Source organism: Paramormyrops kingsleyae, chromosome 7, assembly GCF_048594095.1.
Source record: "Paramormyrops kingsleyae isolate MSU_618 chromosome 7, PKINGS_0.4, whole genome shotgun sequence".
Taxonomy (NCBI): Eukaryota; Metazoa; Chordata; class Actinopteri; order Osteoglossiformes; family Mormyridae; genus Paramormyrops; species Paramormyrops kingsleyae.
The window spans coordinates 27,889,302-28,030,125 of record NC_132803.1 but is presented as its reverse complement, the minus strand read 5'-3'; the positions used below and the strand labels follow the sequence as shown (position 1 = coordinate 28,030,125).

General features: G+C 45.4%; 8 protein-coding genes and 2 non-coding genes across 29 annotated transcripts in view; 7 read left to right on the top strand and 3 right to left on the bottom strand.

Annotated features, from left to right (window-relative positions):
• Positions 1-56,510: 56,510 nt before the first annotated feature.
• ntmt1 (N-terminal Xaa-Pro-Lys N-methyltransferase 1) lies at positions 56,511-60,516 on the top strand. 3 transcript variants are annotated; one of them, XM_023797369.2, is made up of 4 exons: positions 56,511-56,656; positions 57,650-57,809; positions 58,636-58,888; positions 59,648-60,516. In XM_023797369.2, the coding sequence occupies exons 2-4, from the start codon at positions 57,651-57,653 to the stop codon at positions 59,902-59,904; spliced, it is 669 nt and encodes a 222-aa protein (XP_023653137.1). In that variant the 5' UTR covers positions 56,511-56,656; position 57,650; the 3' UTR covers positions 59,905-60,516. The 3 variants fall into 3 exon arrangements, with proteins under 3 accessions (XP_023653137.1, XP_023653138.1, XP_023653139.1); XM_023797370.2 differs by having other exon boundaries at positions 57,621-57,809; XM_023797371.2 differs by having other exon boundaries at positions 56,524-56,656; positions 57,628-57,809.
• An 824-nt stretch (positions 60,517-61,340) lies between these two features.
• Positions 61,341-67,859, bottom strand: ndor1 (NADPH dependent diflavin oxidoreductase 1). 3 transcript variants are annotated; one of them, XM_023797366.2, is made up of 15 exons: positions 67,705-67,859; positions 66,863-66,998; positions 66,530-66,607; positions 66,210-66,307; positions 65,206-65,304; positions 64,944-65,045; positions 64,654-64,857; positions 64,149-64,276; positions 63,836-64,053; positions 63,475-63,582; positions 63,131-63,245; positions 62,879-63,025; positions 62,544-62,662; positions 62,272-62,366; positions 61,341-62,016 (listed from the first exon to the last, which is right to left on the bottom strand). In XM_023797366.2, exons 2-15 carry the CDS (start codon positions 66,995-66,997, stop codon positions 61,872-61,874), a joined length of 1,791 nt encoding a protein of 596 aa, XP_023653134.2. In that variant the 5' UTR covers position 66,998; positions 67,705-67,859; the 3' UTR covers positions 61,341-61,871. The 3 variants fall into 3 exon arrangements, with proteins under 3 accessions (XP_023653134.2, XP_072570802.1, XP_023653136.2); XM_072714701.1 differs by having other exon boundaries at positions 66,863-67,024; positions 67,705-67,823; XM_023797368.2 differs by lacking the exons at positions 66,863-66,998; positions 67,705-67,859 and adding an exon at positions 66,691-66,836.
• Positions 67,853-80,219, top strand: LOC111836260 (FK506-binding protein 15-like). 12 transcript variants are annotated; one of them, XM_023797363.2, is made up of 26 exons: positions 67,853-68,210; positions 68,876-69,016; positions 69,134-69,294; positions 70,440-70,546; positions 70,840-70,918; positions 71,279-71,348; positions 72,464-72,538; positions 72,756-72,854; positions 72,938-73,087; positions 73,421-73,489; positions 73,572-73,715; positions 73,815-73,936; positions 74,021-74,069; positions 74,161-74,280; positions 74,585-74,645; positions 75,003-75,106; positions 75,877-75,967; positions 76,587-76,693; positions 76,776-76,874; positions 76,979-77,073; positions 77,724-77,826; positions 77,917-78,088; positions 78,164-78,300; positions 78,613-78,699; positions 78,843-78,950; positions 79,348-80,219. In XM_023797363.2, exons 2-26 carry the CDS (start codon positions 69,011-69,013, stop codon positions 79,642-79,644), a joined length of 2,712 nt encoding a protein of 903 aa, XP_023653131.2. In that variant the 5' UTR covers positions 67,853-68,210; positions 68,876-69,010; the 3' UTR covers positions 79,645-80,219. The 12 variants fall into 12 exon arrangements, 8 of the variants coding, with proteins under 8 accessions (XP_023653131.2, XP_023653129.2, XP_023653130.2 ...); XM_023797361.2 differs by having other exon boundaries at positions 69,109-69,294; XM_023797362.2 differs by having other exon boundaries at positions 68,861-69,016; positions 69,109-69,294.
• A 146-nt stretch (positions 80,220-80,365) lies between these two features.
• lrsam1 (leucine rich repeat and sterile alpha motif containing 1) lies at positions 80,366-96,802 on the bottom strand. Of its 2 annotated transcripts, none has more exons than XM_023797352.2 (25): positions 96,536-96,802; positions 95,642-95,791; positions 93,581-93,637; positions 92,870-92,914; positions 92,665-92,742; positions 92,260-92,328; positions 92,065-92,149; positions 91,411-91,532; positions 90,300-90,390; positions 88,306-88,415; positions 88,188-88,217; positions 87,964-88,086; positions 87,532-87,671; positions 87,276-87,320; positions 86,937-87,007; positions 86,364-86,463; positions 85,761-85,848; positions 84,610-84,684; positions 83,946-84,026; positions 83,185-83,280; positions 82,713-82,811; positions 82,214-82,345; positions 82,012-82,087; positions 81,671-81,852; positions 80,366-81,231 (listed from the first exon to the last, which is right to left on the bottom strand). In XM_023797352.2, the coding sequence occupies exons 2-25, from the start codon at positions 95,711-95,713 to the stop codon at positions 81,109-81,111; spliced, it is 2,190 nt and encodes a 729-aa protein (XP_023653120.2). In that variant the 5' UTR covers positions 95,714-95,791; positions 96,536-96,802; the 3' UTR covers positions 80,366-81,108. The 2 variants fall into 2 exon arrangements, with proteins under 2 accessions (XP_023653120.2, XP_023653121.2); XM_023797353.2 differs by lacking the exon at positions 96,536-96,802 and adding an exon at positions 96,078-96,253.
• A 72-nt stretch (positions 96,803-96,874) lies between these two features.
• On the top strand, positions 96,875-100,510 carry rpl12 (ribosomal protein L12). The gene is made up of 7 exons (XM_023797354.2): positions 96,875-97,039; positions 98,929-99,002; positions 99,300-99,398; positions 99,494-99,575; positions 99,913-99,999; positions 100,250-100,362; positions 100,458-100,510. The coding sequence occupies exons 1-7, from the start codon at positions 97,003-97,005 to the stop codon at positions 100,461-100,463; spliced, it is 498 nt and encodes a 165-aa protein (XP_023653122.2). The 5' UTR covers positions 96,875-97,002; the 3' UTR covers positions 100,464-100,510.
• Positions 99,059-99,185, top strand: LOC111836271 (small nucleolar RNA SNORA65). Its single transcript, XR_002836385.1, has one exon. It is a non-coding gene; the product is annotated as a small nucleolar RNA SNORA65 (small nucleolar RNA).
• Positions 99,671-99,795, top strand: LOC111836270 (small nucleolar RNA SNORA65). The gene has a single exon (XR_002836384.1). It is a non-coding gene; the product is annotated as a small nucleolar RNA SNORA65 (small nucleolar RNA).
• A 792-nt stretch (positions 100,511-101,302) lies between the features above and the next one.
• Positions 101,303-104,450, bottom strand: pole3 (polymerase (DNA directed), epsilon 3 (p17 subunit)). 2 transcript variants are annotated; one of them, XM_023797349.2, is made up of 5 exons: positions 104,088-104,450; positions 103,894-103,982; positions 103,460-103,545; positions 103,227-103,345; positions 101,303-102,151 (listed from the first exon to the last, which is right to left on the bottom strand). In XM_023797349.2, exons 2-5 carry the CDS (start codon positions 103,957-103,959, stop codon positions 101,976-101,978), a joined length of 447 nt encoding a protein of 148 aa, XP_023653117.1. In that variant the 5' UTR covers positions 103,960-103,982; positions 104,088-104,450; the 3' UTR covers positions 101,303-101,975. The 2 variants fall into 2 exon arrangements, with proteins under 2 accessions (XP_023653117.1, XP_023653116.1); XM_023797348.2 differs by having other exon boundaries at positions 104,148-104,449.
• Positions 104,451-120,118: 15,668 nt separating this feature from the next.
• On the top strand, positions 120,119-124,848 carry ccn1l1 (cellular communication network factor 1, like 1). The gene is made up of 5 exons (XM_023797374.2): positions 120,119-120,407; positions 121,201-121,414; positions 121,620-121,973; positions 122,160-122,350; positions 123,787-124,848. Exons 1-5 carry the CDS (start codon positions 120,330-120,332, stop codon positions 124,087-124,089), a joined length of 1,140 nt encoding a protein of 379 aa, XP_023653142.2. The 5' UTR covers positions 120,119-120,329; the 3' UTR covers positions 124,090-124,848.
• Positions 124,849-132,135: 7,287 nt separating this feature from the next.
• Positions 132,136-140,824, top strand: part of lmo4a (LIM domain only 4a) — an 8,833-nt gene continuing 144 nt past the window's right edge. Inside the window, exons 1-5 of one of the 3 annotated variants that reach the window (XM_072714698.1) lie at positions 132,136-132,155; positions 137,593-137,835; positions 139,334-139,430; positions 139,616-139,756; positions 139,966-140,824. The exon at positions 139,966-140,824 is cut by the window's right edge and continues 144 nt beyond it. In XM_072714698.1, coding sequence (XP_072570799.1) covers positions 137,600-137,835; positions 139,334-139,430; positions 139,616-139,756; positions 139,966-139,974 — 483 coding nt within the window. In that variant the 5' untranslated portion in view covers positions 132,136-132,155; positions 137,593-137,599 and the 3' untranslated portion in view covers positions 139,975-140,824. Of the gene's footprint in view, positions 132,156-132,978; positions 133,369-133,490; positions 133,516-137,592; positions 137,836-139,333; positions 139,431-139,615; positions 139,757-139,965 lie in introns of those variants that run through there. The other 2 variants (XM_072714697.1, XM_072714699.1) reach the window with 2 other exon arrangements.

Genomic DNA, 140,824 nt, shown 5'->3' with positions numbered 1-140,824 from the left:
TGTTTGTCTAATTGGTATCAGCATGTGTCTAATGTGGTACTATTTAAATGCAGATATGGCAAATGCCTGTCACCTGTTGTTAGTTGGTTGTACAGATTTTTTAAGCAAAAATAAAATGATTTTGTAACATTTTACTTGAAGGGGCTCAGGTAATACTTCTGTATTAATTAACCACAAACTAATTACTATATTTGTTACTATATCTAATTCAGTACGTCTTTGTGAACTACTGAAGGATCTGCTGAGGAACTACTGAGTAACTACTGAAGGAACAAATAATGAATAACACAAGTGAAACAGTGATCATGTTTGTTCGTCATTAATGAATAGTGATGCATCTTTTATCTTAAGGAGCTACTATATGTGTTCCTGACTTGTACTTCTTTGTTACTACTAAGTATTTGTGCCACTGCAAGTAAAGTGACACTAATGATTTTCTCAGTTTGAACCTTGTGCTTCTCCATAGCTACATGAGTGAAGGCCACCATCCTCAAACTGACTTTCTCAGCCTCTGGTAGAGACTCACAGTGCTGGTTTTAAACTGTTATGCAAAACAGCTCCTAACTCACCCTGGGCAGCGGGTCAATCCCTCCCAGATCAGCTTATTCTCCATTTGAACTCCCTGGTCTCCTGGACCTCACCAAACTACATGGGTGCCGGTTCTCCTGAAACCACAGGCATCAGATTTCTAGCTGGTTAAAGACGCTTCTTATGCAAGAGGGTGTTTTGGTGAAAGAGGTGAAATGGGCAGGTGGCTCACGGGACATTCTGTTAGGATTTCACAACCCAAGACCTTTATCGATATCAGATGCTTGAATGACTCACGACACAATTGTTTATATAGTTAATACTTATAACAATGCAAACTGCAGAAAGTTCATAATCATTCAGGTCAAGTAATATGGTCAACAGTGCAATAGCTTAGCCACTCCTGTGTCCCTAAGTGGTAACTGGGCATCTTTGATCAGCAAGACCTCCCTGGGGCATCTACAGGTACTTCTGGGGAACCTGTGCTCATGTGCCAAATTAAAGGCTGGAGGCTCGACTCCACATGGTCAGCACTTGCGTCAAACCATGACACGACTGGTCCTGACTTGTTTTTTTTTCTTTCTCATCTCCGGCTTTTGGGGCATATTCTCTCAGCATACTCCTTGGATAGGTTAGGCTTCTTGCTCATTGCTCCCACAGTGGCGTAAGATCTGAGCCAGCAAGTGGCTGGCCCTGGATCCGCTTGGAACCAGTGGGTTTGGAATCCTTGCCCATATCCGGAAGGTTGTGGGTTTGAATTCTGTTGCAGGGTAATCATATCACCAGTAGTCCCTTGAGCAAATCCCTTAACCCCAACTGCTCCAGGGTGCTGGATGCTGGCTGACCCTGCATTCCGATATGAAAAACTTGCTCTCACATGTATATAAATACACTTGACTGCCTGTGCCTCTCATGGATATGCGAAAGCTGCCCAATTTTCCTGCAGGCATGAATAAAATACTGCTATTTTATTCGTACTCCTCCTAATGGCTGCGGCCCAGTTTAAACTTCCGAAGTACCAGAGGCTTTGACGTCAGGTTCAGGTCAAACTCAGGATGGAATGTGTTGGAGCTTCTGCTCTGATGTTAACAACAAGGAGCTCTGCATCATGAGAGGGGAACCATCTCACCCCACCAGTAAAGTCCGTCCACCAGCTTGTCTATTGCAGGGCTGGGTACTGAAAAACATCCAGCTGGCGTTTTCGTCAGCTGTGACTTTAAAGGCATGTTCAAGTGAGCTTGTCTTTTATTTTTTCCATCAGTTGTATCATTTCCCCCTCTGATTAGGGGATAACATTTACACTATGTGATATAGTACTGCCTTTTTTCACTACAAATAAAATTGCACTATATTGAAAGTAATTGTATATATCTGTTTTAAACTGTTAATATTCTTTTCGATAACACTTTGAGGGGACACAAATAATGTAGTAGTAGTACACACTTACTTAATGCATTGATTAACCAGTAACTAAGTGTTAGTTACATACCGATCCCATGTTCATTCATCGTTAATAAATCATTACCATCCGTGTATTCAATTCAGGAACTTATTTAACAGATAGCTTATTAGTTAATAATTAACTTATAGTTCCTGCATGGAATATGTGCTGTCATGATTGATTAATGATGAACACTTAGTTGATGATTAATTAATGCATAAAGTAAGCATGTACTACTACATTATATACCCTCAAGAAAAGTGTTGCCATTCTATTTCACTTTTTACCCCTTTGGTTACTGTAATTGTTTTTTGTCCTCTTTATATCCACATACCTGCTACTCAACCAAGCAAACCCACTCCAAGGGGATCAATAACGTTAAGTCTAAGTCAAAGTTAATTGTATCTCTTGTCTGTGTCTTAATGTCTATGTCTTAACATGACATGTTTATATTGTTTATATATTAAATATACATATCACAATATTTCACCTCTGTGCATCATATATCCCAAGCTAACAATAAAAGATACTTTGACTTTTGGCATGTCATATAGTTGCCATTAACTGAAATAGCACATTTGCAGAAGAAAAATGCCTGTTTAAAGTCATAACTTTTTCAAGTATAAAAAATAGTTTCTTCCCCCCTACATTTAGCTATAACAATTCACATTCGCCATTCGCAATTTTTGTCTTTGTGCTGTAGATATAAACTGGGGAAGTAATATCGGGGCGTCTTTCTAAGGAAGGCCCAGGCGAGTATGCAGGGGCCGCGAGGAAGCAACGGCGTGAGGGATCTGTCCACACGGGAGGAGGCAGGGAGCAGCTTCTGCTGGGGTACTGAGGAGCGGAGCACGAGAGAGCGAGAGGGGCCCGGCCGGCCGGACCAGCGCTGCCACGGAGACGAGAGGCAGCTCTCGTTTTGTGGGCTGATTTGGTAACCGTGGCAACGCGGGCAAGGAGGAACAGGAAGGAGCAGAAAATAGCAGTGCTGTTTTTGCTGAGGCCCGCGTTTGCTGTCCGGCATGGCGCTTCCCAGCAGAACCCGAGCTGCCAGCGGGAAAGGCGGTGGCAAAGGAGGGAAGGAGGGAGAGAGGAGCTGCCAGAGAGATGGAGGGAGAATAGCGGAGCAGACTGGGGGGGGGGGATACAACGATGCAGCATACCGAAAGACATACACAGAATGCAGATTTCGTACTGCGGAGTAACACTGGTATGTCAAACCCAGAAATCTATTCATCCATCCATCCATCCATCCTTCCATGCATGCATCCAGTTTACATAACCGTTATTTAATTGAGGTTCATGGTGAATCTGGAAGCACAGGATGTAAGGCAGTCTGCCCCCTGGATGGCACATCAGTCCATCACGGTGTCAAACCCAGAAATACACAGAATAATAAAATAGCCAGAAATGTAGCATAGCTTTTTCCCCTTTCCAAGCAAAGCAGCATTCAGAGTAATTGTGTTTTACTAATTGTGTTGCTTTGTACATATTGTAGGTACTTCACTATATCTGGCACTGACATGCACTCCTGCACTTTTTATACATTTACCAACCACAAATAGACATTGTATATATCAACTGGGCTGCCTGTAACCATTGTCTTGGCTTACCGTGACAGTGTATGTATCTACCGTAAGTATGAGAGCCAATGGGAAGCGGAGACAAATTCCCTGTGTGTCAACATGCTTGGCCAGTAAAGCTGATTCTGAGTTTGCAGGTAATTGGGTCCCCCTCTTCCTGTTTCGGTCGCCTTCTGTTTGCCGATGTCTCTGGTCAGCACCATCTCCCAGCTGCTGCAGTTTGCAGGCAGCTTGCATTTCCGGGTGATGAACTGGCACTTTACTCTCAGGGTCGGGGGTCCTGGAGCTTTAGAACCCGCAGTTTTTTCGGAGTCACACTTATGAATTGAGCTCCTTGACTGACTGCCCGTCTCTGAAAATATCTTCCATTAAACAATCTGCAGTATGTCAGAATGCAGGCAGTTAAAGCAGATTGTGAGTCTCTATCCTCACTGTAGTCGTTCAAGTGCAGAAGCTCCATTTCGATGGATATACGCCAAAATCATCTGAACACCTTGGGCAAGGTCTTGCGTTGGGTGGGAACATTCATGCCAACAGTGGTGCTGTGCTTCGAGGTCTTGAGTTGAAGGCCTTTGAGTAGCTACGATAGTCTCTCTGTGGTTCGAGGTCTTTAGTTGAAGGCCTTTGAGTAGCTACGATAGTCTCTCTGTGGTTCGAGGTCTTGAGTTGAAGACCTTTGAGGGGCTATGATAGTCTCTCTGTGGTTTGAGGTCTTGAGTTGAAGGCCCTTGAGGAGCTGCAATAGTCCCTCATCGAAGGTTAGTGTTGCTTTGGGATATATCAGGTGGAGATTAACAGGGGGTACAGACTATGAAAACCATTCAGGGCTACATTCACATCTGACACAGAGTTTGGTAGCTTAACAATGCTTTCCTGATGGGGGTGATGAGTGGCTCCGCAGGCTAAGTCTATGTGCCCATGATCAGAAGGGTTCTGATCCAAGCCCTGGCTTCAACAGAACTGTCACATGTCTGTGGACTCTTGAGCAAGGCCCTTAACCCCTACCTCCAGAGATACCACAAGATCTTTGACTGTGTGCTGTGACCACCCCCCCCCCCCAACTATGAAGAGCAAGATGGAGTAGGCAAAGAGATCAAATCCTATGTACCTGCATTCGTGCCATGGCCAATAAAAATGACTAGTACACAGGTATAAAAGCCATTGACCACTGCCCTTAGGAGCAGGTTCACCTTGTTCAAGCCATAAATGAAGGGCATGATATAATAATGACCCAACAATACCAGGGATGGGTAAGGCATACCAAGTGTGACGCATCACATTGAGAGCGGTCTACATCCACTCATAGATGAAAGCCAAGATCAAGGGAAGCTTACACCGAGCCCTCAGACTGATTCAGCCATCTTTAAAGAGGTCCTCGCCTTTATCTGCATGAAATTGCAACTTATGTCATTCAAAACTGAAGCATCAGTCGTTAAAATGTGCAGTGTTTGGGTAATAAACATGGTTCGCTGAATTCAGAGCATCTCCTCTGTCCTGGCAGCTGTACCCTCCTTCTTGTGACTGGTTATAACATTTGTTAGTGTGGTATCTGAGGAATATTGTATAATAAATGAAAACGTTTGTATAAAACAGACCTGCAGTTACTCACATACACTATTTTTTGTAACCAGTGCAGTGTGGTGTCATGATCTGTTCCTACGGGATTGCTGTTCACACGTGTGTTGCTGATCTCTGCTGTTAACTCTGCTTACCGCTGTAGCCAAACAGTAACCAGGAACAAAGGGTTTGGCATATTAATATATGTGAACGGAAAGTTTCATCTTGCCCTTGACATAATGAAAATATGTAGTGCTTGCTTCCTGATTCAACATTATCTTATTGACTGTCCTGATTATTTCCTTGTGTGTTTTGTTAAAATATAAACCAGCATGACATTTTCATCAAAGTGGGTGATATTGATTTTATGAACATCAGCAGGATATGAGGGTGTGTATGGGCTTGTTTCACACTGAGAAAGTTTTACGTTGTTTTTGAGTTAATGCCTGTGTGTGTTGACCATAGCCTATTTTGGGTGTGTGTGTGTGTCAGAATGAAAGCATTCTGTGAACATGTGTGTGTGAGTCAGTGAGCTATTTTGAGTGTGTTTGTGTAAATGTGTGTGTGACAGTGAGCTGTTTTGAGCATCTGTACGCTCTTGTGTGTGTCAGGATAAAACTGAAGGGGTGGTGGGGGGGGGGGGGTGGAGAGACAAAAGTGTCGACCCCCCACATATAGGGAGCACACACAGACCCATAGCCAGAGCCAGGGTTAATCAGACTGGTGGGGGCCGGGTGGTGTCAGCTGTCCTGGGAGTTGGGCAGCATGGAGGCTGTATTGAACAGACACGTGGCGGGGGTGCCCTTTTTTATGTCCTCCAGCCGGGGAGGGGGGAGGTCAGGGAGGGAGAAATGAACAGCTGTGGCCTGGATGGATTGAGCAGCAGAACCCAGGACCTGGCAGATGGAGGGGGTTTGGGGGGGGGTTCTTCATTATTTAGCCCCTTTCTGTGTCTCTCCTTCAATGTCTGTCTCTTTTTTTCCCTCTCTTACTCTCTCCCCCATTTTCCCCACTATCAAAACCGAATTGTCTAAAAAAGACGACATTAGCCGAAGTGCAGATTTTCCTGGCCTGGCTCTGTGTGTGTGTGTGTGTGTGTCTGCGTCTGCGTGAGCCTGTCACGGCCTGCTCTTTCTCCAAGGTGGCCCTGGATCTACAGCTGAGCTGACACCACCCCCCCGCCCCCCTCACAGACACACCGCCCCACCCCCTCATCTCCCCTCTTTGCTCCTTGAAGGGCTGCACTAAGGTGTGAACATTCATGCAGACGGTGGAACTATGGCTTGAGGTCTTGAGTCGAACACTTTTGAGGAGCTGGAAAGTCATCTGCTCCTCAACCCATGTGACTACATCATGGGCTGGACTACACCCCCATCTGACCCCCTCCCTGGTCTGAGCCCGGTGGTCTCCCAGCAGAGGGCACGTCCTACACTCCCACCTGCCCAATTTCCCTCCTGTCTCTAAAGCATGCATGATACCATACAACAGCCACCCCCCCCCATAGACATGTGCTGACCCCCCAACTGGAACCCTGCTTCACCTTGCCTCAGTTTATTTCAGGGCCAGTAGGGCACGGAGCAGATAGCCAGACGATAGCACGATGGTTAACAAGGTCGTTTGCACTGAAAGGGCTCCAATAAAGGGATCTGAGCCGGTATCAGTAAACCTGCAATGTAAAACCCAAGGCCTGATGCGAGGCTGTGAAACCAGCGGATTGTGAAGCCGTGAGGCGTGCTCGTCCTTGCCGGGGCCTAAAACTACCCCGCAAAATGCCCTTGTCATGACCAGGGGGAGAAGCCCGCAATTTACTCGCTCTTTACGACTTGTGGTGAAGACGCTGAAGGTACATTAAAAAAAAAAAAGGTGCTGGATCTCGATCCATCGTGGTGTTGTGCTATTGTACCCTTGGGCCAGACACTGGCCCAGAGTCACTGAGCAAAGGCGTCCAGCTTAAAGCAACCGAGTGTAACAATCTAAGATAAAAGTGGTCATCAAGCAATGAAATAATCTCATCTAACGTACTCCAAAGAGTATTCCAGCACGCAAAGCGAAACTATAAACAGAGGAGTCTTAGAAACGACTCTTTAGAAACCAAAGAGAGCCCCCATCTCCATCTCTGGGCTCTTCTTTGGGGTTATGTTTTACTTTAACATTGTTAAAGAGTTCATATACTTTATGTATACATTATTGGGACCTAAATAAAGTTAAACAGGCTGATTTAACCATTTTGCACTAGGCAGTCCACGAAAATGATGTATAAATTATCTGCATGTTGCGATAAGAATCTGTCAAAGTGTGTTAGCTTGACTATTTCAGATCCAGTCGTGCCCATATTTGCAGCAACCATCCAATACACCCACAGACTATTTTAAGTGGCTAATGGCTCCATGGCTGACCTAACTTCATTAACCAGGTGAGGTGGTGGTGAAAGTCAACAAATATCAGCACTCCCTGGATTAAGATGGGGTTACTATGGGTTTATGGGAACCCACAGTAAGCCGAAAATATCGTAAGGCGAAAATGCTTTTTAATACAGTACGCCTAGCCTACCTTACACATGCTTAGAACACTTACACTAGCCTACAGTTTGGGAAAATCATTAACACAGAGCTTATTTTATAACAAAGTGTTGAATATTTCATGTAATTTATTGAATAAGGTATTGAAAGTGAAACACAGAATGGAACTGGAATACCCATCGTAAAGCAGGAATATCGCAACACAGACCATCGTAACCTGGGGAGCGTCTGTATATGGAGCAGCTGAGGTGCCCCTGAGGGGGGTTTTTTGGGAACCAAAGCTGTGTTCTTCTAGCCATTTAATAAGAAATCAGTAACTTTTTGGAGAAGAGAAGAAATTCTTGTTAGTTTTTATTGTGTTACTCTTAATTCACATCTGTTCTAATGCTAAGTTGTGTTTTTTGTTCTGACCAAATAAATACTTACTACCCAGATAAATAGCATTAAGCATGTCCTTTGACTCCCTAACACTTTGACACAGAATGTACAGTATGTCCTTTTCTAAAGATTTAAATGTCGTGTCTTTTGTCCCCCAGTGGCATCCGCAACCTGAGAAGGCGCTGGGTGACTGACAAGGCACTTTAAACATTCCCAGATTAAACATTCCAGGCGTGGCCTGCCCAGGTGTCTGTCCTGCACGGACATCGAAAGCACAGCTTAAGTATGCTGAGAGTGGGTCGCACAGCTCACGAATCAGAACCCAGAGTCTCAGGACTCATTGTTTCTGCCCTGAATGTACGCTGTCATCATCACGGGACTTCAGCATCTGCCCCCACCCCCGGCCAATCAGGAGCCCTGAAACTGGTGCGCAGGGCTCAGAGAGTCACTAATTAGTTCTTATTGTTTGGCTGCTTAGCTGGCTGCTTTTACCCAGCGACTGTTACCAGCAGTACGCATCCTCCTGGGACGTGAACCAAGCACAAGGTTTTAAGCCCATGTCCTTATCCACCATGCTACCAGCTGCCTTTCCATTAGGGACTGTGTTCCCACAGTGACGGTTGCCATACCAACCCAGGTGGAGGATGGAAAAGATGAGGGTTGGGGAAGTGAGTAGGAGATGGAGATTGGGGGGGCACTAGAGGAGAAATAAAGGTGCAGGAAGTAGGATAAGCTGCCGTGAGTGTGTTGGGGGGGTAGGAGCCAAGCTCAGATCCCACAATCAGCATTCAAAGATCCACTTAGCCCACGGTGCTAAGACATGAACTGTCAGCAGGAGGTCCCCGAAGTACTCTCTCCCCGCAGTACTCTGTTCCCGCAGTACTCGGTCCTCGCAGTACTCTGTCCCAACAGTATATCGGTCCTTGCAGTACTTTATCTACGCAGTACTCTGTCTCTGCAGTACTCTGTCCCCGCAGTACTCAGTCCTAGCAGTACTCTGACCCCACTGTACTCTGTCCTTGCAGTACTCTGTCCCCGCAGACTCAGTCTTACCAGTGCTCTGTCCCCACAGTACTCTGTCCTTGCAGTACTCTGTCCTCACAGTACTCTGTCCCCACAGTATCCCGTCCCTTCCACAGTACTCTATCCTTGCAGTACTCTATCTCCGCAGTACTCTGTCCCCACAGTACTCTGTCCCAGCAATACTCTGTCCCTAATTCACAGCAGGCTTGGGGAGACACTGTCCCCAGTGAACCTGAGTTTTCCCCACGTCCGTGGCCAGGTCCTTCATGCCCCTCATCACAGCTGCCATGGCTTCAAAAGACCAATGCTCTACCAGGATCTCCCCCAGCCCCCGAGGTAGCCCCTGCCCCACCCCCATCGGATAATTCTCTGAAGATGGGTCTTTGTTGGCTTGGGGGATGGGCTGAAGTAGGATGCAATAAAACCCAGCCTGGCGATTTCTCTCTAAGTAATAGGGCCACACTGGGACATCACCTGCAGCAGCTACACACGCTTAATTGAAACTGTCAGTCATTAAATTATCTGGAATTCGTTCATCATTCCAGAACGCTCTCTAAATTCATCTCAGCTGCTGAAAGGAGAAAGGACTTTCAGGCAGTTCTATAACCTCAATCCAGAGTAACGTGAGACGTGCTTAGGCTCTCTCAGGTGCCCCAGCAGGTCACAAGTTGTCTTTTCTAGAGTGAGTAAGAAAAATAGTTTTTAATTTTGGGTAAAGGGTGGCGCATTGGCTCAGCAGATCACTGTGGCTTCATACTACCAGCTTTATAGTCTTGATTCCTTCCCCTGGTTCTGTGTAGAGGGGGTCTGCTTGCTTGTCCTGTGGTTGTGTAAATTTCCTCCATAGTCCACAGCAGTGTTTCCCAACCCAGTCCTCAGGGACCCTCAGACAGTCCATATTTTTGCCCCCTCCCATCTCCCAGCGCACCTTACCAGGTATTGCAGTGTTCTTGGTTGCTTAACTGTGTGGTTTAGGTGTGCTGGCAAGTGGGAGGGAGTAAAAATGTGGATTGTCTGGGAGCCCCACAGACTGGGTTTGGAAACCTTGGTCTAAAGATGTGAGGTTTCGTGTGTCTGTCCGGCGTGGGCAGGCCGAGGTGTCGGTGGGGCGTGGACACCCTGGCAGATAAAGGGGGCCCAGCACTTCACAGAGGCCCTTCAATATATAAAATCATACATAATGTTGGATGAGGAGGGGCCTGAGGTGACAATTTGTCTGGGGGCCCAGAATTTCTGGGGCCACCCCTGTGGACTGGCATTCTGTTGATGGGAGTCCCCTGCATTGTGGTTCCTGGAATAGGTTCCAAGTTCAATGACAGCCTTACACTATGGAAAATGGTTATGGAAAATGGATGGATTGACATTTTTTTAAGAATTCTGTAAGACTTTAAGTTACAGATTCATCAAGGGTTTCCTCAGCCAAGGGCTTACTTCAGGGCAAGGTTGTAACATATATCTTAACGCCTCTCAGATCTGTTCCTTCTTTTACCTTAAGTGATGAGTAGTGAGCATGCTGATATACACGGGCAGGTGAAGTCGCGTGCGTTGGGGGTAAGGCCACCTGGAAGTGGGGGGAGGTGACAGGAGGAGGGGGAAGAAGCAAGGGGACAAGCACAGAGAGAAGCAGGATGTCTGTGGTCAGGCATTTTCTGGAATGGGCCTGTATGACTCATCATCGGCACTCTCTCTCTCTGCCTTTTTTTTACCTCAGAGGGAGCGCCAAGATTAGCTGATCCACAGAGAGTAGCAGTTAGGGAGCTTCACAAACCACAGGGTTGTCTGTTTGAATCCCAGCTGCGGGCCATCGTTTATACCTTTGGACACAAGGCACTCCCATGTTTGCCGTCAGGTGACGTGCAGCGAATGATGTGAAGGCGCGGATGAGGCAGAGCGACATCTTAAAGCTCCTCGAGGCTGGGAAGTTCTGAAAGTCGTCATGAAGCAGGAACCCTCCAGCTGTGTGAAAGGCCAGCTGGAACCTGGGCGAGTTATGGCTTGGGGTCTTACCTTCTGCACCCAATGTTATCCTATGGTACTTAGAAAGCTCTGAGGAGCCCCTAGTGGTGGCCTCGGATCTACAGCGCCAGGGTTGGGGCCAATCTTATCCAGAATGGGCTGTTGGGTATGCGGGTTTTTACTGCAACTTCTTAATAAGATTACTAATTAGATGACTGATTGGCTGAAGAGCCCTCACACCTGGGTTTGAACAGCTGACCTAAAGGTTATCTCAAAAACCTGCATATACATCGGCCCTTTGCGGATAAGATTGCCCACCCCTGGTCTATAGCACTGTGTTTGCCAACCTGGTCTTCGGGAACCACCAGACAATCCACATTTTAGCTCCCTCCCAGTTCCCAGCAAACCTGGACCAGGGATTGGGTGTTTCTGATTGGCTGGGAGCTGAGAGGGAGCGAAAATGTGGACAGTCTGGGGGACTCCAAGGACAGGGTTAGGAAACACTGCTGTAGCACAGCACGGGGGGTGGGGGGGAACATTCTCCGGCCACCTCGCTGATGGGTCATTGCTCGCCAGTGACATGTCTTGTGGATATGTCATCCGTGCAGCTGCATGCAAAGCATTCTGGGTCCTGTCCCATTTCCTGTCCTGTCCTCAGCCCTCAGTTTTTCAACACGGGCAATGGAGATCATCCCTGGCTGCATGGCTAATAACTAACCACCCCGCGTCTCTCTTCCAAGCCACGGCTGATCTCTCGGAGCTATCACCGTGGCAGCCAGCGTGTGCTGTTTCGAACCCCCCCCGTCCTCCGCCCCCTACGGGGTACAGACCAAGGCTCCCTGTCCCTCTCATGGTCCTTTGTCTCCTCGTCGGTCTTTTCACTCTGCCGCTCGATCTATTCTACAGCTCCTTTTTTTAACAAGCTCTGTCTGTTATCTAAGTAAACCCAACAGATTCTCAGTTGCTCGGAGAGAAGAGAAAGAACCTCTTTTTTGGTTTTGTTTGTCCCTACAGCCTCGCTCCACTGCTCTTCACCCCTCCTCCCTTCCACCCCCCCCCCCCCCCACGTCCCCCATCTTCCTCACTTTCCCTCCCTCCCTTCTATGGCTGCTTCGCTTTCATTCCAGCCTCCCCCCCCCCCATCCCCATCCCCCCCAGGGGAATAAAGGTCATTGCGCAAATGATTACTCAGACCTCGGTCGCCATGGAAACCCAGTCATGTGACAGGGACAGGCACGCACGGAGCACAACAAAGAGTCCGATTAGTAAGCCAGCGATGGAAAGCTAGCGTTGCCTTTGTGTTACTGCGTTTTGAGCTGTTTTTCACTCCCTCTCTCCCTCCTTCCCTCTCTCTCTCGCTCTCTCCCTCTCTCGGCTGTCTCTCCAAGCTAACTGGGGGAGGGTGAGCAGGCAGAGCCCCAGCAGCCGTTTGGGGAGAGAAAGAGATCCGCAGACCGCCTCTCCAACAGCCAGCTTTGTCCCCAGCACCCTTTACATTTGAATCAAACTAGACTGTTGATAATTTGCCGCCCCTCTTAAAAACATCACAAGGCTGCGGGATCTGAGACACATCAGAGGGTGTGTTTGGCTTCGCCGAGCAGACGTGCGGAAATAATGAACGTTTAACGTGCTCTCTTATTGCTAAGCCGGGGTTTGGATGTCTCTGCCCGTTTCACTCCTTTTTTAATTAACGGTAAATCGACTAATAACGTTTACGTATGAGTAACATCACTACGTAATCGATTACATGTATTGCAGATAGAAAGACCAACAAAACTATCGCTAAGTCTTGTTTTATCCTTGGCAAGCCTAATATATTTAGGTCTTAAATAATGCTTCGTTTTTTCACTAGGATGGTCTCCCGTTGGTATGGAGGTAAACGGATGGGAAAGACAGCAGCTGCTCTCCTGTGTGTTCAGAGTCAGGAGCATCCACTCTGAAATTTCTCTTTCCATACTCAATCTAATCTCTTTAGCCAAAAGGTTTCCTAGACTTTTTCAGCTGAGCAGAGCTACCCAGAGAAATAAAATAAAATAATAAAAAAAACGACTGACATGAATTTCACTTTCTCCTTGCAAACAGACTTCATTTATTGATATTTCTACACCGGCGCTTTCAGATCACAATCTTTTAAAGTATAAGGGAGCGCAGATCTTTCCGCCTGTGTGTTTTTTAACCCCCCCAGGATTCCCCGGCCGTCTCAGTTTGGTTTCCCTTCAGGACCAGATGTGCCAGATCAAGTAGGAGTTCATACAAAGAAAATTGCCTGGAATTATTTTTCTTCAGAGTAAATTTCAGTGTCAGCTCTTTGATTTTGATGGATGTTTCTGGATGGGAAAGGTTGAAGGTTCTAATTTCTCCCGGCTTGGGACTGAGCCCTTGAGCCAAGATGGCGATCGATCTTGAGCCAAGATGGAGGGTGACGCCACTGAATCAGAGTTTCCTTTTTTAGATTGGAAGGGCTCAGCTCCTTGCTGAGGCAACCCCCATGTGACTCCTGTGCACCATCACTTATAGAGCAAGTGTGAGACCACTATGGCAGTGATACCATGTCCCCCCCACCTAACTGAGGCAAAAGTTTGATTGGATACTGGAAGGCCTGATTATTACCTGGGCTGGTACCACAGAAGTTGCACCTAAGGCATGAAGTTTACAAAAGTGGACTTCCAAATGTGATCAGAAGGTTGCTGGTTTGAGCCCCGACCTCACATGCCTGTGGAACTGTGAGCAGGGCCCTTAAGCCCCAGTTCGAGGACTACTGTACACTGGTTGCCCATGTGCTGTGACCCCCAAGCTTGCTCTCACCTGCATATGTGTCTCTGTGTCTCATGGAGAGCAAGAGGGGGTCGACGAAGGGTGAATTTCCCCATGGAAATCAATAAAGTATCACTATTCTGTTGTAATTCCCTTTTGTCCAGTTTGAAACAGGACATTTCACCATAGAGGTCCAGTTAATCTCCTCCTTCAAGTATAAGACTGATTACTACAGCACACTGTCTGGGACTTGAACCCACAACCTTATGGGTGAAAATCCAGTTCTGTGTCTCCTGCCTTGACATGTGTATAAAAACATACAGTTTATTACTTCAATTTTAAATATTACTTTTGAGCTGATAGTGTTAATTATTGAGTGTATGTACATCATCACTTTGCATGCATGTGTGTATGTGTATGGATTATGTTTATAATACATTGTGGGGACTAAATGTTTCCCAATTTGTAATTAAAACCTGTTATTTTGATGTTGTGGGGACCATTGTTCAGGAAAAGTCAGTTTGTTTATTTATGGTTAAGGTTAAGTCTGGGTAGAGTTTAAACGTGTTGTGATTTGGATAGGGACACCAAGTGTGTGTGTGTGTGTGTGTATATATATGTGGGTGAGGGGGTGAGAGAGAGAGAGAGAGAGAGAGAGAGAGAGAGAGAGAAATAGATCCAGGTTAGCAGATTGCCCATGTGATCGGATTGTTTGGCTACTTTGTACTTTCTACCCACAACCAAAGCCGAATTTATCCCCATCTGTAGCTATGTTGTTCCCCCCTAACAATTTTTCGTACTAGGAACGTCTACTGAACGTTACAATTAAAGTATGGAAATGTTCAAAGTGTCCAGTTTTCCTGCTGTTCCCAGAACATTATCCTATATAAGTAAGAGTAATAATATAAAGCAAATGCAGGCCGTGGTAGAGCAGCAGGTAAGACTGTCGCTGTACATCAGAGCTCGCGGCATGGGGCTGACAGCATGCTTGTGCTATGTATGTACAGCACTTTCACAGAACAGTATTTTATTATAAAACGTTCATTTTCAACATTGATTGCATTAAAATGCTGTTCAGGTAATGTTATCGTGCTGATATTGACAGAACCTTTGTTAAAATGTAAAATGTGGAAATAATGTTCCATTAATGTTGCAGTAAGAACCTTCTCTGCCAGCTTTGAGAAGACCAGCACATAAAGCTAGCTAATGTTCTGGGAACGTTCCCTCTTGACTGGGATGTTTTGTAGTTATACACCATAAGCAGCAACCCTCACTGGTCGCGTCTTTTATTTTCTTAGCTTACACATCAATCCAGAATGACGTGAAGTATTCACCCATCTAAACAGACCCATATTTTACCGGAGATATTCTGGTATTGTTTTCTTTTTGTCTGCATGTGGTCGTACCCCTCCTGGGATTCAAACTGGCAAGCTTCAGGTCACAGTGTGTGTGCGTGCGTATGTGTGTGTCTTTAAGCAGTGTGCTTGCGGCCCACCTGTATTCGCAGCGATCGGTCAGCCCGCGGACGGGGGCCACACCAGCCTCCATAGCTCGGGCTCCAGGAGCAGCTAGGCCTAGCCACACTGACTCATGAAAAAATAAAAAATAAAGAGCAACTTGGCAGTTGGGTTCTGGATGGTTCCAACAGACGAAGGCGTAAAAAAAAAAAAAAAAAATTAAAGCACACACAAAGACTGGAATGGAAATGGGCCGTGGTCCCTCCCCCAGACATCTGTCAGGAAGGACACCGGCTCTCCAAGTGGCTTCCTGTGGGTGAAGCCGCCCAATGGGTGCCCGGTATGCAAATCGAGCATGGAGGCGGGTGTCCGGTCTGGAGCAGGTGCAGGGGGACCTCAGTCTCCGCCCCCCTGTCTCCCTCATGTAGACCCTGGGATGGTTGGTGGTTTGTTGCCAAAGGCCCTGCTCCTTCCTACCCAAGGCCTGCACCCCTGCTCCATGCCCATTGTTGAGAGCACAGGCTTCTCTTCCAGCTCCATCTGAGCAGACTCTCACTCTTTCTATACGTGTATGTATATCTCAGAGCTGTTCCCACTCTCTCTGCACACTCCCTATGCCCCGGCAGTCTAAAAAACACGCCTCCGTAGTGAAACCCAAGGCAGCTAGCCAGTCAGTGAGCCCAGGCCATGCTGGGAGAAACCGTTGGTGGTCTTGCTCTAGACCGGGCTGTGAAAGACGATAGCTGCTCCGCGCATATGTAAATTGACTGATAAAATGGTAATTTGTGTAATTCGTGGCGTGTGCTACTATGTCTGCGTGCTGCTCAGAGGGTCTTTACGAAAACAGAGGTCATCAGCTGTATCGACAAGGAACTTAAAAAATGTGCCGGTCACGTGTGGTGACGGGCAATGTCCAGCAGGGCCACGCTAGATACAAGCATGCGTGCTCTGAGAGAGCAGGGCCTAAATGCAGATTAATCCCACGCCACAACCACAGATAAATGCATCAGGACACCATGTGCTGTGTTTTTGTCACCCATCAAGCTAGTAACCCCTGCAATGAGGCAGGGTTTGAGTAAGAGGTATGTATGGGGGTTGGGGGCTGTGTCAGGACATATAATGGTCACATTGACATTATGTCCAGTGAGCTGGGGGAGCAGATTATGCGGATGTACCAGGATGAACCTGACCCCAGAGGGCGCCCCCTACACTTTAACGAGAAACTAACGAATCTTACACCGAAAAATAATGAATATAACCTTAGGATAAAGTTTGTCACGTAGGAACAGGCGATCACTGACGTGACACAGACGTAACACTGTTTCCAATGGCTGAGCGAAAAGGAGGCCGAGGACCCAGGAGTGGTTCCGGATGGTTCCTCCGCGTTAGCGTCGCGCAGCTAACCTGTCCATTAGCACAGAAATAAACTGATTTCTTCCTGTGGATATTTTTAGCGTTAGAGGAAATGTTGACAACTTGCTTCAGTTTCTGACTGTCTTCGAACTCGTTTTTCCACCGCTGGCTTCATTTTCATTTAGCATAACATTGGATTTTTTTTTCCATTTTGTGTTTTTAATTATTATTTTTTTTCTGTAAACTGGCCAGTACGTCGAGAGCTGAGCCTTCGAAGAATTTGCCGAATTCACCAAAAGTTCAGAAAGCTCCCATAGTTCATGAAGATACAGTTTTAGCTGTCTGTGTGGCGTGAGGGGGTGGGGGGGGGGGACAGGGGGGAAACAAAGGGTAAACATCAGCAAATGAACAGGAAGGAAAACTGAATAAAAAGAAAATGAGAGAGAATATGGGGAAATGTTGAGCGAGGAGGAAAAAAAACCCAAGGCTTTCTGGAGAAACTCTCATCCCCTGCTCCTCTCCCTCTGCCTGCGTGTGGCTCCAACAGCTTTGTCCCTGAAAGAGATTTTTTTTCTTCACTTTTTTTTCCCCTCTCTCTCTGTCGCTCGCTCTATTTTTTTTTTTCCGGGAGAGAGAGAGACTGGCGCCAGCAGTCTGGAACCAGCCTGACAGGATCTGAATTATAGAAGCACAGCACAAGGAGGGGGGTGTGGGGGGTGCAGTTATGTGTGTCATTTTGTGTGTGCGTGTTGGTGGGTGGGTGCCTGTGTGTGTGTGTGCCTGAGTTTAGCACGGCAGAGGTTGTTATTTCAAAGGCAGCACAGAGAAAGCAGGCAGATTACACATTTTATCACTAGTCTTTATTACTCTGAACCAAATTACACCAGTGTTCCAGCTCTGAAGATTTTTTTCTCCCTGTTTTATTTTATTTTTTTATTTTACAACCACAAACTAAAATGACGACTGGCCCAGTCCTGTATGGGGTCAGGTTATCTTTCTGTGTCAAAGTACCTCACCATAAGTACAAGCAGACATTAAACTCTTGTTATAAGGCTAACAGATAAAACTCAACTTGTTTTTTCAGTTTTTTTTTTTTTTTCGGAGGATGGCGAATGGATTTGATTTTACAGAGCTGAAGGGAGACCAGCGTTCTCAACCAGGGCCGAGAGCCGACGTTAACCCTTAATGTGGTGCTCAGACCAGGGTGATAACTTCGCTAGGAGGCTGGCGAAAGAGGCGCAATATGAATCGTCCCAGCAGGCGGATACAGGCGCAGAGATTCGACTATCCGGCTGCATTGGTGCCAGCAGTCGCGACAGGAGCTGCCTGATCGGTGTGGCTATGAATTAGTTCATCGCTTGGATCTGTGCCATAATGTGCTTTGTTCAAGTCCCACATGGCCTGATGTTGAATCCCATCAGAATAATTCAATGAAATTACACACACACACACACACAGGACATTTTATTAGGTTCACATGCTTGTAAAGGCAAACACTTTGCTCGTACCAAACTGAAAATCATGTGGCTGCAACTCAATATATGCAGCATGCAGACAGAGGCAAAGATGCACAGTTATTGTTCGGCTAAGCTTTAGATCAGCTAAGATGCGTGATCTAGGCAGTTTTAAATGTAGAACAATTGTTGCAATTTTCGCGTACTTTGTTGCATAGACTTTATAGAGAATTGGTGTGAAAAACAGAAAACAGAGTGACAGCTCTGTGGCCAAAACACCTTGTTACTGAGAGAGGTCAGAAGAGAACTGGCCAGACTTGTTAAAGCTAACAGGAAGGCCACAAGTGCAAAAATGACAGCACCATGTAACAGCGGTGTGCAGAAAGACTTCTCTGAACGAACAGCTTATCAACCTTTGAAGGGGTTCAGGAGATAAAGCAGGGTTCTGCATGGTACTATGCAGGGGTTTCTAATAAAGTGGCCACTTAGTGCATGAAAACTGTGTACGTCCACTTTTTGACTATTGTGACTTGTACTATAGATGGAATACACTCATTCTGACCTCAAATTGATCAATGAAAAAATGTTTCATGAAGTCATCTATTTAACTAGCATTTATATTTGTACTAGCTAACATTTGTGTTCATGTTGGACTTTTACGGATTACTTTATATCACTAGTTTTAACAGCTTGACACTGATAGCTAGATAGCTAGCTACCTAACATCATTGTTAATTGCGAATATAAAACAAGATTAGTCTGTATCTTGTTGACACTGACATATTTGTCTCACAGATAATCATCCACGTATGTCCATTTAAAACATTAAACCATTGAATTCATTGTTGGCTGTGTAAATGTTTCTATTCATGGTGCTAAAGGTGTCTCTTTGTGTTGTTTTAGGTTTATTTTGTTAAGTAGTTTCTGAGAAAATGTATTTTTTTGCAATCCTGAAATAATGGATTTTTGCAGATACTTATTTTCCATCGGACAGTGACAATACATACAGATGCACACGCACACACACACACACACACACACACACAGACACACATATATATATATATATGTATCCAGTTCTATCATTGACTGAACATACACAATTGTCAGCTGTTGCCTATAATAGAAATGTCTGATAAGGACAAAAATAAATATCTTTGCTTTCTGAGGAGGTGGTGAATTTATGTGTGCAGCTACCCTTTGCTTTCTCTGTCAGCGCGTGTCACAGGCCACAGGGGGCGGGGCTTAGGCTGCCCGTCCGTGAACGTGCTGACGGACACGGATGTCGCAGGAAGTCCTGCAGACAGGCCGCTCGGGGCCCGGCGTGGTTTCCGGGCTGTGACCGCTGGAAGCGGGGCTCCTGTGGCATTTTTGGGTCTACTGCAGATGTTCTGTTAGCACAGTGTTTTGAAGGTGTTTCTCCAGCAACGTCAGAACCTCCTGTTGTATTTCTGTTCTCTTTTCATTTCACCGTTGCTCGTAAATTTCTTGTTAAATTTGCCAGCTTGAAAACAGATCTAATACTCAAACATTTCATACAGATTCACTCTTGTTTCATTTTATATATTTTTTTATATTTTGCAGTCATATTTGACATGCAAGTATCCCAATACCTGAATCCCAATATCTTAAACCTTTATCTTTTACATGCCCTTATTTGCGAAAGTGAAATTTAGAATGTACATGGTCAGGATAGCAACAGTCTATGTAAACTGGACCCATCTGGAGAAAGACGTTGACACATGCCACAGGGTATAATCCCACATACGATCCCATATCTGATCCTGAGCACTGGCTTGTTAGATGGTCGTCATGGATCCTTCATAGCAACCACCATTTTCTCAAACAGCATGCTCAGAAGTTTGCTATGTAAGATCATCCAAATGACGACCATGTGACCTCAGGTTGGAATGGTGAACGGAGCTCCCTGACAACTGGACTTGCTGCAAGGAGCTGGCAAATGACAGATTTTCCCTTTTCAGGGATAGAACTAGTGACTAAGCAGCGAGGATCACACCACAAACCTACGTGCAAAATTGGAGGAGCTGGGTTGGGTTTGGTTGGGCTGACCAAAAAATAAACATGTAGGCCTGATGCTTCAGGGGTCAAACGGGGAATGGAATGAACATCTGGAGATTACAGGGTTTGGGGTTGGAGTTACACAGGGGGTTGAGTTACTGGGGTGCAGCAAAATGAAACGTTCCAATACATACACAGAACAAATCAATACGGATAAACTCAGTCACATGACACCACCCCACAGATACTGCTGAGACAGCCAGTGGTCATCCAGCTAAGAAATAAGCCTCTGGAACTACATGGAGTGTGAGATTATCATGTGCTGTTAATCACGGCCTGGTTTTATCCAGATAAGAATCTTCTACCACTTTGCCTAGCTGGGACCCTGCTGTACTAACCCCAAATTACTTTGAATAAAAGTGTCAGCCAAGCTAATAAACGTACAACACCAGTGCAACCAATATGCATATTCAGCATTTGAGGAGATACTTTGGGTATCATTGGGCGTCTTTGGGATATTGACCCCTTTGTTCTATGCTTTTACATCCATCAACCCCAAGATTCTGTGGGAACCTGGTTTCAATTCTGCGAATAGCCTGAAAGAGGACCAGCCTGTTGGAAGTATTTTAGAGATTGAGGGGGGCCCCAAAAAGGCAGAAGAAGCAATTGCCTTTAATGGGCGAGCGCTATATGTCAATAGCTTGATTGTCTGGGAGTCAAAGTACAGCTACAGGCAATCAAGCCATGGACTGGTTGCAGGCAAGGATATCTCTGCAGGGATCCTTCTGCACTGTACCACCTGGTTGTCATTGGGTGGAGCTTCTGAAGGTTAATGGGAACACTCACAGGGGTACTGCCTGGAACGACTCAGGAATGTCACTGCCAGAGCTGGAGTGGGAAGTGACTATTGAGAAAAGCTCATTCCAGTCAACTGTGACCAGTAGGGAACTGCAACGTAAAGAGTGAATCAGAACATCAGGAATGATTGTTATACTCAATGATCAGAAAATAGCTAATGTAACTTCAGTCCATAAAATAGACCCAACCTTCCCAACCACAGTCTAATTAGTTTTATTTGTATTACAGGTATATTGCAGTTATAATTCTGTTAAGAGAAGAAAATCTGATGTCTTGTTGAGCAATGACATTATAAGGAATAGTCGATGTCTATTTTGAAGGATGCATCTTGTCTAAACAAATCATAGATTTATTTTGAGAATACAACTGACAGAGGCTGTAAAGAATGCTTTTAAGGGAGCCAGATTTATTAACACACATCAAGATAAAGATTTATGTTAAAGACCCTAAAGCTAATCATGTCTAGTGTAACAAAGTGATATAAGATTTAGCCAGCAAACAGGAAGCAAGACATCATTGTCCGTCTAATCAATGGAGTACCACAGGGTTCAGTATCAAGACCATTACTTGTTCAAGTTTATTTCAATGTCACATACTCTGGTGTACTTTATAAACAGAACAAACTTTCAAATGAAACAAAATTACCATGAAGCTAAGATTTATACTTAAAATACCATGATGAAAGTACAGTGGTACCTCAGTTCTCGAACTCATTACAACTCGAATTTCTTAAAAGTCGAACCAACCATTTGAGAAAAAAAATTACCTAGAACTCGATCTGAATCTCATAAGTAAAACCCTGAACGCGGACTTGTACCTGTGCACGCGAGGAAATGAGTCACGTCGCACTTCTCTCAGCGGAAACAAAGGGTAATGCTTCAGTCTCAGCCTCGCATTCGCTGTGATAGCATCGTGCATGTTTACACTAGCTGAATACATAGGCTATATTTAGACAGTAAAAATACATTTAGACAATGATAGACAGTAACAGTAATTATTATCATATATAATAAAATACATTTAAGAATAAAGATTTCTTATTAATTATTTTAATAATAATAATGATAATAATAATAATAAACCATTAATACATTTAATTATAATAATATTGTTGTGCCGAGCGGGGACGGAACGGAGACAAAGGTGCGGACATCAGGGAATACGGGGTTTAATTACAGGTAAGGCAGGCAAAACGCAGACGGACAATACAATGAACGGACTGGGGAAACAAACTGAAACGCGGACTAAATACAGAGGACTAATGACAACAACCAGAAACAGCTGATCACATGGGGATTCCACACGGGGTTAACGAGGGGGCGTGGCACACGGAAGGAGCGGACGATCGGGGCAGGGCACATTGTTTTTTTTTTTAACTTTGGATACATTTATTTCCTTATTTTACAAATTACTGTTTTGATAAATGTGCTTAGATGTGTTTAGTACAGTATATGCTCTTTTTATTTTATCCGGTTCGTTTTGTGTTTAAATGCTAAAAAAAACACATATATTTAGTAGAGATGCACCGATTCACCGGCTAGTGATCGGAATCGGCCGATTTTTTGTATGATCGACCCAGATCGGTGACCGGCCGGTCAGTCTCACGTCTGCCGATCCTTTTATTGCCAGCAGCAGCGCAGGCAATTACGTCACAACTACGCGCACACTCACAGTCTGATGATAACGTGTCGTTGGTGTGGAAGTTCTTTTCTGTGAGTGGAGATGACACAAAGATCGCAGTTTGTAACGTTTGTAAAGCAAAAATAACAAGCTCAAAAACGTTCAGAACAACAAACCTAATAAGACACTTAAAACGCTATCATTTAGCTGAATATGCCCAGTTTGAAAAGGGGAAAGTGGCTAAAGCTAGCGCGCCGGAATTAATTTTATACTTTACAACACACTTTATTTTATATTTTTATTTTGTTGTGAGAAGATCCTGTCATGTTTAATAATTTATTTTATTATAAAATAAATTTAAATGAATGTCATGCTTTCATTACAGTTCTATAAAAAAATCGGAATCGGCAGCTAGGTCACACTTACTGTAAAATCGGAAATCGGAATCGGCCAAGAAATTTGCAATCGGTGCATCTCTAATATTTAGGTGTAATTTTTTTGGGGTCGGGAACCAATTAATTGGTTTTCTATTATTTCTTATGGGGAATATTCGATCAGAACTCGAACTTTTTAGGATTCGATCCGGAGTTCTGAACGGATTAAGTTCGAGTTCTGAGGTACCACTGTATCAAGTTGGCAGACACTTGATAATGAAATTCAGCAAAGATAAATGCAGAGCAATTTATAGTCTTTAAACTATATACCTAGGATACTATACATGGGACACTGGGCCAGTAACATCACTTTCTGAGAAGGATTTAGACGCTCACATAGATGCCTGCGGAACCTCACCCTGGTGCTGCAATAAAGCAATCAAAATGAAAACAGGATCCTTGGATCAGTAAGGATGTAGCTGAGGTTGAACCAACAACACATCACCCACAACACTTTGTATAGCACTGTTGCTTTGAACAACTCTGAACTCTTTGATAAACTGGAGCCTCTTGAGCAGAGATCAACATGATTAATTGTTTGGGCTGCTAGGCAAGAACAGGTTAGAACTTTAGTTTCTAGGAAATGCAACTGAGCCAAGTACACACAATCTTGAGTGGAATACATAAGGTCGACCACAAGGACCACCTCATTATCAAAAGTGACCTGTTTATGAAACTTGAAAACATGTCTTTATGCAAAGACCAGAAGGAGTTCTGAATACACTTCCATTATAGTTAAGGCACTGCATTGAGATTCAGCCATTTAAGGCAGAAATAGTGGAGCTGTGTCAACACCTAGTTATTAAATATTGAAATGATGGCATGTTGGCATCCAGCCCGCATTGAGCCTTATGGTTTCCAGGTCACTGCTACCCTAACTCGATGATAGCAGTTGGTGAAGATAGATTGATAGGTAGCTGGAAGATTGGTGAATATAGTCCTCCTACTTCGTAATATGTCTTATTTGCTAGAACAAGGCCTTGGATCCGATGTCCAGGTCTGTTTTAGGAGCACCTCCTACCCACATATCTGTGGAGCTGCATGTTGGGTACTGAGTGGTGTTGCATTCTGGGAGTCGGCTAGGCAGCCATCCTCCCAGCAAGGAGTAACTTAGTAATCTATCCCGCTGCTCAAACTCAGAACCAGCATTGCACAGGCCAAAGGAGGGCTGGTGATTCTCTGGTGATTTGCCCATAAACAAGGGCATGAACTGTCAGTAAGCAGGAAAGATATTCCTACAAACTAAAATTTAATGTTTGTTCGAATATCCACTGCAAACAGCCACCTCATTTATTCCTAACCCGCCTGAAAAAAATATACATCCACCTTTGGGTCTTTGCTTCATGCATTAAAAAGGAAATGATTTTCTTTCCTCTTCCTTAAGTGATATATTATGGTAAATTTTCAGGAACATTTTACTTGAGGGGGCAAAATTACTTAGTAGTAACTCAGTAACTACTACAGTATTAATCATGAAGAAAAATACTTGCTACGACATAAAAAATGTGTCATGATTCATTAATGATGAACAAACATGAGATCAGTATGTAACTGTTATTCATTACTTGTTCCTTCAGTAGTTCCTTCAGTAGTTTACAATGTTTTACAGAATTAACAGATATGGTCAACAATATAGTAACTGTTTGAGATATGAGATGCGCCACAATTCATTAATGATGAATAAACATGAGATCAGTATGTAACCAAGACTTAGTTTGTGGTCAATTAATACACTTGTAATAGCATATGTTACCCTGATTAATGCATATTGCCATTATAATATTATTCATTTTTGTTTGCTTTTTAAATTACAACAGTAGACCTCGAGTATCTGTGAAATGTGAGAGATACCATCAAAAAAGCATTAACTTTTGATACATTTGGACATTCGTAAATATGTATGTGCACCATGAATGTCTTTACCCGGACTATTACCATATAATTGTTAGGATACATCTTACTTTTTAGCTGGATTATTATCATATGAATGTAGTGATACACCACTCTCTCTAGCTGGACTATCACCATATGAATGTAGTGATACATCACTCCCTCTAGCTGGACTATCGCCATATGAATGTAGTGATTTATCACTCCTTCTAGCTGGACTATCAGCATATGAATGTAATGATACATCACTCCCTCTAGCTGGACTATCACCATATGAATGTAGTGATACATCACTCCCTCTAGCTGGACTATCACCATATGAGTGTAGTGATGCATCACTCTCTTTGGCTGAACTATCACATTATGAATATAGTGATACATCACTCTCTTTAGCTGGACTATCACCATATGAATGTAGTGATACATCACGCTCTTTAGCTGGACTATCACCATATGAATGTAGTGATACATCACTCCCTCTAGCTGGACTATCACCATATGAATGTAATGATACATCACACTCTCTAGCTGGACTATCACCATCTGAATGTAGTGATGCATCACTCTCTTCGGCTGAACTATCACATTATGAATGTAGTGATACATCACTCCCTTTAGCTAGACTCTCACCATATGAATGTAGAGATATAGCACTCTCTTCAGTAACACAGATATACACACACCTCACTAGGACATGAATTTCAAAGGATTGATGATGCTTGGGCAGAGTCAAGAGGGGGACTGGAGCCTATTCCAGATGATAGGGCAAAAAAAAGGGATACACTATGGACAGGATATCAGTCCATCACTGGACAAAGACTCACACTGTGGGACATTTAGCATCACCATCACCATGTTGTCAAACTGCATATCCTTGTACCCAGACGAAACCCACATGACACACAGAAAGCATGCAACCCCCCTCCCCACACACACACACAAGAGCTCTCCTCCGAGCCACTGGGAGGGTAACGTGTACAGCGAACATGCCATCCATGGGGGGTGTGTTATTTATAGCATGTCGATAAGCACACGAGTGTCTAAAAATATCTCTCTCAAATCTCAGTTGTAAACATTATTCAGAGAGCGGCACCGCTGGGTGAATATATTTATTGGAGGGTAACAGCAGGGACTCATGGAGCTGAGCTGGTAATCTCCAGGTCTCGGTGCTGCACCTCCATCCGCATGCTGCGGGATCTGCATTCTGCAGCATAGTACGGGCGGGGCGCAGGGAGAAGACAGCACTCACAGCCGAGACAGCGGCTAAAGGATGGCCGTGCCCACACTGCTGTGTGTAGGGCGAGTCGGGGAGAAGCCGGCAGCTAAAAGTGGCCAATTCCACACCGCATCAGGGTATGGAGACAGTTGGAGAGTGAATGTGCGCAATGTTACGTAACATGTCCTGGTCAGCTGTGACCACTGCGTCTGCCCCGGCGGACTGCTGTTGGACACAGACTGAGCCACGGCAGTGGAAAAGATGACAGCTGACTCACTGGGTCCTGATGTGGCAGGGGAAGCACAAGGTGGTGCACGGGGGCCGGCGGGGGTGGGGGGGATGTCCTACTTATTATGTAAGGTGAATGCCCTCCCTGATGATACCGTGCAACCATCGACGTGATCATTAGGAGGCTGGACCTGGCCGCTGAAGGTTACAGCATCCACGAGAGGAAACAGTGTGAAGTGTGTAGTCACCCGAAAACAGGCATGTAACATGTGACTGGCCGAAAAGGCTCCTTGCCTGTGTGTCGGCTGAAGACGCGGCTGGTAGGAGGAGCGCAGATCCTCCCACGGTCCCCGATGAAGCACTGAGATGCACATCTGCGAGGAGGTGAAGGGGGAGAGGGAGCGGCGAGGCTGAGAGCGTGAGCGCCGGCCCGGGGAGAGAGGGAGAGGACTGCATTTTTGCCCAGTGAAGTCACCCCGTCTGCGGCAACAGGAGTCCAACACCGTCTGCAGGAGTGCGCACAGCTGTCTCTGCACGTCCATGCCGGGCTGTGTTTGCGTCTGCACGTCTGTGTGTGCATCTGCATGTCTGCGCATGTCACCGTGTGTGAATTTTAATACCAGGGAGTGGGTCTGTGACTGAGTGGTACGCATGTGCAAGTGTGTGTGTATGTGTCTGCTCCGGATTTTGTGTTTATATAAGTGTGTGACTGAATGTTTATGTGTGTGTGGGGGGGAGACGGGGGGGGGGGGGGGGGAGTGCAACTACAGGGGTTATAGTGGGACAGAACTGAAGGGGATCGAGAAAAGGGCAAGAAGGTCTACAAAAGCAGGGGAGAGATGGAGAGTGGAGAGACAGATAGACGGAGGACAAGAAAACTTCACCTTTATCTTTCCTGGCTTTCATTTCTAAAGATAAATGTCTTCCATAAAAAAGAAAACAATAACAACAGAAATAACAACACACAATTCAACAATAAATTATAGATCATAACATCTGAACCTGTGTAATTAAAAAGAAAAATGATTTTCTCTGCAGCTACAGAGCACAGAGATGCTCAACAGCCCATGCTTTCCGCACCTTATGAAAAGTAAAGCCAGCATGTTCTCCAGATCCACTCTGTTCCCTAAACATTTCCACGACTTTCCCCCTCATGCATCTATTTTTATGTACGATCGTCATTTTCGCTCAGCCAAACAAAACCCCAGGCTCCCGAAAGAGGTCTGCGTTTTCTCTCCTGTGAGGTACGCAATGAACCCACCGGAAGCGGCGATTAGCTACCAAATAAAGGGAATCCAACCTTGTGGACGGAGGGCGATTTAAAAAAAAAAGAGGATGGGGAAGCGCAGAGGGACAGAGAAAGAGAGAAAAGGAGAGGCGCAGCGAGAATGAGAGAAGACGATAAATGTAAATGCAGAGCCAGGGAAGGAGAGGATGGGAAAGAAGGAGAGATTAAGGCAAAGGTAATTAGCAGGAGAGAAAGGTGTCACACGAGGCTGTTTTATTTGAAGGAGAAGTGCAATTTACCTAGTCATCCTAAAACAAATATGAATGTGTCTGTATCTTTCTTACTCTGCTTCCTGATGGAGTAAACATTTGTATATGGAAGCTTACAGTCATTTTGCTCTTGTTTCCTTGCTTATGTATGCTGCAAGTTGCACGTACTTTCATCGACCCCCCCTTGCATAAGCGGCTCGGAAAATCGATGGAGGGACGGTCTGTTTCTCGCACGTTATTCCTGGAGCTGACGGTGGCCATCTGGAAAGGAGCGATAGCTGAGCGGAAAAGTCAGGCACAAAGTGGCAGGCGGTGGGCAGGGCCGCCGCGGACCGGGTCGGGTCCTCTGTGAGTAAAGATCACTGACAGCAGGCTTTCTGTTCCAGTGCTGCCCGCCAGCCTGCAGGCAGGGCCTTATATTTTCACGTTCCCACCTGTGTGTGTGTCATTTTTTTTTTTTTTTTTGGAAGTCGGACAGTCCAATTAGGGATCTCAAAGCATCCAAAGTCTCAAAGTCTTGGCAGTGGCGCCTTTGTCTCCCTGTTTCGTAAAGTCGCTGCTTTGTAGGCGCGTTACGTTTCAACTTGGGGAACTTGCCATCGTCTGTGCCTCATATGGAGGCGAGATTTCCCCACTTTGCAGAAACCGCCACTTCCCTGACGGGATTAAGGTGACCTCTGCACCGCCCCGACTTCAGTTCCCAGCATGCATTGTCTTAATTTCCCTCCTCTACTGCCATCAGAGAGGAGGTGGTTCATTTTGATTGGTTCCCTTTTAAAAAGTGAAAGTTAATTGGAAAAAAAGTTTTAAATTTACCTCGGCTCAATTAAGTTGTTTGGGAAATACATTCAAAATCTTTATTAAATCATCCTGCATTATTTCTCAGTGTCTCTCCCATATTTCCATGTTCTAAGAACTATATGGACAGGCCAGACTGCAGAGTCAGACATGGTAAACATGTATTAAATGACACTGACCTGTCCTCCCCCCCCCCCCCCCTTAAAAGACCTGGGCTGTAAACCCTCTTAGTGTCTCCCTTACTTAGCCCCATCTTCCAGGTCTCTTCCTCCCCTAACCCCCCCCCCCCCACCACTGTCCCAGCCTGCTCTGACGTCTCACAGAACCCATGTGTGGAGTCCTGCTTGTAATTGCCACAGTCTAGACGGTGTCTGGTTGTGGGACACGCACACACACACAGACACACACAATCACACAAACAAGAAGTAATCGGGCCACATGGGGGGGGGGGCATCATAGAAATAAGGTTAAAGAGGGAAAGAGTTCCAATCTTCCCTCCATTAAAAACAGATTAAAATGAAAGGGAAGGCAGAGTTGACATTATCTTTTAGATTTCTTGAGGATACTGACCATTTTCGTTACTCCTTTCGTAAAACTCTTACTTTAGTAAGAAGTCCTCCGCTTCCTGGGCAACCTTTCCCCTCTGCCGAGGCCACAGCTGGCGCAGTGGCTAATTGGCATAGTGAATACTCCAGTAAGGGCAACTGGATTTGTGATGGGCCTAAGTTCTGGAATATTCTGCAGCTGTACCCTAATAAACAGAATTCCCCAAACTGCGTCCTGCAGGACAATCATAGGCTTCTGCGCATGGTGCTATGGTGCTATAAGGGCCGCATATTGTACATATCTGCAAATTAAACATATTCGAAAGTCAATTATTTATTTACTTCTTTTGCTTATTTTGGGGGTCGTGGTCTGTGACAGAATAGGGCCATACATGGACGGAGATCATGACATGGCTACCCCAAAGTAGCCAGGTTTTTAATTCCTTGTTTTTAAATGCGGTTTTCTAAGCAGGTATGTGTCCTTAAAAAAGTGCATCGTGAATAATCACAAGCAAGCTAAGCAGTTTCCCAGTCGAGTCCTAGGGGGCGCCATGCTGTTGAATGAATAACTGAAATACAAAGAGATCAATCTCTATGGTTATCCAACATGTAAGAACCCCTCCCTGCAAAGGTCTACATGCAGATAGAGAAGTTACCAGAAATGGGGCTTTGGGTCTGCCCTGCTCCTCAGTTCAAATCACGGATGTTTGTCATCAAGAAGTTGGTCAGCCGTTGTGATCCAAACGGATCTTTACGGATGGTTACTGGTACCGTGGACGGTCATTGTTTTTGAGATTATTGACAACATTCTTAGATGCAGATGGCACTAATCGTCACGTTGAAATTTTCTTTCAGAGTTATTTCCAGAAAGCAGGAGCAAGTTATTGTAATGGGGACGAGAATCCATTGATGGGGTGGGCGGGGGGGGTTCAGAATTAAATAAAAAAGACCTTTAGAGGAGACAAAGGTGCTAGAGAATCATTGTGAGACGGAGGACTGGTGGGGCAAGCTGACAGGGCGAGTGCAGAGCACAGCAAACCGGGATCCTAGCGGCTCCCTATACCCAACCAATGCAGGAGCCGGCCGCACCTCAGCCCCCACACCGACCTCCCCAAAATCCCTCCCTGGGTCACCCTGGACAGAGAGAAAAAAAAAAGAGGGAAGAAGCAGAGGCACAGAGAGCCAGCTCTGCGATGATGAACCGCAGCCTGATATTCCAGCGTGCTGAATATTCCCCGGAGGCCTTCCCCATCAGCCGGGCGGAGCAGAGCACTAGCTTAGCCCAGCTCCGCTCTCTCTCTCTCATTTTTCTCCCAACCCCCACCGCCCTCCGCCTGTCAGCCGCCACAGACTCACCCCCCTCCCTACCTCTCTCTCTCGCTGTGTTTTTCCATAGGCACATTGTGCAAATGTGACCTTTCGACAAGCCCCTCCCATCCAGGAAGTCGACTGGCCCCTTGGCTGCCAGGAAATATGAAAAACTGGCAGCGCGCCCATTTAATCTGCAAACAGAGAGGGAGGGTGAGGGAGGGAGGGAGAGACGGAAAGGAGAGCAGAGGTGAGGCAGAGGAGAGGGAATCGCTGCAGCCGACCTTGCCGGCAGAGAGAAAGAACGGAAAAGGAAAGATGTTTTTTCTTCCACTTTTTGTTTTTTTTCCTACTAAATCATTTGAATCGGAACGCTTGTAGCGAAAAAACAGCCTGTGCACCCTACCACAGCTGGACCCGAGGCCAGTTCTGCAGTTCATGCTGGCCTCTCTCTCTCTCTGTCTCTCTCTCTCTGCCTATCCCTCACCATTCCAAAAGCCACTCGCACCCTTACTCCGATCATGTGATACCAGTCTACCGGCTTGCTCCAGATCCCATTCTCCAGGACTCGGTCATCAGAGGCCCCCATTCAGGTGGCCCACGGGATGCCTGGTTTACAAATTCACCAGTGAATGAAAAATGGAAAAATAGAAAAAAAAAAAAAAAAAAGAAAGTTGAGAGATTGTTCCAGAAAGTTCTGGTCTGGCTACCACGTTGTGTCACCAGCCAAAATTTCACATTCCGCTCCGGGTGCTGTGCGTCTAACGGTCCGACGTCATTTCACCGATCACTGCCGGGCTTCACGACTTCTTCAAGGGAACCAAAGCAATTAAAACCAAGTCTGTACCAGAGACGAATGTATTGGCCTTGCACAAGCTCGGTGCTAAAAACAGACCCTGGTTCAGCAGGCGATGGCTGATGTTTTCCATAAAAACCGAAGCGTGAGCGAAGCTACAGCAGTATGTGAAGTTGCTAGGCAGAGAGCTGCCAGCTTCTCCTCACGCCAACCCAAGCTGTCCTCCTCTACACCAGCATCCCTGTTCTTATGGTGGTTACCTACCAGGCAAGGAGTCGGTGGAGATGCACTTCACTGTAAGGATGACAGGGTCTTGGGGTCACCTGCAATTACTCTGTTCCCAGTTCTTTGGTGTTTAGAAACATAACCCAATCTACAACAGGGAAACTCTGGGCGAACACCCACGAACATGCAAGGTCCACCGATGGGGGGTCACCCGCATGCAATCCTGCGCTGGGCATTTGAGGGGGCACCACTGTTGAAACTGGTGGGAGGTATAAAAGTTATTAATTTAATAATTTGACAATTCTATTAAACCACTAATGATTGCTTGAGTTGGTTCAGTTTGCTCTGTCTCTGTTGGGGGGGGCAGGCACTCCCCACCCCCCGGCCCACCTGTAGCCACACCCCTGAGGTCCACGCATATGGTTTGTTACGGAATCAAATACAGAATCCTGCAGTGATGAAATTATGATGTCACTTACTGAACTATTACATGAGCCGTCTCAGTTAAACAGTAGTGGGCATTATAACATTACCCAGATCGGGACCTGAAAAGGGCAGCGTCCCCCACCGACTCTTTAGGCTGCTATTATTACGACGGCAGAACACGTGTCTGAAAGGAACAGCGCCACCACGGGACGACATAAGTAACTACACAGAAGGGCTTCGAAACATGGAAAAGCTGCCCTGTCGTGACCCACTTTCTATTTTTGTGTTTGCATTTGTGAGGCTTTCAAATGGAAACAGAATGAAATCAGGGACAGATATCATGTTTCAAGAAATGAAATCTGCGGTGTTTTCTTTGCCTCCGTCACCCATTTAGCCCTGAGTGCCTTCACATTTCATAAACACACGCCACTCAGCCGCGGTCCCGCGTGACGTTTTTCCTAATGTCCAACCACATCACAATGACCACATGTTGACCCGCAGTGGAATCATGGCCCTTTTGCCGCCATTCTGCTGAATAGCTCGCTGTAATGCAGAGGTGGATGGAGTTCAGCTTCTAAAGGATTCCCAGCTTCACACTGGTGACAAACTTCATCCCGGCTGCCAGGCGATTGTACGCTTGTCCTTTCTGAGGCAGTGAACCTGGAGGCAGTTTGTTTATTTATTTGCTTCTTTGTTTCGTTGTTTTCCATCTGGGTTGGATTCCTCAGTGGGTCAGCCGGGATCAAGTTGTCCACTACAACCCAAAACCGTTGTGCTAGTGGCTGAGTAACAAGTGACCACCTGTCTGAACACATGAAGAGGCAGCAGAGCGACGCCTTAGCAGAGGGCTGACTTTGGACCTTTGAAGGAGGTCCTTCTGCTGAATGGCTGCGTGACAGAAGCGGCCGTGAAAAATGGGAAATATGTAAAACTGATATCTATGAAGCAGTCTCTCTATCACAGTATTCACTCCCCTAAGTTAGAGAGCATATTCCCAGAACCCCACCAGGCACGAAACATTCCCACATTCCCAATGGACAAAGCACATTCCCCGAACCCCGCCAGACACAGAACATTCTCAGAACCCCACCAGACTTAGAACTTTCCAGAACATTCCGTTGGCATTAGTAATGGTTCTTATAAATGTTTCCGGAACAACATTCACCTTTACACTTTGCTCTTGAAGTGTTTCAAACATGCTTATTTTATTTTCTTGGCAGATGTATAGCATATTTTCAGATTTGACAGATTTTGGTGTCCTAGTTCGTTTTTATTCACATTTTGGGTAATGCTTCAGATTATTGTTCACATCCTGATTTCTAAAAATATTTCTTCCAAATGTCTGTACACCGTCAAAGATTGTGTGTGGCTCAGCGAGTTTGGCTGCTGCTCCAGTGATCGGAAAATTGTCAGTTCAAATCCCAAACTCAATAAAGTTGGGGGTCTGACCAAGGTCCTTTCTTTGTTCCAGCGATTGTCTGACCCTGCATTTCTCAAAAATGTATGCTGCTATGGATGAAAGTGCCTGCTTAAAAAAAAAAAAAAAAAACAGCTAAACATTCAAAACTGCAAAGACCTGTCTGGAAGTTTTATCTGGGAATGTACTAGATGATGCCCAGTGGGTTCTGTTCTTCTGTATCTCTCTTTATAGTCAAACACCACAAGATACAGAATAAGAGAACGTCCCATTAAACGGAAAAGAGGATTTTAATTAATTCATCAGCAGCTGACTGAACGGGTGCCCTTGTCTCTCGCCGCAGGGCTATAGCCGTGACTGGGGGTCGCGAGACGGCGAGCCAAGAGACGAGTGCGTCCCTGTGAGGTCATCACAATGTGGGAAAACACCACACGTGTGGCCATGGCTGTCAGCAGCCCCCCCCCCCCCCCAGCGCTTTGATGCTGCGAGAGCGCGTGCGACTGAGTGGCCGCGAGTGGGAGGGGGTGGGTCTCGTGAGGTGACACGAGGTCCCGTTACAAGTTGCAAAAATCTCGAATCCAACAAGGCAACCAGATCAAATGATTGTGAGTAATAACTAAGCAGAAGAAGAAGAGCCACAGCTGGATAAACAGAGGAATGGACAGGTGGGTTAAGAAAAATGAAATAAACTGAAATCCTCCAATTGGTCCCATAAATAAAAATCATGGTGGCTGGGGGGGGGGGGGTGTATGGGTTTTATCACAGAGATATGATGGAACAGTGCAGCACGCCTGGGGGCCACAGGTTTGGGGGTTTGCTGGACTGCAGTGTCAACATGCCCCCCCCCCCATCCGGTGTGAGTGACAGCTCTTATCTCCAGCAGGGCTGTGAACAGTTTGCCAGCGACCCCCCCAGACTGGTCTGACAAACACATAAAGGGGAGAAAGGGAGGGACTGGGGAGGGGGTGGGGGCAGCCTGAGGGAGGTGGTGGGTGGTGGTGGCGTGCTATTTAAATTCCTGCTTTGTTCCCTTAAAGCCCCCCCCTCCAAAAAAAACCCCCAACCCCCATTCAAAGCCCCTCTCCCACCACAGCCTGCGAGAAGGAAACACAAGCAACACTGGTGAGTGAGGGGGGGGGGGGGGAGGGTTGAGGGGAGGGGCCGGTGCAACTTCCTGTCTGCCGCTCAGAATGTGCCTTTTGTTCAGCTGGGGAGGGTGGCGGCAGTAGGGTGGGGGGTTACCGGGAGTCGAGGGTGGCGTATGAGAGGCGGCCATTCATGGACCAGGCCTGGTTGCCGTTTGAGCGGCTGATCGTCACATGACAGACCGCAGCCCCATGAGAAGAGCATAGGGAGTCAGTAGACTCAGTACCTGGGAGCAGCTGAGCTTTGGGGATTCCCAGGCTGGGCTCTGGAATGCTGGGAAAAGCAGCCCAAGGAAAGGAGAAACTCCACGGTTATGCTTAAGGCCTGGCAGCAATAATCACCACTTTACTAGCAATAGCACTATATATATATATATATATATATATATATATATATATATATATATATATATATATATATATAGTGCTGAATCTTTATTTTGATATTTCTATCTTCATGCTTGTCTTTCTAACTATTCCTTGTCCGTTTGCCTGAGTTTTTGTTTAGCTTAGTTTAGTTTGGCTATAATTTTTATTTTTTATTTTTTTTAGGTTTGTGTACTAGGAGTAAGCACACCACGTCAAATTCTTTGTACGCATCCATCCTTGGCTAATAAAACCTGTTTCTGATTCTGATCTGTGCTATGTGAATCGATGCCTGCATCTGAGCAGGATTTCTCACTCAAAATTTTCTTTCCAGTGTCTGGCATCTGAGCAACTTTAATTAAAATCTGTGTCTGCTGTTCCACGGGCATTAGTGTCCATGAACCCAGAGACAACGGACAGAAGGGGCAGATGGGTGCTAGAGATGTGGCCGTTTCGGGTGAAGCGTGTCCATCCCTGTGAGGATCCACATGCCGAAACGAGTCCACCAGAACTGCTGGTCATGTCATGGTTTGCTGGGCCACCCCATACGGCACCCTGTTCTGGAACATGCATCGTGCTCCGGCATGCGTGTGTGCTTGTCTGTCTTTGTGCACTTTTGTATTCGTGTATGTGTGTATATGCATTCGTGTCTCTAGGTAGTGCTTACATGCATGCATGTGTGTGTTTTCAGCCCCGTTGTGAAACCAAAACCTCAAACACACAACGGGGATCTGCGCTGTTACAGTCTTCTGACGGGAGCAGAGTGTTCCATGGCTGAGCAAGAACAGGTCTGTCAGTGCTGACAATTACAGCCCAAATGAGTTTCTCCTCAACTCTCTCGCTCACTTTCCTTACCGCTCGCGCGTGCACGCACACACACAGGCACACGGATGGTGCTTCCGCGTGAAAACGGGTCTCTCGGGCGCGCGGATGAGTCGTCCCGAATTCCTCTGCTGAACATCTCCAATGAATAATTATTGCGGCGTTTATTCCCAGAACCTCCGAAAAGTCCCGTTCCGTCTCGCCTCTGCCCTCCCGAACACTAAAACTGAGTCCGTTTATATCAGGAATTACAAAAAACTGTTTTTCGTACGACTGCGCTATGGCTTATATTTGCCAGCGGTACAGTGCTTATGCTAATTGCAGTGTACGGTGAGGCCGTGACTGCTCCCATGGAACTGAGCACGCTCTGAAACGAACCGTGTGACTCATTGCGTTCAAGGAAGTAACTCGGTTTAAAAAAAAAAAAAAAGATTATATAACCTTGTTGCCTAGTTGGGAGAGCTCTTGCCTGTTTTAACTTGTGTCTTAGTGTTTTCACCTCTTTCTGTAGGATCTCCTGAACAGACAAGGTTTTTTTTCAGGCAAGGCAGACCTAGACCTTATTAGGATGTTTTTTTAGGGTTTTATGAACCGTTTGGTATTCAGAAATCCTGAACATTGCAAGGGCAGGCGTGTGGATCTACTCACAGCTAGTGCTGTAGAAATAATAAAGGTCCGGTTTCAGTTCACTCTAGTTTCTGGGAGGTAAAAACAGGCATAGTTTTCTGTAGTTCAGATTGTACCATAAGTTGAGAAGAAAGGCCTCGTTTCTATGGTACATTCAACTGTTGCATAGCGACACCTGGTGGAAACAGGTGGTATAACACCCGAGTTGACTGACAGATGCATAGCAACCAATCAGCTCCTCCGAAAACCGACTGTCTTCCAGATATGTGGCTTGGGAGAGCAACATGTTGACTGAAATGTTTCTAGTTGGTATCCGATGGAGCAGGGGCTTTGCTGCTCTTACTGTGAATTCCTTCGGAGGCATATCCTGATTGGTGCGCATTTTTAAAACTACAATTCCCCTTTAGAAAGCATCGAGCAAATTACAGCATGTAATGAACATTCATTTTCCAAAATGAGAAGAAACAAAAAGCCATTCATTATCTAGAGGGATTACATTATTTTTTTCAAAATATGGCAAAAGGTAATAGATTAGGTTTTTATTTTTTTCCTGTGTAATTGTTGAACAAAGACTTGTATTTCATCATTGGTTTTGACACTATATGACTTGGGGAATGTTTGATTGGGGTTGTATGCTAGTTTTGTCCATAAAAACACAGCCAGGCTGCTGTTCCGGACAGGCTAATTTAGACTCATTGTTTAGGATCAGATGCAATTTAAAATGTAATTACTGGTTTCTGATGGAAGCCGCTGAGATTCTCGAGTGCCTCTCAGCCCCTGGCTGCGGGTGCGAGCTGTTTGTAAGGTGTATGGAGAGTTCAGGGCTGCAGTCCACCTCCTCTCCGCCATCAAAGACTGGTAACCAGTTAGATCAGTTACGCTGCAGCGTCTCCTCATTTGCTTTGCAAACGCTTGCGTCTGAACAGACCTTCAAACCTTATGGGAGAAAAGTGGACCCCCCCCTCAAAGGTACAACAGCTTGCCACATTCTGCCATCTGAATCTTTATCTGCTCAGTCTGGGTCCACAAGCAGAAGACCACTTCCTGATTTTGGCTCTAAGTTTATCATCTGCTCCGGGGAGGGGGGCTGCGGACAGGTGTCTTACATGCAGATCTGGGTGTTTCGTTGTGGGGGGGGTGGCTTCCAGGCCCTGCCTTTAGAGTCACCGTTTAATGCAACAACCGGTGGACCCCACCCATAGTGCTCAGGCCCCCACCTCCAAAAGGGCCAACCTGGATTCTGCTGTGCTTTGTATGCGTGTGTGTGTGTGTGTGTGTGTGTGTTTGTAGGCTTGTATTTACTTAACCACCAAATGTCCCCACAGTATGATAATAAACTGTTATTTTGATGCTGTTGAGACCATCTTTTTCATCTCCACAAGAAGAAACTCAATTTTATAAAAAAAAATCTGTGAATGCAATCGAAAAACTAAAAATGCCAAAAGTCCTGTATTTTGTTTGGTTACTTATGGTTAAGGTTAGGGCTGGGTAGGGGTTAACACAATGTCCCCATAACGTGATAAATATCCGTTTTTTTCCCCTTATGGGGTCCGGTTTCCTGGTCCCCATAAGGGAAAACTCTATTTTATAAAAATCGGTGACTTGCTATGAAAAAACTAAAAATTCAAAAACTCTTGTATTTTGTTAGGTTACTTATGGTTATGGTTAGGGCTGGGTAGGGGTTAAGGTTGTCATAGTTAGCGTTAGCATTTTTCCCATTGAAATGAATGAGCGGTCCCCATAAGGATATGTTTACCCTACACGTGTGTGTGTGTGTGTGTGTGTGTGTGTGCTCGGTCTCTTTGTTTCCGGAGCCTGTTTTGACTGCTGTTGTGTAGAAGCAGCACTGAGATGGGAAACAAGATGGAAGCACAGGGTGAAGGAATAAGGAATGTGTGTGTGTGTGTGTGGGGGGGGGGGGGGGGCTGACAGGTGGAAATGGGGAGAAAGAGCTTGCAGAAAGAGGGGGGAGAGAAAAAGGGGTAACGGCTGAGGGAGGGAGACAGCCGGGTTGATGTACGGAGGAGTAGGGGGTGGAGATAGAACCCGAGGGCGATGGATGGACCGGAGGGCTGGGGGATGGGGGGGTGCATGAAAGAATGAGAGAGGAGAAAGAGAGGGAGAGAACAAATGAAAAAGAGAAGGAATCAGCAGAAGGGGGTTTTTCTGCAGCCCCTGAGCTTGGGGGAAAGATCAATAACTAATTTCAGTGCTGAGCTGTAGTCGGACTGTTTTCCAATAAGGGCTGGACATAACAAGTTAGCTTGAATAGCCACAGCCTGCACCCCCCACCAACTCCCCCCCCCCCTCCCCCAACCTCCCTCCTGCCTCCGAAGACCTGGGCTACCTATGGCCCGATCAATAGGCACAAAGGCTTGCCTTGAGATTCAGGCAGAGATCTTCGCAGTCAGCCCCCCCACAAAGCAGAGCCCTTATTGTGTTTGATATCATACATCAGCCTCAAATTAAATGCATTTGCTACAATTTGTTATTAATTGCATTATTCCCTGGCTTGTTGAATGCTTTCGCTGTACGGCCCGCAAACGCGAGTCGCTGGAGATTAGGTTTCTTACCCAAAGTCAGCTTTCAGTCTCAGTAGTTGCCGCTGTTTTTATGAGCAGAAGATTATATTTCTGAACTGATATTTGCTATATGCGCCAAAGATACTGTATATTTACTAAATAGTACACACACAGTAGTACTGTATATACTGTATAGTATAATATACTATTAAACTATTCTCCAGCACAGGATCACATCAAGTATGGAACCAGTCCCAAGAAGTAACCTGGACAGGATGACAGTCAATCACACACACATACACAAACACACAGACCTGTCCATTCATTTCTATGGGCAAAACCCAAATCCCAACAATGACAACCTTAACCCCTACCCAGCCCTAACCTTAACCATAAGTAACCAAACAAAATACAAGACTTTACTTTTTTGATTGCAGTCACAGAATTTTCTAAAATTGAATTTCCCCTTGTGGGGACCGAAAACTGGTCCCCACAATGTCAAAATAACAGTTTTTTTTATCACATTTTGGGGACATTGGTCCCCTTATTGTAAAGTATATCTGACCCACACACACACACAAACACAAATACACAAAATATAAAAACTACCATAGCAACCATTAATGTGTTTAAACCTACAGAAACATGTAAAACATGCTACCCCATGGCCGCCACTCGGCCACATTTCCTGTTATAGGACCTTGGCTTCCCGTTGCACAGCATAACTGCTCTGGTCCTCCCCCATCACCCTTGTCCCAGCGTGCCCTGACAGATAGATACTTACAAAATCCTGGTTCACTTGAGGTCGTGTGACCAGTTCCGATTTCACACACAAGGGTAAAGAATGAGTGATAGGGGGAGGACTGATAGGAAGGTGTGTCAGATTGGGGATGTCCTAAAATCACAGCCTCACTGTCACATCCGAGGCTCGTTCCATTGTTTGCAGAGCCCATCCTCACGCCAAAGACAGGAATGGCATTCAAGAGCAGCCCGCTGACGGATGGAACAGCTTCAGAGCCGTAGCAAGGGTTGCTCTCCCGTTGCTTGGACGTCCAGTCCGATTACTCACCTGCTGCTGCATTCTGGCATCCCTGAGATCCATCGGAGTCGATCATTCTCTGACTCTGCGTGGCCGTCTTGCCAGCAGCTAAGTGCTAAGATAGCGGGGGATCGGGCCCCCCTCCCCAGAGCCAGACACTTTTGTCCACAGAAGATTCCTTGGTGCTGTGGAGTAGCCACCTGCACTTCCCACTGCCTAACAGTAGGTGGGGCCAGCGAGCATGGGCTGCCGCTGTTTGGCTCTGGGAACATTCCAGAGAAAGAGAGAGAGGGAGATGAGCAGTGCCAGCGCCTCCAGGCGTTCTGTCTGTCTGGGAACAGGCTGCTCAGTCTCGCCACACATTCACCGAGCCCACGGGGGTGTGGAGATTGCGGCTGGGGCCGGCAGTACCAGGCACCTGCAGAGACCACAACAGGAGAACGCTAACATGTAATAAGTGTTTAATATTATGGTTATTACTCACAAAACCCTTTCCTCCTCCACACCTCATCTGTTTGTTTATCTGTTTCTGGAGAATGCTTAAGAGATTCATGTGGAGGATCCCACTTAGGAACACAGCAGCATGCTGCCCCCATAAGGCGGGGTCGTGTACTGCGGGACTAGTCTGCATCATTACAGCGAATAGCAGTAAAAGTTATTTATTCAAAGGCTTCTGACTGATTCGGGGTGTTGTAGGGTGTTCAGACTTCAACCGAAATATGGCATTTAGTAACAACAGATGTGTGCGTACATGTAAACAAGTGGGGAAAGACTCAACACGGCGGATTTGAATGAGAATTGTACCTTTAGCTCCTTTTATCACATTATTTTGTGGCCTTTTTTTCGGGTTGATGCCAGCTTTAAATGGGCCATGTGTCCGTCTGGGGGTTGGCATGACCGACGTGTTTACAATGGGTCCCCTGCCCCCCCCCCCCCCAAACATAAATGGAATTTAACAGAGCATGGAGAGCGACGCTAACAACGTATCGTTAGCAGCCCGACCCCGAGCAAGAGGCACGTGGGGAGACTCCCTCCGCCCACCTCTCACCTTCTCTCTCACTCCTCTAACCTGTCCTCTCTCAGTCTGTTTCTCACTGCTGTCTTCCTTCCTGTTCCTGTTCCTGTTCTCTGCCCCCACCCGCTGGTTGGCTGACTGCCGCCCCGCCCTCCTTGGCTGTATCGGCCTGCTTTTTGTTCCCTTATTCCCTTCTACTCTTTTTCTCTTCCCCTCCAAATTCCAGTTTTTCTTCCGATACCAGATCTCCCGGTCTGTCAGTCCCAACTATCTCCATCCTTCTCAAGTCATCCCCTCTTTCTGTTTTCTGTCTACCCCCTCCTCTTTACTGCCAGCGAGTTACTGACCCCGTGGAAATGGTCTCACGGTTGTGGGTGGGGCGCGGAAGGTCAGGTTGAGGTCCTGAATGGTTGCTGGTTCTAATCCTGGGCGGGAGAAGAGTGGTATGACCTCGCTATTGTGCCCTTGAGCAAAGTACTCCAGTTTAAAGTGTTCAGCTGTATAAATGCCGACAATTGCAGGTTGCCTCAGACAAAAGCACCAATGACAGATGGAGAGGCTGCCCAGAGCGTGGCTGGTCACTGCTGCTGAAGAGAGTAGCTGCTTTTACCCTAAGGACTCTTCCTGTGTTTTCCGTAAAGCACCACGCCACGACCGCCTGCCATTTGCCCACTGAAATGCTCCAAATGGGCCAACCCAGGATAAGATATGCCCCACAATGCTCTGGTTGGACAATGTACATCAACTACTACGCCACCTAGTGGTTGTTTGTCTTTGGATGGCTCAGACCTGAAACTACAGGGGAACGAAGGGACAGATGGGCTTGAGGGTGTGACAGTGCATGACTTGAGGGGGATCTGGGCTGGCAGGGGGGCTCCCAGACTTTCCAGACTTCCCTTCTCTGTCATCCCCAACCCTTCCTGCTCTTCTCCACCCCCATTTCCTATGCCATCCTTCAGTCTCTAGCTCGTCACACTGGAGCAGTCAGCGGACCCCTACTTGCACCCGCTTTCTCCCACCTCTGCTCGCTTTCCTAGGCTTACGACCTAGAAATGAGGAGTCCACAGCCTGGAAGATGGTGAGGTACTTGGGCTACAGGGAGGAGGGAGCAGGTGGGGGAGGCGATGTGGAGCAAGATGGAGAGAGAGGAGAGGGCGAGAGAGACAGAGAGCGAGAGAGAGCAAAGAGTTACACAAGGGTAGTATGATTGTGCAAGCAACCAGGGCGTTGCACACAGGCTTGTGTAACACACTGTCCTATTTAATCTACAAACACACACACACACACAGCGTCCTACACGCCAGTTTCACTCCTCGGCCACAAGAGAACGGGCACAGCACGTCAATTGTGAGGCGTCAGCTAAATAAAATTCACATTTTCACGAGTGAAGCCACGAAGAAAAGTGGTAGCGAAGCCCAGCACTGGCTAAGGTCACTATTGGACATGACGCTACACTGAAAGTAATCTGTGAGTTGAAGCTCACCTCCTTCTACCGGTTAAATATTTGGCGCGGACGGCCTTTTGGATGAACCCCAAGTACCCGAGGACGAGGGCCGAAAGAGGGCAGCATGTGGGATGACGTCAAAACCACGGACATCACAGGTGGGATGGTGACCCCAGATCCGGAAGTTCCCCTAAGGGAATGTTTGCTCTGTGCCCCAGGAGATCTCCTGACCTCTGAGATGAGACCTCGAACACCTCGGTCCCCATGGTCATGGTGATGGTGCCGGGTGGTTTTATAAGAGAGTGAACAGAGCACAAGTCGGCAGCAGGTGGCGCAGTGGTTCAGGAGTAGGGAATGTTGACTCCAGGGTAGTTTGATTCTCTGGAGAAAACCACAATTAGGCATTCTTGGATGAAATATCCAGTAGCAAAAGAGGACAACTCAACTGCTTGCTTTATGGCCATAATGAATTTACATCTATTAAGTGTTGAGCTGCCATTGTGCCACAGAGTGACCAAACACATGCTGAGCACGACTCCCCGGCGGCTCCATGCTAGTAGCTCCTGTTCACACTCATCTCAGACCACGACCAAGCCAGCCACGCCAAATGTGCTGGTTCACAGATCTGCTGCACGGTCCTTGCAGAGCTGGATTAAAGCACGTGTCACAATCCCAGGCAGGAATAACCTGCGTAGTAATTACCCTCATGTCGTGAGACGAAATCCAATTTTCTCACGTCTAATTTGACATGTCTAAAATCCCTACTGCTCAGCGCTCTCCCAATCCAAAAACGGGAGACCGACTCTCAAGATCTCAGCACTGCCCTTCCCAGAACTATAAATCATTGCCGTTTATTCATGTTGAGCATAATTCAGCATAACCAATTTCACGTACAGGCAGCCCTCCTGTGGCAACCTGCAAGCAAAGTAATTTTTAAAATTTAAATATTAAAATCGGCATCCCTGCAACCGTGACCAGGATAGGCTGGTTGGAGATGAATGGATGGATGGATAGCAAACACTAAGTGAACCGTCCTGCGAGTGATCCTTCTTAACATCAGTTTGGTTGTTTAAACCTTTTTTGATTCCCAAAAAATTGCCTATTGAAGCTCCTGCAATCTGAACACATTTACTGGGGACAGTCAAACGGCAAAACAGCACACAAGCAGCCTTTGCATTGTATCAAATCTTTCCTTTTGTAATCCAGTAATAGTGATTAGTACCTGTGGAGATTAACGCTCTTATTCTACTTATAAACACCATATATAAGGGGAGGTATTCCTGGCCACTCCCTCTAATGTTTATTAGCAAACTGACTATGGTGTCCTGTTTGGGCCAATCAGAGCGGACCTGTCTTTGCTGAGCTTCTGTTTGGTCTCCAAGCTACCTAAACGAGTAGAATATGGGACAAAATTGGCACCCTGCGGTGGACAATCCTGGGATAATCCCCCCCCCCGCCATCTTCAAGTTAGGGGTCGGAGTCGGGGTGAAAGTTTAATTGAGTATTAAGCCCGTCTCACAGACAATGACCACACCATTCCAACAGTGCGTGTGCATTATTATATATATTATAACTGTGTGTTTGTTTCCATGTTTGATCTTCTCCTCAATTGAATGTACCTCATTGTGTATGTATGGGCATACATGTCCCAGTTTTGCACATGTGACCGAGTGCACGTGTGTGCGTGTGCGTGTGCGTGTGCGTGTGTGTGTGTGTGTGTGTGGCCGTGCGCCATCGGGGTCATCGCATCCAGAGAGATGGGCTGTGAATGAGCCGAAGAAATAAAATAACTCAATGAAACAATAGCAGGATAAAAGCCAAAATACTTGCAGTTTCTGAGCTGCACCGAGAACACGGACAACACAAAAGACACGGCAATAGCCAAGATACGCCGTGTCCAAAAATGAGGATACATGTCCGCTCCAGGCTCAGAATATTAATGTGCAACGTGGTGCCGAAGCAGATCGGCACCTAAAGGAAGACACAAACGCACACAGCTTTTGTTTAAACACAATATTCATCTCATCTCAGAGTTTCTGCGCCGCATGTAATGATTCTGCATGTGCATTGAAGCTGCCAATTTGCGTGTGTTGTAACATGCACGATTCCTTGCGTGTTTGCTTGTCCCTGGCTTATCAGCTCACCCTATGATGAAGTGAGCAACTCATTGCACGTGACATCTCACAAGAAAGGATCATCTGGTTTCTCGCCTAGAGTTTGTTCCAGCCTGGTTCCTACATCCAGCTCGCTGCCTTAACATGTGTGGCTAATGTTTCTCTATATGTTTCTGAACCCAGTCCTAGGGGACCCCCAAACAGTCCACATTTTTGCTCCCTCCCAGCTGTCAGCCAATCGAGAACCTGGTACAGGTGGGTTGGGAGCTGGGAGGGAGCGAAAATCTGAACTGTCTGGAGGTCCCAGCGCACTGTGTTCAGAAACACACATTTGGGCACACACATTCTCGTCGCTCCCCGGGACAAAAAACCTGACTCTCGTCCCTGCTTCGCACGACGCAACCAGATGCCACGGCACTGTACGCTCCTAGAGCATTGGCGGTCTCTCGCTCAACGCATGTGGTAGCCATTAATGTCTCTGTGAGGCTTTTGCTGGTTGCGATGGCAATCAGATCCTGGACACGTGGATGGAAGGAATGGGATCTTGGTTTGGGTTTCAGGTCTTACAAATTGGGGAAAATACAAAAGGCTGCCATTTTGATTTAACATAAGAGAAATATGCAGGAAAACAAGACAGATATCAGCTGTAAGCAGATTGGCCCCTGAAGTGCCCCATCCCCTGTCACTCACCATTTCAAAACAGATCATTAGCCCTTATGCATGAATTATTGCCCCTCTTGTGCTCCCTGCAAACCGAGCTTTCAGGTAAATATATGAGCCACACCTTTCGTCGCATTGGCAAAACCGGACACAGCCGTCATCTTTGCATCTCTTACCTCCATTCCCACCCAGCCAGATGAGATGAATACATGATTTGCTGTCCTGTCCTGGTTTTCCCAGTAATTAATGCCTACGGTTTCTTACTGGTGCAGGCACAGTTGGAAGCACTGAAGCTGAATTCCAGGATTGTTCAGTGCGGCCCGGCTGGGGACCGTACACAGAGCCTTGATATGCACCATAGTTTCAACGCCAACACCCATTTGCCACATTAACGTGCCGATGGCTGGCCAGTTAAACAGATCCGCGGGGCTCGTATTTTTCTTAACGATGCTCTGAGGGATCGTTCTGAGGCATCGTCTCAGGACTACAGCAGGGGAGCGTGGTGCTTAAAGACGATGAAGGAAATGCAGGCAGGACTCTACGGTAGTCTTCTCCTGACCCAGAAAACATCAGAGGAAAACATAAGCTAAGCGGCGAGATAATTACACCGAAGCCAGCTTAGGTAGAGGCAAATAACGGCCTCGATGGCACCGTCAAAGACCACGCCCACTGGATTAGCAAAGCAGCTACTCTAAATAGTGTGAGCAAATCAACGGCTTCATATTAATGATGGACTTTGCTGCTACCTTCCCAGGTCCCATAGCAACGGAGCGGTACCACGGAGCACAGCGACATCAGCCCGGCTCCCCATCCTTACCTCATCCTACTCTCTAAACCCGCCCCAGCTTTGTGGAATCCAGGCTCGCCAGGTCTAGTGGCAGACAATCCTCCATGACCCAGTTCCATTCAGCTCGGGCCCCTGTTTACACACAGGAGGGGGGAGGGGCTTCGGTGTCAGTGGTCGAGGACGCAGTCTCAAGCTCATGCAATATGGTTGTATACAGTACAAGGTCACATGGCATGATGTAATACGCAGCAGCGTACCCATGCACTGGGTGCTTAAAGGCTCTGGTCCAACGCTGCACTTGGAAGGATTTAAGAAGGTGACCTGCAGGTAACATTTAAGTAGCTGGTTCCCACCTGTTTGAATGAACACAACTTTCATTTTCCTACTTTCACATGTTCCTTTATTGTATTGGTCTTCAGGGGGTCTTTCGCCTGCAATTTGGTAAAACCTAAACATTGCACTCAGGATTTGGAGCAAAGTGTTTACCTGCTACAAATTAGCCATCTACAGGAAATCTTCTACCCCAGAGCTATATGTCACCCATTTCCCTGTTTTTCTCTTGTTTATGTAGGTTCTGCCTTTCTGCTGATACAAATCTAGGTGCTCCACAGAGCATGTAGACTACCTGTTGCCGCCCACCCATGCAAACACACGTTCAAGTGACGATATAAAGACTCTCACACAGAGTCCACGCTACACAGCAAATACACAAACAAAAACATGACGTGTGTGGCAAACTCAAGCATAGATGCTTACAGGTGCACATGAGATTCTGTCATAAAGTAACACACCCACTTCAAACATGAAACACACATAGAAGTGAGGATGTCAAAAAAACTCAGATCAGACCTTCGATCGCTGCCATAACCTGACACAAACGCAATGGGGCAGTAGGGAAACCTATTCTCTCAAGCTGGAGACAACAACTCTAATTACGTTACCCATAAGCCTCTTGAATAAAGATCCTAGGGCTGATCATCCACAGGTCAAAGCCCCCGAGTGAGGGTCCTAGGGCTGATCATCCACAGGCCATAGCCCCCAAGTGAGGGTCCTAGGGCTGATCATCCACAGGTCAAAGCCGCCGAGTGAGGGTCCTAGGGCTGATCACCCACAGGCCATAGCCCCGGAGTGAGGGTCCTAGGGCTGATCATCCACAGGCCATAGCCCCCGAGTGAGGGTCCTAGGGCTGATCATCCACAGGCCATAGCCCCCGAGTGAGGGTCCTAGGGCTGATCATCCACAGGCCATAGCCCCCGAGTGAGAGTCCTAGGGCTGATCATCCACAGGCCATAGCCCCCGAGTGAGGGTCCTAGGGCTGATCATCCACAGGCCATAGCCCCCGAGTGAGGGTCCTAGGGCTGATCATCCACAGGCCATAGCCCCCGAGTGAGGGTCCTAGGGCTGATCATCCACAGGTCAAAGCCCCCGAGTGAGGGTCCTAGGGCTGATCATCCACAGGCCATAGCCCCCGAGTGAGGGTCCTAGGGCTGATCATCCACAGGCCATAGCCCCCGAGTGAGGGTCCTAGGGCTGATCATCCACAGGTCAAAGCCCCCGAGTGAGGGTCCTAGGGCTGATCATCCACAGGCCATAGCCCCTGAGTGAGGGTCCTAGGGCTGATCATCCACAGGCCATAGCCCCTGAGTGAGGGTCCTAGGGCTGATCATCCACAGGTCAAAGCCCTTCAGTGAGGATCCTAGAGGTGAATGAATCACAGCATTTATCCACGGCTGGTGACCACATGGTCTTGTTGATGGCATGTTCATTGTCATTATGATTGAGTTCATCTACCTTGTTGCTTGTCCTCTTCTTTTATGTTTTTCAAGCATTATTCCCAATGCATTGATTCTTCTCATATGTTGAAAGCTTGCCTTGACCAATAATCTACTTGCTTTGTGGTCCACAGTATCCTAAAAAAAATTCACCGGCACAAGTTCAAAGTCATCAACAGTCTTCCTGCCTGCTTCATCACTGCCCAGCTTTTACATCTATAAGGAGACAAAGGAAATACCATATTCTGAACAGTTCTAACATTTGTCCTTCCTATGAAAGTCACACCATTTTTTGTTGTCCATTTCATTAGTAGTGCTGAAATAGTCCTTTTCTGGTTCATTTATGTTTATGAATGAAAGAAGATTACATCTATATAGCACTTTTTCAAACAGCCAAAGCACTTTACAGAATCAAAGGGGAGCTACTTCAACCACCACCACTGTGTAGCCCCCACCTGGATGATGCCATGGCAGCCATTGTGCACCAGTATGCTCACCACACAGAAGCTAAGGAGGTGAAGGGGGAGGAGAGAGTTCACCAATTAGATATAGGCGATGATTAGGAGGCCAGATCTGATAGGGCCACAGTGGGCAATTTTAGCCAGGAGATCTGGGTACCAACCCCTACTCTTTCCAAAGATGCCCAGGAATCTTATGACCTCAGAGAGGCAGGACCTTGGTTTTACATCTCATCTGAAGGACAGCACCATTTTTACAGCACAGTGTTCCTGTCACTGCACTGGGGCACTGGGATCCACACAGACCACAGGATGGTTAACCGGTTGGCCACACCAAAACCTCATCCAGCAGCAACCCAGCTTTTCTAGTTGGTCTCCCATCCAAGTACTGGCCAGGCCAAAATTTGCATGGACGACCTAGTTTGAATTGCAGGTGGTATTTACTAACAGAAATGCGATGCTTTATTAATCCCTGGATTAATAAATCCTTTGGATCTGAGGGTCTTGCTCGATGGCCCAGTACCACGTCACTATTCTTCCAAGGCTGGGACTCAAACCAGTGACCTTCCGCTCACAGGCACAGAGGCTTAGCCTCACAGCCCTCAATAGCCAATATTTCAATGTCAATCACTTCCATCTTCATCACATCCAGGTTTTCTGGATTCTTGCTCAGAATATTCAATGTCCCAGCGCTGATCCTTTAACTGAAACTTTAGATTTTCTTTTCTGGTATGGCAACATCAGCTATTGCATGTCAAAAAGGCTTTGATCCAATTGTGTGATAAACACCAACCATACTCACTTCTTTCAGCATTTGAATCATTAATCGATGTGCCCGTACAAAAGGCTTTCTTGGTAAGTATGGAGGTCATTTAGCATTGCCGTCTTCTGCACAGTTTATAATAATATCGTGTGCTGCTGATACAGTCCTATATTGCTGTAAAATAAGTGACAGGTTTCATATAGCGCCTCTGCAAAAACCCGCAGGCAGCATAACCCTAAGCCTTCCACATACCCACTAGCCTCCTCATCCACCACCTAACTTCCAGTGTGAAAATTCCTTTTATGCTCCGTGTTCCAGAATTTAGTAACAATTTCTTTAGAAAATGTAACCCCAAACTCATTGTAATATGAACTAAAAAAGAAGACATAAATCAACAGGGGTAAGAATTTGCTAAGAGGATAAATGAAAGGATCCTTCGAATAATGAAATATTGGCAGCCTTCTGCTATGGATCCCTCAGGAATCAATGGCATAAAGTCGCCTCTGAGGCTTGTACGTTACGGTGGGCTGATAGGGCGAAACGCGGGTGTTCCTCACTATCTTGCTGAAAAATAGTACTGTGAGGCCTCAGAGTGTAACTGCAGGCCCTTCCCTTCGCTTACGGCATTTTCACCCTTGACGGCCGCCATAGCAGCACACAACAGCGGGACTCGCCTGCACTCCTTTTGATGTAAGGACGTGTGAATAATTTAATAGCTCCAGCTTCTCACTTGATGACCACATAACAGTTACGCATAATTACACACACAATCTTAAACATGTAGGGGACCAGAACAACCATGACATACGTCAAGTAGTTCAAGCATAAACCTGGTAGAGAGATGACATAGCATCGCCACGATGTACAATATGCTCTTTTCGTTCTAATTTAATAAGGTGAGGTGGACTCCTTTTAATTATGCTTGAATTTTACTAACAAAAATATCTTTTTAGCCTATATATCCTAATTTAAATGATTCTTGACTACTCCAGATTAATATATATATATATATATATATATATATATATATCTCCTTGAAGAGATTCTGGAACATCTAGTTATACATTAAATAATGCATAAATGACTCTTAATATCAAACACATAAACACTTCAACAAGATTAAGCTATTTATATGAACTAATTCAGAAGATTATAGATCTGTGTCTGGAAAGTTGTGAGTTCGAATCCTGTGGCCAAGCAGAGCAATAATATCACGACTGGGCTCTAAACCCTGACTGCTCCAGGAATGCTGCACCCTGGCTGACACTCATGTCTCTCATGGAGAGCAAAAATTCCAATGGACTTTGTATAAATGGTATATAAATACACTATCTTATAACGGTAACCAGCATATGTAATTCATGAGCCCTCTAGCATATGACATGCAGACTATCGGGACGGCTCTCAACTTGAGCTGCGCTGCACTCTCGTGGCGGACTTGAGGAAACGCACTCAGTCCGTGGGGTGAATCCCATTTCACGTTTCTGCCTTTTATTACTCGTGCCCATTTCATCGCTCGTTACACATAGAGCCATTCGCCCTGTTGCTGCTGCTGGACCAGCGCTCCACTTACTGAAGAAGAACTAAACCCAGTATCACGTATTTAGTCCAAGAGGATATTAGAGGGCACTTTATTGATAGCGAAAACTATATCCGTGTGCAGAAATGTGGCTGTCCATGAATTGCATTTAACAATGTCTCACGGAATCGTAAAGAAATTATGTAAAATCTACAGATCAGTATATTGGCTTTAAAATACAGTTATACATACATAGAATACGAATTAACAGCATACTCGCGATGGTCCTGTAGCAGAAATTTCACGTCGTTATTTTTAAAGGCAAAGATGTGAATTTTGAACTGATTTCGCAGTTTGATTTCATGGCCATTCACAACGGAACCTTGCATTCCTTACTGAGTAGTTTAAAAACACTTCATTCAAATGTTGATTTCTCTGTCCAAAGCAGATTTTGAAATGTGCCTTTTCCCCTGTAATGGTACTGCGTCGGCTGCCTGCGAGCCTCTCGAAGCTCAACATTGCCCTCTAATGTCATGGACAATTTTTAAAATCTCGCTCGTTTTCTACCTGCAGTGCGAACTAAAGTAAAGGGATCTTTCGCTGGGCGACTTCGTCGTTGATCAGAATTTTTTTTCCTCCATCAACAAAGTTAAACAAGTAACCATGGAAATTAAGAGTCTTCAAAATCATAAAGTTAAATTCCAGCAAGAGCCCAATAAGCTGTGTGCACGCTTTTGCGCGTTTTTTTATGTGTAAGCCTAGTAAATTAATTAAAATCAGTTCATATAAAAGGTTTGAACTGTAAAGATAAAATGTATGATCATTTAATTTCAAAAACAGATGTTTTCAAACATGGCAGCTTACTGCTTACGAAGCTAGGCTATATGACAATTTACCTGCACGGATCGGTTCACTGTTCAGTTTAACTGACGAAACAATATTTTAAAATCACAAGATATAAATAACATAAAATCCTTCTGGATGATCTTAATCTTATTTGTGTCTTGTAAGTTTGTCTCTTTTATGAATAATTTCCTCCTATAATTAATCTCTCTGAAACCTATACTAACCAACTTTTTAATGACGTACGGCACCTGTAGAAGAATACAGATAAAATAACTTAGACATTTTGCAATACGATGCATATTTCCATCATTTAGAAGTGTAATTAAATGGAACAAATAAGCCAAGGAAATACGATGGTTTTTCAGTGTATTGAACGTGTTTTCGCAGGGAGCAATATGGTAAATAGACGGCGAACCATGACCGGCCGCGACCTTCTGCAAGCGTCAGCAAAATGAAGGTCCTGATGCGATTCCTGTGAAATCTGCTTCCGGCTAAACTCACACCCAGCGCCCAGGACTCCGGCCTGGCAGCCGGCCAACAGACACCTCGAGGAATTGCTAAGGCGTGGGGATACTGAGCAGAAAGCCCTGGAGACTGGAGAAGGTCATCTAGAAAATGGGAATCCCGTGGAAGTAATTGTGGAATGCTTATTCTGGTTATCTCTGGTGGCATTTTTAAACACTTATAGCAGCATGTATTTAACATTTACCATTTAGTTCCACCTGAAAAAATAGCTCTGTATTATATAATAAATATGCCTATTGAGTTATCAAACAAATAATCTGAATTTCAAGTATGGTAAGACAAAAAATCTTTGAGCAAAAAAACACTTTTTTGTGCCTTACGACACTGAAACTTAGTAAGCAAATGATGTGGTCAAAAGTGAATCATTGTGAATTCTTAAGTTCCCTTGGTTCATGATGGAATATAAACAGGATATATTTAGTAGGTGGAAATCAGTAAATAGTTAGAGTCCAGGACAATATGCCTGATAATATTTGCCAATTGCCCTCATTATTACTGCCTGCTCTTCAACTAGTTTACACTAGTTGGGGTATATATATTTTTACTGACTGCTCTTCTGAGTTTACACTAGTTGGGGTATATATCTTTTTACTGCCTGCTCTTCTGAGTTTACACTAGTTGGGGTATATATCTTTTTACTGCCTGCTCTGCTGAGTTTACACTAGTTGGGGTATATATCTTTTTACTGCCTGCTCTTCTGAGTTTACACTAGTTGGGGTATATATCTTTTTACTGCCTGCTCTGCTGAGTTTACACTAATTGGGGTATATATCTTTTTACTGCCTGCTCTGCTGAGTTTACACTAGTTGGGGTATATATCTTTTTACTGCCTGCTCTGCTGAGTTTACACTATTTGGGGTATATATCTTTTTACTGCCTGCTCTTCTGAGTTTACACTAGTTGGGGTATATATCTTTTTACTGCCTGCTCTGCTGAGTTTACACTAGTTGGGGTATATATCTTTTTACTGCCTGCTCTGCTGAGTTTACACTAGTTGGGGTATATATCTTTTTACTGCCTGCTCTGCTGAGTTTACACTAGTTGGGGTATATATCTTTTTACTGCCTCACCAACCTAATTATGCATTGTTAATGACTTTCACTTGGCATCTGAGTGTTTTAAAAGAGGAGAGAGGTTACAGGGGTGAGGTGTTCGGACTCTATGGTGATTTATTTGGCAGCAGCTTCCCAGGAATTGCAGACACCATGTTGAGAGATCAAGAGCAAGAAGACAGGGCAGAAGATAACAACAGCTGTGCCCATGAATCCTTTTTTATTCCTGGGTACAAAGCGGACATCAGACAGCAGAGTTTGCTTTTTCCTGTAGCTGACTTACTGGACACTAATCCATGATCACTAACTCCTGGGACAATGGTCTTGCGGGTGACTCTGCTTGGGCATGCTAATGAGTGGAGACTTCATGAACTTCGTGCTTGCATGGGTGACGCCCTTCTTTCATTCAGACCTGCATGTCTGAATATGACCTACTTGAGCTGTGGTTCAGTAGCCACTAAACAATACCTTGGGGAAAGATTTGAGCTCTGTGAGTTGCTGTTGTCTCTGTCTAAAACATTGACCTTTAAAGCAGGTGGAAGCACTGAGAAATATTACTTTAAAAATTACTTAAAATATTACTTACAAAAAGGGCTTGAGATGATTTATTTGGGGCTTTTCCCATTGTGTATCAGGTGTAAACTTCATCAATGCCTTTTTTTTTTTTAGTTTTTCAGGCTCATAGTACAGCTTCACTGTCCCTGCTCTGTCCAGTCTGTCATTTCCCTGCTTGGCCAGCAGGTGTCACTGGCTAAACTATTCTTAGTGTTTGTGTCATTCATAATTGTTAGTGACAAACACCTGCTCCTTGTTAGTCCTAGCCCTAGTGTTTGGTTTAATGTGAATTGTGTACACCTGTTTCATGTCTAGTCTCAGTTACTGTGCATATGTGTCTGCCCATGGCCTCTTACCTCAGTTTGACATTGTGGAGTTTACACGTACTGCTTTGTGTTTGTTCCTGCGTGTTTCCTGAACCCCTCGTGGTCCCTTTTGTTTTGCTTGTTAGTCCATTCTCAGTAAAATCCCTTGTCACCAAGCGGCGCCGTGGATCATCCCTTCCGTCATGCCATGCTGTAACACCTGCAGAGAGTGTAATTTATAAGAGAGTTGGTACTGAACCATTTTTGGTTTAGTAAGTTTCAGAAAAAAATATTATGCACGGACTTCCTCTGAGATGAATTACAGGTCCATGTTTTTAAACACTGCCCAACATTTCTGTGGTGTGCTTTGCCAAATGAGTGGGAAAAACTCTCAGGGGAAGGGAGGAATGGTTCTACAAATGTTGAAAGAGAGGGAATGGGAAAGGTACCGTGCAGCATGCAGTGGAAGTGAGCACTCAAACAGAAGTCGGGGGTTTCGATTCCAGCCCATGGCATTACGCTGAGTAAGGGGTTATCTGAAAAGTGTTGATTTTCACTTCATTTCCCCAGCTGTTTTGTGATTCTAATGAGGTGAAGAGTGTCAAGCATGACAGACGGAGGGAGGAGGGCATGGAGGGAGCTGGGGAGCAGATCAGATTAGATATCGACTGGCTTCAGGCTGTCCAGCACCAAGCCATCCCTGTATGCCCCACTGGAGAGAATGGAAAGGAGGAGCGGGGAAGACAGAGACACGGTGGGGGAGAGGAGTAGTGGACAGGTATAGGGTAGGGTGGGGTGGGGGTAAGGGGGATAGAAGAAGAAAAATTAGCTTCTAATGCCTTTACCTTCAGTTATTTTATTTGTTCCGGACAGAAATTATAATTACTGGAAACATGTTATTTTGTAAAGAAGTAGCATTAGATTTGACCAGAGTTTATTTTATGACTTTAAACTTTTTCCTGTTGTATTATTATTTAAAGAAATTTCAGTTATGTACTTTTTATTTACATATGTGATTACACACAGATGGATGCAAGTAAAATAATATCTACGTATAAAAATTGATTTGATGGTTCTCTGTTTCATATTTTGCCAAACATGTCATCATGTTAAACTGACAACGCTACTTCAGACACATGGGTGTGTCCTTGCGTTCCTGGGGATTAACTGCACTAATTCATTAGTGGGCCTACATTTCTTTCACAGATGAATTATATATACACCTAATTTCGCACTATGCATTATCTTATGGTACAACTGAATGCACTATGATTAAAATGATAATTGTTTTCAGTTTCCTCCTTCATACATACACTATATGGACAAAAGTATCAGGACACACCTTTTAATCATTAAATTGTAAAAGGTGCATAATATCAAGCGCCAAGCCATGCAGTCAGGTTTACAAACATTTGTGAAAGAATGGGTCGTTCTGCAGAACTTAGAGAATTCAAGTGTGTTGCTGTCATAGGATGCCACCTTTGCAATAAGTCAGTTTGTGACATTTCTCCCTGCTACATATTCCACAGTCAACTGTAAGTGGTATTATTGCAAAGTGGAAGCATTTAGGAACAACAGAAACTCAGCCATGAAGTGGCAGACCATGTAAGATAACAGAGTAGGGTCGCCGAGTGCTGAGGCGTATAGTGTGTAAAAGTTGCCAGAGCTCTGTTGACTCAATAACTGCAGAGTTCTAAACTTCCTCTGGCATTAACACCAGCACAAAACTGTGTGCAGGAGCTTCATGGAATGGGCTTCCATGGCCAAGCAGCTGCTGACAAGCCTCATATCACCAAGTGCAGTGCCAAGCATCGGATGCAGTGGTGTAAAGCACACTGCCTCTAGATTCTGGAGCAGTGGAAACATGTTCTGTGGAGTGATGAATCACGCTTCTCTGTCTGACAGTCTGATGAATGAGTCTGGGTTTGGCAGATGCCAGGAGAACGTTACCTGCATGACTGCATTGTGCCAACTGTAAAGTTTGGTGGAGGAGGGATGATGGTATGAGCAGTACCGGTTTTAGCTAACGTGGCGCCCTAGGCGAGCATCACCGTCGGCGCCCCACGTCTGAGAGAAAGTGAAATTGCCAGGCTAATGAGTGCCCCCTCAGAAGTTGGCGCCCTAGGCGACCGCCTATGTTGCGTATAAGATTGACCGGCCCTGGGTATGGGGTTGATTTCAGGAGCTGGGCTTGGCCCCTTTGTTCAAGTGAAGGGAACTCTTAATGCTTCAGCATGCCAGGACATTTTGGACAATTCCATGCTTCCAACTTTATTGAAACAGTTTGTGGAAGGCCCTTCTCTGTTCCAGCATGATTGTGCTCTAACGCACAAAGCAAACTCCATAAAGACATGGTTTGGTGAGTTTGATGTGGAAGAACTTGATTGGCTCACATAGAGCCCTGAATTCAACCCCATCAAATTCCTTTGTGATGAACTAGAACGGAGATTGACCAAACACGTGATCTTCTGGAAAAATGGGCAAAAATTCCCAAAGAAACACACCCCATAAATTTGTGGAAAGCCTTCCCAGAAGAGTTGAAGCTGTTATAGCTGCCAAGGGGGGACAAACTCCATATTGATGCCTATGGATTTAGAATGTGATGTCATAAAAGTCCCTGTGGTTGTAATAGCCAGGTGTCCCAATACTTTTGTCCGTATAATGTACATTTATTCAGTCATTATAATAATAATTGATAAGTTAACTGTGCCATGAAAAAAGACATGTATATGAAATACATAATGAAGTGTGTGTTGTTTTATTCAAATATGAGTGTTTCAAAAGAATCCTGAAACACTCATGACTTCCAGATAACTGCTAAATTGCATTGCCGCATTAGACCCCAGCGTTGTATTGTCACTTTACTGCCACATGGTGGCGGCATCCAACACCAAGCGTTGCACATGCGCCATCTCAACACGGAAGTGGCGTCACCGGCAAAGCACTAGACGCCGGGGTTGTGGAAGACATCCATGGAGATTGTTTCGTGTCATGTCTGACAGCATTTAGGGTTTCCAGGGGGTACTGACGCTGCTGCGAGGTAAGTTGTCGCCATTCTTTTTATAATGACCAGCGTGTGCTGGTCGTAGAGAGAGAGGGAGAGGAAAGCATGTGGGCTGAAACGGTACCCTGCACTTTTCCTCCATGTGCCGCAGCACAATGTCTTTCTATAAATAGTCCGGACCAGACTCCTTATATAGTTCATATTCTAGCAGCGTGACAGTCTGCATGTATAATCGCACAGTTGAAGTTATATCCTGTATCACTCTTCATTTTAACTATGTATGTGGATCAGTAACCGTTAACGTGGGGTGGTGTAATGGTTTGCTTCTGGTCAGACGACCGCAGTACTGGGTGCCTTTGTCAGTCTGGGACGCAGGTTTACGTCTCCCCGATACTGTGATGTTGAAGCCATCGGTAATGTCATTCTGGATCAGGCAGCTGTAAGCCGGCCAGGTGTCTGTAGCCTCACATAGGTTTGTGGCTCTACTCCCAAAGCCGCATTAATATACGGCGGGATTTCAGGGCGAAGCTCTCAGTAGCCAGCCAGCCTGTCACGCAGTGTGGCCCTTTTTCCTGGCACTTTGTAGAGGCCAGTCTCTCAGTCCCTCACAAGTTTAGAGTTTAGATGCCAGGCAGGTTTCTATCTGACCTCTAACCCCCGTCCCATCCCCCCGACGACAGCTGAAGTGTGGAATCAGCGTATGGCACAATGGCCGATCATGAACTGACTTCAGCCTTGTGATCCGGGGGCAAAGACAAAAATAGACATCTGCACACTTTGAGGAACATTGTCCTAATGAATGAATGAATTAATGACTTCATCATTAAGTCATGAAAGTAAAACTCTGTGTTAATGATCTTGAGTAACAGTTATATTTTATTAGTGCTAAAATTGGTGCTTTTGTTAGTTTGTGTTCAGTGGCTGTTAGTCTGTAACAAAACTGACCTGATATTAAAAATGACAAAGAATGTACAATCTTAAACCTCATTATGTTCATGAGACACCAGGGCTGGTCTGGGCTGTGTGCAGGATGGTCGATGTGGTGGAGGACGAAACAGCCTTTTACTCCAAGGCTGAGCAGTACTGGCAAGACGTCCAGCCTACGGTAGACGGCATGCTGGGCGGGTATGGCAGCATCTCCACCGTAGACATCAACAGCTCCAAGAAGTTCCTGCAGAAATTCCTTGGGGTGAGTGGCAGGATCATCTTTGCTTAACGCGACGGATATGCAGGTGCGATAGTGGTTAAGGAACTACTAGATCGAGCTTTTCCTGTCGGTAGTTAGTTCTCTTAATCGGGATATCCAGCCTTAGCTGGGTGCAATGTTTTCACATTTTTAAATTCTTTTTAAACTGTTAATTATGTTGTGAAGTTTTTAAATAGCATTGTATAAGCCTTCAAAATAAATATGAATTGAGCAAAAAGGTATTAAGACACACACACACACAGATGTTAATTTAAATGAGCAAAATCACTGACACCACTGTCCAATGAGCTGCCTTGATGTTTGGCTCGTGGGAGTTTTACTTACACAAAAACGTTCTGAGGGCAGAATGAAAAATGATTGGTTCAAAGACATAACTAATCAGATTGCAGAGCAGGGGTGCCCAACTCCAGTCCTGGAGGGCCGGAGCCCTGCACATTTTTGTGTTTCCCCTCATTTACAACACCTGATTCTGTGCTAATTACCACACAGTTCTTGAGTTGAATCATTTATGGTGGAACAGGGAAAGAACTAAGCTACACAGGGCTCCGGCCCCCCAGGACTGGAGTTGGGCAGCCCTGTTGTAGAGGAACCAATATAAGGTTTATAAGGACCAACTAATCAGATGTCTTGGTCTCGCCTTCTCTAGTTGCTTGGACCCACCTCCTCTACAATCTGATTGGTTATCTCTCTGAACCAAACATTTTTTTGTCCCGCCCTCAGAACATTTTTTGTTTAGTAAAACTTCTGCAAGCTTGCCACTGCCCAAGAACAGGCCTGACAGCCTGGCATCTCTCTCCCCTTCCACCAGGAAGGCAAGGGGAAGACGGGCACGGGATGTGCCCTGGATTGTGGTGCCGGCATCGGCCGCATCACCAAGCGCCTGCTGCTCCCTCTCTTTCGCACGGTGGACCTGGTGGATGTGACCCAGGAGTTCCTGGACAAGGCGTGCTCCTACCTGGGCGAGGAGGGCAAGAGGGTGGGGAACTTTTTCTGCTGCGGCCTGCAGGACTTCGAGCCTCAGCCAGGCCGCTATGATGTCATCTGGATCCAGTGGGTCATCGGTGAGTCCAGCTGGGGTTCTGTTGATGTGCCGTGGCCTAGATCGGTGCTAGAACATCATGGATGGGCCAGGACTTCCTGAGGTCTCTGCCTGTACTCCACATGCACGCAGCATGCATGTCACAGTTAGCCGACCAATGAAAACTTAGCTTTATTATAAATAGTCATGTGGCAGCCCAGTGGTGCAGTGGTTAGCACTGATGCCTCACACTTCTGGGTCTCTGCAGTAGCTCGCGTGTGGGGTTTGCATGTCCTCCCTGTGTCGTTGTGGAGTTTCCTCCAGGTACTCCGGTTTCCCCTCACAATCCAAGAACATGCTGAGGTTAAACAGAGTTACACAACTGTCCGTAGGTGTGCATGTGTGAACAAGAAGTACTTTTGAAGGTGAAATATGTCTAACTCTCTACCTCTAGTTGCAGCTGTTGAGGTGTGTAACTCCCAGGGATATTTATAGCAATACCTGACATGTATTACTTCATCCAGTGTATGTGACATGCAGGACCCACATCTAGATTAGGTTATGGGTTCAAATCCTGTGGCTGGCAGTGTAATCACTGTTGAGCCCTTGAACAAGGCTCACAACCCCAACTTCTCCAGCTTTTAGCACTAAAGTTGGTGCTTTACATCCAGATGTACAGTCCATTAAAATATCCAGTTGTGTAAATATGTTTTTTATTTTTAATTTAGATAATGTAAATGGAAAGAAAATATTAACTGGCACCTGGTGGTAATGTTGGCTGATGTTGTGTGGACTGGCCCAGGTCACCTAACAGACGAGCACTTGGTGAGCTTCCTGCAGCGCTGCCGGGCCGGCCTTTCCCCGGGGGGGCTCATTGTGGTGAAGGACAACGTGGCGTACGAGGGCGTGGTGCTGGACGAGGTGGACAGCAGCGTGTGTCGGGAGCTGCCGCTGGTGCGCGAGCTGGTGCTCCGTGCCGGTCTGCAGGTCATCCGCGAGGAACGCCAGGAGAACTTCCCTGAGGAGATCTACCAGGTCTACACGCTGGCACTTAGATAGGAGGGCGGGGTGAGGTGTTCCAGGCTCCGCCCCTCCCCCCAGCCACACCTCTATTGGGCATCCAACCAATCGGTGTCCATGTAGGCTGGGCTGGGTCCACATAAACTGGTGTGCATGAAAGAAGCAGGTGTGTGGAGGTTGTCAAGACTCCTAACCTGAATCCAGTTCTGTGTAGAACATCACCAACATCTGCAGGACACACCTGATTGCTGTTCATGTTATAAGTTCCAGCCCAGTTTTATTAGTGTGACTGGAGGCCCTTGTTGTTCACAGAAAGCTTTTTAACATGGTCACGGTTTAGCCAAGGTGACGTTCAGAGGGCTTTGTGGATCCACATGGCAGAGTACCTTAATTTTTCCTGTCGGCTATTGAATTGGGACACTTTTACATGAAGTATCTGGGTCTGGGTTTGTAAATTAGCAGCATGAAAGGGGTGTAATTAGATTTTAAGCTGAAGTTGGGGTTGAGGGTTTTGGTCAATCACATGACATAATGACTATGGTGTCTCCTTGTCGCAAGTGAGTGTTTATCATGACTTTTCTGCCAGTCAGCCTTCTCAAATTTGGAGATGAATTGTAAAAAAATATAACTTATCATGAAATCCATGGAAAATGTCTGAATTTCATCCCTTTGGTTTCACCTAAGTCCTAAGTAAGAGCCTTGGCTGGAGTATCAATAGACTAGTGGAAGCTGGATTTGGTCCGAGTCCAGCACTGGAGTTGCCATGTGCAGTGCCATTGGGATTTTGGTGGCTTGACTGCAGTGGGCAATGTGGGGACAGTCTGACAGACTGGCGTTCATCCAGTGCATTCTGGGAGAGACGTCACGATAACAATGCAGGCTCCTAGGTGCATGCTGCACATGCCGTTCCAGCACTCAAAAAGAGCGCCAGCCATGTTTATATATCAATGCGTCAGCACAGTGAACCACTGTGTTCGTCAGTCTCGGGTAACTATATGAAGAACTGTTCTGGAACGCCAACCTGTGATGCCGTGAGCTTGGAGGACTAGGAACACCTCTACTGTGGAATTGTGACATCTGCACCTAGAACCACTGTGGACGTTCCGATTTTGGAGGATTAGGGGATCTGCTGGAGGAGAGACCTGCCTGGTATCTAAAATGGTCAAACTCAAGCCCTGAGGGCAGCACCTTGGGGCCAGAAGGTTGTGGGATCCTATTCCCTGGTGCTGTTGCATTGAATTAGATTCAGATCTTGAATTATTCTCATATGAGCTACACGAAAAACACATAACTAAACCCTACGTGCTGGAAATATATATATATAACATCTAATAACTAGAAAAAGGCGTAATCAAATTCATTAAACACATTCAAGTAGCATATAACAAGGTATGTATTTGTATTATATATACAAATATGTTTTAGACTAATGTGAAACTTACTTTCCATTGGTCCACAAATGACAGCAGCTCATATGAAAATCGAATGTGATTTTATTTATTTGTACACAAGCAGCCCCCATTTCCGGTGAGGCTGTTTATTTTTTACCACTGTCCCTTTTAAGGAGGCGCAGGAGAAGTCTGTCCCTGTACATCCTTTATAAGGAGCCTAAAATGTGCTGTAATGACTGACCACCGTCGATACAATCTGCTGTGACCATTCCGGAAAGCAGCAAAGCTGGGCGTGGGAGTGTTTTTATCTAGCATCAGTTGGTAAATGATTTGTAAATAGCCCCTGAAAATAACCAAGGGGGAATGAGTTTGCAGCCTTGTTGTCATCTTTTCTTAAGTAGTGACTGTAGTAATAACATCAGTCCAAATGGTCCCAGCAGACAAATGCTAAGGCCTGTTTTCGTCCAGTTAGCCCAAAGGTAAAAACGCCATTAAAGCTTTAAAGTACTGTCTGACCAAACAGCAGCCTTATTCATAATGGGCTCCTTGGCACATAGGCTGGTCGCAGGGTCACATGGTCACATGAGCCGCACCCCGTCCTTGAGCTGAGCTGGATCAGGACCATGTCTCCCTCTGGAATCGGCCCGCCTTCTCCATGGCGCCCAGCATCTCCTCGGCCTGGGAGGCGGACACGCCACCTTCACTCTGGAAGAGCCCTTTCAGGGCATCGCACACAGCTGTGGGCATATCCTTGGCATTGCTGGTGTGAGGAGGGGGGGAAAGGGGGTGGGGGATGTGGGGCACAGACGAAAAAGGGGTGGGGGCAATAAAATACTCTTAAATGATCATTATGTACATAAACACAAGGATGGGTTGCAGCTATAAAAAATATTCCAGGAATGAGTCTTTTTCTTTTGTTCTTTATGTTCTCCATGTTTGATTTTCGCATGCATGGCTCGGACAGCCATAGCCGGATTTTGTACTACCGGGTCCCTCCACCAGAGGTCAGACTCACCCAGCTATGTAGAAATGTGCATCCTTATTCACAATGAGGTCCCACAGCAGGGCGGCCTGCTGCGTCACGCGATGCTGCACGTACACCTTGTCTTCCTGTGGGCGCGAGCACATACCTACACTGAGCAGGCCTGTGTGTGTGTGTGTGTGTGTGTGTGTGTGTGTGTGTGTGTGTGTGTGTGTGTGTGTGTGTGTGTGTGTGTGTGTGTGTGAGTGTGTGTGTGAGTGTGTGTGTGTGTGTGAGAGAGAGAGAGAGAGATGCTCTGTGCCCACCTGGTCCCGAGAGAAAGCCGTAAAGAGGGTAAGCTGACTGGCCCCTTCCAGCTCCTCCCACTCCGAGCGAAAGTAGAAATCCTTGCACTCGGAGCGACAGCCGAAGAAAAGCACATTTCCTGTTATGGAGGCATTTGGAAGAGAGAATGTAATACTAGAGTGTAATGGAAACACAATACTGTGTAATACTAAAGTAAAGCATGAACTGAAGCAGGAAGAGCAGAAAACTAGAGCGTAATCAAAGAGGAGCAGCGTATAACACTGGATACTAGATAAAACAACACTGAACCTTAAAGGGGACTGATTATTATGTGAGGGACAGGAAAAATACCCACCCGGTTTGTGCTGGGCGACTCTCTCCTGTACAGCAGACCTGAAGGGTGCCACTCCAGTCCCAGGCCCTACCATGATCACGGGGGTGTTCGGATCAGTAGGGAACTTCAGCCCCCCTTTTTTCACCCAGAGAGGGACTGACACCGTCCCTGCAGAGTGGCACATTCCAGTGAGGAGACTGGCAGACCAGGATGCCTTTTGGGCAGCTTATACAGCGGCAGCAGGCTGACCAGTGACCACCAGCACTTCCTCACCCTGCGTGGGGTCCAGCGAGGCCAGCCATGACGAGCACAGGCCCTTGCGCGGTTTGTGCAAGCGAGTCCTGTACTGCACCACAGCTAGAAGGATCTGGATCCGGTGTGGACGGGCCTGGAGGACAGGGGAGTCCTGGTTGTGGTTAAAGTCACAAAAAGGAGGTTGGTTCTGCCAACCTCAACTGTTGGACCTTTGACAAACGTGCTGAAACTAAACAGGTAAGATGCACTTGAGCACATGGATGCGCGGTATTCCTACAGCGTGGAGGCATATTTATAAACAGCAGCATGTCTGTCACACCTGACGCTCACCCGCCCCGCCCCTGAGCCTTCAGGACGCCTACCAGCAGTGAGGAGGCGATCGAGAAGGAGCGAGGCTGGATTTCTGGAAAGAGGTCCAGCAGATAGTCAACTTGGATGGTGGCCATGGTGTGTGGAAAGTCGGCCAGCACCTTCAGGAGAGGGAGGGAGGGGAAGAGGAAGACAGCAGAAAAACTTTATTTTCACACCCCACCTTCCCTACTTCCCTCTGGATTAGCATGACTCCGCCCCCTAAGGGATGTGTCCAACAAGACCCCGCCCACAATGCTACTCAACATACTTCTACCTGTCAGATGTATTAATTATGACTCCACCCACTATGCATGTCCTCCATGGGACTGCCTCCAAGGGGCGTGTCCAATATGACCCCACCCATGGACCTACCTCCAAGGCTGTGCGCCGGGGCCTGCTACAGTAGCTGTGTAGCTCCTCTTGACCCTTTGCAGAGCAGAACTCCACAAGCTTCTCTTTCTCCAGCTCATTGGTGGCAAAGCAGGCCAGCACCTCAAAGAAGGAGCGGCGTGGCACGCTGGCCACATCCAGGAAACGCTCCAGCAAGTACCTGACTGTGCAGGGCTGGGGCAGGCGGGCAGGCCCGGGGGCTGATAGGCACAGGGGTCACACGTCATAGGGTAAGGTTATCCAAACATCAGGAAACAATTCAAGCAGCTTTGTGACAATATGAAACTGCCCCAACCTGCGGCGCCATCTGTTGGCGTCAGGATGAACTGCCGCTCCGGGTCTAACTTTAGCAGCTCGCACAGCTGCTGCACATCCTCGGGGCAGTTCTGGGGACGCATCATCAGCACGTCTCCGGCATCAAACCTGCAGGGGCACAGACGTGGGCACACTGTCCTCATCTAAAGTCTCCCTCTCCACCAAGAAGACGGGCAGCATAACTCACATCTACATTAATCTGAAGACACATCTAACAGTGAAAACTTTACCTCCAATGATAAAACTGATTTGTGTGTATTTCAGTTTGGGTTCTCACACATATTGCTATTATTTTGCTGCTTAACTGACACTCTTACCACAGTTATAAAGCTTGATATTTTGCTGGAAAAGGCACATTTCTCAAAGATGCACCTTCTGGAATGTCAACTTGCAGCCTTTGGGTTACATAAGGTTCTGTGGGACAGTGCGACACTCACTCTATATTATATTCAGTTGATATTTCTATGGGATGGCGTGGTACTCACTCTATATTTGACCCCGTAATATCAAACTCGATGAGTCGCACGTCCTGGAAGTGCGTGGGATGTGTCACCCTCTGATTGGACATCATTTGCGCCATGAAGGGGCAGGGTTGTGAACGATTGGTCACAAGTGTCATGTTCTGGGACCAATTAGCTGGCTTCTCTGTGGCATTATCCAGAAAGTTGAAAGTGTACCTAGGAGGGAGTCTGCAAACCAAGGCAGTGAAATGATTATTAGCAGGTGTATCTGAAATGTTAAAGTGGAGTAACTGCATGGTAAATCCCAGACTTACAACTCTGTGTCACTGAGCGCCTTCAGTCCTGCAGGGGGAGGATACAAGGACAAGGCTTTTTCCCAGAATGCAGTGAGCCAGGGGTCAATCACTCCATCGGGACTGTGAAACACAAAGGTACAGTAGATCTGAGAGTCCAACTATGACCACAAGCTGTTGTTGCTTCGATCTATAGTCCATTCCAGTATGAAGAGGGAAACAGCAGCTATTTCAACTCAGGAGGGTGAAGGGCTGTTTTCCCCACTCCAGAAACCGTGCTTACCCGAGGTCGTGCTGGTCGTCTGCCAGTCCCACGGGCAGCAGAATGCTGGCCCCCAGCTGCAGTAGGCGCTTATGGAGCTTTTTCGCAACAAAGTTAAACCTGCGATCAAACAAGCGCATTAAATGCAAGCATTTCCCAGCACCGCATTTCTCAGTATGCATACTTGACCGTACTTGTGTTCTTGTGTACCCATTTTATGTCATCTTCCATTGTCGAAGACCACTTCCAATACTCAAGAACACAAGTACAGGGGGCGGTTAAAATCCCCGGAGGTCGTTCTTGCCCCACTGCGAATATTAAGGATGCATTGGCTGCATCCTTGCTAAACGTGACCAATCTTATGATTCACTGTGTCCCAAGTTCGTTCCTGGGAGGCAAGTTAGCAAGATCGCTCTTGGCAAGACCACAAGTATTCTTTGCACCTTTGCATTCTTGGTATTGATAAACACCCCTTCTGCAGTGATTTGCTGATCACAAGTGGTTAGTTAAGGAGAATTTATTGTGAGCCAAGTCAGGTTTTGGTGGGCGGGGCTAACTAAAAGTAGGGAGGAGCAGTGTTTCCCCTACCATTATATTAGGGGGGCGCCCCACCCCCCCAACGGCACCTCCCGCCTCCCCTTGAAGGTCAAGTTAATTTTATTTAATTTTATTTTCTATATAGCGCCAAATCAAAACAGAAGTCATTTAAGGTTACCTTTCCTATAATAAAAGGACAATGTACAGACCTGTTTTAAACAAACTAAATAGCCTTATGTTATTTATCTTATTTACACAACAGCTCATTTTTGTCTCTACACAATCGCTCGTTTACAATTCTCTGCTCTCTGTATGTATCTGCTCCCCTGTCATAAAAAGAAATGTTCTGATGTTTAGTTCAGTTGTTATATTGACTGCTGTCATTAAAAGAAACACATGAACATCATGAATCCTGTCGGTGCCGCCCCCCCCCCCCCCAAAGCTGTAAACCTAGGGGAAACACTGGGAGGGGGCTGCTGTGTTCTTACTTGGAGTAGGATGAGTCTCCCAAACCCAGCACAGCACAGTCAAGGCGGCACAGGGAACCCAGGGGCAGAGACTTCCGGAATAGGAACCGCCAGAAGTTCTACATGAAAAAACAAGTTGCATATTTACAGTCAATATATTTATGGGTATATGAAGGTACAAATAGCACAGGTGATGTAAGATGGAGGCAGACCATGGCAAAACCCAATATGCACATTCACATACTGGCTATTCAGAGACACAGATACAAGCAAAGGAATAAGTGATAGAGCCAATCAAGCATTATCAAACATTTTGATCTGACTGGCTAACCAGCACATACCTTCATGTTGTCTGGCGGATCACCTTCGCCAGTTGTGGAACAAACAAACATCACCAAGGACTCTGAGATCAGGTTTGCCTGTGTGGGAGTACATAAGGTCTGCAGAGTTCACAACGATTTAAGATGCAGAAGTAGTTCTGTTTGTATCAGAAATTCATTACCCTGCCAAATTCGTTAGCGGCTCTGGAAAACCTTGGTCGTCTTATAAAGATTTGAATGTCATGCAGGCAGAGACCAATACGCCACGTTTTTTGTTCACTGCAGAGCCGAGTCTTGTTAAGCCACAGATAATATTATCACCCAAGCTGCGGAACACGCCCTTTGAGCATTTACCACATTATAAGAGTCCAGCGCCTCCACCCGGACCTTCACGTGTCTCCTCTGAGCTTGGCGCCCGATGCGTTCGGCCGTGTCCTGGGCCGTCCCGGTCTGGCTGCCGTACAACACCAGCAGGGTGTGATCGGACATCCTGCAGGACGCAAGGCAGCACAGCACCTGGAGGTCGTCTTACAGCATCAGGGTTGCCAACTCTCAAGCATCTGGCGTGACTCTCACGCTCACGCAAGAAGTCTTACGGCAAATCTATATTATTCTATTATAAACCTAGAATTAGCTACATGAAAAGCGTTGGGTAGTTTGTATACCGTAAAGACTATTTACAAGATAATAAACCCGTTAGATACATGTACATCTGTGCGCATGTCTATGCAGACACGTCTTGAACTGAAAATCTTTGTAGCCATCTGACCAAAGTTGGCCACCATGCAACATCTGGGCTTAGCTAAACATAAAAGGAACGTAAGTTTCGGTCTTAGCCATAGATCTTACCACCGAGCTATATTCCTTAACTATCATTTAATGTTGATTTTATTGTTTATTTCAATAGTCAGACCGCCATAACCACTAATACAATCCAGCTGGATCTGTACATAGAAACTGCTCGGCAATTTCCACACTTAAGAACGCTAAGGCAATACATAACTGACATATTGAAGAATGATAAATAGCTATGACGGTGACATAATACCGACAGAGCAACATACAAATGCAAACAGTTTCAATGACGAACGTTTTGTATATGTTCTTAGTATGCGTTACAAGGACAAACGATCATCTAAGTGGAAATACCGCTGGGTTCCAAATTACAGCTAAAACGCATACAAAGCTCTACAGACCTTAGCGTTGTATGTTAATCTGAACGTTAGCAAGCAAATTCAGTAGTTTGGAGGGTACAGCTCCTATATCTCCAGTGTTGTGTATGATTCGCAACATTACAGTTACTGTACGAACTACACCGCCGGGTCGCCACGCTTTACGGCACTCTGTTCCGATTGGAAGCAGCGGCAGCATTACGACAATATCTGATTGGCTTACCATGATTTACCATTCGACGACTGGGAGGGGCGTCCGCAGTGTGCTGCGAAGCTGGCTGGGGGAAGGCGTTTTATATTTAATAGGCACTAAGTTTCCTAATATCGCAGCTGTTTTCAACTTAACGTTTGCTCTTGTCCTGGCCAAATGTGAATCATACCACGTACATTAACTTCCTGCTCGGTGCATATAAACAATAGTTTTGGGTAAAGCAAACAGAAGATTGATATGCCAAAACTTTCAGTAGACGTTGAATGAAATATGTCAGAGATGATGAGATTATTTTAACTACCCCCTTAAAACCGCCACGGTAAGACCTAAAGGCTGCTGTTCATTCGGGTTTCGTGTAATATTGTATTTATTTATTTTATTGAAAGACTGAAATTGAAATGATCAAAGTGGGGGGACATCACAAATTAAGAACGTTTCAAAGAATTATCAATGAAATTGATATTAAATCTTATTGCAGATAAAATTATTTGACTGAACAATAACCCTTAGGCCACTTAAAATTAATAAATTGGCCGCCCGCCTCAATTTTTTGGTGCCGCCTCGATTTGTTTTATATTTTATATTTTTCAAAAAATCCGTTTTTTTCACCTCAAAAACTGTGGGTGAAAAATCTTGAATGTCAGCCTCGGATTTTTCAATTTGACGCTTCTCGGACAATGGTTTTTATCGTTTGTCAGATTGTGTGTGGGCCCACGGTATTAAAATCTTGGCAGGGCATCAATATACCGAGTAATATTACCCTTCGCGAGCTGTTTGAGAACTTTTCTAGTTTTAGTATATCTCTGTTGCCGTTCGTCTTTTCGCTAAAAATATAAAATCCCCTACTCACCAATATTTTAGAAGTTTGAGTCATGTAAAACAATTTATTAATTTCAAGTGGCCTTAGCTTAATATATGGAACAGCAGTTAAATATTGGCTGTTATATTATATACATTAAATGTTTCTAGTGCTGTATATGTCAGTTTGCTAACAGGTTTTGGGAAACATACCCTGTAAGACAGTTTTTGCAAACCAGTCCTTTTGCTGAGAGCAAAAACGTGGACTGACGGAGGTCTCCGAGGACTGGTTTGCGAAACACAGCTGTAAGATATCTGGTAATGCAGGTGAGGACACGCCCCCCCCCCCCCCCCCCCCCCCCAACCTTTCCACCTATGGCTATTCTCTCAGCTTTAATTTGATTGGTTAATGTTCTAAGGATGAGGGGCCTGCCTTTGGAGCAGCAGGGAGAGATAAATGGATGGAGAGGAGGAAACTCAGGGAGAATGGAGCTGAAGAAAGAACGTGGGATGGACCGTACTCTGCGGAGGAGGAGAGGAGTGAATGTGGTGGCCTTTCCTGCGGTTTGGGACACCACCGATTACCTATGGAGGGAGACCCAGGCGTCAGTATTTTGTATGCGTATCGTGTGTGTCTTTATGGGTGTGTTTTAACTAATATTAATTGTCTTAATATCTTAAAACGATTTTAAATAGTTCTCTTTTGGCAAGCTCGCTATCCTGGTTTGAAGGTAATTCATATTATGAAATTTCATGATCATTTAAGGTCTGTTACTAAAGCCTTATTCTAAACAAGAAGGGTGAGAGGGGACTAAACCCAACAACCTTCTGACCACATTCCTACCCACAACTGAAAAGTATTGATCTGTTTTCTTCATGCTCAGTTTTTAATGTGTATATTTGAAGTGAACTTAAGGTTACTCCATACAGCCTTAAAAGCACCCAGACAGCCTCTTATGAATGGCAGTTGCACTGATGATGGTTCTGGAAGATTCTACTGCGTGATCATTTTCCACACTTTGAACGTATTTTCTTTGCTCTGTTTTTCTGGTTTCTGTGCCGTTTTTTTCTGCATTATTTTCCGAGTGTGTTTGTTTCTGGATTGAATGTATGGCTGAAATTGATCTTTAAATTCCCATAGATGGAGGGAAAAGGGAAGCTAACAGATAAAGCGTTACAGCTGAGTCAGTCGTGTCATGCAGAGTTTGTTGCATAATGCGGACGTGTGGGGACAGGTTTCTGATAGTGTCACAGTGTCAGTGTTATCACTCAGGCTACCACTTTGGCCTTCTGATCACATGCAAAAGTCATGGGACCCACAGCGCGGTTTCTGCTTAAACAAAACACACTTGTTGATAAATTTGGGAGGGAAAGCTGATAATTTCATCAGTGAATCTGGAGAAAGCAAAAACGTGTACTGTCTGGAGCTCCCCGAGGACTGGTTTGAGAAACACCAATTTAGAGTATTAGTGATCGTGTATTATCTGCTGAATATTATTTTTGTTTAACTTGTTCTGAAAATGTTATACTGTCACTCAGTCTGTATTTGGCAGTGGGGCATTCTTAAGTTCTGCCTCAATCAAAAAACTAAAAATGCCAAAAGTCTTGTATTTAGTTTGGTTACTTATTACGGTTAGGGCTGGGTAGGGGTTAACGTCGTCATGTTGAGATTAGAGTTTCCCCATAGAAATCAATGGAGAGTCCCCACAAAGGTATAATTACAAACGTGTGTGTGTGTGTGTGATTTCAGGACGAAGCTGGCCATGCTGTTTAGACTGGACCAGGCACAGAGTCAGGGTAACCAGTCCTTCCAGTACAAGGCCCCCACGCAGCCCAGGAACAGCTGTCCCAACCCAGGTAGTGGCAGCAGGGTGCTGAAACTGGTGTAACATTAAAAAAGATGCCCACTAATTTCTCTCCCAGGATCATTAAATGAATCTTCTTAAAGAATGATGCATCCTTCAGTTTAAGGAGTAATAGCACCAGTTTGGAATCCAGAATCTGAGGATTAAGTATTATCTTTGTATACATTACTGTTATCTATAAAGTGCTAAACAAACCCGTGACAGTTTTTATTATTACGTCAGAAAAACAGGATGTGACCTCACGGGATTTCCTAGGCTTACAGTAATTCTGCCTTTCCATTACAGGCCTGCCCACCCAGACTTTAGCTCCGCCCCACAAAGTTCCCACTGTCTTATTTGCCACTGCAGTCCAGGCGTTCAGATAGTAAGCATGAACCCCCATAAGAATTGCTGGGATGCTTGGCCATGAAGACTTACTGTGTTTCTGGTGTGTGAAGGTCTAAAGCAGTGTTTCCCAGTTTGGTCCTCGAGGACCCACAGACACAGCACATTTTTGCTCCCTCCCAGCTCCCCAAAAATGTGGACTGCATGGCAAGGAGTTCAGACAGAGCAAAAACATGGACCGGCTGTGGGTGCTGAAGGACCGGTTTGGGAAACACTGCTCTGAAGTATATATTAATGTGACAGCTCTTATATGTGAAATTTAAACCATACACAAGTATACATTCATGCACAAATTGACCATATCAACCCGCATCATGTGTGTGTTTTGGGGGGCCCACAGTGTGGATGGTCAGCACATAAAGGTGGGGAACATTGGAGCTGCAGTCCTGGGGAGTCATGTGACAGGGGAGGTGAGAGCCGGACTGCACTGTCAGACACTCTGCCTGACCTCTTTTCCATGAGCCATAGAACACAGACCGGTGGTTGGGAAATGGGTCATTTGATCTGAGTTACAAATTTAAGTGCCAGGAGGGGCATTCAAGCAACAACTAGCCAGTCAAAAGTTTGGACACACCTTCCCACAGAAGGGTTTATTTGTACTCTACATTTTAGAATAATTATAAAGACATCAAAACTATAAAATAACATATATGGAACTATGCACTGACCAAAAAAGTATTAAACAAAAAAGAAATGTTGTGGGGGATGGGGAAGCTTTGTGGTTTGGGACTCAGAAGGTTGCTGGTTCAAATCCCATGGTCAGCAGAGTGATGCCACCATTGGGCCCTTGAGCAAGGCCCTTAACCCTAATTGCTCCTGGGACTGGCTGACCCTACTGTCTCCTCTATGCCAGTTCCATGAGGTGGCCTCCTGGGATGCTTTTCCAGCTGCCCTGGAGGAGGTCACACCTGTGCTGAGCTCTCATTGGCCGCTTTTCCTTCACTCCCTGGTCAAACTCCTTCAAAACCATTTCTTGTTTAGGTCAGGTGGCCAGGTCATGTGATACGACACTCTATCACTCTTCTCTGTAGGTGGCTTGGGGTGCCTAAACCTTTGACCAGTACTGTATGTGTACGAGTTGATTACTACTCTTTTTGTCTTCTTTACTCATAGTGCAGGGTCTTACTTCGTATTTTCCAGTGACTGCATGTATAGTTTCTGTATCTGTCTGAGATGGTTATATATGTTCATTAACCATAACGTAACGAGTAACCGTGGGCTTGTTCTGTGTTGCTGGATGGTTTCCTATAAACTCAGTACTTCTTTAAGTTGGTAAAAAGTAAGAGGGAAATTGGTCTCCCCTTCTCTTCTGTAGCCTGATTTAGCCTGAATTTGGCAGCCCTGCTGTGATTGATAAAGGATATAAATTCTCATCACAGACAGCAAAGAACTTTTATGATCTCATACTGTAACCTGATATTTGAATGTTTTACCGAATATTATTTTTCTGGGAAAAAGCCTGCTTTATGGATCTTATGTTGTGGAAATTAGAACGCAAGCGTACTAAACCCAACCTCCATTCCAGTACAAGGTCCTGCTCTATGGCAGCCAGCAGAATGAGGTGACGTCTGCCAGGATCTCCATAGGCTTCACCTTCACGGTGAGCTAGTGCCCATGACCGTGCTGAATCTCATCTGATTAAACATGATTTTTAATGACCGTGCTGTATGTGCGGCATGTGATTATGACACAGCCACACAAAACCATACTTGACCATGCATGACCAAACACGACTGTGTATACTGTATCAGATCAGCTGTATAGTTCTGTGTTTCACCATGTGTGCCCATTATCTCCTATACCACCGTGCTGAACAGCTCCAGTCTGGTAACTATGGCAACTTTTATGATGATCATCAGCAGAACTGGTCAGTGATGTTCGAGTCTGAGAAGGCCACAGAGGACTTCAGCAAACAGGTGCTTAAATAATAAGCCGGATACATGGTCTGAAATGCTGTCTGTGTGCAAATCTGAATGCACACTCTGTCACCCACACTCAGGTGTGCCTGGCGAAATGGAACAGCGCCCCCAGTCTGGACACAGTGGTGCTGCAGGACCTGGCTTTGGGGGAGGGCCGCGGGGTGGAGCGTGGTGACTCCTTGGAGGTGTCCTACACTGGCTATCTGCTGCAGAACCACGTTGTCGGACAGGTGAGGAATAGGCTTGTCTCTAAGTGAAGCATTAACACAACATTAACGTTAACACAGACATATAGACATATATAGACATGTATGTATTGACACACCCAGACATAGATATGCAGACATAGATAGGCAACACAGGCATAGATGTACATAACAAGTCCACATAGACAGGCATAAAAACATGGTAAATGGGCAAATCGGTAGACAGTGAAAATCATGTCCTTCAAGTTAGCGGTTCTCCTGGCCATTGCTGGATACCTTCACCCCTCTACTCCTGCCTGAAAGTTTGCAGCATCAGGGGACGGAGGCGCTAACTGCTCCGCCTTTTTCTCCCTCCAGGTGTTTGACTCCACCCATGGGCGGGGCAAGCCGCTAAGGCTGAGGCTCGGCGCTGGGAAAGCGGTTAAGGTGCGCCTGCTCGTGTCTCCCGACGGAGAGGGAAATGTTCAGGATGAGTGACTGACTCAATACCCAACGCTGTTTGATACAGGGTCTGGAGGAGGGCATTCTGGGATTGCAGAAGGGTGGGCGGCGCCTCCTGGTGGTGCCCCCATGCCTGGGCTATGGGTCACAGGGCATCCCGAACCTGGTCCCTGCCAACAGCGCGTTGATATTTGAGACGAGGCTGCACCGGGTGAGGTGGTGCTTCAGTGTTTGGGGAGGGGCGCTGGTTGCTGGTATCCTGCCTATGTTGGATTTTGTTGACAAATCCACTCCTTTCTCTCATATTCAGATTAAGTCTGGCAAGGATAATGGACCGGGCCTGGTACCTGTAGAGGCCCCGAGCTCCGCCTTCGACGTTCTTGACCGTGAAAGGGTTATACCAGTTACAGCTGCATTCTCCGCCGTACAGGGGTGTGCAACTAGCTCTGCGACTTCTGTTCACTCTGATCACACCTGAAAATGGCTTAACTCCCGTTTAATCTTCCCTCCTTTCAGCCACCTCCCCCTGACTGCAGACTTCGATTCCCAAACTGAGCAGTTAATCGTAAGCTGTCTGTTTTTCCCCAAATGTGCGCTAAGCTCAATGTGGCCACGATCCGGTGTATCTCCTTCAAGCTGACGCCTCGGTCTTCCAGGACCCCGCTGCCTCTAAGGGTGACCTGATCTCCCGTGTGGCCCGGGTGGGACAGCCCATTCTGCCAGGTCTCATGGGGGCTACGTCCGCCCTGGCAAAACACAGTGACCCCAGGACAGTGGTGGGTATTGGGGAAGTGTCCATAATTCACATAAACGGGCCCACTTTATCATTACCCAATGATATGTTTCTAATCTGCGAATCACAAGGACTGGGGCACTTTCAGAGCCAATCAGCTTGCATCTGGGGCCTGCGGCCCCGCCCCCTTACCTGCCCCTGTGCGGAAGTGACTTCCAATCAGATCTGATGTCCAGGATGGCAGGGACATAGGATCTTATGGAAGATGGGGGGGTGCATTGCAGCTCTGTTTCCGTTTATGAAGCCTCAGCTGTGAACTTTTACTTGCTGTCAATCCATCACCCTAGGATCCCAGCCCGAAAGGACAGGCAGCCCGGCTCTCCGCACAGCCCTTGACCTCCTCACAAGGTGAGCTCACACATGGGCCCCTCCCATAAACCCCCTCGACCTGTGCACGTTAATCACTGTAGTCTGATCCTGGCTACTTTGAAGAGACCGTATTGTGAAATATTTTGTGAACGCCAAACATGTTAAAGGGTCAGAGTTGAACATTGCTGTTTCTGTTTCTGTTCTGCATCGTGTGGATTTGCTTGGAGTAAGCTTTGGTTATTTAATGGAAAGTGAACGAAGCTGAGAATCTATCTGACAGGACTAAGCGTTATTGAGCCGGAATGGTCTGGAGTAGCTTGTAAATAAAGGGAAATGTTAATGAAGTTCACCCATTTGGCCATCCTGATTGGACGTTATTTCTACATGTACTGGCAGTGACTTCCCACTCTCCAAATATGGCGGCTGCACCCACAGTGGCTCCGCCCCCTGTGTCTGCCAACCCGCAGCCTGAATTTCCTGGTGCTAATCCTGCATTCCAGGTAAGACGATGGGTGTTCAGTGCCAAAGCCGCTGACCGCTCCCCTTCATTACAGTAGCAGTGCTGAGTTTTAGGACTGAAGCCTTGTTTATACTCAACGGATGCATACAGTTGCGGGACTAGTCATGTTTAGCAGGTGTGAATCCAGTTCTGTTTATACGACAAACGGAGGTGAATGAACGTGGATGCCTGCCTCGCATGAACAGTAGCATTGGTTTAGAAAATACTTTACATTTTACATTTTACATTTCATTCATTTACTTGTTGCTTTTATCCAAAGCATCCTATGGTAGAGGAAAGGGTTACGATGTACATGTCCCTGGGATTTCCATTTCTGTTTGCAGAATGCTGCTTCTTTTTGATCGATTTCACGCCACAAATTGACACACAATTGGGGGTCCTTGCTTTCTTTTAATTAAGGGTGGATTGTATAAATGTGGGTCATTTTTAGTTGGAAATTAAGCCTCCACATCTTTGCTGTGTGTGTGCAGCCGGCGTGCACAGGTCTGTGCGGACACAAAAATCCAGTGGCACGCGTTCAAGGTAGCGGGTGACCAAGTGGTTTTGGCTGATGATGAGAATTACATCACTCGACCTTTCTGTGTGACTATGACTTGAGGCTGTGATGTAAACTCATCCATTTCAGATTATCATGATTTGCAAATTCAAACATGGATATTTTGAAAAAGCATTTTAGATGTCAAAAGAATGTTTCCTCCTGATTTGCGCTGGAAGGCCCAGACATTAATCAGTCCACTGATTTGTGCACAGGTCACTTCCAGCTGTCCCCACTCTGCTCCAATGGACCCCCCATGCCTTCTGGGGGCTCAGATGCCCCCCACAGAGACTCTGCCATACCAGGGTAAGTACAGTGCTCCCAAAGTCTTGGGACTCTCGCTTAATTAATTTAAACACATTGTATATTTATTGGTTTTATAACAAAAATCATCACTTTTATTAATTTGTTTAAAAAAATATATATATCACTTTAGAACCAGTAGCTTTAAGTAAAACATTCATCTCAAGTAGCAATAAATTGAAACCCAAATTATAGTTCTAAAAGAGCTGTCCTGAGCTAAAAAGTTAATTGACAAGTGGTCTCACTGGGTGCTTTTTAATTAATAACACCTTTGCAATAACATAAAACACCAAACGGTGTTTAGTACCCCTTTAGGAGGTAATGACTATGATTGCAGTTAATAGCAAAATGGCCAGAACAGAACTGAAAGAGTCAGTCAAAAAACTGACAATAAAAAGAAAATGCCTGTGTGGAAAATAAGTGCAGATGTGTTAAACATTGCTTGTCACAGGACCTTTTTTATGAAACAAGTACATTTGGAGCGTTTTTACTGAATTAAACGAGCACCCCAAGACTATCTGTGAGCACTGCATATCGCTGTTCTATCACCAGCACCGTCAAAGACCTCTTTCCAGTGAACCATTCCATTAAACCTAAAGGTCAATGCCTCACCTGCCCACAGCTTGTGATGTCACTTCTTTCTTGATGACTGAGGCCTGGCAGCAGAACACAGAAATACGACAGGCTGTCGGGAGAGTGAAAGACAGAATTGACCAATTGGCCTCAAAGGTTTGTGATTAAGAATCACTCTGTTTTGCATGCTGTTCAATCCGGTTCTGTTCTGCTGTTTTTCAACCCAGTTTGTTGCTAGGTGGAGAGCCTTCAAAAGCAGGGAAGCCTGTTGCTAGGCATGCCTGCTGTTTCCTTGGAGACGCCTGCACTGCTGCACAGCATCCAGAAGATCATCCAGGTGAATATCACCACACTCCATGCCTGGGATGGTGAGGACGTCCCCTCGTCGGAATGAGCGATCAAGTGTCACCCTGAGACCTGACTCTCCCTGTGTCCCATAAGGAGAATGAAGGTCTGAAGAAGGATGTGTCTGAGAAGAACTTGCGTGTCACAGAGCAGAACATGAAGATCAGGGAGCTGATCCACCAGAACCAGAGGCAGGTGAAACACACACACATGCACATACTGTATATATTCCTATCATTGTGGGGACTCTCCATTCATTTTTATTGGGATAACCCTAACCCTAATCCTAACTCATACCCAGCCATAACCTTGACCATAAGTAACCAAACAAAATACAAGATTTTTTTAATATTGTACTTTTTAGATTGCAGTCCCAGACTTCTATGAAGTTGAGTTTCCCCTTGTGGGGACTAAAAGAACGGTCCCCACTATGTCAAAATAACGGGCAGGTTTTGTGGTCAATTAGCATCCATTATCTTTCGAGTGATTGGTGTTAAGGGTCTTACACAAAGAATCACCCCCATCAGCATGGCTGATTCCAGGATTTTTTTTAGGTGGGGGGCATAAGAGGGGCCATAATTCATATAGAGCAGCCAACCTTACCAATAGCCAATTATATATTTTGAATCTGTGTGTAAGAGGGGAGGGAACACTCTGGGGGGCCAATCGACTTTCAGATGGGCCAGTGCCCCATGGCCCCACCCCATGTGGCCCCACCCCTTGTATACAACCCTGTCTGCCAGCCACAATACCGCTATGAAATATCACCTCTCTTCATACCTGATAGATCTGCTTGGTCACTGGTGTGACTGTCCATATCTTCTCATTGATGCTCTCAAAGGTACCTGGAGCAGAACATTCTGCTGCTGGAGGAGAGGAACAAGTCATTCCAGGTGGCCAGCGACCAGGGTCGGGCGCGCCTGCTGCAAGCTGAAAGGGACAAGGTACAACGGGTGGGGGCAGCTCATGTTAGACACACAGGGCTCTCAGTACTCATGGTTTGTGTGTGTCTCCTGCTCGTCGCTGCTGCCCAGGTGTGGTTGACAGGGGAGCTGGCATCCTCCACCTTACGCCTGTCTCAGCTGCAGCAGGAGGTCACAGTTCACCAACAGAAATCTGCAGAGCTAGAGGCTAAGTTGAGCGCCGCCCTGCAGGACAACGATAGAAATTCGACCCAGCTTGCCTCACTAGAAGTGCAGGTCATAGGTATGTGGAATTAAAAGCTGCGCCTTGGCGGTCTCATGTCACGGAGTTCATGAGATCCCATGCCACTGTTTGCAGAGCTGAAAGACAGAGTGGCACTGATGCAAGAACAGCACTCGGCCGAGAAACAGCGCCACCTGGAGGTGGAATGCAGCGTGCGCGGCTTGGAGGCAGAGCTACCGGGGCTGAGGGTAGACAGGCTGCGTCTGGAAATGGTGTGCTGGGAATCCACTCATGTGGTCCAGCCCCTCCTTGTTTTGCATGTGTTGTGAGCTCCATTGTGCAAACAGTGCAAAGACTGTGGGTTTGAATGCCAGGGAACCCACATAAACTGTAATCTTTCTCTCAATTGTAAATTGCTTTGGGTAAAACTGTCTGATAAATGAAGCAAATTCAAATTGCGGAAGTAAATAAAGAAATAGTGATTCAGCCCGTGAAGGCATTTGTACCCTAACCCCCTCGTTTGCTAGTACACCACTGGTCCTAGTGAACAAAAGCATGTACTGACCTCTCTCTTCCTTGACCAGCAGGAGGTGTGTGATGAGTGTGAGCTGGTAGAGCAGCCGCCGTGGCAGCAAGCGCAGAGGACAGAGCCCCGGAGACTAAGGGACACGGTAATCTCTCACATGGTCATTTTTATCAAAGTTTTTTCCCTGACAAAATGACAAAAATGAATCTGATATGTTGACTCTGTAGTGAGTTGGTATATACACACATTTTATCGCTGTCCCTGTGGTTCTGTCTCCCTCTTGGCTAGGTGAAGTGTGTGATGAATAGTGTGTTTCGCACCCTGCGGGGGGAGTTTGACCCCCAGGAAACCTACAGTGGGCAGGCTGTGGTGGGGGCTGTCGCTCGCATCATCAAGGTACTGCCCAGAAAACCACCGGAAAAAGGCCCCAGATAGCTGCTTGCCAGGGGTTGGGGTCATTCCAGAATGCATTCATCAATTCCAATCCAGATCAGGAAATGGAACTGGAGTTGGGATTGGAAAAAAAACTATGGGGAACAGAACTGGCAATGAATTTGAATTCAGGGAGATTTAAATTCCAACTCCAGTTCCCTTTCCTGATTTGGATTGGAATTGATGAATGCGTTCCGGAATGACCACAACCCTGTTGCTTTCCCCTATCTCTTTGCTACAAGCTGTTTTCCTCTTTGAAACTGCTTCATGAGCGTTCTTAGGGTTATATTCCTTCGTGACAATTTGAGACCGGTACATTGTTTCCTTGTGTGGTAAAAGTGTCAAATGTTTGTCCCCTCAGAGTGTCACACTGCAGGTTCTGGCTGACGCTCAGGTGTCACCAGATCAGCCTGAAATCGCTGGTGAGGAAGAGGAGGGACTAAAATCTTCTGGGGAGGTGCATCAACATGCAGAGGAAGATCAGGAATCCCTTGGCGGCCCTCAGCAGAGTTTGAATGGTAGACAGGCAGTTGGAGAGACCGAGGAGAATTTGCAGGCCCCTCAGATGAGCAAGGGCTGTATCCAGGTGATTGATGGGCAAAACCACCAATCAGAAGAAGGGAGTGCTGCAGTGTCAACTGGAACATGGGATGAATAGCCAATACCAGACCTGACTGGAGTAATGGGGCCATGACAGCAATAGCATTTGACCAATCAGGTCATATGCCCCCCCGATCCAACCAATTGCATCTTTAGGATTCAGAGCAGTACGCATCACTTACTGCAAGAGGGGGATGTAGTGGGAGGGCTCACAGACCAGGAAGCAGCATCATGATTGGAGAAATTTATAGAGGCAGCGAATATGACCTTCCTGGGGAGCCAATGGTGACTGCAGCTTAAGTAGACCTGAGAAATGTGCAAAGAGTGAGCAGTATTAGGAGTGAAGCATTAATTAAAAGTGATAAGTGCGTAAGATAATGACACCTAGGAACACAGTAAATCTCAGGCATTGACTGAAACCTCGCTATATCAAACTATATCAACACTATGTCAAAGCAGTTGGTTGTCTCATGTGGCCCGTAGCTTTGCTCAGTGTTTTCTTGCCCCAGATAAAAAATGGCCAAATTTTGGAAGTGGCCTTTCAAAGCTGGTTTTCTGGTTTAATAGCTCAAGCCTGTGTTATGGGATGTTTAATTGAGGACTGTCGTTAGTAAAGCATTTCTGTGTATCAGTGTTTGGCTCATGTCATCCTTTGTCCGAGACTGATGTACCATTTACTTAATGTGGAAAATTTATCAGTATTTAGTTTTCATGTTTGTTTGAAATGTTAATGAAACATGTCCAGTGTACAGATCGCCACCAAAACAACACAGAAAGAGTACTGTACAACACACTACACAGAGACTTTATTCTGAAACCAATCACGTGTATACCATATCAATCAGGAGGCCATTTGCATATTCAATAAGAAGACAGAGTTCGGTATGATACCATCAAAGATTTCATCATCAGGCACTGTTGAAATAACCGACACGAGAGACTGGACCACTTGGACAATTACGGTAATCTGACAGAGACTAACATTATTTACTGTGATTAATATTTCATTGCGGTTGAATGGTTTCCATGCAATATGCACCTGTGAAAATGTCTATGATACACTGACCAGAAACATCCTACACCTTGAGCCATGGATGTAAAACACACAGCTCAGGAGCTTTACACGAGCAAAATTCCTGCGAGTTCTGAGATGTGTAGAGGTGACAGCAGTGGCTGTGGGGGAGAATTCGCCAGGCCAACGGCTGTGATGACCATCCAACAGGCAGCCAGCAGGGGGCGCCTTACTATCCCAGTAAGTTCAGGTCTGAAGTGCTCCACGGACCCTATGCTGCTGAGAAGGGGAGCACCACCCAGATCCAGGAGTGGCAAGGGCAGTGCCAGGAACCACGAAACCTTCATTAGGAAGTCAATCACTCACATTGACCAGTCAGCAAGATTAATGCATGATAGGGTAAAGGCACAGGGTTTGAGATCTTGCTGGGTTTTGTTATTCCATCTTTGGGCGAGCGGTTTCCTCATAGCAGAATGGCAAGCAGCATGTGTGGGGGACATGTGACGCCCCCTAGTGGTGGTAGATGCGGACGCGCTGGGAGATGTGGCTGCGGCAGAGGGGGCAGCTCTGCAGGACATCGCTGCACGTCTGGCAGCAGCACACGTGGCCGCAAGGCAAGAAGACCACCTGGGACTGGGATGACGCAAGCGAGAGAGAGACCAAGTCAACCAACAAGCCGAGAGCCCCGTCGGATCCCTGGTCCTCAGGGACCACACGCGGGCTACATTCCCTGTCTGCCTCACACTTTAATTACTTTATTAGTGTAATTATTCAGGCAATAATTAAAACAAAAATTCAAGTCCCAGGGAAGCCCTGCTGTTTCACAACCAAGGAAGAGGGTTACCGTAAAATAATAAATCGTAAAATGAACCATTTGCTGTATTTTTTTCACCCCACTAGATGGTGCTGTCTGTTCATAAAAGGGCTCAAAAAGCAAGCCAAAAGCACCATCTAATGGGGATCAAAAAATACCACAAATGGTTCATGAAGTGTCCTTTTGGTCATCGTTAATAATGTCAAACTCTGTTGTGGTTTCATGCTGGTGGGAATGTAGGCCCCGTCTGGCATTTACCTGAATCTCCATGCATACAACACACTCCGAGCTCCCGGGTGCCTCATCCTGGAGCTTGGGGGCCGAGGGGACCTCCGCCACCGCCTGGCCAGGGAGGCACGGCAGCACCTGGGTTTCTGGTGACAGGAGGGGGGGGGCGCTGGGTGCAAGGGGGCTGGCACCTGCATCTGCAGGCTGGGCAGCTGTAGGGTGGGAAGGCGAGTGGAGTGAGGTCGACATGGCATGAGCCCCGAGCCACACAAACATACACGCACCGCCCCAATACGTATGACCACCAGGAGAACAGGGAAGCTAGCATCTCCTTTGGCTGAGCTGTTGGATAACTAGTGATTAACCAGCACCTTTAGCGGGAGAGACTTCCTGTGTTCGGCACCAGCTGAGAAGAGCCTTCTGGATCCCAACCTCTCTGATTCCCAGCTGCAGTTGCAGATGCAGACATTACCAAGGTGTCAGAGAAGACGAGCAGGTACCACAGGAAAGCGACAAAACAGTAACATGTTCATCATCATAAGCATCGCCAGTGCAGCGAGACGCAGGCAGCACCTTGGCCAGATCGGCCGTGGTCATGTGACGTAGGGCCTCGGCGGTCAGGCGGTGGTGAGCGATCACCGGGAGGTAGTGCTCCGCAGACAGCTTGCACAGCAGAGACACCAGCCCCTGCTCCACTCCAGCCTCCTGGGGTTGCAGCGGAGGTGAGATCCGATAAGAGACGCACACGGGGTCAGGTGGAGTCAATGTGACAGAAGAAATAGGATTAGGGTTGGAGAGGTTAAATGTAATGATTTATCAGCAACACTATTCTAATAACACTGGATGACTGTCTGGGATCAAAATCACTCTAACTAAGAAGCTAATGGTACTACCTGAGCTGCAGACTCATTTGCTCAATGAAAATGCAAGCAATCACATATAAACAGTTCCAAATCTGGGCTTCTAAAAATACATATAATAACAGGTTAACTCTGCCCTCTGGTGGAAGCTAAGAGAACACACTCCTTTTCACCATCAGACCATCAGTATGCCCAGGCAGCGCTGGACCGACCTGCATGCGCAGTGACAGCGGCTTGGCATCCAGGAGCCTCTGGTACTGAATCATCCAGTAGTTCTGTTGGTTGGACTCACTCTTCATCTCTAGCTCCGCCTGCCGGGCAGAAGCGCTCGTCAATGACAGCGTTAACTTACGGCTGATCGGAAAAATTAAACATCCATCCAGAATTCCAGCTTCCGGGATCCTGATGCACGAAACATGCAATTCCATGTCAGCTGACAATCAAATTCTTTTACAGGAAATAGGTGGAAGCAGTTCCTGACTGACAGGATAATGCAGGGCAATCCCACCCGCTACCCTCCCTGGCTTAGAATCCCTGCCCCCCCCCCACCTCCCATCTTTGTTTCAAATGGTGCCCCTCACCTCATTCCCTATCAGATACCTGCCCCCCCCACCTCCCATCTCATCTGCTCATCCCCACACCTCAGTGCAGTCCCTCCCCAAACAGCCCCTCCCCCCCACTCACCAGGATGTGTCTGAGTTCTACCTCCCGCTGGTCCTTCTGTTTGAGAAGCTGCTGCAGCAGGTCCGTCAGGGCGACCCGCTGCTCACTCAGGATCTCCTGCATAGGCAGGCACGTGGACAGCGGTTAGTTCCACAAGCTGCCAGAGGGTGGCGCCCTTCCGGGCACCCTCTAAGCACACGAGCCAGGAAGGAAGCCATATCTCGCAAGGGGCTAGCATCCTATGTTTGCTGGGTTATAAGGACAAAATCGACCATGGCTCCCAGGTGACAGGCACATGGGGCTGTGTGTGTAGTCCAGTCTTGGGGGTTTGGAAACCCTCACCCGCGGTGAATCAGTCAGTTAATGTGATGATGGTACCCCTGTGTTGTGATGAAGAAGTGCAATGGAGCGAAGAAATAGCCAGTGATGGAGAGCAAAATGACACTCAGCTAAGCAGAGAACAGCAAATAAGGACAGTGTGGGGCAGTTAGGTGACACAGAGGTACATTACAATAATTGCCACCTTTATTAACACAAGAATCTGAACCTTCACATTAGGATTTTCTGTATGCACATCCTGCCCTGTGTTTGTGACTGTGCAACAGAGATCCTACACTATTTATGAAGAGCCTCTGTACCTGTGACCTTCATCTGACCACATTTGCCTATGGGAAGCACACATAACCATACAGGTGATGCAGCTGGCAGCCAATGCTGCCCCGTCTTTGACCAAAGGGAACACAGATTGGTGGTTAGTCCACAAGCCCCGCCCTAACACATACCTGCAAATTCTCGGTATCCAGATTGCGTCGCTTTACCTCCAGTTTAGTCAGCTGCATTAACTCAGCTTCTATTAGCCTAATCTAGAAACATGAAAATACAAGGTGTGAATGATCCTGATGTGACCACAGGGGGGCACTGTTGTAAAGGGAGGGTAAGTTCCATAGCAGTGTCTCATGTACTTTTTCACATTTTGGTGTGGACACAACTGCAACTACTGTAGACTCACATTCATTGGTGCTTAAATTTGTGAGTTAAGCTAATCTGGCAAGTTTATGGTTAAGGCTAATAGCCAGAAATACAAGCTTCCCTAAGACCTTTAACTGTATTAAAAGGTAAAAAATCCAGGAGGCAAGAGAGGAGCCGCAGAGACCAGCTGACGGGATAAGGAGAGCAAAAAACAAAAACGCACCAATGAGAACTGATAAGCAATGTGTGGAGGTGTAGGGGATGGATCCTCCCCCTTCCCCACCCGACCCCTCCCTTCCCGGGTGAGGTGGGAGGATGGGCATGGTCCATGTGCCGTCTCTTCATAGTCACCGTCCCACCCAGACGTCTCCAGGACGTGACAATTCTCTCGTACATTATGTTGCAACCTGTGTGTAGACCATCGGGCCCTCGCCCCCCATGCCCCCCATGCCCCATGGGCAGTGCTGACACGCCTACCTGGCTCCTGATGAAGCCATGCATGCTGTCCTTCTGTAGCTGCAATGCCTGAAACGCTGCCTTCTGCATCTCCTCCTGCAGGGGGCGATAATTCAGGAATCCTGTGACATGTGACTCAGACACGGTCACCATGGTGACAGATGTCCATCTGCTTCATTTATAAGTAAAACTGATCCTGGAATTTCACCTAAAATGTTATTTTGGTTGCCTGGGACACTATAGTTAGAAGCTACTATCAGTATGATAGTAATAGGGGGTGCATCTGAAATTGTACACTTATACAGTAGGTCAGGGGTGCCCAATTCCAGTCCTGGGGGGCCGGAGCCCTGTGTAGCTTAGTTCTTTCCCTGTTCCACCATAAATGATTCAGCTCAAGAGCTGTGTGGTAATTAGCACAAGGAGTTCAATCAGGTGTGTTAAATGAGGGGAAGCCCAAAAATTTGCAGGGCTCCGGCCCTCCAGGACTGGAGTTGGGCACCCCTGCAGTAGGTACTGAATTTCATCAGAAGCCTACTACTCAACTGTTAATGTAGTGCATACAAACACAGTAAGTACACATGAGAACAGTATGCATGCACACTGCAGCTGTCATCTCGTATATTACCTGACCTGGATGTTTACCAATGACGTACTTCGACCCCCAAAACTCAAAAACTATTAAAACTTATCAATGGATAAATACATACGAGTCGACTTATGTAAGTGGTCACTATTTTCTAGTTATATCTATACAGAGATGCCTCTCCCTCCACCATCTTGACAACAAATTTCTGAATACGAAATGTTCTTGATCTCTGGCTGCTGCTCCTGTGGCCTTATGGGATAGTGTAGCATCCATTGGATTCAGACATACTGCTCATGTCGCATACTATATTTCACCTACTACACAGCAAACAAGTATGCGATTTCAGACACACCCATAATATTTTTCCAGTTCCACAGTATGTTTCTGTCATTTGTAAGAGGGTATAGCTTGTTATAGTTGGGAAGAAGCACTATTTTAATAGCACACCCCATGATGTGATTGTGGCCCCTCTGTCACAGCAGAGGTGGGACCAGGGGGGCTACCCCATGACTGGTAATGACCAACAGGAAGAGCAGGTGCCCAGCGCGCTGTGTGTGCGTGTTTGCCGGCATATCTGTGCCTGTACCTCTTGCAGAATATGAGCGATGGCCTTGGTTTTGTCGAGCTGCTGCAGGGACAGCACCTGGTCAAACTTCTTATCCAAACTCTCCAAACTGCAGAGTAGGTGGATAGTGAGAGTGAGAATGTGCTATAGAATGACTCCACCCCCTTGGGATCTTCACTGGCCCGCATGTCGGTTACCTCATTCTGTATTACATCACTTCCTGGTCCATTACATCACGGCCGACTGAACAATTCGAAGTGATTTTAAGAATTCAGATGCCGGGTTTCTCAGGCACAGGATTAATTTTGCACCCTCTTTAAAGTTCAGCCTGCTGCCTTATGTCTCTCTCACCAAGGCCCACGCATGAGGTCAGCGAGTCATTAACAGGTTGAGATAAAGGGTTACGCCCAGCAATAACCAGCCCCAAAGTGAATTTTACACTCAACCCCACTGTGCTGTGATCTAATGCACCACAAGTGGCATGAGGTGCAACACAGAGCTCATAAGTGCTGGCTGACGATCACGCTCGGCACACTGGGAAAGCAGGCAATGCTCCAGCGAAGCTCCAGGGGGCGCCACATGCTCCAAACCGCTCGGCTGCCAAGTCCCGCCCGGGGCTCATACCTCCTGCACGCTTCTGTCACTAGGTTGTGCCTGCGGACCTCGTTCGCCTCCTGCAGGAGGTGCATTGAGTAGCTCTCTGACAGCATCTGCTGCATCGCGGCTACAGGACAGGAGGGGTTACAGGGAAAGAGAGAGTCACCAGTTTAGGTTCAATACATTTATATCGTCCCCCTGAGAATCTGAAGCTATGCAGTGACTAACTGCTACACCACCTACTGGCTATCTGTTTAATTGGCAGACCTCCATTTCTTCTCGTTACTTATTTTCAGATAAAATGAATACTAAAATGCAACAAAAAACGCAATATAACCATATAGGTAATTTATATCCAGGCGCAAGTATCAAAGTGGTCAGGGGCTGAACTTGGACTAAAAGGTTGCTAGTTCAGAGTCCAGGAAGACATTTCAGGCATAATTCTTCATTTAAGTTTCAGTTTGCTGTAGTCTTAACATGTAGATTGTGTGGAACTATTTACTGGGCTTAACCAAAATTTCAAACTTCCCTACTTGAGCCCCATGCATCATAAAACATATACAGTAAGCTGGTGCCCCCAAAGGCATTATTGTGGCTCACCTGCCACCTCTTTCTTGCGTAGGGAGTTGGCCTCCTCCTGGGTGATGGAGGTTAGCTGCTCTAAACGTATCCTGTGGGTTAGGGAGTGAGAGAGGAGTCTTCAGCTAGCAAAGCATCTCTAAAGGTCAGAGCCCAGAATTGGTTTGGCAGTTTCCACCCTTCGAGGGCAGGGCTACAGGTGCACTAATAGCTGATTGGTCCCCAGAGTGCTCCTTTCCCTGTCAGTCACAGATTCCAAAAATATCATTGGCTAGGATTGACCCGTCTGTATGAATTATGGACCCTCTTCTGCATCCCACCTTCAAAAATCCTAGAATGGTCCCTGCTTCAGCCTCTTACCGGTCCTCTTCCAGGGCCTGCAGGAACTCCATGCTCTTCTTCTGACTAGAACAGGAACAAGACAATGTTTAAAACACCCCCACTCGCTGCCATCTTATAAACTACCGATAATCAACGCCACCACGCAAAACACCACACTTCGACAGGACATTAACAGCCATTAGAGATCGAGAACAGACACAATACACTAGAGCAGTGACTGAAGCAGACACACGGGAATACACACAGACACGTACGCACACGCACACATACGCACCTCTTGTTCTCCTGGAGCAGGTGTGCAATGCGGCAGGTGAGGTTGTTCTCTGCCAACTTGAGCTGTCCCAGCAGGCGTAACCTTTCAGCCTCTAGCGCCCTCTGCTGTTGGGACACGCCCTGCTCCAGCCGCTCCTGCTCCTGGGGACCGCAGGACCAACACGGGGCACAGATCTTAATCAGCTGAAGCGGGATATTTCACTGGAGAATTTTAACTACTTAATGTAATATAAACTTCTTTACAATGCGAGTAGGAGACCATATGTCTCATGAGTAGTGCAGCTTCTCATAATTCTATTCTTGGAGGAGTGGGGCAGAGCAAAGGGGGCGGGGCTGAGGTGGAATAGGCGGGGATATGTTAGAGTGGGTGGAGTTATTTACAGATGGGTGTGCTTAAGCAGGGGTGAGTAGGGCCAATCAGGGCAGGGCTCACCTGCCTGACTGACTGCAGGATGTCATCCTTGCGGAAGTTGTTGAGGTGGAGGAGATGCGCGTGCTCCCGCTGCTCCTCCTCAAGCCGCCGTTCGAACTCCAGCTTCTCCTGCTGCTTCTGCTCCTGAAGGAAGGGGTCAGAGGTCAGACCTCCCTGATCACGGCCAGCATCATATCCGCAGGCCTGGAGTCAGGACAGTTGTTATTGATTAATAGAAAGCCTACCTTCCTCTTGGCGTAGTCCTGGAATTTATTCTATAAACAGAGAAAAACAGAGGAAATGGTGAATCTTAAAGTAAAATCCCCCAGGTCCCAGAATTCTTACAGGATCATGGGCCCCCACCTGCCAAGCGTCCTGCTCCCCATCCACGCAATCATCCTCCAGCAGCCCCCTATCATTCTCCAGAACTGGCAAGAGGTACTGAGAGGGGGGACAGTATTCCACACCGATCCCTGCAGACAGACAGAATTGGAGGGGGCGATGTTGGGGGACTGCTAATGAGACCCAGATGATAAAACAGCGAACCAGGATCAAAGAGGACAATCATTTTAACTTGTGAGGAACCCATTTGTACATCACACCCTAGTAACCAGGCTGCATTCAAATGTTCATGCTAAAAATGCATGAAAGTTGCAGGACCGCAAAATAGTGTTGTCACAATACCAAAATTCAACCTGTAATACGATACCAAGAAAGGTATGGAAATTTGATACCATTTGACACACAGTAAATAATGTAACTCAATAAAAAATTAATTGCAATTTTGTTGCAGTAAAAATTTTACAAACTTTTGTAAACTCATATCACATCTTAAAAAAATTGCATTGCAATGTCAGTCAAAGCACAATAAAATTAAGCAAAGGAGCAGCAATAACAACCACATTCAGAGATATTCAACAGCAAAAAATAATTAAACACTATTAACAGTTAAATGTTTTTTTATATAATTATTATAATGCATAACAGAACAGATATATATTACTTTTACACACCTTTATCTTGTGTCTCAAAGCACAAACACTTCTAACAATTGCATGACATAAAAAACGTTTATACCTGAATGATCAGCACTAATCAACACAGCCTCACAAGACCGAACGACTGACAGGTAAAAAAAAAAACTGCAGACTTGTCTTAATGTGGAAATGTTTAACAAACTACGTACAAAAAATGTCTTAACCCGTAGAAAAGAGTCACATCTCTACTTCAACCGTAAGAGGCTGAGACAGATTAATATTTAATTCATTCAGATTTAAATGATTAGATAAGTTTGTGGTGTTTGCTCCCTTTGTCAGCATTGCGCGGTGGCACAGCTTGCATACAGGACTGCGTATGTCCTGTGGTTTACTGTCGTCACTTAACACAAAGACAATATTTTCAGACATCACTCTGGTCTCGATATATTGATAAAGTGCAGTGATGAAAACCACTTCTGAACTACTCATCTTAAGTAACACCCCGCCTTCGTCCCATTCACCCCTCTTAAGTGCGAGCACACGGAGATCCTACACACTTTGGTGACGGATGTTGACGTAAGATGCAAAGTGCACAAGTGTATGTGACGAGCCCAAGTGCCTAGACCAGGGGTGGGCAATCTTATCCGCAAAGGGCCGGTGTGTATGCAGGATTTTGGGATGACCTTTAGGTCAGCTGTTCAAACCCATGTATGAGGACTCTTCAGCCAATCAGTCCTCTAATCAGTAATCCAATTAAGGAGCTGCAGCGAGAACCAAGCATACACACCGGCCCTTTCTGGATAAGATTGTCTGCCCCTGGCCTAGACTATGTAAACATTAGTTACACAACATTTAAACTGAAACTTCTTAGGAGGCCATGTTGTGCTCTGATGCCGGCAGTCTGTGCAAGTTTGTTCTTGGTGGGAAAAATGGGACAAAGTCCCTGTGTGTGAGACTGCACTCAGGTCTAGGCAAGAGCATATACCTACAAGCATATACCTACAAGCCTCAGTGGTCAGAGCGAACCAGAAGTGCAGGCTGTTCAAATCAATACCATAAACAATGAGCATTGAAACCATTTTATTACCCAATAGAATTGATACTTTCTGTACTTTCGATACTTTTGACAACACTACTGCAAAGCCACATTAGAATTCAAGACCCAAGATTCAAATCTATGCAGGTTCATTCATAAAGAGGCAGTCATATGTCAGGTCTGATCATTCTGTCATTTTCCGCTCTTGTATATAAAGCCAGCCAAGGAAGCAGACTGACTGATGAACGGCAATTCTCCGTAATCCTCCATGTTTATGAGAGCTACACCAGGCACATGGCATCCCACCAAAAGTGCCCAGCTTCCCAGCCCCCCCAGGCCCTCACCCGCACACAGGAAGCGCTGAATGTCCTCAGTGCCCCCGCTGCAGATGGACACGGGTGGGAACGTCATCTGGGCGGCATCCAGCGTGAGGCACTGTCCAGAACACACAGCACAGGTCCAAACTCAAAGTCTGTTTGTGACTCGCATGAGCTGCACCACTTAGTTTTCACGATTTGCACGATGATAGAGCCGGGTATCTCACACCAAGCCCAGAGCCTGGCAGGTTGGCTTCCGCCTTACCGTGTTCACGCCTAACTGCCTGAAATCCACCGGTCCAAATCCCAGCAGGACTTACTGTTGTGTCTTTCACGAGTGTTTAACTGTAGCTTCCTACTGAGGCAGTTAGTAGAATCCTGAGAGTAACTGAAGACAGCAGTGGATTTTTACTAATAGTCAGTTACCAGACTTTTAGAGAAGCAAGATTGGCTCTGTGGCCTCCTGTTGTAGATTAGGCATTAGAACGGGGGGGGGGGGGCTTGTTTCCATCGGGAACCATTTGAACATCCTTCAAGGGCCATGCTAACTGAGCCTCTTGTGAATTATATTTTGTGATACTGGTATCAATTCTAAAAAACATAATAAGTTACACGCAAAGATTCATGGCAGACAGTGGTAACATTTTCTGCTGTGTTTAAACCCCCGGCCACTGGACAGCATTAGTAGAGAGTCGTCTTTATTTAGTCTCTGCCATTTGATTCTTCCACTCTGACGCAACAACGTAAAATTGAGATGGGAATTAGTTTTACTGAGATAGGCAAATGTTCATTCCTTTGCTCAGATTACACAAGAAGCAGTGCTATGGTGATGGATGTGTGGGGCAAGGGCTGATGCTACTGATCTGTTTTTTTTTTTAAAGTCAACTTTTATTCATATAGTGGTGTGTTATTTATACTATGACAGTTTTTTAAAAATTGGATTTTAAAAAATTGGAATACTGCGCTATTTTGTTGTATTTTTGAGATGCCTCAGGGTCAAATCAAACTGTCTTGCAGGCTGGGTGTTTCCCAGTCATGCATTAGAGTAAGGCGATGCTTCAGTACAACAGTACTAGTGCTTTCTCTTTAAAAATTTGGAAGCTCCTCAAAGTCCCCCCCCCCAGACATTAAAACTCACCTCCAGGGTCCGAATGTGTGCCAGCGCCATGGGCAGCTCCCGCACCTGGTTCTCACTGATGTCCAGTGTGCGCAGGCTAGACAGGCCGCCCAAGGTAGAGGGCAGCTCACTCAGGAGGTTACCTGCAGACAGGGGGCCTGACATGAACACTGATCCCGAATCAGATTGCCACGATCCATGCCTAACCGCAAGCTTCCCTAACAGGAAATGAATAAACTGATCTAGGTTCACCACCTAAAGGTCCGCCCTCAAAAAAACTAAGCTTGTCTGATAACAAAGTGCCAGTATCAGAATCAGAAGACTTATTATCCCAAAGCAAACTGTATGCAATGATTTTAAGAGATCAGGAGAATCATAACTCTGAGATCCATTAAGTGTAATGACATTACAGGTGCTTCTGGCCAAGCATGAATGGGGCGGTTCTGAAAATCAAGCTCAAAAGACACAGTCACCATCTCTTTCATGTAATATGACATTCATCCATCGATTCATCCATCTGTTCTGTAAACACACTTGTCCTTCACCCAGTCTATAATTCAGTAATTCACAGGGGATGGCTCGCTATAAAATTTCATCCTTGCTGGACTCAACTCAATATGACCGACCATCATTTTTCATTATTCTGATTCTGCATCGTGTCCCTCCAGTACTTACTCTTCATGTTAAGCGTCTGCAGAAGGTGAAGATCCCCAATGGATTCTGGGAGTACCTTGATTTGGTTCTTTTCAGCATTGAGCACCTAGGATGACAAACGGGAGATCCTCCGATGATAAAGCAGCATGTCATCAGTCACCTTCTTTACTGTTGAACTGTTCTGGCTGATGGAACCTGATGAGATTATATTCGGACCTGCAACAACTTCAGCTGTCCAATGTCTTCTGGAAGTGATGTCAGATGGTTCTCATGGAGGTCCAGAACCTAGGAATATCAAAAAGATGAGCAATGATTAATCAATTTATTTTAAAAGTGTTTAAGTAGATCAATCAAATGAGAAATCTCTCTCTGTGGAAAAAAATACCTTACTGAAGAATGAAACATGCGTCTGGCCAGTAGGGACTGGTTAACATTAAACTGGCAAACCATAAAGTTAAGTTTTGCGTCTCATGAGGAAAGATTAGCTATTGTAGCCTCAACTAGCTACACAAATGTCTATACAAAGGTACGTGAGTCGCCCTGGACTGTTCAGCTCAAACTTGAAGAGAATACCAATATCTGAAACTTTAAAGTAAATAAAATTGGTTTGATCCCAAGGACCTTGAGGGTGGCCAGTGAGGTGATGGAGCATCCTTTGGGCAGGAGAGCTTTCAGTTCATTTCCATGAAGGATGAAGACCTGCATATAGTGAGATGGTGTCAGAAGATTACATACACACTGTGCGGAAATGAATATCTAAACAGCCAGTAAAGAACACTTTAAACCCCACAATGCAGTAGCTCTGTCCAAGGCTCTCTAACCTTACCTTCTTTTGCAGGACCTTGCATATGGAAAGGGCTGTGGACGGCACCTGAGGGAGGCCATACAAACAACATCAGGTAAGGCACTGACCTTAGACCCTAATCTACATTACTACATCAAGCCAATGAGGCAACAGGGCCACTAAACTAAAAGACCGGGGGAGTTTTTCTATACCAAAAATGCAAAGACCGTACTTGTGGTCTTGGCAAGACCGGTCTTGCTAACTTGCCTCCCAAGAACGAACTTGGGCTGCAATGAATCATGGGATTGGTCTCCTTTGGCGATGTGGCAACTGATGTGCCCTTGATATTTGGGGTGGGGCAAGAACAACATCCAGGGATCTTGAGTATTGGAACTGGTCTTTGGCAATGGAAGAAGACATAAAACAGGTACACGAGAACACAAGTGCGGTCAAGTACGCATATTGAGAAACACCCCGATATGTACAACAAGCTGCACTAAATGCTGTCCTTACAACTGAAACCCTGCCCTGACATTAGGTTTGTAGACAGTATCAAGTAAACATCAACCTACAAACAGTGCACCAAAATCTAATGCCTACAATACTAAGGACACTAACTTTCTTTGTGGTATTCTCTATGGATTTTTAATGCAGAAACTCAATCCACATCTATTATTTACAATAATACACATTGCGCAATGACTCTTGCTTTAGAAAAGAGAGTCTACTATATTACACAGATGGTCTGCTCACCTCTGTCAGCTCACAGGCCGATATGTCCAAGATATCGTCAGCCCCGGCCTCTTTAGACTTCACAAAGAGAGAAAGAGCATTTCAGTCCTATGCACTACGGGAGAGATCAGTTTTGTTTATGATGTAACATCAGATGCCTCCATTAAGTAGGCAGGCAGGGGGTGGAACCAGATTATTTTCATGGGAAGGGGCACGGGGGGGGGGGGGGTGGAGGGGAGAGAAGCTGTTAAATACAGGAAACTGTCTCGAGAGGAAAAACACAGACTGCCATCGCTTTCTGTGTGCAGCATCTTTAATCAATAATTATGATTTTAATGTCTTGCTGTTCATCCATTCATCTAGAAAAGTTACAGGAACATGTATTCTGCTAACTGCATTCCCCAGCCTTTAGAGAATGCTGTGTGACAGGACATGGCAGCCGTAAAAGACATGTGGTCTTGTGAATACAGCATCTCTAAAAGTATTGTATAAATCTTTTTCATTGTAGGAATAACAGACTGGAAGTGATAAAATTTTGAGACAGGTCACCCAAAACTGAAGCAGCGTCACAGCTTTTCTGTGATAGCACAAAAAAGGGTAGTTTCAGACATTTGATCCCGTTAGGGAGATAACTCAAAAACTATTTGACAGATCTTTTTCAACCTTTGCAGACATGCAGTTAAGTTAAAGATCTGGACCGGCATGTTTACATTATTCAGCTCTGGAAAAATTAAGAGACTACTCCATATTTTTTAGGGATCTGCATTTTTAAAGCCTGGATTAATCCTGGTACAGCTAGTGGAATACTACACTGAGTAGCAGGTTGCTTCCAGATTCAAAATTTGTAAGACAGCAGTGCACAAGAACAAGGTGAAGCAGGAGACACTGGGAATGACCAGAAACCAGCCAGGTAGAAGGGGGAAGCAAATTTCTAATGCCAAAGAAAGACTGAACTTATCCGACAGTTTCTCATAAATCAATGGCTGACATCAAGTGACTTTCAAAAGGAATGGGAAACATTAAGTGTAACTGTGAAGTGCACTGCTAGGACATTCCATTTAAGGCTCATAGAAGCAGGACTAAAGTCCCATAAAGCAAGGAAAAAGTCCTTCATTTATGTGAAGCAGGGAAAAGCCAGGCTGGAGTTAGCAAAAAAAAAAAAAACTTATATTTTATACAGATGCATACCCATAAATGGAGAAATGAGTGAAACAAAAAATTGTGCTGTGGCCTAATTTTTCCCAGAACTGTACGTGTACACAGACACACAGGTCCCATATATTGCGTGATCGCCCAATATTGAAAATTAACAACTCAAAAACAAATCCGACAGAGCAGACATAAATTAAACCTCTTCCCGCTACTGTAAGCCTTTTTGGATAGAAGTGTTAGTTAAATATAAATGAATCACATGTACATCATACGGACAGGAAAAAAAACTGTCCATTGTCCCTCCAGACATTCATATATATCAATGGCATTAAAACTTTCTGGACAGGGTCCCACTAGGGCTGGTATATTTTGTGTTTTAGGTGCTGCTTTGCCAACACATTTTCTTTCAACACGGCTAGCAGCTAGAAATTTCTCCATGGTTTATTTACATGGTTATCTCAGCAACTTTCCCATGGTAAACTCTGTTATGTTACTAGGCATAACAGTTTGATGCATCCCTCATGCCTGTCTATTTAAACATTTGTATTTTTTTTTACTTAACTCCCTAATATAATTAATAAAACTGTATTGAACATTTTTTAATTTACGTCTTGGACTCAGCACCTTAAATTGATGAGTGTGTACGTTATAAAAGTCCTGCATACTTCACATTGCTATATATTACACTGCACTTAAAGCCACATTTTCCATGCTGACTCCTTCAGACGTTCTGACGTCTCAGTAGTAGACGAGACATTACTCTTTGAAGGAGCTTAACGAGTCAGTGTGGTGACAGAGATCCATTCGTTCACTCAAAATGTTTGTTGAAAATAAGGAATAGTTCACGAATGACAATTTTCGTAAGATGTGGGATTAGCTAGTCATAAGCGGGGCTCCGCAAGTGCCGATGTGTAGCGTTAGGAGTCTCACCAGGCACAACTGATACTCCAGGCGTTTTTTGGAGTCATCGCTGGGCTTCTTCTTACGGAAAAACAGCGGCATGTTGAGTTTAAATGCCGGAGCGTCTCAACCCCCGCAGTCTGTCCCCTCGGCGCCTCACCTCCGAGGGGTGTCACGGCGCTGGTGGAAAGGTTATATGTGTCACAACAACTGTTGGAGCTCTTAGAGCAGAGAAGAGTACATTTACATATTTAACAAACAAACATAACTTTATTTAAAATAAATCCCTATGGGTTCCCAGGGTCATCGGCGTAAATTACGGAAGGATGGGCAACGTTTTAAACTGATTTTTCTTTCACTGCGCAAGTCTTCAAGCATTTTAAAATATAAAAGCATTAAAAAGGAAACAGTATGTTTATTGTTTTTCCTTAGGCTGGTAATGTCTCAAGCAGGTATGTTGAATCACCTTTTTTCGTAAATGATAACGTAATGCCAGCAACGCCCACAGTCAGTTATACACCGCCGACTGTTATCCTACGTCCGTACACGGACAAACGTTTTTAAATACAATGTCCGTGATTTAAAAAAATACGATATGGTCTATATCTCTGTCTATATTCGCCATGGTGTTGCCACCCGAACAGACAATGGACGGAGTATCGCAGCATGACCCAGGGTCCGAGTCTGATAAGCCGCCTTCCTGGTGAGCCCTGTCCTGTCTGAGCCATTTGTTTATTATTGCAGTCGTGCAATATTTATTTCAGCTGTACCCGTTATAGCATGACGGCCAACAAAAACAAGAAAATAAATCAACTTCACAATTAACAACAAAAATACAACTAACGTAATGTTTTGATGTGGAAGAAAGTGACTCGTACTAACTGTGACATTCTATTGAATTCCAAATGAACAATGCAACGTTACCTCTTTCTGGTCTTGGTTAGTTGACAGATCCAGAAGACCCGGAAAAACAATCTGAACTCTAAGAGCATACGGCCACCCCGGGCCTGCAATCAACCAGCATACCGAGTCTTGAAGGTACTGGATTATTATTGAAGTTCCCGGAACGATCATCCGAAATACTGAAATTTGCTTCCTTCTCTCTGGTTTCTCAAGTTTTCAGTGTTGACACCGCAATATGATACGTCCCCGAACACCTTTGAACCACACACATCATGGATGCCCTCCATGGACGAAATGCCACAAAAAAGATGGCGTATTTGTTCTCGCGACATTTGCACACATGTAAAGCACAGCATGCCCGTACTGCCTTCCTTTCTTTTCGTAACACGCGGTGAAGGTGCAACTGTTTTCGGTCGTCCCGAATCCGGGTTCATCCGACACCCTCACCTGTCCTAAATTGGTCTGAGCTCAACTTCCACAGCGACACCATGCCTCCCAAGTTTGACCCGACTGAAGTTAAAGTTGGTACGTGTAATTAATGTTGCAGTAATCTCACGGATATTCTTAGTACACGCTGACGGGTGCTTGTTTAGCATTTGAATATTTGTAAATAAAACTAATAATCCTCTATAAATCGATGGATATTACATTAGTAAGGTGACGAGTTTGATTTGAGTATTGGTGTGATAATTGGTGTTTCTGTATATCAATAATAGTTATATCGGATAATTTTGAGGCCTAACATTAAGCACCAGGCCTTTAGTATCTTATATAATGCACATGATCCTAGTGGATCTAGCGGCTGTCTAACCGCATCGGGGGGACCGGCTGCACGGCTGTTTTACCCTCCGAAATAATCCCACGTGGGGGCAAAGCGGCCTGGTTTCATATGAGCGTGGTCTAGCCTAGTTATCGCAGTAAACCGGTAGCTGCAGTACTTCACAAACGTGGATCGCTAACCTGCTTTTTTGGCAAGCTTTCCACACACTGCCCAATCTATAAAAGCAAAAGGCATTTAACATTTACGGGATACATTTACAGTCGGTGTGCGTAGTGTGCTCTGAAAGGTAAGTGGACAACGGTGACTGTTCTTGCTAAGACTTGAATTTATGATGATAACCCTCGTATCTTACCAGGCAGCCGCTTGGTAAAATAAACTGGCTCATGGAGTCGCATTCATGCCTGCAGTCACCCCTGACTGTGGGAAATGATAAAACTAAAAACACTTGCCCTGATCATTAAAAATACACATTAAAAGTAGCCTCAAATATTAAAGTGTAATTTGTACTTTAAGGCCTTAGTCATAGTTGAGAATGTGTAAATGTACGGCAAGAACTGGTTTGAGATAAATTGATTAATCCAGTGTATCCTCCTCATTGTGATATAATTTAATTATGGAACAAACTCATAAGCAGTATTGCCTTTTAAACGTGGAATGTAGCAGTCAAGGGAATTGGTTTCAAAACTGTAGTCTGGCTGGTTAAATTTAAGTTGCATTAACTGTTCTGAAGGTTGATTTCCAAACTTCCATACTGCTGAAGTTCTGGACATCATGGAACTTTCTAAATTATGTGGGCTTCACCAGGTTCCTGTTCCGCAGCCATAAGAGAGCTTGTATATTGGTGTGTTTTATGCTAGAACACAGGTATAACAGGCTGATGGGGGGGGGGAATTCTGCATTGCGTCACTGGTTCAGTTTGACGCAAGGAAGCCTTTTTAGTTGGTGAATATTTTTTTTTTTTTGTATATTTAGCAAATAGATGTATTTAGATCAAAAATATGAAGCCTGAAGCAGCCGTTCTTGTGGAGTTTGTATTTGTGAACCAATCATGTTTGAATTGATCAGTTGGTGGTTTTTGTAGAACGCAAGAGGAAGCTGGAGTATATTGCAGAACTTTTCCTTGCCAAGTTGAGTGATAGAATAGTGATACTTTATTAATCCCCATGGGGAAATTCTCTCTTCACCTACCCAATCTCTCTCTCCATGAGAGGGGCACACATGCAGATGAGAACAAGCTTGGTGGGGGGGGGGGGGGGGGGGGTCACAGCATAGGGTCAACAGGGGGTTAAGGGCCCATAGATGTGATTATTCTGCTGGGGCTCAAAATGGCGATGTAGCCGCTGAGCCCCACGCTACCCCTGATGCCAGTTGCTCATCTGGAGATTTGACAGCCTTTTGAGTTTCATGTTGCTACTGTTAATGTAAAACTACTTGGATTGTATAATAATGTTTCCCAGTCCGGTCCTTGGGGACCCACAGCAGTCCACACTTTTACTCCCTCCCAGTGAACTGTCTGGGAGGGAGTAAAAACATGGAATGTCTGTGGGCCCCCAAGGATCGGGTTAGAAAACCCTGCTATAGAACAACCGAGAAATGAGTTCAGGTAACTTAATGTGTTTTACGTGTTCTGCAGTGTACATGAGGTGCACAGGAGGAGAAGTTGGTGCCACCTCAGCTCTGGCCCCCAAAATCGGTCCCTTGGGTCTGGTGAGTGTGCCTGTAATAGCATCGTTGTGTGAGAGAAGGGGTTTGAGCTGATGTCCCCCGCCACTATGCCTGTCTGTGCCAGTGATTGGCATATTCCAGTGGGGACACAAAGTTATTCAGCTCTAGGAAGCAGAGATGCTCCATCACAGTGGGCAGCTCTGTGCCGAAAGACCTGGAACAAGCCACCAACCCCGGAGATGCTGAACCTCCTCAATTTCTACCTCTTGGTCTTCTCTTACTAATCATCAGATTCACACATCAAATTGAGCTTGCTGAACAATGTACCGTTCCTTCCAGTCTCCCAAGAAAGTGGGTGACGACATCGCCAAGGCCACTGGTGACTGGAAGGGCCTCAGGATCACGGTGAAGCTGACCATCCAGAACAGGCAGGCTGCGGTATGTCTTCCGGGAGCCTGACCACCGTTTCGGCTCTCAAGTGTTTCGTCGTCCAACTGTGCAGTTTGTCTGACGGATCTGCATCCTCCCAACAGATCGAGGTGGTACCCTCTGCGTCGGCTCTGATCATCAAGGCCCTGAAGGAGCCTCCTCGTGACAGAAAGAAGGTCAAGAACAGTGAGTGTGATCCATTTTCCATAGCTGCTTATGAATTCCTTGGGATACATTTGTATAATTTAACTTTCACACCACTTGAGTGGTAGAATAGTCCCCCCGCCACTATACCTGCCTGCATGGTGACTGGTATGCTCCAGTGGGGGCCTGCATAGACCCAGCTCTAGGAAGCAGGGCTGCCCCAACTGATGGGCAACTCTGTGCCAAAAGGCCTGGAACATGCCTGCTCTGGGGGCCTAAACATGGCCCCCTGGATAGCATTTAATGTATTTTGAGAATTGCTATTATGTCCACCATTCTGATGAATGTCCCATGAACGCATGTGGTTGTTGTCCCCCAGTCAAGCACAGTGGCAGTGTGACCTTCGACGAGATCGTTACCATTGCTCGCCAGATGAGGAACCGGTCCATTGCCAGAGAGCTTTCTGGTAAGAACTAGGGGTTTGAGGTTAATAAAAAAAAAAAAAAAAAAAAACTCTTAAGTCTTAACTTGTACAACCCACTAAAGTCCTAAGTCTTAACATAATTCTTATACTCAGCCAGATTTTATTGCCTGACTGTTTCAGTAGGTTAGATATTAAAATTACCCTGTATTTTTGTGTAAAAATTCACACGCAACTTAAATTTGAAACTTAAATAGTTTGTGACTGACATGAAGGCATGGTGTACTGTCCACAGGAACAGTGAAGGAGATCTTGGGCACTGCACAGTCTGTGGGCTGCACCATCGACGGCCGCCCCCCCCACGATGTCATTGACGATATTAACAGCGGCAGACTGGAGTGTCCTTCTGTGAGTGGCCTTGCCGTGTTTTGGCGCCTCTGCTGTGCCACTTCTCTTTGGCTCGTACATGATTGCCAATTAATAATTCTCTTCTTTCTTTGCAGGAGTAAACGTGGTGGAGTTTAGGGGTGTGACAATAAAGTTCTTATGAACAGTTTCCTTGACTTTCCTTGTGTTGGTGTTTGGCATGGAGTGAATGCTGGTCCTGGTCTGCAGGGGCAGGGTATTGAGTAAATTAAAGTGAAAATGGGCAATGATGTGAATTGTTACCAGTGGATTCTTGTTACAAGTGATTTCTGTGAGTACTTTGTTCACGTTGCAGTGAGAACAGGTATTCTGTTAGTCCAGTGCTTCTCAATCCTGTTCTGGTGCCTCCCCCTGCCTATTAAAGACCATATACGCCTAATTAAGGTAGGGCTGGAATGAAAACATTCTGGGGGGTGCCAAGAACAGAACTGAGAACCACTGTGATAGTCTGTTGAAGTGGTCCAGGGTGTAGTAGCAGGAGTAGGTAACCCTGATCCTGGGGTGCTGGTACCCAGCAGGTTTTCTGTCCTACCTGGTCTCTAATGAAGCACACTGGCAATCAGGCAGATGGTAACTCATTAGGTATGATAGAAAACCTGCTGGGTACCAGCACACCAGGATCAGGGTTGCCTACCCCGCATGTAACAGGATCTGTTATAAGATGTTGATTCAGATTCTTTGCTAGTGTGCAATTGAAGCTTTGAGGGGTGGATATCATGGAAATTTAAGGTAGAAATGGACTTGATTGAGCTGAGTCATTTGTGGTGGAACAGGGATAGAACTAAGCTACACAGGGCTCTGGCCCCCCAGGACTGAAGTTTGACACCCCTGGCTTAATGTGACCCCCCTCAGGTCCGTCAGATTTAGTCTCCCATAGCACATTTGCATTGTATGGATTTTGTAAGCGAAGACAAAAATCACATTTCCAAAAGTATCAAACTTTATTTAGTCATATATAAATACAAATTTAGGAAAAGCACCTTGAAGGAAGTTGAGTAAAGTCCCTATGAACCACTGGTATCACAAATGCAGAGCTTCAGTTGTTTGGTTAAGGTTTTTTCCTCATGGAATTTCCAATCTGATTTTATAGTTTGCCTTGGTCTGTAAAAAATGTAGCTGATGCAGTAATCCAGCCCTCATGAAGGTATCAGCACAGATCCCTCACACTACTCCCAGCCTGTGCCTTTAGTAAGTTCCCTGAGCTGTATGCCAATGTTACAAATCATTTAATCCAGCTACTCCCCAGGTTAAGGCAGTTGTACAAAAGGCTTTTGGTCCTTTTCCACTGGGCCGGAAGCAAAGGTGAGTTCTTAGCCTCTTTTAGCTGCATTGTCAAAGCACCCATCAGACACCATTTCAAATGTAGGTTTTGGCAGCTCCTTTGCCTCTCTGTATCCCAAACACATAATATTCAGGAAAAAAACTGCTACACACAGAACCCACATTCTGACCTACCAGTTCTCTCACCCAAGTCAGGTGACTTTCTTACTCATTTGGAACTACCAATCAGGTCGTAATAGTGGTTATTACCATCCATAACAGGTGAATGTCCAACAACAGACAGACAGCAGACTATATTGACATGTAACCGACCATCAATTCTCCACCTCCTCTTCGTCTTCTTCCTCTTCTTGTTCCTCATCCATACGCTCTTCCTCATCTTCATTGTCTTCCTCCTTGCCCTTGCCATTCTCTGCATCAGCCTTCTTTTCTTTCTCTCTCTGCTTCTGCTCAGAGGCCACCTTCTTTCCCTTCTGGCTCTTCTTGAAGCCTGCCCAGAAAAATATGTGGCGCAATCAGTTTTTGAGGGGCCCAGCAGGGGGCGCAGAGCTTATAGATTGGGGAACGAGACTGTAGTTTTAGGCTTAAAGATTGGGGAACGAGACTGTAGTTTTAGGCTTAAAGATTGGGGAACGAGACTGTAGTTTTAGGCTTAAAGATTGGGGAACGAGACTGTAGTTTTAGGCTTAAAGATTGGGGAACGAGACTGTAGTTTTAGGCTTAAAGATTGGGGAACGAGACTGTAGTTTTAGGCTTTAAGATTGGGGAACGAGACTAGTTTTAGGCTTAAAGATTGGGGAACGAGACTGTAGTTTTAGGCTTAAAGATTGGGGAACGAGACTGTAGTTTTAGGCTTAAAGATTGGGGAACGAGACTGTAGTTTTAGCAGTAGGCTTAAAGATTGGGAAACAAGACTGTAGTTTTAGGCTTAAAGATTGGGGAACGAGACTGTAGTTTTAGGCTTAAAGATTGGGGAACGAGACTGTAGTTTTAGGCTTAAAGATTGGGGAACGAGACTGTAGTTTTAGGCTTAAAGATTGGGGAACGAGACTGTAGTTTTAGGCTTAAAGATTGGGGAACGAGACTGTAGTTTTAGGCTTAAAGATTGGGGAACGAGACTGTAGTTTTAGGCTTAAAGATTGGGGAACGAGACTGTAGTTTTAGGCTTAAAGATTGGGAAACAAGACTGTAGTTTTAGGCTTAAAGATTGGGGAACGAGACTGTAGTTTTAGGCTTAAAGATTGGGGAACGAGACTGTAGTTTTAGGCTTAAAGATTGGGGAACGAGACTGTAGTTTTAGGCTTAAAGATTGGGGAACGAGACTGTAGTTTTAGCAGTAGGCTTAAAGATTGGGAAACAAGACTGTAGTTTTAGGTTTAAAGATTGGGGAACGAGACTGTAGTTTTAGCAGTAGGCTTAAAGATTGGGGAACGAGACTGTAGTTTTAGGCTTAAAGATTGGGGAAAGAGACTGTAGTTTTAGCAGTAGGCCTGTTTTTGCCAAGGAGCAATACGCAGCTAAATTCATGCCCAGCCCTTAACCCTCATCATAAATCCCACGCTCACCCTCCAAAGCTTCCTTCAGTGGTTGGAGAAACCGTTCGAACTCCATCTCCTCCATGGCAGCCATTACATCTGCTGCATTCAAGGTTTTCCTCTTGGCCTTCATGGCAAAGTTGTTGGCACTGATGTCATGGGAGACAGGGGAAGGAAGGAAATAAAACACACCAAACTTAAGCTTAGTTCACATAGTCTTTGTTTACTTTGCAAAGACAAATGCTGGACAATGAAAAAGTTACCATGAAGTGGCATAGAGCACAAAGACACTGGCAGCCTGAGAAATGGCCTTTCTGGCCTCTTTGGACACATTCACCCCCTCCGGCAGCTGGAGGAGCAGAAAGACACAGAGTGACAGCGTCAAAGTGTGTTCATTCACCGCAGGACAAAGTGACCATTTATGTCCGACGAATGCATTTCAGCTTGGACTTGAATTACACTCGACACTATAATATTCTTTCTGATATCGCACGAACTGGCATGAGGATTCACAGAAATTCTGTTCTCTTAAACTAAAATAAAAAACACAGGACTTATTCATTGTAATAATCTACTTGAGTAATATGTTTCCAGGGAAATTTATAGTATGCGATTGTTATGTTTTTAACGTATGTATAATTTGTATTCACGCGGATCGTATTGAAAATGCGGTCAAAAATGAAGCGGGGTCTCTCACCGCCTCTTTGATGATGCGGGTGATGACGGCGTTCGGAAGATTCAGGTCTTCTGGTCTCTCAGCCATGGTTTACTCCACCGTTTTCGCCACTAAAAATGATTTTTAAAAAAGAGGTATTGTATATTGGCTTAAGCGTGTGTATCAGGTATACATATATGTCTGCTCTGCGAGGGGTGTACAGGCGGATTAATCACCACGTTTTCTTCTTTAACCGTGTTTAAATTACCGCCTAACTATTCTACGGTGGTACTTACGCCTCTACGGTCGTAAGATAAATGTCCAAATAAAATTTCGGCTTCTCTTCACTGTAACTCCGATCCACTCGAGTCGTGACCTTTCGCGCCCCGGCGCGCGTTCTGACCTTTCAACTTTCACCCTTGTCGCGAGTCAGTGGCAACAAGAATGTGTAAAACAAATCTGTGTAAAAACGCATCCTGCGGTACTATTGTGCATTTCTACCTTTGAAATCGACTAAGTTCATCGGTATTATTATTCAACATATATTTTTTGTTAAACTGTGCTTGACGTTCTTGACGGTATCAATCGATCCCACAATGCAACTGAGGACAGCTTTGCGCATGCTCAGATCAAATTTCGCTGAAGGAGGCGCGCTGAAACGGGGTGTTTAAGTTTTGCACGAGACGTGTTTTACCGAATGTGGTCCGTAACAGTTTGACCATGAGTAAAAGCATTTCGTTAAAAAAAAAGTTTCGTTAAAGTTTCCTTAAAAAAGAAAAGATGTTAAGTTTATCTTTTACATTCTCTTTGTCTTTTACATTCTCTTTATAGAAAAGAATGTGAGCACAAATGCTTTCTGCCCAAGATAGCAGTTATGATGCATCCATGAATTGATTTAATACAATTTCCCAATATCAGCATTTTGTTTGTGTTTCAGAAATGCATTTTGATTCGTTGATGGCTTGTTACCATTAATAAAAAATTCAAGATGTGGTCATTTTCCTTGAAGTAAGATGGGGTGATTGTTCTAAATATTGGATTATTTGGTACAAATACTTAGTAATAATTTAGTTACTACTGAAGTTCAAATCATGAACAAATATAGAAGCTAGCTGAGATAACATGCATCACGATTCATTAATGAACAAGCATGATTGGTATTTTACTTGTCTTATTCGTGACTTGTTCCTTCAGTAGTTCATGAAGGTTTACAGAATTAACACAAATAGTAACAAATATAGTAATTGCTTGAGATAAAACATGAATCACGATTCATTAATGATTTAGTGACATGACATCAATACGTAACTAACTGTTACATTGTGGTTAATTAATGCAGAAGTAATAGTATAATATTACATTATTTGTGCCCTAGCTGTCAAGTGAAGTGTTACAGATTATTTTAATAGGCTAGGGATGTTGCTGTGCAGTCCAGATCTTCCGCCATATATAGATATTGGGATTGTGACACTGCATTTATATACTTGGATTCATGTGCTAAGGTCCTGTTTCTTTGGATGAGCTGCTGTCATGTTCATGGTTATATTCAGTAGCCCTGGAGGAAATCATGTATAGCAAACCTGTAGGATTTTCTCAAAATCTCTTAGAGAACCCATAAAGGCTTCCAAACTTTCTGGCAGGGCATCATCGCCAGTACCTCCTGGACCTCAGTGCAGAAGAAGGGGAACCACTGGGCATGGCAAAATAACAGCCCCCATGCAGCCATCACCTCCTAGGAAAAGAGCTGCCAACTGTGAATCACTCTAGGAATGACCACAGCCCATGGCTTGGCAGCTTCCAGTCTTTGTGCGTACAGAGTGGAACAATTTAGGCAGCCTATCCTGGAGAGCTGTAGAGAATAGACGGGTCCATGATCTCAGCTGAAGACTACTCACCCTCAACACAGACATTTATCTAGCTTGGGAGCCTTGCTTTCACAGAATAATAGCATCCCTTGCCTGTGCCCCAAGTTTGCTCACAGTACACAGCTGTGTGTGGCCTCCCCACCATTATATAGCTTAACTATTTACATCCGAACTGTTTGCAAGCAAGAAACTGAATCCCTGTAATTCCGGGGAAAGAAACAATCTGTCCTTTTGATCCAAACAGCCCATTGCATTATTTTTATTGCAGCAGAGAGTGGAGCACTGTTGACTGTACTTATTTGTGGTTTTTCCTTATTGGTTTTCGCAGTGTCGTTTACACAAATGACTTGAGGTTGGTTTAATTACATTTGCTTAAGATTCAATTAAGACATTTTATGTTTATTTTTTATTTTTCATGGGAACTGTGTGCTTTTCCATTCAGTCAATGGCAACAGAGTGATGTCATGCCGAATACACTAAGGACGCTTTAGTGCTTTCGGGTTTTTGGGAGATGTTTTGCTCATTTAACTGTGTGCTCATCTGCGCTGGGTCTTGTTGGAGATGCTGATGTAACCTCTACATCAAGCACAACTGTAAAAACAGCAGCGTTTACGCCTGTGTGGTCTTTATGAGCATTGTGGTTAATTTTCTTTATGTTGTGCAGCATGATGCGGGGAGAGCTCATGACTTTCCATGTGTCAGGTGACCACTGGTCTTTGTCATGATTCACATCACCTTCCCTCATTCCTGTATCTGATGTAAATTACCCAGAATTCTGTCGGACACATGCATCCTCTCCATGTGTCTCCAGAAAGGAAACAAAATTTAAATTTGTCTGTACACCAATATCTCAAGTGGTGGAGTTCTCTGACTTTGCCGCATTCTCTTATATTTTAATAATGTGGCCTCAAACACAGAACAAATAAATGAAAGACGATAAACATTATTATCAAACAATATAAGATGTTTATCATTGTTACTCCAGTATCCTGCGGTTACGATTCTGTTGGAATTTATGTTGTTGGGCCTGTGTTGGTTTGGTGGCTAGAATTATTTCCATCCTTTATATAAAATCTACATTTTCCAGCCTCCTGCTTGAATTGTGCTACATTCAACATGCACTGTATTTCTCAGATTTACCCATAAATCATACTGTAAATTTATCCTACTCTTTTACCTTTGAAACGTCATTGTGTGTCTCCTGTACTATCAAGTTTTCAGCAGTTAGTCAAGTACAGTATGCCATAATCTGTGTTGTTAATGTAAATAATAGGGAATAATTTAGGGACTGCCCCCTAATTACATTCGTAATCTGCAAAGCTTAAAAGACACTCTGCTTCCTGTTTGCTAGCCAGCAAAGTACCCATCTGCTCACATGAATCAAATTCAGGCATTTGAATAAAACTGCATTAAGCCCTCGACTCTGGTATCTGTACTACAGTAGTTCACTGTGATATCATTCCCTACAGTAACACAAGGTGTCACTAATGACCCTGGGAGAAAATATGGTGGGTGTATGCTGGAGGGGCGAGACGAATACCTCCCCTTGCCCCCCTCCTTCTTTTCAGTATAATATTTGGATGTCAGGCTGACATTTCAGGTTATTACAGATTGACCATAGATCCATCTACTTTTTGTAACCACTCATCCTATTTAGGATCACAGGGGGTCTGGAGCCTATTAACACGAGACAGGGAACAACCCTGGATGGGGCAGCAACCCATCACAGGACACACAATTTGGTAATTCCAGTCAGCCTCAGCATGTTTTTAGACTTTGGGGGGGGGGGAACCAGAGCACCCAGAGGAAACCCCATGATGAAACGGGAAGAACATGCACATTCCACGCACATGGAGCCCGGGCCGAGATACAAACCCAGGTCCCGGAGGTGTGAGACAACAGTACTAACCACTACACCACCACATAGATACCAGAAATATTTGTTTTCTTTGCCAAAACTGGAAGCTCGTTTGTGCCTTACATCATTTGCAAGAAAACCTCACTAACATTATCTGTGAAGAAAAGTACACATAAAATTATTTAATTACATGTCTGCTATGTGCTGTGCTTACAGTTGGTGGAAAACGGTTTGATGTCCACCAGATGTCAAAGTGATTCCATCATTTTGTCTGTAATTTGTTTGAAGAAAATAAATGCTTTTGTTCTGTGAAGAAAATCAATTTTATAATTTTAATTAAAGAAAGATTAATAATATGGAAAATTATTTGATATAGAGCCTCACCACGTTCCATGATAAAAGAAATTAATTAAAATTAAATCCATTTTTGGATTTAAACCCACAGTAGCTGCATTTGCCTTAACTTGGTTAAAATGGTCTTTCATTAATGGTATTAATATAATAAAGAATAACATTAATCATAACTGACAAATTGGATTTCATTAGGCAAGGTATATTACTTGTGTTGACCAACCAGAAGTATGGCCACATAAAAGTGCAGACTCTTTCAGTTTTTGAAGAAACTTTGTTTGTTTTTTACGTACTCCTGTGCCATTGAGCTGAAAAGTATGAATAAATTCTCGCATCTGACCTTTGACCTCCCATGATATTTCATTAGTTGCCGGCACTGGTCAGTGGGGCCATTCAGCATTGTGCAATCCCCCCCCCCAGTGGCCATTTTTTGAATATGGGTGAGGCACAACACAGGCCCCACATGAGACTGAAGGCCATCATTGGTGGTGCAACTGCCTCATAAAATCGTTACGTTATTCCAGTAAAGTAGGAGTGCCATTGCAGTCCATGATGCTGTTTTTTTCAGTGCCTGTTTCTTGAGGCTGCTCCCATAGGAGCCACATCTTGGGTGGATGCACTAAAATTTCCCCCCATTTTCCTCCAGGCACAGTTACTCCGCAGGTTATAAAGAGGCACTCAGAAGTAAACGCCATCCCTAAGTTTTATTCTTACCTCGTGAGACTGCCCCTCCGCTTTTTTGATGTCTCTCTGACTTTGGGGACAGATCTGTAGTCCTAAAGTGAAATATCAAATTCCAGATTATTTTATATGTCACACTTGTGGAAAACAATGGAAACAAGCCACATAAAACCATCCCATTAAATGTCCTCGTTGACTTATTCGCAGCAGACAGAGAAGTTTAGGAAAATGTGGGCAAGAATGGAGCCAGTTTTTAATGTAGCTGGAACAGAAAGGGTGTGAGATAATGTAGAAATAGTGAGATAACTGCAGCTTCTGTCTATATGGAATTTAAAAGATGAATCACAGTGTTTAAAATAGAATGGCTTGTGTTTAATGAAATGGTGAATTATTCGCTTATAGCGAAATACTAGATTTAAGTTCCTTTTTTGTCTCTCGTTCCGACCTCCTGAAACTTCCACTAATCAAATTTGCTGTCTCAAATATGGGGCTTATTCAAAGCGGGAAAATCCAGGCAGTTTCAACATCGACGATGAGCGGGAATTTGTTAATAAATATCTCCTGTTTGACTACTGTTTTTAAGCGGAAATAAAACTGAGAGAAACGGTAGTCAAGGTGAAGCAAAGGTCAGTCTTCTTATCCCTGGAACAAAAAAATACAGCAACACATGGAGACACGAGATAAGGAACTTCAAGTATGGCTCTTTTAATGTTTTGTTTCACTTGTAAACTGTGAACGCGATTACACTTCTGCTAGCAATTTTCCAAATGTGAGAAAAAAGCTTCCTAAAGCACTTTATGTCCAGTCCTCAGTTGCTCACGTTATTCTCACGGCTGCTCCTGGCATACATAGTCTCACCTAGCCGGGGTTTTCGATAAGAGGAAGTTTCCTGGGGTTTGTTTCGTCTGCATCAGCCGCCCACGTTAGTTCGTCTCCCTCCTTCATCTTGTTATATAAGTGTGACTCCTTTTGGTTAAGTGCATGTAGGATTATGGAAGGGATGGGGTGTGTGTGGCTCTGTGGGTTAGGCTGCTGCTTCAGATCCCAGGGTTGCCTGAGTGATGTCACTGTTGAGCCCTTCAGGAAGACCCTTAATTGCTTTGGGGGGGCTGGCTGACACTGCTTTCTCTCCACTGCATGTTGCTTCGCTAAAAGTGTCAAATAAAACGATACAATGAAGTGAATCCTCAACAAAGAGTTCATCGTCTTTATATGGTTTTCGTTTGGACTTTGTTTGAACATTTCAACTGAGAATTTAAGAATGTCGGGTTTAAGGTCTCTGTCAGGGTGTAGATTGTCTTTGTGCTGGGTAGGGGGGTGTCGGTAGATTACCATGGAAACACCCCCCCCCCCCCGCCACCGCAGCTGTGGTTCTATGAAACACTGGTCTGCCTCCCTGCCCATCATGGATGGATTGAGGATGTAAGGTTTAATTCTGATGACCCTGGGTTTGAGCACCATCAGAAAGAGAAGCCAAGTGGAGAAGCAACCCCCTGCCTTTTCCATCACTGCTGACATCTGCATGTGAGCTCCGTAGAAAGCCATCCATCCACGATGAACGGCTGTTTTCACAATGGAAGCCCCAGAGCTCACCTCCCGTTGCTTGTGCTTCCTCTCACCAGCAGCATCCTATGGACTCTCTGTCTGTTCCACCTCACTTATTCAGATGGAACATACACATGGTGCATAAGTAGCCCATTCTGTCTGCAAATGAGAGGTATTCTGGTCATTAGTGCTCAGCCAATGCTTTTATCCATGGTTATGTAACTGGAGAATGTCGGGTCCAGGCTACAGTAGCAGATCCATCTGGATCCTCAGTCAAATTCACCCAAACTTACATTTACTTATTTAACAATGTACAACTGAGGAAATACAACACTAAGGACCCCTGGAGTATTTAGGGGTTAAAGGCATTCCTGAAGGGCCCAACAATAATATTATCGCTCTAGAAGCCACAAGAATCGACCCCACAACCTCCTGGACATGGGATGAGATTCCTAACCTACTGGGCTACATATAGTCCCAAACTGATTAGGGATGTTGAGGAAGAGACACAGCAAAGATTGAGGCATAGCAACTGCTGGCGAAAACCTTCTATTTGATCTAACTGAAATCCCACATCTGGCTTTAAAGCACGAAGCCACTCAGCCTCCTATGGCCCCCTGCTGACGTGGGGGCTGACGTGCAAACCTGCACACACCCTCTCCTCCAGGCCCGTGCAGGAATGCAGGGAAGGAGCTTTCTGTGAAATGGAGTGTAAACGTTACAGTCCTTGTGATGGAGCTGGAGATCCTGCTGATCCCCCATGCCCGCCCCCCCGCTCCTCCCAACCTCCTACCCTTCATACCCTTCACCCCAAGCCACTTGGGTCCGCAGAACCCGGTCCCATACGGAACATTTGGCTTATATGTCTCACATTATGTTCTCTCCACATATTCCTCTTCACACCATGGTTCTGAAAACAGATTGGTGTGCGGATACATGTACTGACAAGCTGATGTTTAACCAAAACAAACCAAAGCTTGTGCATTTACCTTGTTTGTCCATATTACAGTGTCCCCCCACCCCTCCCTCCACCCCTGAAATAATTTCAGGAATTTTAGAGCGGTACATTTTATTCTATGCCCAGTTAGGCTGGATAGTTTGCTTTCAGATATGCTAAGCCAAAGAAAGGTAAAGTGAGCTGACTCACATACCCACCTTAAGGTACACGCACTGTGTGTCATTGAGCTCATTTTATGTCACTTGACCCATTTTCTGTCTGCTTGTTTGTTTGTTTGTTGCTAACATACTCGGGCACCAGGCAGAACGAGGCATCGTGGCGGCAGCGAATAGAGATGGGGAGTGACGGATTCAATCAAAGTTGCTCTTTATAAAAAGTCCTTAAAAGGACTGCATACAAGTAACAACACAGCGAGACCATGAATGGCAGGGAAACACACGGTAGGTCATAATCAGGGACACAGACGTTCACACTAACAAACACAAACAACTATTAAGAGGTCATATTCAAGGGCTGTATACATGGCCCATGGGCATGCTGGGATATGCAAATCCCACCGGTGCTACAATATTATTTGGTCAATGTTTACATTCATCTGTCACACATCTTCAAGACTTCCAGCGACTTCCCTGCCCCTTTACAAGGCCGGCGCTGTTCAATATGGCCACCACACCTGCCTAGCGCACCGGGACACATAATTCAGAAATTACTTCATATGTATTATGTATTTATACCCTCAACCCACCTGGTCGCACAATGGGGAATTTATCATTTTCGGATGGGGGTGGCAGCAGCTGGAACAAGCAAGGGATGGGGCTTTTTTAACACACTAAGGGGAGGGGAGGTTGACTCTGCGGATGGAGGACACTCTGGTGGAAGCTGGAGAGATGGGGCCAGCATGGCCCCCAAACGAGTCTCTGAACAGGGGCTATTGTCTGCTCAGGTGGGTTGGCCCAGCCACACCTGGATCTTGGTTTTCAGGCTCAGAAACCCTTGTCTGTAGGCTTTGGACAAGACGCACAGGTGTCTGTACTCTCGAAGCAAGACTCTGCTGTGCATATCTGAATTATAAGCAGCTCTCCATGTATTGATGTACTTGTGTGTGTCATGTTTCTAAATAACACCTGTCCCATCAGTCAACACAAGATCACTCAGCCACACAGCAAATGAAACCTTAAATTTCCTCTATCAAGTCTTCACATTTCAAAAACATCTGAATTAATATATCTAGTTAATACTATCCCCAGGAAAAACCTGTAATTCAATATGGGGTTTTTGAAAACAGGTGAAAGGATGCAAAAGAAAATAAATATACATAGGAGCACTAACGTAAAAAGTCATATCTATGAACATGGGAGGTACAGGGAGGAGAACCTGCCTCATACGCATGACCTTTCAGGAGTTTGCTGGCATGCTGTATCATCATTATCTCTCTTACATTATTTGATAAACTGACTATTTCTCCCGTGTTCTGAAATCTGTGGCTCTGTTGGCTCCGCCCACTTGCTGATGTCATATTGACTGCCAGCTGACCATCTGCTTGGAAATGTCCAATGTCGTTAAGTCTCACTCACCATATGAGGCAATCTAAGCTGGAAACCTTCTTTCAAAAAAGAGTTGGGCAGGACTATGCAAAAGTGCTCTTTGGCGCCCCCCGGGAACCAACACACCATTGACACAAGTCCATTGACAGAAGGCCTCCTACCAAGCAATCCCTCAATCAATCAAACTCCTTGACATTACTTGTGTATTTTTTAGAAGCAGGAGTGTCACAATTTATCTAGAGGGAATCAAAAACCAGAAGAAAAGCCCAACATGTCAATAACAGGAAAATAATCATTATTCGGTCAGGAAGATCCAGTAGGACTCCTGCAAGTAGTGTCTATAAAACTACAAATGCTATTCTGTCACACAAAAGCAAAACATCATAACTGCATATTTTATCAAAACTGAGTTATGACCAAAATCGGGTCTTTATGCTTTGTTTTATCTCATGACAAAATATGCTTGGTTTTGAATAAGTCTACTATTATTTACCCACCTACTGCACATACAGGTGAACAGTCAAAAAACGCTGAACCCCATTTTCTCAGGTTCAGTGTCAGTGTAGTCACTCCTTTTGTAGGTCAGAAATGTTAACAGTAAAGAACATGGCATATTTGTGGATGATGGTGACCCAGCTATTGAAGTCAGGAAGGTTAAAAGAAAGGCAGTTACAGGTAAAGGTGCGAGAGCACAATGTTTTTTCATTGCATGGATCCCTGCTCTAAACACTCCTGTGGGCCAGCTGACTGTGTCCAGGTGATTATCGGCTGGATGAAGGCCGGGTGCCCAGAAGGAAGAGACAGCAGTGAAAGTAGCAAAAAGAGGTCTAATTGTTTCATTGGCTGTGCCACTGAATTCGGACAAAAAACTGCATCCTTTGAATCCCCGGTGTTCTTTCAAAGGACACAGTCTACGATGGTGTAGCTTCTGTAAGCTGCGTTCTTCGATGGTCCAATAGAAAGCGTAGTCACATGGGATGGTCTGGTCCACGGAAAATTTCCTGTTTGCGTCACAAGCTGTTCCCGCCCTTTCCCTTGAGTGACATATTGCCGCTCCTATCGCCTAGTCGGGACACACCCACTCCACGTTTTATCGCCTAGTCGGGACACACCCACTCTACGTTTTATCGCCAAGTCGGGACACACCCACTCTACCTTTGCACGATAAATCTTGGGAAATGCTATAGGCTGCAAAGGATTCACTGGGTACATCCTTTGCATCTCGGTAAAAGAAAGACGCATTTCTAGACCGCATTTAAAGGAGCCTTTGAAGCAGGACAGCTGTGACGCATTCCGTCTTTGAAAATAGCCGTAAGAAGGATGGAGCCCCTGAATTTAGACACAGCCTCTAATTAATAAGCAATACTGAAGCAGTTAATGAGGTACAATATGGAGTACATGCACTTACTGATGTTGCTCATCCTTGAGGGAGTGGGGGAGAAATAATGTCTTACATCCTGAATTTGACAGGTGGGGTTGCAGGACTACACTGTGGGCCTGTCATGGACAAGCAGTTGTAAGATGAATAGATGGATGATTATAGGATTATAGGACATTTGTTAGTTGTAGCAAGAACTCTGAAATCCGTGGAAGCCGATGACACTTTAGGGAAGCATTTTTGTGGCCGGATAGCGGAATGTTGCAGTGATCTGGTGCAGAAGTAAGGAATGCGACAGACAGCTTCTCAGCCTCATTCTGACCACGCTTATGCTCTGCAAATGACGGGGAGACACTGTATTTATGTTAGAGTCAGTTGCTTGGGGCTGCGTCATTTGCGACCCCAAGGTCTTTTTCCCAGGTGTTCCACGTTGACTCAGAAGTCATGGAGACTGAGTCTGAAGTCTGAGAACCTACCGTAAAGAAAATGTTTAAAGCTTTTTATCTCAGTAGTAGGCGTATATTTTTTCAGGATAAAAAAAATAACATTAGAAAATATGAAAATGAAGAGTAACATAATACAAAATAAAAAGAATTCCCTCTGTTCCCCTAAGGATTGCTGATGTCTTACTGAACGGTTAGAAGATCACAGCCTCAGTTCCCAAACTGCTTCTCTGGGGCACCTTAGCCATTCCATGTATTTGTTAAATTTCACCACCAGCTCACTGAATTAATTAGCTTAAATAACTCAATGACATACTGATTAGCCAAACCAGGTGTGCTAGTAGTCAAGTCAACTAAAAACTGGGTGTATTTAATAGTTACTGCAAATACTGGGGTGACTCTAGAAGAGGTTTTGAAACGAACTTTGACAGACATATCATAGTTTTACATCAACATGAAGATTAATATGAAGATTATCACTTTTCCACATGACAATATATCTGGGTCTCATCATTTCAGTCTTATCTGAGCCCCCCTGAGGGGATTTCAACACCCCCCGGTGCCAAATGTGCTATGTGCAGGTTTCATCTCAGCGTGGAAAGTTGAAATACTTCACCGTTTTTGACAGCCATGGTGCTGTGCGTCACCGCAGCACTGGCCCGTGACACTAATTGTGCAAGCATGGCGGTGCACTGGATCCCCGGGGTGGTCGGTGGATTTACACTGAATTGCTGGAATTTTCAAGATGTAGAAAGAGCGACTTTCCACTAGCCTCATTTCTGGCATCGGAGAGATTCATTTGGGCTTCGGATCCCTGGAGCTGCTTGTTCGGTTCGGGCTGCTGCATCACAGCTTCCCAGAAAGGTGCTCATTAACATGCAAAAATGCACAATAAAATGCACCCCCCCCCCCACCCCCCTGAATGTTTCACAATACTCTTTGTATACTCTGGAAGTTACTTTGTTCCTGGTAAAGGAGACAAATTCCAGGAATGCTGTATTTTTCTGTACAAAATTCCACCACAAATATGCAAATAAATTTAATTTATCATAGCGCCACTCGTCAAAGGAAGGGGGGCGACAATCATAAACTTTGACTCATATTGAACTCAAGCATTTAGATGGTCATTATTACGCATGAGCTGGAAATAGATTGGCGTTCTGTTCAAGCACATGCTCAGCCTACGGCTCGGAGGTAACAGTGTCCAAACCTCAGCCCATGCACAAGTATGACACATGACTAATGAGATCCCGCCCACTGTTCCCCAGGTGGGCAGCGGATTGACGGCAGCTGGCAGGAATCCAGCAAGACCTCTAGTATGGACCCCCCCCCATCGTCAGCACCACCATAAGGGTGCGATACTGAGGCCGTCCTGTACACGCCTGACAGGTGTCGTGGGATTGACGTGGAGTTTTCTATTTGCTGCAAGTTGAATTACCCTGAACATATTGTGGCAGGTTATCGCATCATGGGCTCCTTCAACCAGCAGCTTGGGCTTTGAAAGGTGAGAGTCAACACAGTAGTGTTCAGTGTCTGTGTGTGTGTGGTCCAGATATACCTTACCTTGTGAGGACCAAATGTCCCAGCAACGTGATGAATATCCCTTTTTTTTACCTTATGGGGACCAGTTTCCTGGGAAAACTTTGTTTTATAAAAAATCATGACTGCAATGAAAAAACTAAAAATGCAAAAACTCTTGTATTTTGTTTAGTTACTTATGCCTATGGTTAGGGCTCGGTAGGGGTTAAGTTTGTCATAGTTAGCATTAGGTTTGGTACGCTATCACTTACCTGCAATACCTAATACGTTATGGTTTGGTACGCTATCACTTACCTGCAGTACCTAATACGATACGGTTTGTATGCTATCACTTACCTGCAGTACCTAATACGTTACAGTTTGGTACACTATCACTTACCTGCAGTACCTAATACGTTACGGTTTGGTACACTATCACTTACCTGCAGTACCTAATACTAGTGCTGTAGTTCTCGAGACCGGTCTTGAGACCAATTTTTTGCGGCCTCGGTCTTGTCTTGGTCTCGACTCTATTTGGTCTCGGTCTTGTCTTGGTCTCGACCCTATTTGGTCTCGGTCTTGTCTTGGTCTCGGACACTTCATACACATCGCATGATAGCGAAGTCGGCAAAGAAATGTTCCAAAACGTCACCACACGTCACCATGTCACATGGTACAAAATCCTCGCGAGAGCAAGACTACTTGAGGCAGACCGTGCAGCACAAACTGGAACCGCCTCCGTGACGACACAACTTTGCCCTTATTGGCTGAAGAGTTTAGTCACACGCATGACATTTGTATCCCAGGAAGTTCCAATGCGTTATCTGCTATTTCTCCCGAAAAGCACATAAAGCAGTGAGAGCTGGTTTCAGTTCATTTACTGGTAAAATAAAGATTAAATAAATTACATAAATGCTCTAACAGTACACGTAAATTAGTGGTTTATTTATTGTTAGTTACTGTAATGTTGTGCTGCTTTATTTGTTTAATCGTCAGACATACCCATCAGAAAGACATACCTATCGGACATACCCATCAGAAAGACATACCAATGAGACATGCCGATCAGAAAGACATGCCTATCAGAAAGACATACCCATTAGACATGCCCATCAAAAAGACATGCCCACTAGACATAACTATCAGAAAGACATACCCATCAGAAAGACATGCCCATCAGAAAGACATGCCCACTAGACATAACTATCAGAAAGATATACCCATGAGACATGCCCATCAGAAAGACATGCCCATGAAGACATACCAATCAGACATACCCATCAGACATACCCATCAGAAAGACATACCGATCAGACATACAGATCAGAAAGACATACCTATCAGAAAGACATACCAATCAGAAAGACATACCCATCAGACATAACTATCAGAAAGACATACTGATCAGACATACCGATCAGAATGACATACCAATGAGACATGCCGATCAGAAAGACATGCCCATCAGAAAGACATACCTATCAGAAAAACATACCCATGAGACATACCAATCAGAAAGACATACCGATCAGACATACCAATCAGACAGACATACCTATCAGAAAGACATATGTATCAGAAAGACCAATACCAATGAAGACATAACAATCAGACATACCCATCAGACAGACATACCCATCAGACATACCCATCAGAAAGACATACCCATGAGACATACCCATCAGAAAGACATACCAATGAAGACATACCCATCAGAAAGATATACCCATGAGACATGCCGATCAGAAAGACATACCCATGAGACATGCCCATCAGAAAGACATGCCCATCAGAAAGACATACCCATGAGACATGCCCATCAAAAAGACATACCTATAAGACATGCCCATCAGAAAGACATACCCATGAGACATGCCCATCAGAAAGACATACCCATCAGAAAGACATACCCATCAGAAAGACATACCAATCAGACATACCTATCAGAAAGACATACCGATCAGACATGCCGATGTTATTGTCCTGGAAATACGGCCTTACTCTTGGGTGTTATTCGCTGGTGTTATTCTCTGGTGTTCCTCCCTCAGTGTTACACCTCCAGTGTTACTCCTTGATGTTTTTGTCCTGGAAATACGGCCTTACTCTTTGGTGGTATTCTCTGGTGTTCCTCCCTCAGTGTTGCATCCCCAGTGTTACTGCCCTTTTCCTGTTGTTATTCTTCAGTGTTATTTCCTGGTGTTATTTCTTGGTGTTATTCTTCAGTGTTATTTCCTGTTGTTATTTTCCTGTTGTTATTCTTCAGTGTTAAACCTGGTGTTATTCTTCAGTGTTATTTCCTGGTGTTATTCTTCAGTGTTATTTCCTGATGTTATTTTCCTGTTGTTATTCTTCAGTGTTATTTCCTGGTGTTATTTCCTGGTCTCGGCAGTGTCTTGGTCTTGATACCCTCCGGTCTCGGCAATGTCTTGGTCTCGGTTTACGCGGTCTTGACTACAACACTACCTAATACGATACAGTTTGGTACGCTATGACTTACCTGCAGTACCTAATACGTTATGGTTTGTACGGTATCACTTACCTGCAGTACCTAATACATTACTGTTTGTACGCTATCACTTACCTGCAGTACCTAATACGATACGGTTTGGTACGCTATCACTTACCTGCAGTACCTAATACGTTACGGTTTGGTATGCTATCACTTACCTGCAGTACCTAATACGATATGGTTTGGTAGGCTATCACTTACCCACATAATAGACAAATGAGCCCCTTTTCTTAGTTTGTGTCAGCATAGCTTCTGTGTTTTGCCTCGTTGGGGCAGTAATTTCTTTCATAATTTGTGGAGCCCTTTCCATGAGCGAAAATGCCCATTATTTTTGATTTTCGGTGTTGCAGGCCTGCAGTTAGTAATCATAAATTACATTAAGGTGTCAATATACAATCCCCACAGAGACACAACCATACGCATACACATGTCTGTCCATTCATCATTTCCCTATTTTTGAGCCGTCTAACATCAATAAAACGTCATTCCCCACGTGATTGCATTCATCAGCCAGAAACAAAGGGAAGCCAAAAAAGAACAACCATTCCGTAACAATGCATAGGAGATTTTCCCTCCCTCATTTATCTCGTGCAACATTTACATCTTCTCCTAGTATCATCTCATTCCCAATATTGTTGAGGGAGCCATATTAGTCACTACTGAAATGTTACAACCCAGTGCCCTGTGTCAGCGTGTGAGTCGGCGAGCAGGGAAGCAGAGGCGAGAGCAGCCAGGTGGACGGACAAAAACGGGGTTTATTGGCACACGAAGCAGACGGAGACTCACACATGGGACTTGACGATGACAGATCTGGGGAAAACTACTCAAGACGTGGACTAAGTACAAAAGACTAGGTAAACGGAACAGGCGACAGGTGAGAACAATTAGGGCGAAACAGGAGGTAATGAGGTGGGCGTGGCACACATCGGGAGCGGACGGAGCGGGGCGTGACACCCTGTATGCACACTTTGAATGTAAGATGGGTCCATAAATATCTTCCACTGAAGAGATGTGTCATGTGACTGCAGTGTCTTGGACAGCCTAAAGACGCCTGTGATGGAGCAAATGTTTATGGTACTTCAGAGACATAAGCCTGTAGTGAAGTTTGGCTTCACTGAGCTGACCTAACTAACATATGTAAAATTTACATTTCCTATCAGGAAGTGAAGTTTTCTGGGACCGAAAGGAAAAATATATTATTATTTTCATGTGAATGGCTATGAATCAACGTCGCCAAATCGTGATCACTAAAGTGTTTCACTTTCCTGTGAAAACAAGTGGGATGAACTTGTGCTTCTTTGAATTTGTGCCAGGTGAAAATTGGGTCGTTGGGTTTTTGCTAATAAACAAAAGGAGCGTGATGTTTCGGGTTTATCCAGCCGGTGGTGGGGGGCATAGGTGGGGCAGCATTAACCACAGCTGAGTTCTCCCTTTACGGACCATCAGAAGTGCTATCGGGGCGTTTGTGTTTCTCACTCCTGTGTCTCCCCTGTGCTCTGCTGCACAGTCTCTCTCTCTTTCTCTTGCTTGCCCCCCCCCAGTTGCTGACCTCACAGGAGGTTCCTCTATAAATGTGGGAGGCCTGGCTGGGAGTCTCTCAGTCAGGCTGAAGCGTGCTGGATTCGTGTTTGACGTGTGCAGCGACAGGAGAGCCAGCAGGAGAACGCGACACCCCACCCCGGCACGAGCCGAAAAGACGCCACAGTAATAAAACGGACGAACAAGGTCAGAATACCTGGCTTCCAATTACACGAGCGCTGTCATCCTCCTCTGAAGTTGGAGTGCATTCTGGGATTTCAGTACTCCACATTCTTTCCCGAGCTTTTTTATGAAGATGTTTGCTCTGATGCTTGGGAGGCAGACTTGCTTCTGCGCCTTGATCCTCCTGCTCTGCACTGTCGTGGGGGTGAGTACCGAAATGCCGTCAGTGACCCGTACCTGTTTCTCATTCCGGTCCAAAAGGCAGGGTCTGTCGGGGTAATTATAAGGTGAAAAATTTTATAATTTTGGTTATGCTAAAGGAAAGGAGATGCTATAAATTAGACCTGCATTATATCCAATTTGAAGTTGTTAAATAATATGTTACCTGCACAGCTCTGTGAGTGAATCTAAATGTGCCTCCGTTTCATGAGGTAGCTCACAGAAGGGCAGATTCCATAGATTCATGGGCTGTGCTGCTCTGAGAAGGATGTTATCTCAGAGGTCCTCCTTCCGTCCATCCCATTCATTCGCTTTTAGCCCAAAATGCATATTTTTACTAATTCAGTCAAGATTCCTGCCTTTTAATGACATATGTATTTGTTAACAGCAATAAAATAAAACATTATTTTGACTGCCATCCTCTGATGATGTCACACCCGGCGGTAGATCACATCTGGGTTGGGCGGTCCTCTTCAGAAAGTATCAGAAAGATTCACTTGCCGAGCGCTGGATGGGATGTAAAACATCTACTGACCAGCTTACTTCTTTCTTGAGTCATTAGACAATTGACAAGTTTACCAGACCGTCCAAAGTTTACCCTTTGTTCCTATGTGATTTTGTTCTATAATGCCTTCGTAACAATCTATGTAAGAATGTGCTAAATGAGATCAGATTTGACTAATATGGTCAATGACAGCTGATGATGAGCTAAATAACTGTGAACTTTGGGCACACCGCTGACCCTGATGCCTGTCCTTCCCCGCTCCCCCCCACCCCAGGTGGACGGCACCTGCCCACAGCAGTGCTTGTGCCCCCCTGCCCCGCCCGCCTGCCCGCCCGGAGTCAGCTGGGTCTTGGATGCATGCGGCTGCTGCAGAGTCTGCGCCCGCCAGTTCAACCAAGACTGTGGCCCCGACCAGCCCTGCGACCACATCAAGGGCCTCCGCTGCCAGATGGGTGCTGGGGGGGACCCAGGGCGGGGGCTGTGCCGGGGTAAGAGCAGGGAGGGGCCTTCACATGATGATGTCACCTTCCCCATGACCTCATCTTAGGGACTGCAACTGTGTGTACAATTTCCCTTTGGAGAACCTCTCAGAGTCCAGGCTATGTAAACATATAACATGCCCTAGCTGCATGAAGTCTGATCCTGTGAGAACATGATTAAAACACGCCCCCCTCCATTCCCCGAATCCCACAGCCGAAGCCCAGGGGCGCCCCTGCGAGTTTGACGGCCGCCTTTACCAGCACGGTGAGGACTTCGAGCCCAGCTGCCAGCATCAGTGCAGCTGCATGGACGGCGTGGTGGGCTGCATGCCCCTCTGCCCACACCGCGTCTCCCTGCCCACCTGGCCCTGCGCCCGTCCCCGCCTAGCCCGCCCCCCGGGCCACTGCTGCGAGGAGTGGCTCTGCGATGATGACAATGTCATCGCCGAGGAGCTCCCAGAGGCATGGCCGGGGGCCCCTTCAGCACCGAGGCCACACCCCGACCCCGCCAGCAACGAGCTGCTGGCGCCTTCGCCCCTGGAATTCACTGCGGGAGCCCCCATACAAAGTGAGCTGGGCATGGATCCTGTGGGTGGAGATTATGCCTAAATTATTTTTGAATGAATTGGTTGCTTTGGGGCAGTACAGTTAATAACATGCTGGTGCCCCCTAGTGTCAGTGAGTGTATGTGTCTGTGCATGTAGGTGTAGCCCCACCTCCCCGTTCATGGCTCTCTCCGCCCTCTTCGCCACAGACCCCCAATCCCATGCCCTGCTCGCCTCTGACTGCTTCCCGCAGATCACGGATTGGTCACCCTGCTCTGCCACCTGCGGGATGGGCGTGTCCAGCAGGGTGACCAATGACAACGTGGCATGCCGACTCATCAAAGAGACGCGCCTCTGCCAGGTCCGGCCGTGTGACATGGAGCTCACGTCGCCCCTCCGGGTAAGGGGCTCATGAGCACTTTAAACTGTCTTTTTATAAACATGTGGTAACTTTGTTTCAAACTCAGATGTAATATTTATATTTATACTACGAGTTACTGTAGCACACAGCATAGTCTTCAAGGACAAGAACACTGTCCCTCACTCTCACTCTGCTCTTCCCTTTCACACTGTCCCTCACATTGATTCTGTTCTTCACTTTCACACTGCCCCTCACTTTCATTCTGTTTCTCACTTTCACACTGCCCCTCACTTTCATTCTGTTCCTCACTTTCACACTGCCCCTCACTTTCATTCTGTTCCTCACTTTCACACTGCCCCTCACTTTCATTCTGTTCCTCACTTTCACACTGTCCCTCACTTTCATTCTGTTCCTCACTTTCACACTGTCCCTCACTTTCATTCTGTTCCTCACTTTCACACTATCCCTCACATTCATTTTGTTCTTCACTTTCATTCTGTCCCTCACTTTCACACTGCCCCTCACTTTCATTCTGTTCCTCACTTTCACACTGTCCCTCACTTTCATTCTGTTCCTCACTTTCACACTATCCCTCACATTCATTTTGTCCTTTACTTTCATTCTGTTCCTCACTTTCACACTATCCCTCACTTTCATTCTGTTCCTCACTTTCACACTGTCCCTCACTTTCATTCTGTTCCTCACTTTCACACTATCCCTCACATTCATTTTGTTCTTCACTTTCATTCTGTCCCTCACTTTCACACTGCCCCTCACTTTCATTCTGTTCCTCACTTTCACACTATCCCTCACTTTCATTCTGTTCCTCACTTTCACACTGTCCCTCACTTTCATTCTGTTCCTCACTTTCACACTATCCCTCACATTCATTTTGTTCTTCACTTTCATTCTGTCCCTCACTTTCACACTGCCCCTCACTTTCATTCTGTTCCTCACTTTCACACTGTCCCTCACTTTCATTCTGTTCCTCACTTTCACACTATCCCTCACATTCATTTTGTTCTTCACTTTCATTCTGTCCCTCACTTTCACACTGCCCCTCACTTTCATTCTGTTCCTCACTTTCACACTGCCCCTCACTTTCATTCTGTTCCTCACTTTCACACTGCCCCTCACTTTCATTCTGTTCCTCACTTTCACACTGTCCCTCACTTTCATTCTGTCCCTCACTTTCACACTGCCCCTCACTTTCATTCTGTTCCTCACTTTCACACTGCCCCTCACTTTCATTCTGTTTCTCACTTTCACTGTGCCCCTTACTTTCACTTTCACTTTTCATTGACAGTAAAAAAAATGGTTGAGACGATTTCTGGGAGAATACCTGTCATATGACACAAGCTTCGTCAAGCTCTGCATCATGTCACTCATCACCTAGGCAGGCAGCTGGTTGATGAATGAACATAGGTAGTAAAGAATTAACCAAAGTTTTATCTGGCCCTGCTGCTCTCACACAGGCGGGGAGGAAGTGTGAGCGGACAGTGAGACCCCGGAAGCCCATCCGGCTAACGTTTGCGGGCTGCTCCACGGCGCGGCAGTACCGGCCGCGGTCCTGCGGCTCCTGTGAGGACGGGCGCTGCTGCCTCCCCTCTGTCACCCGCACCCTCCGCCTCCACTTCCTCTGCCCTGGCCCCAAGAGTGGGGGGTTCACGAGAGACATCATGTGGATCCAGCAGTGTCGCTGCGATGTGGCCTGCCCTGGCCCCGCCCCCTCAGCCTCCCCCAGCCTTCCCAGCGACATTCACACCTTTGATCACTAAGACAGCCACTCTTCTGGAAGGTTCCACAATGGCTTGGGCTGGAACGGGCCTGGAAAGAATTGGATGTGACCCACCTGGGTTGAAGATTCTGTGTGTAGCTGCCCTCCAGCACTGAAGAGGGCGGCCAACATTTGTGCTAATGACCCACGTGTCTGCCTTTTATGACATAGGCAGTCCTCATATTTCTGGGCTAAAAGCTGAAAAATATGTACTTAATAATAATGATTAAAATAAAGGGTGCTTCTGTGCTAATTATATGTATTTAAAGTTTAGGGACTTATGTTAATATGCTTGTTCTATGTTTGTGTAATAACATTCAAGAAAATTATAACTGAATTCCATCTGGGAGTAACAGTGAAATTCCGAGCTTTTTCAGTCATTGAATCATACCCCCCACACTCGGACTTTCCCATTCCCATTTCCCAGAAGGCAGGGCGTCTCCACCGCACAAAACTTATACCACATACATGTAGAAATATACTTGTATATATATTGTATATTTACCTCTGTACATATATTTTGTATGTTTACCTCATAATTTCAAATGCTTTGGTTGGAATGAAAAGCAAAATGTGTTTCTGTGGGAATTCTCCTAACTTGTTATGTTTTGTACAGTATTCACCTTTGGTGAAACATTCTTTGTTCTAGTTTGCCTCATTTTTCGAGGGGTCCAAAATATTTATTTTTTTATTATTATTCTTTTGCAAAAAAAAAATATTTTTAGGCATGTCTGTGTCAACATTTGTAATGGACAGAAATAGATGGTGTAACAAACCTTTAGTAGTCTGACTCATTTGTTTCAGCTAAAAACATCCAAACAGACACACACATACACACACACACACATGTTGGTCTACCTTTCTAAATGTGGATGTATCATTCATTTCTATGGGAAAAACCCTAATCTCAATCAAGACACCCTTACCCCCTACCCAGCCCTAACCTTAACCATAAGCAACCAAACAAAATACAAAACTTTTGGCATTTTTACGTTTTTGATTGCAGTCACAGATCTTTAAAAAATTGAGGTTACTCAAATGGGGACCTGAAAAATGTCCCCAAAATAGTAGTAGTACAAGTTTTAGGTTTTGCCACACTTTGGAGACAAAGGTGATCTATACAAACCCCCCCCCCCACACACACACACACACACACCAAAGACAACTACCTTCTGATACTTTTACTACAACTGTGACCGTATCCACGGTTCTGTAAGTTATTGTTATGTCGATTCCCTCCCTTTTCTGGAGCAGATTCACACCCTATGATGTCACAGTTCTTTAGGTGGTCCCTGAAGCACACTAAAGCCGCTCGACTCTGACGTATATCTCGCAGGATCCCCTAACCAGTTACAATCTGTCTTTTCCTTTCAGACCTTTTAATACTACTAAAAGAATCTATATGAATTTATTATATTGTTGCTTTAACTCATGAAATAAAATGTATAAAACATTATTACAGACATGTGTTTTTCAAAATATTCTAGTAATGAATAGGTGTCCATCTCACCCAACCACACTGGGTCACAGTGAGTCTGGGGCTTATACTCAGTGTTCTCCACTGATGTCACTAATCCATCTGACAATCCCATACAGAAATCAAATTTTACGTAAATCAGATCTACCTTCCTATACCATTCTGGATACCTTATAGCAAAAAAGACATAACGCAAAAATATACTAGTAATATCTACCAAAGAACACATATTCAATAACTGGAAAGATACATTGTAAATTTACTTGCAGGTCTTTTGAGTGCACCATAAACTCTTATAAAAAACTATCTCTTGGTTTCATGTAAGTTGAGAGCTGCCTGCATTATCCAGGACAGGCTGCCAGTGCATCACAGGCTGCATACCCACTCATGTCATAACATGCATAAGGTCATTTCGCGACACAAAGTCAGCTAACCCTATGTGATTGGATTGAGAGAGGGAGCCACTGCACCCAGGGAGAACATGCAAAGTCCACACACACGGAGAGAACATGGAAACACCACACACATGGAGAGAACATGCAAAATCCACACACATGCATAGAACATGCAAACACCACACACATGGATAGAACATGCAAACACCACACACATGGAGAGAACATGCAAAGTCCACACACACAGGGAGAACATGCAAAATCCACACACATGGGGAGAACATGCAAACTCCACACACATTGAGAGAACATGCAAACTCCACACACATGGGGAGAACATGCAAAATCCACACACATGGGGAGAACATGGAAACACCACACACATGGAGAGAACATGCAAACTCCACACACATTGAGAGAACATGCAAACTCCCCACACACGGGGAGAACATGCAAAATCCACACACACACACAGAACATGCAAAAACCACACACATGGGGAGAACATGCAAACTCCACACACACAAGGAGAACATGAAAACTCCACACACATGGAGAAAACATGCAAACATCACACACAAAGAGGTGGGATCTGAACCCTGAGCCTGGGAGAAATGAGGCCAAATTGCTTCCCAATGAACCCCCTCTAAAAGTAAAATGTATTATTTGATGCATAAATATATCCAAATGAGGCTCTTCACCCTGTACCTTGGCAGTAGTTGTCTTCCATCACAGCATGGATGTTTTGCTCTGTAAGAACGTCAGTGCCTGTAAGACTAACACACTTGCTCATGTATCAGCTTGGACACTGCGCCCCTTTAACATGCTGGATGATTTGTTCTCCAACAGCACGGATGATGTAACAGAAATTCACACTTATCTGGCTTTTATGACATCGCTCATGCTTAGCTGAGCATCGACCTCACCGACCTCAGCCTCTGCTGTACTTCCTGACACACCCGTGTGTTTTGTGAATGGGGAGTGGGGGGGCAGGGGGCTTGAATCCATACCCAGCCTGCTGCGCTGCCAGTGCCTCAGCTCAGTCCCGCCGTGACGCATGTGGGGTACGGCCTGGTAAACATCGCAGCCGTCTCATAAATTCCTCACGGGTCACTCAGCCCAGCCTGTCCAGCCCCTTTGCTCAGACCAATTACTTGCCGCTGGGTTCAGGACCAGATTACTACAAAAGCTGGATACATAAGTGGCAGTAGCCCAGGCTTTTTCGGGGCTGAAGGTTCCAGAACCCCCCCGTTGCCCTACAATCGAGGGGGGGGGAATCAAGTCAGCAGGTCTGTCAAGATAATCTTGACTTATCTGAAATTAGTTATTCATATAAAGGTGGAGAATGATTTTTTTCTATATTAAGTTCTCTTATTAATAATAATATTGTATTATTAACTTCTCTATATGACTGATAGAATATGGAATGTGCAAATTTCTGAAATGTCATCACGAGACCCTGAATAACAAGCAGAGTGCTCCCTTCTGAAGTAAGACAGGGCTTCCAGATGAGCGATGTGGACTGAAGAGGTGGGGGTTAGGGGGCCACACGTCGTGCTGTAAGGAAATGGCTCCTCGGGTGTCTCACGGTGCTCCGGCACAGTGTACATTGGCTCAGAGAGCAGACGGAAAGTCTCAGGTGCAGTGCAGTCTCACAGCGAGCTGCGAGTTTCGGCACCAGCCCGGGAGAGGAACAGGAAATGCGTAGGAAATGGAGGGGGGCGTCTCAGGGAAGTCAAGAATGCTCTCTTTATAAAATTATTACATAATTTCTTTATAGATATATTGTTACCATTAGCCCTTAGTTACTTTATCCTTCAATTTAATTCATAATACTACATACATCGATCGGGGTTGCAGGGGGACTGGTAATATTATTATTATTATTATTATTATTATTATTATTTGTACTAGTAGTAGTAGTATGTTTGCATTTACATTAATTTAGCAGATGCTTTAGTCCAAAGTGATGTGCAAGTGAGACAAATAGCAGATTACAAACATACGGCTGTCAGGGAGGCGACCAGGCCTGAGTGCAGCTCGCTGAGCTTCCAGTGGAAGCCCAGGTACATGTGTAAGCAGTATGGGAGCAGGAGCTACACAACAACTTCTAACCAAGCAAGAACATAATAAGACTAATCAAGGAGAGAAGTGCAATAAGAACATTCAGGGTAAAGAGGCATCAGGCTAGTGGAGGAATTCCTGGAACATGTCGGTCTTGCTGCATTTCATGAAACTGGTAGCACTTTTTGCATGTATTTAACATGCATGTATAAAGGGTCATGCACACTATCTATATCAGGGGTAGGCAATGCATGCTGACCATACCAGAGGTGGGCATCTTATCCGTAAAAAGCCAGTGTGTATGCAGGTATTGGGATGACCTTTAGGTCAGCTGCTCAAACCCAGGTGTGAGCATTCTTCAGCCAACCAGTCTTCTAATTAGGGAGTGGCAGTGAAAACACGCATATCCAACGGCCGTTTCTAGATAAGATTGCCTACCCCTATTCTACACAGACCTCAAAGAACACAAATAGTGGTGAGAATGCTGCCCTCTGCTGGTCAAACATTAACTACTACAAATGAGAAAGGAAAACGTACAGGTACATCTACCGCTCCATTGGCCTATGAGGCGGTTCTCACCTGATTTCTGAGAACAGGCAATGGGAAAACAACTTCAAGCTCAGTGAGTTTCCACGGTGTGACAGTATGAGGTATCCCAATAGTATGAGTATTTCCTGTGGTGATAGTGACAATAATAGCTTACGTAGGTTTGTCACCTTCTTTTTTAGCCCCCTCTTATCCATCCCTTTCAAACTCATTTGATTATTCATTCGCACTTCTCACTCACGCCCTCTCATGTTGGCCCCTTGTGCCCATATTTAATGCCTTTCTCATAAAGAGGGTGTCGGATTCTGAAACCTGGTTCAATAATAGTTTGGGGGGCAGGGCGCTAAAAAATAGCCATGCAACAGCCCTTCATAAAAAATAATAGCCAGAGAGGGATGTGATGCTATCTTATTACTCTGTAGGAAAACAATCCGATTGAATCACATCGTAAGAAAGTCTAGTTGTGTATTTCAGAAATCACAGCAGCCAAAAGTCAATATGTAATCATGTTAGATTTCTCCCTGTTTGATACAAATGATATTGTTGTCCCCGGGTACTTAGAGAAGATGTGCTCAGTGATTAAATCCCCGTGTTCTGAAATTATATACAATAAAAGAAATAAATAACACAATATATAGGATGTCCTACACTGGGCAGTCTGAGAGATCAAGGTAGAGGGTTTGTCCGTATAGGTCGACGATCCCTGGACGTACCTCCTTCCACAGTACGACTGATTTATACCTGAGATACCGGGTTTGGTAGTAGAAATTAATCAACGTAGGATTTACACCTGAGATTTCGGGTGGTTAAATACTGGCAAAGCTATAGCGTGTAAGGGTTGAAATACAGTGAAAGCTGCTCTACGAGGCTGGAGTGCCGACCTGTATCTTGTGAAGGTGATAAATTGAGAACGTAATATTTAGATATTCCACTAGATGTCGCTCCATACTATTATTAAGTGCGTCGTGTGCGGTAATTAAACAGTCTTAATTTCCAGTTGTGTTTTCATGTAGTCGATATTAGAACATACTATACACGTATAAACGAGAGGAAGCCATTCGGCCCATCAAGCTCGTTTGGGGAGAACTCAACTAATATATTAACGTTGTTAAAATATTATCTAGCTCTAATTTTAAGGAATTCAAGGTTTTAGCGTACACTACATATACTAACAGGAAGAATATTCCATACTCTTACTACACTCTCTGTAAAGAAGTGCTTTCTCAAATCCAGTTTAAAATGTTCTCCCGCTAACTTCCACCTATGGCCACGAGGACTTGTATTTGAACTAATATTCAAGTTACGCTCTGCAGCTGGTTCGACACCATCCAGGTTTGTTAGAATCTTATATACCTGGGCATGGGCGTAAATCCCGGGGGGGACGGAGGGGACATGTCCCCCCCTATCCAAGGGTTGTCCCCCCCCAAAAAAAAATATATGTATATATAAAAAAAAAAAAATCTATTGTGAAAAATATATGTATGTATATCTAAAATAATTCTGTAAGTAGAAAAAAAAACAAACGCAAAAAATGCATTTAGAAACAGTTAAGTTCCCCCTCCCCTTCCTCACAGTGGTTTGGCCAACTGCCTGCTTTCCCAGTTCATATCGCCTACTCCACGCACACGAGTCAGGGGTGTGGCTCAATTAATGTTGAACTCCAGTAAGTAGGGTATTTTATTCACTTTAAATAAAGCGATTCTCTTTAATGTAGTTGATGCAGACTCATTCATAAATTAGTTGCGGCAAAAATGCTGATTACCGATGTAATTTTCCATGAATCTGCTATATTAGCGATTAAAATATTACTTATCTAGTTAACGTTAGCTTGTTTACAATAGCTTGTTGCATAGTGCACTGCAACTAACACGCCAAAGCCGTTTCCCATGCATTGTTTTATTTGTGACGACTTGGCATAATGTTAACTTAACATTAACGGCCACAATTAGCATATTGTTTAGCTGTGCATTTACTAAATGAGCACTGTGCTACGTCCGAACTGACCCCACTGTATTTTTTTGTATAATCAATTTCTATTATGCATTTAAAGTCATGTTTAAATTTTATTGTATGTTGATGGCTTGACTGTAAACAACATAACAAACAATGCAATAAATAGTTTTGAAGAAAAATCTGCTTTGTCATTGAACCTGAGAAAACCTTTGAAAATAACCATAATGACACAGTCTCCATGCTACAATGATAATGATAGAAGCAAATTTTTTCATTGTGGGGACATATCTTCATAAGTACAATTTGACTATATTATTTGTGTCCCCTTCAAAAATTGCTCATGAGAAATTTTATATTTATTGTCCCCCCCTACTGTTAAATGAAATTTACGCCCATGTACCTGGGTCATATAAAAACATGACAAATGAATATGGAATGTATGGAAACATATCCGCCTCGTCATCAGGCATCGCTAACATTGTGCACAGTGTGGGCCTTTTGGATGTCGTTTTGGCTTTCTAATGAGTACCATAGCATATTAATATACAGACACTCCCCGGATTACGTTCCGATAAACCTATCGTAAGACGAAAATATCGTAAGGCGAAAATGCATTTTAATACAATATACCTAACCTAACAAACATCATAGCCTAGCCTACCTTAAACATGCGTAGAACATGCGTAGCCTAATTTATAATAAAGTGTTGAATATGTAATGTAATTTATTGAATAACCATACCCATCGAACAGTCGAAATATCGTAACACGGACCGTCGTAAACCGGGGAGCGTCTGCATTTGTTTCTATAAACTTCGACATTTTGGCAGATGTTAATTTCGCAACTAATATTTAAGATGTTTTGTGGTTTAACAAAGGACGATTTTAACAGATCACCACTACCAACTCCATCACGTATTGAACGCTACTTGGAAAACAGAAGATGCCTATTTTTCAGAACAATGTGCTCTAAGTGACAAACGCGTGCAAATCCTTTATAACTATTAATTAGTACGACTAGATCCGTGGTAGTGTTTTAACCGCTAGTGCTCCTTTTGTCCGCAGATATGCACCGTTAAGTTTTGAGTTCATTTCGTCTGGGACTTTGATTCACTATCAGCCTGCCTCGGGGTGAACTTCTTTCAGTTTCAGCACGTCCAGTAAGGCAATTAAGAGCGGGTCAGAACATGCCTACCCCTAGTCAAAGCTAAGGGTCCCCCCCACTCCCCAAGAGCACCCCAGCGAACTGGTTTGGTGATTAGGCGAAGCCTGCAGGTGTGCTGTGCTGTATGGTTATTGCACGTGTTCACTGAACTATCAGACGAAAAGGCTATGAATAACCCATTAATTAAGTGCTCGGGTAATAGTCCACACCAGGCAGGCTTGCAAATCATTCAGGCGCAGTATCGCTGTGTTTAAAAAGAAACCACTCCTTTGTTAAATGGAAGCAAGCTTCAGAGGAATGTTCAAAAAACTCCTTAGGTCATGTATTAATTTCCATTTATTTTTATTAAAGAACTCTGTACTTTAATGATTACAAAGTACTTAAAATAAATGAGTTTTCATCACAAAGCCAACTTAATGTAATTAATCTTTTTCAGGTCTTTGTATGTCAACGGCGAACTAACGAAAGGTACACCCTTTTTAACAATTACTGTCGTTGTACTGACGTGAGATTGTAACTGATTAGCCCGATTCGGAGTTCCGACCACCCCAGATATTGGTACGTTGCAGAACAGCACGGCACTTACGGAGGATCTGCAGACAGACACAATAATTTGTGTGCCTAATTACATTTCTGTCTGCTGGACGCAAAAAGAAACGTTCTGAAATCATTTCATGGGCGTCCACTGGGTTTTCATTCGTATTTTGAATAGGTTATCTAGTTTTCCATTTTGCAACGTGAAAATTCATGTATAATTCATTTGTATAGGTGCATTGATCATTGTTTCTATAAATAAGGAAGTGTAACATTTAACAGTTAATTAAAATGTAATTCGACCCAACGGTTAAAAAAGCCAATCAGAAAGGCACTGCGCGCGATACGGGTGTCAATAACACAACTAATAACCCCAGCTTCTGTCCTATTCGGCCGGGTCCCCCGCGACCAGGATAAGCAATTCAACTGAGGATGGATGTATGGATAGAAGAAATAAACGTAAATCATCAATAAAAAAAACTATATATAACTACACTTCTGAATATTGACGTGACGCCTGCGCAATGGTTGAATTAGCGCTTGAAAAAAAAATGTAGTAAAATAATGATGCCCAACAAGAGTGAAATGGAACGTGATCTGCCTAGGGGTTATCAGGTGATCAGCGGTGATCACGACCTATTTAATTTAGACAAGCGGGATTTTTTTTCTTAGAAGACATCGATCATCCTGTCAAGTGCCACGCCTACTCGACGTTCATTGGTTGCATTTCCGTTACATCATGGGCGAGTCCTTTAAAACTCTACTGCCCCTTTCACGCGAGTGCGAGTCAGGAGCCGTTTTGCTGCGTGGAGGGGCGGTGGTTTGCACTTAACGCGTGTTGTCGAAAACAAAAGTCTGTTATTTGGATTTCTAGGACGCTGGTTTATAAACCCATTTTTAATTCACTAGTCGACACGAAATCAGATAAGTCTAAGTGCGCGCGAAGTCATTATGTAATGATTTTTGCTCTGAACTGTGCGAGTACGTAGTAGTTCAGTAGTAGTGGGTAAAAGCCGAAGCGATTCTAGCGAGAAAAGAGGGCTTGTTTCCTCCACAGTTGTTCTTTAAGAGTTGAGCTCTTGACCAGCGCACTTGGACTGTGTTTCTTTCGGAACTCCGCGGCACTTCGATCCGTCAAGACGGCCAGGTGAGCGTCTCCCCCCCGCGGGGAGCCCAGTCCGCTGTCACTCTTACAATCTCTGCATTTCTTCGTCCGTCAAACCTGCCACTTCAGCCCAAGCCTCCCAGTCCTTTCGTCTGTGCAATGTTTACCTCATTCCAGGATCCCAGATGAGTAAGTTGTCTGGGCTTGAAGAGTTGTTTCCGCCCGCCGTGCCTCATCCCACACTGGTCCTGGGAAAGCGAAATATCTCAATTTCACGTTAGGAAAAAAAGTACCATCACTCTGGAGGCTTGTGCGCCTGACTGCTAATTAAAAACAGTCGTTTTAATGAAATGGCGATGCGCTTACTTAGCTGTGCCCCTGAAGGCATTATTAAAAGTGACGGATGTGTGGCTCATCTAAGCTGCCAGCGACTTTCGCCGCGGTAATTGACGCTGTTCCGTCTAATTCTGCTGTAACTATTAACCTCCTTGCATTGCGATCTGTCTATAGTCTCGCACATCTACTGATTTAAAATCACTGGCTTAATTGCCTAATGCGAAATGGTATTAATGATTACCCTGTTATTTCGAGTACCTATGCATGTCTGTGTACTGGTGCGGTGATTTTTTTTTTTTTTTTTACCCATTATTATTTTTTTAACTTTCATTAATGCAGTCCCGAATATTTTCTTATGAAGGAAACGGATCGATGTTTGAAACCTGGTGAATGTCAACGGCAAATTTTGATATGCATGTCATGTGAAGTCGCCCATCACCGAAAATGGTATCGGGAGATATAACAGGGAAAGTAAAGTAAATGATTGCATGCATTTTCTAATGAATGCCTAGCACTTGGGGGATTTCATTTAAAGAAGCGGCACGAAGCGGTGTGATGTCAGGTGGCTTCTTTCCCATGCTCGCAGAGACGATTTCAAGCTTTGCCGAAGCTAATGAGACAATTATGTAACCCCTGAAAGCGATGCTAAAATAAAACCACTTTAATTAGACTGGAATATTTCCCTGAAAACATAAAGGGGGGCCTGCATTAAGTGAGACCAATTAAAACTGATTTTAAAAAATCCAAGTCAAGTACTGAGGGTGTGTTTTTTTTTTTTTTTTTTTTAAAGTCTACATATTTATTATTCCAACTTATTGGAACGTTTTAAGGAAACTGCTTTGGGAAAGCTTGGTTTTTCTTGTCACTTCTGAAGGAGAGTCCATACATTGTTAAACTAAGCAAACTCTTTGGAGGGGGGGGGGGGGGAACTAATGAAATGTAGGGAGGAAAAAAGTCTCTGCCCGAGCTGTTTGCGCAGACCCTAAAATGAATGGTGTTCCTTGTGAAGCGTTGCAGCTGTCTGGATTGGGTCTGCTTGTGTTATGCCAGCAAGCTTATGTTAGGATGAAGAGACGGACGCAAGGCTAGGTGGTCTGTATAAAACTAGATTCCAAATGTCTGCCATGAATGCGATGAATGAGTTACTGTGCGGGGCTGAGCGGAATGTCTACGGGCGGCTCGGCGCTTCACTGACTGGATGTGTCGCCTATTGCTCGCTCTTTAAACTTCCTTCAAACGAGGACATTGGTTGGGCTTCTGGGTGAGTGGTAATTACTGCGAATCGCAGTCCGTGCAGTGCTGCAAGTGTGGGTACAGGGTCACCCCCGTCCATTCGCGTTGTAATGTCTGCTGGGTGAATAGGGGAAGCGCTGTCCCCGTTTTGATGGCCTTAGTTTTCAGGGTGTGCTTTAAAAAAAAAGGGTCACGGAAAAGAAAGTGAATCCCTACTGAATTTAATGCCAGGTGTGTCTGCCACTGAAACCCACAGATGCGTGTCAGTACCTCTCAGTATGTGTATGTTATACTGGCTGTTTTAGTGGGACTGATTTTACAGAGATGTCCTTTTGTTTAAAACTGGGGGAACCCAAACGAAATCCTTTATCAGCTGTGATGGTGATCTTGTATCGGTATATTCGAACCTTACTGAGCACCTTTTGTGTGTCCAGCAAAAAATTAAATGTTATACCAGTTCGGTCCATTGACTACCGGAGGGACTTGTGAATGTATAATGTCGTGGTTTGCAATGGGAGGGTGAGTTTTAAAGATACTCAGATCTGTTTTGGTCACTAGTTCACGTGTCATTTTTGGAAACCTATGACATGGTCGAACAGTATTCATCTTCCTGGACGTTGGTGCTTGAAGTAATTAAGGCCATGTTTGTTGTTGGTTTTACTGTTATCGATCTTTTTTTGCAATGGGTTTGCATACAAGTGATAAGAACGGAATAAATGTAAAGGAATGAGATGTTAATGGACTGAGATCTTTCAGGATCATCCTGCGTCCTCATACACTGGTATGTGGTTTAACCAAAAGCTATGTGTGTGGTTTTTTTTTCCCCCCAGAATATTCAAGCAGCTGCAGTCAAATGTGAGTTATAGTACGTCAAAATAATATATGACTCTATTAAGAGTCGAGCAGAGTTGCAAGCTTTAGCGGAGCAGCTGTAGGGGCTTTAGTGTCTGCGAGACCAGCGGCTCGTTTTTGTTTTCGGTAGAAAGAGGCTTTACTTTTAAGCCGGAGAATGTGCCGTCAGGATTTTGGTGCATCGTGCTCCTCCGGGCTGTTTGTAAAGAGACGACTCCTGCATGAGGCCTGTCTCTGTAGTTATGAGGAGAGTTTAGGTGGAATGGGGATGTGTGTGTTTATATTACATTGCAGGGACCAAATGTCCCTCAAAATGTAGTTAAAACCCAGTTACTTTGATGTTGTGGGTCCCCATAAAAATCTGTCACTGCAATCTAAAAATGCCAAAAGTCTTGTATTTTGTTTGGTTATTTATGGTTAAGGTTAGGGCTGGGTAGGACTTAAGGTTGTCGTTGGGATTAGAGTTTTCCCCATAGAAATTAATGGAGAGTCCCCACTAAGAAACAATTACAAACGTGTGTGTGTGTGTGTGTGTGTGTTCGTGTTCCCCTCCTTGAATTTTATTGATGAAGCAGGATGGTGGGAGTGATGGTTCCCCAACACTATTTCACAGGCTGAAGAATCCAAGTTATTAGATTGCAGCCTGTTGCAAAGGGGTGAAAGGTGACCCAGCTGCTTAATGAAAAGGGGGAGTGTAAGAGAAGATCAACTGTATCGATCCCAAGGGGAAATTCTTAATTCCAGAAGATGGGCTCCTGTCTGAAATGCTGAAAGGCTAATTTTAGTATTGAATTAATAGGGTAAATAACATCCATCGTGACTTAACATTCTTACCTTCTCCGATCTCAGAAATGCTTAAATTTCAGACATGCTTCTTGAAAGAATGTCTCCCTCCGCCCCCCCCCCCCCCCTTGGCCGAGTTGAGGAATGGTCTCCTGGCTGCCTTCGGTCCATCATCTGTGGTCGCTGTTACATGAAGGAAGTGCTTCAGGTGCCTTCTGACACAGGGGACCAAAACCACATTGGGCTTACAGCAGCACCTCCAGGGTCACCGTGGGGTCATTTATGGCCTTCGAGTAGCTCTCAAGTCCTTGGCAAAATTGTGCAGATCATCTTCTGTTCTCGTAAGTAAAAGTGAGAGTGAACTCCTCGCCGAGGCGTGCCGGACTTCAGTGTGCGTAAATCTTAAAGGGCCGCGGCGAATGCGGCCTGCACTCTGGTATGCTTCTCATTAGTGGCATGATAAAAGTAGACGACCAGCTGCATGCTAAATCGGTCTCCTTCTGGGTGGAATGAACGTGCTTATTAGGGGTGCAGGACCAGCTAATGCTGTACTGGAGGGGCCCTGGGATGGTAATTAGCGTGCAGTGGGGCTCTCGATGGGTGAGGTGTGACATCATAGAAGGGAATGTTCTAGTTCAGAATTTCAATGTTCCTTTAAATTTACACCAGAAAAGGTGTTATGTGGGAAACAATATTAGGATGGAGATGGCGCCTAGAGGAGGGAGTGACGGAAGCGCTGCCTTTATCAGCCTTGAAATGCACTCGGAGACGTCCACCTTGGGGTCCCTCGGACATCTCTGTGCTCATGCGTTTCTTTAACGGTGTTTTCCATTGGCTACAGCACCGTTTTATAAAGCAATCGCTTTACTTCTCAAATATCATTGAAGCCACTGCTGTCGTTGTGGATATTTCATCACAAGTATTTCTCAAAGTTCTGAAAAGCAGTGCACCCCCCCAGAAAAAAAAGGGGGTTAAGGCATTTGTGATACTTTCTTTGTTGCCCAAGAGCACCATCTAGTGGTGTTGACCCATCCCTATTTTTTCTTCTTTTTTCTTTTGTAGGCCTGCGATGGTGCACAGCCGGGTGGAGCCTTCGTCCATGGCAGGGGTGGGGGCGAGTTCACCCCCCAGGGGATGCGCAGGCTGTGGGGGCCGCATCGCAGACCGCTTCCTGCTTTTCTCCATGGAGCGCTACTGGCACACTCACTGCCTGAAGTGCTCATGCTGCCAGGCCCAGCTGGGCGACATCGGCACCACCTGCTACAGCAAGGGTGGTATGGTGCTCTGCCGGGACGACTACATCAGGTGGGCTGGGGGTGTGGCCATGGGTGGGGATGGGTGTGGCCAGGGGCGGGGTTACCGCAGCATGGCGCTCTGCCAGGATGACTATTTCAGGTGGACTGGGGATGTGGCCAGGGGCAGAGCTGGGTGTGGCTTGGGGCGGGATTAGGGCAGCCGGGTTCTCTCCCGAGATGACTACATCAGGTAGATTGGGGGTGTGGCCAGGGGCGGGGCTAGGGCAGCCGGATTACAACTCTCATTTACGCATATCATCCTGACAGAATCATACATTTTGAGAGAGATGCTTTGTATATCTGGTACCATTTTATTATACGGTTTACTAAAGTAAGTTTAGTATGGGGGGAATTAAAATTCAGACTTCAAAGGCTTCTTAAAAAGTTATAGATAGGAGTAAGGGTTTTGCCAACTGTAGGCTAATGACTGTAATAAATGTAGGCTAGTGCTGAGTTGGTCTAATGGTGAATCCTGTAAAGAGTGGGCTGTCTAATTTCAGTAATCCCCTACTCCATCCCACTACCTTATAGGAACATGAAGTAATGGAAGAGCAGGAGCAGGAATTACATGGATTTTTTTTTTGTGGGGGTGATACTCCAGGATATTCAAAGCCATAAATGTAGAGGGGGGGGGCAAGTCATTGCAATCTGTAATCATTGTGTCTGTTCTGGGTGTAAAATGTGCTTTGTCTCAATGTCACAATGGTGCCAGACATATATTTGTAAACAATAAATCCGAAACTCAGTCATTCCTGCTCTGTTCTGTTGTGCTGTCTGTGGCCCTCAGCTTCTCTCCTGGGGGGGGGATGCTGGATACGCCGTCACATGTGCATGGGCCATGTTTAAGCCTCTCCGCCATGAGTACATGCGTGACACGGTTAATGGAAAGGGCAGCGTTCTGTCGCTGTGCTGCACACCACGAACACGGGGGTTTGATGAAAGGACAGGACATTAATTAGGGGGAGCAGAGCGCCTCTCCCAGCGTCTCTTATCAAATTACTATTTGGATTAAGATCAGAAATTCATTACCGTGAGCAGCCAGAAGCTGGGGCAGCGATAGGGGGAAGTCGGGGGGGGGGGGGGGGGGATGCTTGGATAGCCAAACCCGTCTGGCCTGTGCCAGTCTTAAGTGGGTGTCATCGTGGCCTCGACTGCATCTCTTGCCTTTTAAGTCTCTGTCGGATTTAACACTTCGATATTTCAGGTGGACAGAGACTGCAAAGTGCAGCAGGTCTCTGTGCGAAGCTGACTGATAAACGAAGCTGACTTCCACATTCGTACTGGCCTCACCAGGTCACATGACACTCGTGGTTCTGTGGGCTCCTTCTCAAACCCTCAACCGAATGTCAAGCCAGTCTGAATGGTCTCCCAGACCTGTAGACCTTTTGGCATCTGCTGCATTTAATTGTTGGGTATGGTTGCCGATTTGGGTGACTTGGTAGCTGGACGTGCTTGCTGGCAGCCAGGGCTCGCAGACTGACAGACCTTGTTTCCTGTCATGCCGTCAGGCTATTCGGACACAGCGGGGCTTGCAGCGCCTGTGGGCTATCCATCCCTGCCAGCGAGATGGTGATGAGAGCCCAGGGCAGCGTGTATCACCTGAAGGTGAGTCTGCTACCTTTCCAGCAGGAGGGCGGCGATAGAGAGCCAGTTTTTTTTTTTTTTCCCATTCACTACAGATTAGTCTGACATTACCTTGGGGAATAGTTGGGAAATGAGCTTGAAAACTGCAGGTTTTCATCCGTTCTGCTAACGCTTGGTTTTCCTTGCCCGCCTGCCCACCCGTGCAGTGCTTCACCTGCGCCACCTGTAGGAACCGGCTGGTGCCGGGCGACCGTTTTCACTACGTCAACGGCACAATCTTCTGCGAGCAGGACCGGCCCAGCGGCACGTTGCTCAGCAGTCACCTGACCCCACTGCCTGACCAGAAGGTGAGGGGGGGGGGGGGGGGGGGGAGGACTTTTAGCCCCCTTAAGTTACACCTATACAGCTGGATTGTAAATTTCGAAAGTCTGAAGTCCAAAAGTGTATTTGCTGCAGGTATAATGTAGATTCACACGCAGCGTGTAGGACTGTGATGAAACGTCAGTTGGTTTGGCAGCTGTTGTGACGAATGGCCCTCGTTCTCACCTCATCCTAGGTCTGCTGAAGTGGCTGGGGGCCATCTCCATACCCGCTCCCTCTTCCTCCTCCATCCAAGCACCCCCTTGCGGTCTGTCATATACTTCCACTGTTATACCACCCCCCCACCCCCATGGATGTCAACGGTGGATATATCTCCTTAATATTAAAGGGTATTCAAAACCAGCCACCGTCCACCTGTCCACAAACGAGATCCTGACAGACTGACTGTTCACGGAGAAGATGGATGGCTGCTTGTTGCTCTTGGATGTTTCAGCTGGTACCTTGGCACATGCTCCCTGGAGATCGCAGACCCACACGGACGTGACCTGAGCCAGACAATGAAGCAAAGTGAGGTTCCTCTGACCCACTCGGCGGCCGAAGGTCACGGGGACGACCTTGACACGGGAGGCCTTTTTCCTTTATCAAGTAGATGGAACTCTGGAAGAGATGGGAAAGACTGAACAGACACCCTGAAAGCCATGAAGGGGGAGGGGCTGCAGGATCTCTGAGCAGCACATACAGTATCAGGAAAGCAATCTGTGCCTCTTTCAGTCCAGATGTATCTGTCATTTTTGGTGAGAATTTTTGAAGAAATCTGTAGATCAGGTGAGCATATGGGTACTTGCTGAAAGGTTCTTGCTATAACATTAAATCCTTGACTTATTTTAATTATAATCTTAATGGTTTGTTTTAATCTTTGACTTATTTCATTTTTTAAATTTAGTTTATTTGAATAGGGATCATTGAAGGAACATTAAATCGGAGGGTGTGAAAGACTGTACAGTCAGGTGTGAATCGTTTTGTTCTGGATGGCGCTGCCAAGTTGACGGACTTCACAGGCCTTTGTGAAAGGATGATGGTAACGGCCAACTGTA

What these genes read in the sequence shown, in the direction of transcription:
- ccn1l1 (XM_023797374.2), top strand. Translation starts at nt 120,330, where the DNA reads ATGAAGATGTTTGCTCTGATGCTTGGGAGGCAGACTTGCTTCTGCGCC. An exon ending in AGGGCGGGGGCTGTGCCGGG is followed by an intron (nt 121,415 to 121,619) that starts GTAAGAGCAGGG and finishes CGAATCCCACAG; the next exon opens with CCGAAGCCCAGGGGCGCCCC. An exon ending in TGCGGGAGCCCCCATACAAA is followed by an intron (nt 121,974 to 122,159) that starts GTGAGCTGGGCA and finishes TCTTCGCCACAG; the next exon opens with ACCCCCAATCCCATGCCCTG.
- ndor1 (XM_023797366.2), bottom strand. Translation starts at nt 66,997, where the DNA reads ATGTCCGATCACACCCTGCTGGTGTTGTACGGCAGCCAGACCGGGACG. An exon ending in GGAGACTCATCCTACTCCAA is followed by an intron (nt 65,305 to 66,209) that starts GTAAGAACACAG and finishes GTTTGATCGCAG; the next exon opens with GTTTAACTTTGTTGCGAAAA. An exon ending in ATTACGGGGTCAAATATAGA is followed by an intron (nt 64,277 to 64,653) that starts GTGAGTACCACG and finishes GTGCCCCTGCAG; the next exon opens with GTTTGATGCCGGAGACGTGC.
- pole3 (XM_023797349.2), bottom strand. Translation starts at nt 103,959, where the DNA reads ATGGCTGAGAGACCAGAAGACCTGAATCTTCCGAACGCCGTCATCACC. An exon ending in CCCGCATCATCAAAGAGGCG is followed by an intron (nt 103,546 to 103,893) that starts GTGAGAGACCCC and finishes CTGCTCCTCCAG; the next exon opens with CTGCCGGAGGGGGTGAATGT. An exon ending in ACTGAAGGAAGCTTTGGAGG is followed by an intron (nt 102,152 to 103,226) that starts GTGAGCGTGGGA and finishes TTTTCTGGGCAG; the next exon opens with GCTTCAAGAAGAGCCAGAAG.
- LOC111836260 (XM_023797355.2), top strand. Translation starts at nt 68,155, where the DNA reads ATGAAATATGTCAGAGATGATGAGATTATTTTAACTACCCCCTTAAAA. An exon ending in CCCGGAGACTAAGGGACACG is followed by an intron (nt 78,700 to 78,842) that starts GTAATCTCTCAC and finishes CCTCTTGGCTAG; the next exon opens with GTGAAGTGTGTGATGAATAG. An exon ending in CTGTCGCTCGCATCATCAAG is followed by an intron (nt 78,951 to 79,347) that starts GTACTGCCCAGA and finishes TTGTCCCCTCAG; the next exon opens with AGTGTCACACTGCAGGTTCT.
- lrsam1 (XM_023797352.2), bottom strand. Translation starts at nt 95,713, where the DNA reads ATGCCGCTGTTTTTCCGTAAGAAGAAGCCCAGCGATGACTCCAAAAAA. An exon ending in ACGCAAGAAAGAGGTGGCAG is followed by an intron (nt 86,464 to 86,936) that starts GTGAGCCACAAT and finishes CCTGTCCTGTAG; the next exon opens with CCGCGATGCAGCAGATGCTG. An exon ending in CCACGGCCGATCTGGCCAAG is followed by an intron (nt 82,088 to 82,213) that starts GTGCTGCCTGCG and finishes CTGCAACTGCAG; the next exon opens with CTGGGAATCAGAGAGGTTGG.
- rpl12 (XM_023797354.2), top strand. Translation starts at nt 97,003, where the DNA reads ATGCCTCCCAAGTTTGACCCGACTGAAGTTAAAGTTG. An exon ending in CCCGACTGAAGTTAAAGTTG is followed by an intron (nt 97,040 to 98,928) that starts GTACGTGTAATT and finishes CGTGTTCTGCAG; the next exon opens with TGTACATGAGGTGCACAGGA. An exon ending in AAATCGGTCCCTTGGGTCTG is followed by an intron (nt 99,003 to 99,299) that starts GTGAGTGTGCCT and finishes CGTTCCTTCCAG; the next exon opens with TCTCCCAAGAAAGTGGGTGA.
- ntmt1 (XM_023797369.2), top strand. Translation starts at nt 57,651, where the DNA reads ATGGTCGATGTGGTGGAGGACGAAACAGCCTTTTACTCCAAGGCTGAG. An exon ending in TCCTGCAGAAATTCCTTGGG is followed by an intron (nt 57,810 to 58,635) that starts GTGAGTGGCAGG and finishes CCCTTCCACCAG; the next exon opens with GAAGGCAAGGGGAAGACGGG. An exon ending in CTGGATCCAGTGGGTCATCG is followed by an intron (nt 58,889 to 59,647) that starts GTGAGTCCAGCT and finishes GGACTGGCCCAG; the next exon opens with GTCACCTAACAGACGAGCAC.